Here is a 144,179-nt window from a genome sequence, read left to right as displayed (position 1 = left end):
ATTTCGCAAACCCCCCCCCCCCCCAACACTGGATCTGATCCAGCCCTGCGTCCTCCTGACAAGGCATTGTCGTGCGCTGGATAGGGTGTGTTGTCAGATGCCAATCTCTGGAATTTGTGTTTTATATATATACATACATACATATATATATATATATATATATATATACATATATATATATATATATATATATATATATATATATATATATATATATATATATATATGCCACCGATTTTGATTTTGCATTTTGTTTTTCTCAATATTTTATTTCTCACTGAGATTTTGTAATGCTTGACAATATTAATAAACAGTAAATATTATTATTATATGCTCTTTTTTTCTGTTGACTTTACAGTGTCAAAATCGTGCAGTATTTTACATTATTGCACTCACGTTTTTGAATGGACTGAAGCAGATGTTTCGTTGACTGCCACATACCACCTTCTGCTTAGCCACATTCCGCGTTAACTTTTTTGATACAATGTTTAGGATTTAGGCTAGTGATAGAAGGCATACAGGTAATACAATTGTTGGGTCCCTACAAATAACATGCAAGTGACAAGGCATAAACTATCTTCTTTAGCTGTAATAAGAATGGAAAACAATCTACTTACAATTTTACATTCTGAGTTTCCTCAAAATCTACTTCCTTTGCTCTGCAAATTCTAATTACATGAGCCATGTCATGGGTCCTCAAGCTTGATTACACATTTCCAAATTGTACTGTAATTTCGACTATATTCAAAGTGCAGTTACATTCTCCTTAGTGCACTCGAAATGCGCATTAATATTGTTGTTTTGTACTGATGAATCTCTGCTTATGTACTTAGTTTAAAATACAGCATAGATTCAGTTAATTTGTTTCTTGTAGTGTATTTTTGTTTTTATAAGTAAGCCTTAGGTAGAAAAGAAATTGAGCATATAATAAAAAAGGTTACTGCATTTGTATGGCTAAATATGAACTCGTTTTGTCGGATGGATATAGTGCACTCCCAAGATCGAGCAATATATAAATCCAAAAAGATCATTCATATTTTCACATACAAATGCAGTAACCTATACATATTCATCTTGCAACAGTGTTACTTTGAAACAGTGAATAATCGTATCATTTAACACTAATGATGCTCATGCCATAATTTCGTAGGATATGAGAATTGCAAAAGAATAAAAGGTGATACTATTCTTTTAGTTCAGTAACTTTTTGTCGTGTAAATATAATCTTAAGTTTTGAAATAAGCTGCAAATTTATTTGGAACCTAAACAATCTAATAAGAATTTTATGAAAACATGAAGGAAATGCATTGGACAGTTACCACCAAAAAAAATGTATAGTGCAGTTAAATGTGAAGGCCAGTAGTTTCATAAGCCTACTGGAAATATTGGAAATTCGCCATGTATTTTCGTGAATACTAGAATAAATTTCAGCAGTATAATGTTATTCTGCTTTTTATTATTGTAATGGAAGATCTGGACCAATCATTCGTTCTGTGATTTTAAACCCTGTATACGAAAGTTACGAGAACATTAAAAAATAAAAGTTAAAATCACCAGACTGGTACTAGGGTAGATTAAAAAATAATAATGTCAATAAACCGATACAATTACCACACAACTGAGATTGAAGTACAAGCAACTAAAGTATTGTTTGATAGGTTTTGATTACTTGTTATACTAGACGGCGAGATATTTCATTAATGCCACCCATGAATTATATATTACTTTTATTTCGTGCAGCAGCAAAGCAATATATTTTGCTATATGTATTGGTCTAAACAATTAATAATAGTGAGTAATTATTAAGCAGTTGCAGATGGACAATAGTTTTAAAAATGAAAATAAGTATATTAATATATAATAAGATCTGAACCATGATAATGATTGCAAGATTGCTTCTGAAAAAATCTAATGAAGTGTATAACTTTATACCGTTGCATTACCTGCTAATTGTTTCTCACTCTTATTTAAACATACATTACACAGCTTTGCATAATCGCTGAAAAACCTGTTTTTATTATCATGTTTATATATTGAAATTATATCTGGAGCTACTAGCCTTTTCATATGACCCAGAGGCTCTTATGGGAGTTAAACTAAACCATTTAATGAAGCGATTCAGCTATATATTAGCTGTTTTGACGTAAGAAACCATGACGACACCTTCTAAATGTGCTTACTTCTGTTCCTGATGGCCTGTATGTGCATTCAAAGATGGCTGTCCCTAGGGATTGACGTGCTGATGAAGTTTATGTTGAAATATGTCTGACAGTTAAGTCCAAAATAACTACACACCTAAATGTGTCATACTTAAATAAATTAAATTGAAAGCATTTAAAATGGTCAAACAAGTACCAAAACAATATAGTAAATTACAATCCCCTTGAGTTAGCATACATTTATCATTAAAAGCATTAACGCACACTTATATGCAACTAATATATCAACAAAGGTTCATAACCTCTAAAAGATCTTAAAGTAGAAATAGTCAGAGGGAATAAAAAGACATCATCCATGGCTTAAAAGTAAAAGTGGTTCAGAGTGTTGTGCCTTTTGAAGATTATGTCGTCCTGAAGATTACATTAACAATGATGAATATGAATACATATTCTCATTAAAAGCATTAAATCACACTTATATGCAGTTAATCTATGAACAAAGGTTTATAACTCCTAAAAGATCTTAAAGTATAAATAATCAGTAGGAACATAAATACATCATCCATGGCTTAAAAACGCATGAACATCAATAGTAGTTGATGATAGACGATTTCAAATTTAAAGACAAAACATTACATTTTTATGACATAGATGGAAACATCAAATGCAAACAAACCAGACAAAATGTGACTAAAAGCAATAATTGATCTATAGAGAAATAGGCGAAATATAATTATTTGAAAAAAGCTAAAGCAGCTGCCATATGGGTTCCAGAATGATTATTGATGCATATGAAGGTGATATGTATCCTGTCTTACAAAAACAGTCTAAATAACCAAGAGAATAAACAGTTAATATCACATTACCAATGAATGTTCATAAGGCGACTGAGATGCAGACAATAGGGTACAGTGAGACTTTTGATAAATATATAAGAAAATCGTAATTTAATAAACGCTTACGGCGAAAGAATTTTCACCTGCGATTATAATATATTTCACAATCCAAGAATAAATACAGAGTTAAATGCTGAGAAAGTTGATGATTCGAACATTTTATCCATGAAATCTGATTTTGAACTGCATGCCGAGGAAGCTGTGGGAATAATAATGCCACCAAAAAGAAAAGTATGTAACCGGCAATGCTTACTATTCAATTAATCGAGGAAAGTGGCGAAAGAAAGAGACCGCTATATGTTTGACACTTATCACAGATGGTGAAAAACTTTAGAGAAACTATTAAAGGAATGAACGAAAATAAAAAAAAAAATATCGTTAGGCGAAAGATTCAAAAGATTATTAAAAGAGATATATGTGAGAATTGCCGCTATAGCCAAATTTTAGTTCCAATTCTCAACCCGGACCCCTAAATCCACCCACATCACCCACATTATTCATACTACTTCATACACTCCAAGCCAAGAATTATTTGAACAAACTTAAAGTTTGGTAAATTGAGCCAATTATTTGTTTGAGTTAGCGAAACAAAAGTATAAAAGTAACAATACTGAATGTTTGTTAAATTGGTAATTTAGGAGTGCAGAGCTAATTGTTCGTTTCTACCTGACCACATACTATTAATTATTCTGCAACTAGTGGGTTTGTTATTTGTATTACCGATTGAAGTAATCGACAACCCAAGAAAGAGGATAAAGAATTCGAAGCCTATTTAAAAAAGTAAAATAAAGCAGCTTTGTTAATCATTGTATCAATCTAAATATGAATTTTCTTCAAATGTTTTTAATTCGTCATGTCTCGTATAAAGTGTCAGCATGAATATCTTCGTTATAATTCTTCTTAACATAATGTTTTTCACCTTGCATTCCCTTTTATGCTGTATAATATGTTGGTAAACTTTACCATATTGCTTATCAACGTTACAAGATCATACTTTTCTACCAAGACATTAATGTTTAACCTCATTTTAAGCATACACGGGATTTATGTAACTCGCTGAGTATCTGAAGGTCATTTTCCTAACCATGCGATTCCAATAAGATACCGCCACAACCAAGATCATAATATTATTCACTATTAAATATGATACGTATTGTTAAAATTCCACAATAATGCTTTCAAATATGCTGCAGTCTTGCTGTCCTTTTACTAATGCCTCCATAAACGTTTAGACAATGTCCGTGGTATATGTTTTGGTTTGGTTCTGTTTTCCAAAAATACAAATCACATAGGATCGGCTCCTCTGATGCAGTCTAGTTATTCCTTCATTTGTTAAACCGTTATATCTCACATAACGAAGTTCGTTGCTCTAGAATTAGAGTTGATCAGCTTCCATTTTCTTCAGTATTCTGCAGTACCTGCTTGTTGTTAATATTTTCATCTGTAACTTTCAAAAGCACAACCACAAGTGTAAGTTCCTCAAACCCTACGTGTATAAATCAAGGTTCTTCTCGCCCATTATCGATCGGTTTCTAATAATTGCCTTGTTTTCTGTTCGTTCTTGATGTGGTGGAATTCTAAATTTGTTATATATCTAATTAAACTGCTTCAAATCTGACAATGCCATTTTATTTACTGTCCAGTAATGTTATTTTATTAAGTTCTAGCTAGTGGAAACATACATGAAATTCGGAGACTGATTGTATGAATTTTGTAAGTATGCAAAATTTAGCTGGTTGCAACAAATTTGTTCATGTCACAGTATGATATTTATCTCTTCAGATTCATCACTGACACATCTGAAATTAAAGTTATCAACGGGCTTTCATGGATTTCATACGAAGAGTTAAGTTACGGTGTCGTAAATTTAATTAAATTTGGGTAAGGTTAGTTAACCAATTACCTGCATTAACTAAGTCGCATGAAACGGTTAAGATGCTTTTCTTGTGAGCTATTTGTATAATTTAAAACAAACAATCTGAAATCCATTATTAAGATATTACACAACCATTTATGCCAATGGCTCAATTAAAAAATAAAATGAAATTGAAATTTGTTGTACAAATAAAATGAACATCTTTTAGATAATCACGTTTAATATTTTTCCTGTTGATTTCTATCTCTAATTGTTTCATTTCCTCTATCGTACTATCAATTTAGTCTTGTTTTTTTAACGCAAGCTTTGCATCTCTGATATTTTGAATTTCGTTTTTCTGTTTTCAGTAACATTTTCCCAGTTACATATGTAATATTTATCAACGTTTCCTAGCAATAATGCACGTTCTCGTATGTGTTGTCTCTTTGGAACTCTTCGTTGTGCCTGTGACACAAGTGCGCAGAACACAGCCGGTGACGAGCGTGTTTCAAGTATATGTTGCAGTATTTATTTCTGAAGTTAAATTTGAGTTACCACTAAATGTCCAATAGAATGTTTGAAAAAATACGTATTCAAAATGCAGGTATCTTCAACTCGTTAAAGTTTATTATATTTTATTTTATCCATTTAGTGTTAAAACACCTCTCATATCAAGTGACTCGTCAGTTTTGAGGTAACGTCTGTGATTGAATATTACTGATGCGTTAAAATTTTACATAGTAAACATTTTCCCCCTGGAAAAATGCATATTTGATTGCGTTGTGCGTACTATTTATTTATTTGCTATACCTTCTAAGCGGAGGTAAAAGTAGGACACTAAGTGTCTTGTTAGTCCGACAGGTCTGGTAATTTTAATAATTTTCAAATATATCCATGGTTTAGTGATTCTCAGTTTGTGATGTTAATGTTCCCGTATCTTTATTCGTGATTTTGAAACAAAAATTTAAAACAATTTTTTTGCCCTCCCCGTCCGTCTAGATTAATCTGTTTCTTATGCGTTAATCTCACATATTCGCTATCAATTTTTCTACGAAGCTCGGTATATCATGCAAAAATGATAAGACGTTTAAAGAGCCAATGCCTGCTTTTGAATCCGACTTTGTGTCGCAACTAAATCTGTTCTTCGGAGTTTTAGCATACCAATATAAAAAAGTCAATATCCAACAAAGGCTTGGGATAAATGATACTGGTTAATATCATATACTTCTACTCTGCTACAACTTGTTCACGAGCAACAGTTACTATTTCAGGTAGTACAGGTGGGTTTTTTTGTGTGTGTGTGCCTTCACATGTAATATAATACAGAAACGTTATGAAAGTGAATAGATGTTGTTTTAATCGGCATTCACTCGAGAAATGGCGAAATACAAACCAACTTGATGTATTTATATATTTATTTACCAATTTAGCGTATATTTGTGCACATGTTCATTCTTTTCCCTATCGCTACTTTACTCCCTCTTCCCACCTGCCCGACCCACGCATGATTTCACTTGCTTCCAGCCTTTCCATATACAGAGTATAAACTCGATTAACGCATCATTCTTTATTACTCACCTGGTGAAGGACGTATGTTTATTCTTGCATGTGATTGTTTATTTTTCTCGCAGGTATATTATGAGCAAAACAATCCGTCAGATGAAAAAATTATGTATCATGGGAATATGATCCCAATACAAACAAGTTTTTTCGCTTATTTTGTTGATCTATAAATAGAGGATCGGATCAATTAATATGCAGTACAAACGGTTCTCTCTTCAGTTTATTTACAGTGCATTTGCTTTTAGTCTTTTATTAAGGCCGCTTGCACGCTGGTGACTGTCTTATTTGGCTACTTCGTATAAACGTGGGAGGCGAGATTTGAATAAAATTATCGTATCCTATGTTACGTACTAAACATTAATTAAGAAACTAAGTGAGATGAGACTTGAATAAAAAAAATTTTTTATTAAAATTATATGTCTCGCCCCGCCAGCCGTTAAACAATTTTGTTCCGCTGTCACTGTTTTACCAGATTGAGGTCAGCCACTTGCAACATTGTTGTCAAAGGCCAGTACAGTGGCGTCACCCCACCTGTTCCATTCCTACTGTCCCTGTATAGTCCCAATCCATTGTCGCTCTACATCGATATGATCTATTCCCCTTATCGCTAAACAGACTCAGTATATTTGTCGCTAGACAGGCCCAGTATATTTTTGACACAATAATGTCCCAATATTCCCATGTTAAGTTCCCCATGACGTTTTATGTTCCCACCACCTTTTGATTGGGATTTCCATTGACGCTATACATCCCGATCCCTTGTCGCTATGTTCAGTTCCCCTTGTCGCTATATAGTCCCGATCCTTTATCGCATTATAGTCCCACCCATGTTAAATTTCCCCATGTTCAATTCCCCTGGACGCTCTATGTTCCCACGACCTTTTTGCCTCTGATTTCCATTGACGCTATACAGTCCCAATCCCTTGTCGCTATATTCCATTCTTCCTTGTCGCTATACAGTGCCAATCCCTTGACGCTCTATAGTCCCATCCATGTTAAAATGCACATGTTAAATTCCCCTTGATGCCAGGATACAAACACCCAAATTGAACATAGAAGTCCAATTGACGTTATATCGCTTATATTGAGCCTAGACAGTCCTAATCCCTTGACGCTCTATAGTTTCACTCATGTATAGTATGAACGCTGTATCAGTGATATACCTCGAGATGTTTCGATTTTTCATTAAAATGAAACGAGGCCTGCATATATTTTATTTATATCCCATACAATTACACATATTTGCTCTTTTTAAAGAGTTAAGATATGCGCCGGGCAACCGTGTATTGACCGAGTGAATGAACTCCTTACATCCCTGAGAGTGGGTCAACTACAAAATGTATTCCCATGCCTTTTCGTGTTATTCATAATCACATTTGCAAATTGAAAGTTGATTGTTTTTTTTTTTTTTGTTTTTTTAAGTTTCTATTTTTATTCACATTGATTAAATCAATACAAGACACTGTTAGGTATATTTATATTAACTGTTCATTTGTTAGTTTTAAAAAAGTAAATTTATTTATTACATGATATTGTAATGTAACATTGTATGCTGGACTTGACCTTGTCCAAAACTGAATTCAATTATGCTTGACCTGGTTGAATTTTTATTTCACTTATGTCAACAACTGATACTTAGCTTAATTATTTTCTATGTGTATGAGCATTATTAGGATTAGTATTCAGGTAGACAAGAATGAGTAAGTAAGTAAGTATGTTGATTTTTGCCAGGGTTTTCGAGATTCCTAAGTGAATATTACAGGTTATTGTGTTCTAAATAAACAAAGCCCATTAAATCATTTTGGAAGGTTATTTTTCATTAGCTATTTTTTCTTCTTCAGATAATGCTATTTGTGACCTGAGGTCATCTAGAGAACTACACAGTCTTGTGACTGTGATGATTTTACCATTCGTGCTTTAACATTTAGCACATTTAAGTTTTATTATACTGTGACCAGTTTAGGCTGAATTTATTTTCTTCAAATTATTTAATTCAAGTGATTTTTTCTCCTCCTGAAAATACAAAAGTGTTCTGATAAACTTCTCGCATAAAGATATTCACGGCAATTTAATATATATTCGAACCTTGAGTTCTATTACTGTGACTCAACAAGAGACTGTTGACACACCAGCACTGCAATAGCTATACCGGACACGTCATTGCCTTCAGTTTTGGATTGTGTCGGGACTTGTACCAAGTTTAACTCAGGACTTTATAGTATTAGGACTTGTGTTTGTTGTTGTTGTTGTTGTTGTAGGGTTTAACGCCATTTTACAGCACACGATAGGCTTTCTCACATACCCACATTAGCCGAATCCGAGACTCGAACCCACGCAGACAGAGCTGACATGGCAGTGATCCGTAACGGAGAGCGCTTTAGACCACCCGGACACTCGGGGACTTGTGTTTGTAATTCTTGGATATTTTGGGGACTTAATTCGCATTACCGAAGTTCTTTTTTTTCTCATATTCACTTTGTATTTTAGGGAAATAAATTTTTGCTAACTTTTACAAAGCTCGTGGTCTTTCACTCTTTCCTGTTATTTAGTTTGAGAGCATATACATGTAACAACACACGTATGATTTAAACGAAAAACAATAGTTTTTATGAAGAATGTAGAGCACTACGAGCACGTTAGCTTCCTGAACACACTGTTCAAACTCTCGGGCATTCAGGTACTGGCGTAATGAAAATAGCGAGGAATAGAAACTAAGCAAAGCTACGAAACAACAAGAGGTAACTAAAACATTTTTAATATATTTACAGTTGATCTAAGTCATTATTCTACTTTAATTAACATTGCTACTAACCATACAACTCTCTTTCTCTCTGTCTCTCTCTGTCTCTGTCTGTCTGTCTGTCTCTCCTTTGTTCTGTTTGACTGTTATACTCGTATTATTGCGTGTTATTTTTATCTATATTGTTATGTATATTTAATTTAATTGTTTTTCTGTTCGTTATAATTATTTTATATTCCATTACGTGCTATTGTAATGTAACATTGTTTACTGGACTTGACCTTGTCAAGAATTGTGTTCAGTTCAATTTGACCTGATTGACTTTTTTATAATTACCTTGATGTAAACAACTAATAATAGCTTCATAAAACATTGTAACTAGTTTCTGACATTGCTTCAAAATCAGTGTTAGTTTTGGTAAGCAACATTGTTTTATATTTTATTTTATCTTTCTCAGAGTAAAATTCGTTAACTTAAGTCAAGGTCATACACGAACAACGTGATATTTTATCATGTGCCAGTTGGTAACAAACTTATCTATTTTTTTCTTCTTCAGAAGAATGGACTTTTACCCCTCATCCGGGAATCGTCTTTACGCATTGGTCTTATTTCTGTTACTTAATGTTTGACCATAGACTCGTAACAATATAAATATAAATATATATAAGTTGTCGCTGTAGTGCGGTGTTTAGTGTTAGTGTGCAGATGTTTGCCGTTCACACCCTACCGTCTTATCAGATGGGAATGGCCACCTTTGTGAGTCAGTCCTTGTGTAAAGGTCGTTATGGTATAACGGTACCAATTGCGCAAGTCCAGGTGGGCGGAGCTTAAGGTGTATGGAACATTGTATTCAGAATTAAAGAACAAAACTAGCTGTGATTGGTGCATTATGTAAGACTTGTACTTTCTGTTTGGCTTAAAAAAAAGTTGAGCCTCTTGGCAACATGTGAGTTTGTGTTAATTTCTATCTAGATCATATTTTGTATTTTTTATGATTTTTTAAAAATATGGTACACATGACTGAAAATGTGCTTGTTGTGACTAGATAACTCTTACCCCTGTCTAGTTCCAGTAGAGTTATCTCTCTTAAATGCAATGGAGTACCTGGTTATGTCATTGTCAAATTGACAATCTAGCATTGTTCTATATGACAGCGTGTGACATGCATGCCCAAGTAGGACAGAAAGTATATTTATTTCACAAAACATTAGCATTGAGGTATATGGAAAAACAATTGGTACCGTGATACCTAAAGGAAAGAATAGCCTCACAGTGTTTCCATAGAAACGCATACATGTGGGCGGCATTTATGAACTATACTAGTTTGATGTAGGAAAACAAATGTATGCTGAACACTTTTGGTCAAATATTGAAAGTTCTTTAAGAATAAAATGTATGAAATCTTTAGAAAATAGCACAAGATGGCTTTGGATGGGGACTTTTGATAACTATAGCTATGATAGATATAGACTTGTGTTACCTGATGCCTTTATGTATGTGCTGTTACCTCCTAGATTGGAATGCATGCAACAAAATAAGTTATGTAAACATAATATAGTTGATTTTGGCCAAATATTGGCTATTGTACCTGCAAAAGATGAAAAATCATGTGTACAAAAACAACTATCTTGTTCTTGTAAGGCATGCCATAAACCAGGATAGAGAACATTCTAAGTACACTTGTAGATAGATCACTTGTACCATGTGGGATGTTCTGGCATGAGTAATTTTTAGGTAATTTATTAAGGATTTGGTATTCCTTCCCATTTTGATTTGAATTGTCCTGCTCTAATTGTCCCTTTTTTTTTTTTACACTCTCCTGCTTTGAAATTGTTCATGTAGTTAGTTCAGTTCTCTTGTATTCCCTTTTGTTGAAGTAGCAGTGAATACCAACAAACAAGAACAGTTTCCTTAAGTCAGCATTTCCCATTGGCACTTGTATAAGCCCAATTATAATCTACTATTGACTTTCAATTAATCCTATTTCTTTCTGTCAAGCTGCTCCTGTGGAATTTCCATGTTTGGTCCAACATTACAGAATGATAACCATTTTAGTCACACAGTGCGTATTCATTCCATTCAAATCCACACTGTTCTTGAAACTTTGCATCCCATCACAAGAATCCAAATTGGCATGAGATGATATCTGCATGGTTATGGAAGGCTGCACTCTACATGCCGGCATTGTAGAAAATATGAACTATGTGATATGAAAGAGCTGCGTCATCTTAGAAATTAAAATTACATGACTCTTGAGGTCTCCACTAAACATAGGAGTCTAAATGTTAGGTTCTCACTTTGTCAGTAATGTATTTTGAGATAATTTAATTGCAATGAAGTTAATACAGGTTGTTGATGAACTCATCTATATTACATGGATAATGTATTCAAGGTTACCACACCTTATGTATATCATTCAGTTATCTCCCTTACACCAGTCATAACATTTCAAGGAAATAAAATCTCACATTTTCAGTGACTGATTATGAAAATAAAGAGAAGATTTGTGAAGTATTATATTAGCCCTCAATCTTGATGTAAATGTAAGCAGAAGCAATTTGATAATTTCTCACAGTAAAGTTTACAAGTTTAAAAACTGATAAGGTATGTTCTGCTTGGCTCTGAGATAAGTTTCTCTCTATCTTATGCCATTATTATTAAATTCTTATTTAGAAGAAATATACTTTATATGTATCTATATTATCTAAATTATTCACCCTTTTATATTAGATGGAAATGAACACAACTTCACTTGAAATTTGGGTCCTGTAAGGGATGTTATAGCACAGTTGCCTTTGGGCTGTCCTTGGACCTGTTGGGCCCTGCCCCATATATTTGTCCAAGGTAAGGTCATCAAACTTTCACTTCTCATTTTTCGCATTGCTGATTTTGCCACCTTTAATTCCTTTATCATAAGCTACCTCTCCCTTTTAGATAAACACTTTCCTCCTGTTTTTAACTCCATTTGATGTGCTATACTTAGTGTTTATATTTGGCATTTTTCTGTATTTTATTCCCCTAATTTCACCTCCCAATCCAAACATAACCACTTAGAAGCTGCGATTTACTATATTTGGTGACTGACTGGCTTATTGAAACAATTTTATTCACATTACAAAGGAGGAAAGCTTACTATTTGTGTTACAAAGAGGATGGGTAGGTGGACCTTTGTGTGAGGACTGGTGGTTAGTGACCTCTTGTATCTGTAGATAGTGTAAAGTGGTCAAAGCTTATACTTTATAATAAGATTGGGTCATGTCCACCTGTCTCTGATGTTAAGTTCTGCACCTACCAAACAAATATAAATTCCTTTCTTTTAGGTGAATTGTACATTTTGAAGTAGGACAGGTGCATACTATTTGGTACATTGACCTTTGACCTAGTTATTACATAATATGATATAATGTGATTTATCCCATATCACCTATGTGAAGTTCAATAATTGCTGATATGAATAAGATACAACTCATATTTGAAAGAATTCATTTTATTTCAAAAGATGATTTTGATGGTGAAGCAAAAGTATGAAAACAATAGTTCAAACAGCTCAATGACATTTCTATACACATTCATATAAGACATAGGTTAGTACCTCATCAAATTGTTTTTCACAAGTGAGACTAAGTATATTTGTTACTTATACAGTCCCGAACTATTTCACAGATTATTTGAAAAATTAAGGTTTGCTATAGGTATAACGGTACCAATTGCGCAAGTCCAGGTGGGCGGAGCTTAAGGTGTATGGAACATTGTATTCAGAATTAAAGAACAAAACTAGCTGTGATTGGTGCATTATGTAAGACTTGTACTTTCTGTTTGGCTTAAAAAAAAGTTGAGCCTCTTGGCAACATGTGAGTTTGTGTTAATTTCTATCTAGATCATATTTTGTATTTTTTATGATTTTTTAAAAATATGGTACACATGACTGAAAATGTGCTTGTTGTGACTAGATAACTCTTACCCCTGTCTAGTTCCAGTAGAGTTATCTCTCTTAAATGCAATGGAGTACCTGGTTATGTCATTGTCAAATTGACAATCTAGCATTGTTCTATATGACAGCGTGTGACATGCATGCCCAAGTAGGACAGAAAGTATATTTATTTCACAAAACATTAGCATTGAGGTATATGGAAAAACAATTGGTACCGTGATACCTAAATACAAATAGCCCCGGCATGATAAACTCTAGCTACGATGTCCTAGCCTCAACTTGATTTGTTGTGGTCGAGGCTACGAACTGATCCCATATCATGTAATGGAGCAAAAAATATCATCACTAAAGTCAGAAAAACAAACAGTGTAGATTTCAACCACATAAGTATAATCATGTTGTGAAAGAAGTTTGGCTTATTTTGAGTTTATTAAGCCCTTACACGATAAAATAAATTGACATGATTACTCTAACCTTATCCTGTCCGCCATGACAGATAACGCAAGACTCTCGCCGTGACCCCTTTTCTACGTAAGGCTTGCCAGACCATATTTGGATATTCTGCGCTATATTATTATCAATCAAGTGCGAATAATCGCTACTTGGTGGAATTTCAAAGTTGCCGATAAACCGTATTTACTTTTAATGCGCAGAATTTTTGACCCAAATGGCGCCAAATGTTTACTACGATTTGTTTACATTTCCAAATAAGGCGTCAATGTCCTTATATGGCAGACAAACAAACGAGGCTCAGAACGGAAGTAATCATTATTTGAAATAATATGGCGGACGATCTAAACGAAAATATCGCCTAAAAAAGCTAAACGAGATTTTACAACTATTTCTACAATGATATTCGATACTTCCGGTATTAAATAAGAGGACTACTCAATTTATTGGATTATATGCAAGGGATATGTTTAAAGTGTTATTATTAGGCTAAAAGAGCGTCGGGTGTGAATCACACCAGTAGTAAATGGGGATACTATAGGGACTAGGGGACTTATTATTAAAAACATGGGTTTGTACCGTAGGGACTATAGGAAAAAATCCGTTGTACTATAGGGACAACATAATGTTATTTTCCCATAGTCCCTAGGGTACAAATAACTTTACAAAAAATCATAGGTATTATAGGGACAAGGAAATTGAACATGGGGAGAAAATAACATTAGTTTCCCATTGTGGCTCTACAGTCCCAAGGGAATGGAACATGGATGGGTTTGTATAGGGACAATGGAAATGTAACATAGGAATACAGGACCGGTACTTGGGGGACAATGGGACTGTAACATGGTGGGTTTGTCTAGGGACAATGGGACTTTAACATGGATGGGACTATAGAGAGACAAAAGGTATTAGGACTGTCTAGGGACAATGGTAAAAATCACGCTAGAAACAAAACAAACTCTTGCTTTACTATTCACAAGCCCCTAACCAGGGTGTATTGCCTATGTTAAATTTCCCCTTGTCGCCAGGGACTGTCTAGCGACAATGGGAATTTAACATGGGAATTTGAACAGGGATGGGTCTGTATAGCGACAAGGGAAAAAGAACATGGGAATATATCTTGGGTTTGTATAGCGTCAAGGGAAAATGAACGTGGGAGATGGAAATAACACAGACAAGAGACAAACACTGAGTTGACAAGCCAAATCTAAGCCCAAGTTCTCTTATCCACACAGAAGGGGAAGGTTAAATAACCACACACTCTACTATCCACACAAACGTACGTGAGGGCATACAAAACGCAATCATATACTATCAACACACACGTACGTGAAGGCATACAAAACCCAATCATATACTTTTCACACACGCTAATCAGCCAAATCAAACCTTAATCTACGATCCACACACGCTAAGCAGCCAAATCAAACCCCAATATACTATTCACACACTGACAAGCTAAAAACATAACCACAATCTATGGGCAGGGTTATACAGTGCAATGTCACTCGCGTCATTCTTCAACATTGTTACAATTTTTTTTCCGAACGTGTGTTTTGGTTTTAGATTTCAGAGTTAACCATAGGCAGGGTTATACAGCGCAATGTCACTCGCGTCATTCTTGAAAAAGCCTTGTGTTTGTTTCCTTTCTTGAAAAAACGGTAGATCTAAGGTTAGAATTTTTCCGTGACACATTGCAGTGCCAAAATAAAGAGGAAGCTACGATACCTGAATTGTACAAGCTCGTCCACTCTGCAGATTTAGGCAACTAAAATTCCCTCCTTTTTTGATAACGTGGATGTAAAGTTCTCACAGAATAGTTCATCCAAAATATGCTGTGATGTATTTGACTATAAAACTGATACAATTTCTGCGGGATCGCCCAGGGTACGATTGTTCTTGCGTTAGTTTTACTTTTTTTAATTGTTTTATTAATCGACTAGCAGTGAAACACGACTTATATCGACACTGTGTGAAGAGATACTAAAGTCAATTCGCAGTGAACGCGGTCAGAAAATAAGTCTAGCCAATGAAATCGTTTATGATGAGCGATGCATTGTTTTGTTCGAAGTTAGTGTGGCAAAATAATGCCTACGCTCTTGCATTGTTACCATTGCAGTGCAGACAGACTGAATATGAACTTGAATCGCTCTGTTGTGTATTATACCATTTCTTCTAACCGTATCAACTACTGAAAGGTCACAGTACTGGTTCACTTTTCTGAAATTGTCAATTTCTTTTTTACCTCACTTAAACATTTTGACATACACACTCACATAGGTGGAGTCAGAAGTGTACTGAGTGGCATGTTTTTTTTTGTTTGTTTTTTGAAATTGTGAATCTGGGGTTTTTATGAAGTAAATAAACTAAAGTATAGTGAACCTCAAGGATGGTGACCCAAGCTGTCTGTCTATTGATGCGTTTATTTACTTCAGAAGAAATAGGACTTCTAAAATAACAAAGATATACGGCAAGCATGATTAGAATGAACACATCGGCAGCTAACTGTAGGAACAAACGGGGTGTTTTCCTTCACGCCCGTGTAACTTTAAGTTTCAATCCTCTTTCAAGACAAACTTGTATCCTTTTGTAGGGCTTGATATAGAAAACTGAACAAACGCAAGCACTTTGGTCTAGATATTTCCTTTTGCAGCAACAGATCGAATCGGAACGCTAAATTAGTGACATGGGAGGGATAGAGAGAAGTCAAAGAGCATGAATCATGATACCCATAGCAAAACAAACGACAAAGGCATTTTTTTCAAAACACAACATTTTTATTCAAATCACTTAACACTAACAATTCACAATTTTTTTTCAACACTAATCATTCAATTTAACAATAAACATTTTTTCAACAATAAACATTCAATTCAATAACAAACATTTTTTCACACTCTTTTAGGTAGACAACATGGTGAATGAAATTGAGATTTCCACTGTTGCAAGTCATTGAGTCATGGATGGACACTACGTTTCCTAGCTGAAGACAACAAAATAAGCATACTAGTCACAAAATCAACGATTTACTTTCTCATCGTTTCTAGAAAAATCACGATGAAAATAAGTCACTAAATGTTCTTTTGTTGATAATAAGTGATCAATTTCGATCTCGACTTTCTCTTTGAATTTGTCAAAGAGGGCTTTGATGTAATGGATTTCTTGCGTCGTTAATGGAGGACAGAAATGTTCACGCAAGTCTGTATACCACCAACGTAACACGTCTTTTTTAAACAGACTCCAAGCTTCGTCCAGATATTCGTTGAATTTTTCCTCTTGACTGATGTTTTGACATCCATAGTAATCATGCTTCATCCATATCGTAATTGTGTCTGCCAGGTATGTAGCACAGTAGGATACCAATTGCTGTTCTTGTTCTGGACATCTCGACTTGATCACGATGTCCTTTTCGTCTTTGTCTTGGATTCTCCTTCCACGGTCTCCTCACATTCCATCTTCAAAGCTTCTCCACTAGGTAAAGAGGGAGAACAGTCTTCCATGCTTCTAATAGTCTAGAATGACTTTTCTCAAACTGTTGATTTCTAGGGTATTGTCAAATTCGGCATACAGGATGACGTTCACTGTGTGATCTGGAGGTGGATTTGCAAACTGAAGTTCCACACGAATCTGACCGGATTTTATAGGGTGGAAATGTCCCTCATCGCTGCTTTGGTCTGGAGTGAAATCAAAAGCCCACAAAGCATAGCCTCCTGCATAATCCTCGTACGTAATACCGTGACTGGTGTTGGTTCCTAACTGACCAGTGGCTTCGTACAGGGACAAGTACGATCTCAAATAATTCCTGTCACCAAACTTAGGTTCAAAGGGTCTGGTACACAAGGTCTTGCCATCGCGACTGACTTCGATTTTGGCTACGTTGTAATGTTGAAACTGGAAAGGGTTTTCGTTGTGAAGTCCATTTAAGGCTGAATTCTTGACGATACCAACGATCAAACGTTTGGGTAATTGTCCTTGGGAGAGATGATCTTCGATCATGGATCGCTGTCCAGCAGGAATAGTGAAAGTTTTCACTTCCACTCTTCGTATCGGATACTTGGCGGTGGTTCTGCTCAAAGTGTGACTGATGTCGTTTCCATCTTTAGGTAACACTTCCACACGACGCACGTAGAGCCTGGCTTCTTGGATGATAGTTTTATATTCGTTGGCATGGGCCATCAAATGGAAAGCGGCACTGCTACGATTCAGTTTCAGGCGGACATCCACTCCGTTTAGCAAATACTTTTCTTGTAACCACATGTCCAAATGCAAACGATCCATCAGTTCTAAACTTCGCCCTTGCAGAATTTTCTTACGACGGTCATTAAACCCCACATTGTGAGGATCGTCATCTGCTGTCAGGACTGTGTCGCTAAACGTGTTCTCACCCGCTGTGTCAGGTTTCCATACCACGCAAGCATCCAGATGAGTATTCTTGACATCTTTTCCGTACGTCGAGAGATTTTCCAGGTAGGTTCGATAAGGGTAAGTATCCATGCTGCTGGTGACCAGTTTGTTATTCAAGTACAAGTCCACTTCGCTGAACAAGGAATGCATGAAATTGTTGACGGGAGCTACTCTAGCATCGGCTCCTGGATTGGTCTTGTCCGTTTTGATCACTTTGACTTTCAAGTACAGGTAACTGCTATTCAGATCGATGTAATCTTCGGGTTGACCTTTGATATCAAACTCAATGGGAGCTGATTCCGTCAAAGAGGAGACGGGATGAAATTCGACCCACTGGGATTCTTGCATCATCATCATGGTAGGGGGCATGGCAAAGAGATCTAGTTCCGACTTGGAACAGGCACAAGACTCTTGGTGCATCATTTTTCTGTGTCTCAATAATTTTTAGTAATCAAAAACGTCTAAGTCTCGAACGGTTCTTCTTTTCTCTGTCTTTCTAGCTTAAGAAGTGTGAAGACTGGTGAAGGGGTGTTTTCTTCGTCGCCTTTTTCTACCATGTCCTTGCTGTGGAGTCAGGGAAGCGGGAATGCCTGAATCGGTAGCGTTCAGGGCATTTATAGGTGTTTCTCGTCGACCCAAAATGTCTTTGCCCGTTTGCAGGAAGACATTTTTGCCTGCCCTCAAGAAGGCTTCTTTAGGGTTTTGTTTGTCGATGATGACATTTTGGAGAAATTCTTTGCCTTGCGTCAGTGCAGCATCTTTCAAGGCGTGCAATTCTCGTGTCACCATCGGTTTCAAGACGGGAGCCACCAAACGAAAGGCCGATTTTAACATATCTCCTAAACCGTGTCCTCGTTGTCGAGCAACCCCTCGGTACACTGGATACATGACTTACGAGTCGTGAGAGAACCGTTTTCGAAAATGAAGTTTCTCCGTGACTTTTCCTTTGGTGAATGGATTATTTTGTCCCAGATCTCCTTTTATAGCAATGTTGACAGTGTCCAAATACGACTTACTGACAGGCAAATAATGAGGATGTACAAATTCGCGGTGAACGTGATAAGTGTTTCCACCTTCCTCGTCAGCGATCGTGGCAGAATCCACTTTGAAAGGAATGACACGCAGTAACGGTGCGGAGGTGTGTCCCACCACATTGTACTTCACCACATCGGAGTACACAAAGATCAAATTCAGTCCTTGGTTCATTTCTACCGGGGAACGAAATAACTTGCTAAAAGAATCGTTGTCGGAAATGACTGCTAGCTCACCTTTTTGCTCAAATTTCTTTCTCATCTCCATGTCCCACCCAACATGCCAAACAATTCAGGACAAAATAAAATAGACATCGTTTTACCTCCCTCAAATTTCACCAGGAAGCGACGAGCTACTTTGTGATACTCCAGGGTGACACTTTTTCTGACACTCTCCAAAGCTTTAAGAAACACTTCATTAAACCTGGAGGCTATGGTGCTGACCAAATGATGACCACTAAAATAATAGCCTGGGGGAACGAACAAGTGGTAGGTCCACTTTTGAGTTTTGTCATCATAGGTTTTATTGTCATATTTGACATGGGTATTCAAGTACTTTTGCATTTGCTCGTCATGAACTTCCACCGTAAAAGTTTTGATTGGGAAGGACATTGAGGACGTGGGTCGGGTGAATGATTTCCACTAAAGCCACTTCCCAATGGGCTTCGTGATCTAAGGGGATGGCCTGAGGTAATTTGGCCGTGTAACAGCACAAAGTGTTGTTGGGAAACACCTCCATAGAATTGTCACTGGGTAAGGTTAAGTAAAATTTGTTAGGGTGAGTCATAATTCCAGAGTTCTGTGACTGTCCGAGGGGTTACTGGAAGTCAGAGGAGTGTCTCCGCCCAAAATGTGGTTATTGTTGTTGTTGTTGGAGTGGTGACTGACACTAGCACTGGACACAAGGTTCTCGTTGTTCCCGTTCGAGGAGAATTTCAGGGAGGGATTGGGAAGCAGGGAACCGATGCAACTGCTCAATAAAATGGTCCACAATTGTTTGTCTCCTTGTTGCAAGCTCAAATTGGCAATGGCTGCACCGATGACACAATACACCACGAAGGTTTGGCAGAAAAAGACGATTTGCGTTTTAGGCACACGTTCTCCACACCACACCCACAAGGGTTGTTTTTGTAAATCTTGCAGAGAAGAACTGGGTGAAGGAGTGGTCGCAGTAGCTGAGTCTGTGTGAAAGGGCATGATGGTCACTTCTTTTTATAGTTGATGACTTGCGACGCGTCGATCCAAGAATCAAAACTGGGTGGATATCCTTTCCAACGTACTTTGACTTCTTTGACACGTCGTTTGCCCACTTTACGGGTTCTGCTTTCGAGAATGCTTTCGATGTCGTACACGTCGTCTTCTTTTTTGGTGACACGTTGTAACTCGGGCAAATAAAACGTTCCTTTGAGCACTTCTCCGTTCATGTCTTCCAATTTATAGACAGCAGGATGACGGCCATGCACTCGTCCAGTGACACGAAACAATTCGGTGGTCCAGTTAGGTAAGTAACCTTTGTCGAAAGTGCGTTTGGTTTTGCCAATGCGCACCCAATCTCCTACGGCTAACACTTCACCTTTCTTGGGGACAGCCACCGTCGGGGACCTACCAAACAGACGATCAGAAACCAGCACTTCGTTGTCGGGAGTCACCTCTTGCGGGGCACGTCCAATGGTTCGATGGTAAGATTGGTTGTACGCTTGCACCAAGTGCGGTAAGATATCAATGTACTTCAGAGTGTGGTGATGCGTAAAATATTTCCACATGCGTTCTTTCAAAGTGCGTTGAAAACGTTCCACGATGCTGCCTTTGGCTTCGGGATTCTCGGTGGTGAAAAAGTGAATGTCACGTTTCTTTAATTCTTTTTGGAAAGCTTGGTTCAGAAATTCGGTGCCTTTGTCCGTTTGCCATCGAAGTGGGTGACGACCGCTTTGTTTCAACACTTGTTGCAGGGCTCGCGCTAATCGCTGCTCGATTTGGAAGGCAATGGTACGACCCAGGCGAATTTGGAAAAGACGTCGATGACACAAAAAAAATATTTGTAGCCACGATTGTAGGTGGCCAAATGCGAGACATCGGCTAAATCGGCTTGCCATTGATGATCGATGCCTTCCACTAGGGTGCGACTTCTAGAAAACTTGCGTTGAATGGGTTTGTGCAAAGTGTAGGTAGCTTGTTCTTGTAACCATCGTTGCACTTGAGGTAAACGGAGACTTTTCAGTCGAGTTTTGGAAGCACGATACAATTTCTGAACTCCTCCGTAACCTGCAGGATTGGATGGATCGTAGTAAATGCTTGCTAACTCCTTCTCCATTTTTGTGTGTGTGTTAATAGGTCACCCACTCTTCGGCGATGCTACTGTGGGCGGGTCGAAAGGGTGGTATGGAAACGGATTTAGGTGTCCGATGGGCTACGGGAGTAGAAGTCGAAGGTAGTGGTGGAGGTGGTAATGGAATGGCTTTGGCCTTCTTTTCTTGTTTCACTTATGATTTCCATTCTTTCTTTTTCACTTCTGTCGAAGGAGGAGTGGACATCATCTTTTTAACCTAGGCTTTCATTTCTTCTCGTAGGGGTGTGGGGGATGGGGTCAACAAGGACGCTGCAATCTTACTAGAAATGGGAGCTGCTGACGGTGTTTGAAAGACTTCTCGTATCTCTTCTTCCTCAGGTCTTCGTGGGGTAGCGTCTCTCACGATCCCTGGGGATGGTGGTGGTACTGGTGGTGGAAGTGGTGTTTGGGATGGACTTTTCATCAAGGTCTTAAAATCTTTCAGAGTAGGTAGAGATGTTTCGTCTAAAGCTTTTTGGTGAAAGAGTTGCAGTCGTTGCAAGAGTTGACCATACTTTTGCGATTTTTCTGTTTCGGACAAATCGTGGAGATCCATTAACGACTGCAATTCGTGTTGTAACTGGGACATCTCGCTCAAATGGGGATTGGGAGGTAAATGCTGGGTGCGTTGTTCTTGCCAACGATGGTATTCCATCCATCGTTTGTAAGGCACTAAAGCTAGTTTTCGTCCTTCCAGTCGATGTCAAGGATCAATTCTGAGATCTTGGGACTTCAGAGGTCCTTTTTATCTTGCTCCCACCAGTCCTCCCAACATGGTTCCCAAGATTCCTTTCAGCAATGGGCCTAACAAGAGGGGTAAAATTCCTCCACGTTGCACCAACATCTTCTTCTTTTGTCCAATGGGAATTTTCTTTTGAACCATTTGGCGAAGAACGTGACGATGTTTGCCTAAGCATTGTTTCTGGTGTTTAGACAAAGGGATCGTGCCTTTCAAGACGTTCAAACAACATTCGCACACGGTATCGATGACCTCTTTGGAGGCTGATTGAATGAGTTTTTTTCGTAGGAGTGGAGAAGCTTTGGACAGGACAGACAACATGTCCCCATGTTTGACCAAACAAGGAGGTAGTCCTTTCCTTTTCTTTCCTTGGGGTTTAGAAGAGGGATGTTTTCTGGGGGGTGACATCTTTGGTTCTTCAGGAGCACAAAAACACTGATACCCAGGCTTTGTCTCAGGTCATTTTTATACTGGAACGCGTCGCCACTGATTGTCTTTACTTCGTATCAACTTGATGACAGGCATCACACGTCGTGGAGGGGTTCGCAACGGACTAAATCGAGTCAGTTCTGGCTTGGACAAATCCAGTAAACTCTGTAACATGCCCGATCTCTCTTGGACTTTGATTTTGGGAGCAGGTACTTTGTGAGCAGCATCCGCTGGCACTAAGGAAGAGGAGGAGGGTGTCACCCCTGGAGGAGAAGTTCTTGGAGACACGGGCTTCCGTGGTGTCATCAACGGAGAAGTAGATGAACCTGAGGCTACCGGACACGCGGTCACCGCCCTTGCAGGTCGTGGTTCGCGAATGTATGGTTGCGTCCTAGCTGAAGTGCCTCTCTTGCGTGTTTTCTGTGGGCTTTTCTTTTTCTGGGGTGGTGACCTGGTCTTGACACCGTGGCTCTTTTTCTTCTTGGGGCTTCGTTTGGCTTTTTTCTTGGGGAGAACTTTGGGAGCATTAGGATCCCATCTTAAGAGGGAGCGAATGATGACTCCACCTAGAGTACCGCTCCCTCCAGGTTTCAAAATGATTTGCTTTTTGGTTGGAGTGTCGATGCGGGGATCGGCCAGTTGGGTCAAAGCGACTTTGTTTCTATCAAAAAAGCGTTTGGTTTGATGAGGAATCTGAATGATCCCTTGTAGTAATTGACGTGCTGTCACCGTGAATCATCGTAAGACTTCTTTGAGACTGGCTTCTAAGACAGGAGCACGTATTTGTGGATTTTTTTCTCGACTGATGCCATACAAGGCACGAATCAATTTGACGGGAAGATGAGTCTGAAGGGACGTCATGTTGACGCTGTGTGAGACTGACAAAAAGAGTCCGAGGTTTTTATAGATTTTTTTTTTGAGTGAAGTTAAGTCGAGGACGGGGACGTGTAGAGAACAGGCCCTCCGTCTTGACACCAGTGGTGAAACAAATGGGTACGAAATCGCAAGTCATCGGGGGTAGTGGGTTTCAAATCGACGAGTAAATAGGCATGTGGAGTCTGAGTGGCATCGTCGTACGCCTGAGTGAGCCAAGGCGTTCCTAACCGTTTGGCTAAGACTTGCACTTGCGATTTGAAGGGCTTTTAAACAAGACCACGTAATGAGCATTGAGACTGATGGTACGATGGGCTTTACTTTGTTGAAACAAATTTTGAGTGATGTAAACGACACTGGCATTACGGTGATGCCCTTTGCGCGTAAACCACAGTTTAATTTCTTCTTCGTCTTCTCCTAACATGTCGTCGAAAATGACCAAATGGGTTTGATGAGAGTCAGAGACGATTCCGTCGTCTTCTTTAGGAATGCCTTCCACAAACACGATGGAATGACCTTGACTTTCTCGCAAGAGACTGTACGCCTATTGCCACTCTTTGTAACACCACACGATGCGCAGAGGTGGTCTATCGATCAAATGATGTTTATGTTCGATCAAACGTTTGACGAATTCGGTTTTGCCTGAACCGCTAGGTCCAGCAATGAGCATGTTAAAGGGATGGCGAAGATACAAAGCCTCCCAACTGGCACGATCTAAGTGTTCGTCGATGACTTTGAAAGTGGAGGAAGAGGGAGCAGAGACAGCAGAGGTAGCCATAGTGTCAGGAACGTAACTTGTGACACGAAAACAGACAAGACAAGAGTTTATATACTTTTTCAGGACACGTTTATTGAGGTTTCAAAAATAAACACGAAAGACTAAAATACATCGAAGTCAAATAGTTATGTACAACGATAAAAGGCACATGAAAACGATCAAAGTGAAATAGAGACAAGTCTCTGTAAAACATGTGTTTGGTCACTAAGATGTCTAAGGGACAGAGTGTAATGTTCTGACAGTCTTTACATGAGGTACTGTCCCACAAGTGTCCTCCCGAAAGGCTCTTTTGGGAATGTAAACGACAGTCCTGTCCTGAAGGGAATGGATGTCCTCGGTAACGGGTTCTTCTGACACTTGACCATTTACTATTGGCCTTGCATATGATTCCTTTTGATATACTGTCCGATATCGATATGACCGTACGGCAAAGTAAAGTGGTTGGGAAGACGCACTCGCTTCTGGTACACGATTTGATAGACTTTTTCCAAGGGTCGACTGAGGATGTGGTGAGTGGGTAAACGTACAATCTTGTTCGGTTGGTGGGTGGTCTCTTTAAAATTTTCATCCTCTCCAGACTGCAAGGCTTCTTTCAATACGCCAAAGTTCACCACTCGACTGGTACGATAATTCAGAGTCAATCCTTTCACTTCACACTTCGTGTACACTTCTCCTTGTTTGTCACGGTATTCGTAGCCGTAATTTTTAGGACCGCCACTCGCGAAACTTAGAATCTTGTCATCAGGATGTTCGTCTGTCCAGGCTCCTAAACGGTCTCCTTCGATGTTAGGGTGTTGCTGACCCGGGCGATGGATGTAGATGCAACTGTCCGTGTCAAAGTACAGGACGCGATCCCCTAACAGTTCTAAAGCTTCGTACTACTTTAAGCGAGCATGGGCTGTCACATAAGCCGCAATGATGACATTTCCAAATGGATCGTCTTCTACAAAGTTCAGATCTTCTTCGTAACTGACTAAGATCAAATCCTTACGAACGACGTCCACGTCTTTGATGAATTTCGTTTTGTCGTGAATCATCTGGAAATAGCGGAAAGGTTCTGTCAAATTTTCCGTCTTGGGTAAACACGGTCGTTGTGCCATTTTGCCCCACAAGCAATTTAACATCACTTTGGCAAACGATCGCCTGCCTTCATTTTTCTTGATGTGGTCTAAAGTGATGCCTTCTTGTTCGCAGTATTTCTCTTTGAATTGTATTTGGTCTTCGGCAATGTGACACCAGGAAGGATAGCCGCTGGCTTCTTGTTTCAGTTTCAAAAAGGCATCCACGTAGTCTGCGAAAATGCCTTTCTGAGTGGGGTCACCCGTGTCGTATTGTTGTGTCTTGGGAAAGTGGCAAATTTCGTACACTTATAACAGTTGGTATCCCATGTCCAGAGCTTTGAACAATTCTACGCTGACCCAGGTTCCCGTCAAGGCTCGTTCTTCCTGGGTGTGATGACAAGGTTGGTCTTGGTTGCACGTTTCTGCACAAGTACGACACAAAGGAAACATCAATTTGTCTTGGCAATGGTGAGGTAACACGGGATGGTACAAGTCGGTGGGAGGCAAAACTTTGCACTTGATCAAGCCTTCGTATTGTCGAATGTTGGCCAGGTCGATGTGTTCCGTCAACAATTGCGGGTGCCCTGCAGGAAAGTGACAATATTTGCACACGTAGGGATACAGCGAACACACGTCCAAGTATTTGATTTCTTCTCCTTTCTCTTCGTCGACTTGGTACAGCAAACAGGTGGCATTGGTCCTTCCTCCGTACAAACTATCCCTCGGGTTCAGGGGGTCCATCAGCTTGTAACTTTCCACGACACGTTTAAACTCGGGATCGGTTTTGAAACGGCGACCGTATTTGTGATCCCACATTTCCACCACTTGGTATTCTTGCTGTTCTAACTTTAGGCGTCGCTGACAAGTGGCCTGGTACAAGTCTTCCATGGTTCGTTGTGAAAACTGATTTTTAGTGCCACGGTCAGGGTAACAGACGGGACATCCGTGAAATAAGCAACCGTTAAACTCGTACACGATCTTGGGGTTTTCTAAGTCCCAGCCATCCACGGAACAATTTCCGATGGTCTTTTCACCTCCTCCGTTGCGGGCATGTTGAATCCATTTGTCTTCTTTATCGCACAAGTAATGTAACCCCCGTAGGGCTTTGACCGAGTATTGACGTTTGACATAGTTGGTCGTTTGAGGACTGATGACAGCAACGGTGTTTTCAGGCATGAATCGTTGCCGGTATAGTAAGGAACACGCTTTGGCAATGGTGCAAGCTTCTTTCAAAGGATCGACCCCTCCGTGTTCCATGAACAGTTCTCGAAATTTTCCACAGCAACGCCGTAAAATGTCCACGTCGGAACGACAATACTTTAACATTTCTTCCTGAAAGTCAAAAGGGTCGGAGGCGTGAGCCTGGTACCAAGCGTAGAAATCTTCTCGTTGTTCGGTATGCATGTTGTCGGGGTCGTAATAGTGAGCCTTAGGCAAATGGGATAGAACGGCGTGTTGATTGGCTTTGGTATTGAAAAAGTGTGGAAAGTACCCTTTAGCCATTTCTGTCATTCCAAACGTTTTAGGCATTCGACTCAAAGGCATAGCCATCGAATCTTTAAACTGTACTTGTCCCACTTGCGTGAAAATGATTTTGGCTCCGTTCAAAGTGACTTTAGGACGTTCGGTGCCATGTTCTGTATAGTATCTGAGAAGAAACTGTCCATCGTATCCGTAGAAACTGTGAACCATCGCTGTGGCGTGACGATGACAATTACCACAACTTTCGATGTCCTCTTGGCTCCACGTTTCGTCGATGGGGTCTAAGACCCATTGGGAAAAATCTTCTAGCGTCTTGGGTCCTCGAAAGATTTTTTCACGCCCTCCAGGAATCTTACTGCAGTGAGGGCAATGACTCACGATAGGTTCTTGAATGCACTTTTCGCACGCTCGATGAGCCACGCAGAAATTAGGAATGTGAGTGCCGGTCTCTTGCATGCATTCGAAATCGAAAAAGATGAAATTGCCTTTGTTTCTGTCATCTTCCTCTTGTTGGGGTTGGTATTTTTGCATGTAGCATTGATGTTCCAAGTCCACGATGTGATGACAAATGTGACATTTTTTCTTTCCTGAACATATGTGTGCTTTGGTACTATTGGTACGTATGCCTTGTCCACACGTAGGGCACAATCTCAGGAGTTGACAAGCGCATTTCGTCTGTGAACCTTGCGTCTTCAGATGTTGTTGGTAACAGGCAGGGCTGACAAACGTGCGCAGAAAAGCAGGACAATGCACTGGTTCTTGCCCTTCGCTCAGACAGGGTTGAGAAGCCAAACATCCTGAGCATTTCAATCCACAATGCTTGTGTTGCTCTCGATTGTTATAGCCATAGTCACATTTCTCACAATAATAACCGTATCCTAGGAATGCAGTGATGGTGGTAATGGTATCGAAATATTCTTCGTGATGATAAAGGTGAATGTATTTTCCATCTTTAAAATCTTGGCCTCGAAATAACAGAGGCCCGCGCATTTCTTGAGGGTGCACTTTCAAGGTGTAGCGTGGAGCTAGGACATCTTGCAAGTTTTGCATTTCAGGAATGCCACAGGGTGTGTCTTTGGACAGGCCGGCTTGTTGTAACAGGAGTTCTGCTTCGTTTCGTTGTTTGGCTCGGTTCGATTTTCGAATGTTCTCCCAGGCTCTTTTCCATTCTGCCGTGTCGTTCTTGTCGGCATACGCTCGTCCCACCACGATAGCCCTGGTTAAACACATCTGGTCTTGAGGGTTGTGAATTTGGACGAGGCTACGCTTAATACTACGAAGGCCGTTCACCATAAAGACCTTTTTGCGACCACTCCCTTGAGGAGGAGAGGTGTGGGTCATTTTCACTGTGGCTTTTCCATCGGTGATGTCAAACCGGTCGTTGGATTGTTGCACCTGTTGTATCTTGTCCATGACTTTGGAAGGGGTTAGTTCTGCGGGTCTGATAAACTCGATCCAAACAGGGGATTTCAAGCCGTCGTGATACATGGATAGTCCCAAGCGATCGTCTTCTTTGGGTAGACATTGTCGCTTGAGTGTGGTGAGCAAAGAATCCCACACCTCGGTGATGAACCCTTCAGCTTTCTCCAAGGGTACGTCGGACTTGAAATCTTTAAACTTCACCGTGTATTTGTAAGTCGTGGTTCTAAATTTTCTAGAGGGTCGCTTTTCCGTCTCTCGAATGTGATAGTACTTTTCAGGGTTGACTGGTGAACTTAGGTTAGGTGCAGACTCACTGGGGTTCGATTCTGGTTCACTCATATCATCTTCAAAATCACTGGCATGAATTTGTGCCAAGACTTCAGCGATGGTACGAGGCGATGGATCACGTTTCTGCCTCTTGCTTTCTTCTTCTTCTTTCTTCTCGAAATGATTCAATCGTTTCATCTTGATAGCAAAACGTCAAATGACTAAAGTTTAAACACCATGGGCTACTTTATATCCATGGCAGACCACGCGCCTATATAAAGGGGGTGTGTCTTACGGTCCACTATTCATTTCACTGTCACTGGATCAGAATAGACCTGGCATAAAACGTAAGTGTCTCTTTGTTGTAGAATAAGAACATAGGGGCTAATTAAAACCCTAGAAAAGAAACAGTATTCCATTTACCAATGTGTGAAAGTCGAGATTACTTTTTTGCTAGAAGATTTAAGGCTTTCTACTGTTGTAACAGTATTTATGCTGTATAGTCTGTTGCTGCAAAATGGAAATATCTAGAGCAAAATGCTTACGTTTGTTCAGTTCTTTATTTCAAGCCCTACAAAAGGATACAAGTTTGTCTTGAAAGAGGATTGAAACTCTAAGTTACACGGACGTGAAGGAAAACACCCCCTTTGTTCCTACAGTTAACTGCCGATGTGTTCATTCTAATCATGCTTGCCGTATATCTTTTTTATTTTAGAAGTCCTATTTCTTCTGAAGTAAATACACGCATCAATAGACAGACAGCTTGGGTCACCATCCTTGAGGTTCACTATACTTTAGTTTATTTACTTCATAAAAACCCCAGATTCACAATTTAAAAAAAAAAACAACAAAAAAACGTGCCACTCAGTACACTTCTGACTCCACCTATGTGAGTGTCTATGTCAAAATGTTTAAGTGAGGTTAAAAAGAAATTGACAATTTCAGAAAAGTGAACCAGTACTGTGACCTTTCAGTAGTTGATACGGTTAGAAGAAATGGTATAATACACAACAGAGCGATTCAAGTTCATATTCAGTCTGTCTGCACTGCAATGGTAACAATGCAAGAGCGTAGGCATTATTTTGCCACACTAACTTCGAACAAAACAATGCATCGCTCATCATAAACGATTTCATTGGCTAGACTTATTTTCTGACCGCGTTCACTGCGAATTGACTTTAGTATCTCTTCACACAGTGTCGAGATAAGTCGTGTCTCACTGCTAGTCGATTAATAAAATAATTAAAAAAAGTAAAACTAACGCAAGAACAATCGTACCCTGGGCGATCCCGCAGAAATTGTATCAGTTTTATAGTCAAATACATCACAGCATATTTTGGATGAACTATTCTGTGAGAACTTTACATCCACGTTATCAAAAAAGGAGGGAATTTTAGTTGCCTAAATCTGCAGTTCACTCTGGTGATATTTAATAATGGTGAAATTTTTCTATGGCTGTGATTATCTGAGTGGAATGAGTGTTTCTTTGAATGTTTCTTCACGAAAATAGACTGTAAAAACAAACGTAAGTGTCTTGTTATGTTCTAAAGTAGGAATAACTCGCTCTCTCTCTCTCTCTCTCTCTCCGTCATAGTAGTGTTGTTTGAAGTCTTAAAGGTATCTGTTCCCGTGTGAAGATACCTCTCCAAAATTGTGACCAGTAGTCACCCTATTTCTGTGAAATGTTCCGTTTGTCATGTAATTTTTTTTTGAAACACTTACATCCTTACAAATTGTAAATCAGTAAATCGGTGGATGAAATAAAATCTGGAGTGGACGAGCTTGTACAATTCAGGTATCGTAGCTTTCTCTTTATTTTGGCACTGCAATGTGTCACGGAAAAATTCTAACCTGAGATCTACCGTTTTTTCAAGAAAGGAAACAAACACGAGGCTTTTCCAAGAATGACGCGAGTGACACTGCGCTGTATAACCCTGCCTATGGTTAACTCTGAAATCTAAAACCAAAACACACGTTCGGAAAAAATTGTAACAATGTTGAAGAATGACGCGAGTGACATTGCACTGTATAACCCTGCCCATAGATTGTGGTTATGTTTTTAGCTTGTCAGTGTGTGAATAGTATATTGGGGTTTGATTTGGCTGCTTAGCGTGTGTGGATCGTAGATTAAGGTTTGATTTGGCTGATTAGCGTGTGTGAAAAGTATATGATTGGGTTTTGTATGCCTTCACGTACGTTTGTGTTGATAGTATATGTGAAGTGGCACATTTTATGTCGATCTAACAAGAATACATTAGCTGAGACCAGACAACCATTAATTAGATTCATGGAGACAAGCGCGTATCATATCGCCATACTACCGTGTACGGTAATGTCCTTTAGAGGGAGAATTCTGTTCCTAATTAAACATTTGTTTATACAGCAGCCAGGCGGATAATTTAGGACAAGGAAAACTTCATTTTCATGGTAAAGTTGTCACAATTGAGAGAACGCAGAACTCTGTTACTCAAACTACCAGGGTCAAGTTGACCCTGACTTTGGCGCCTCTGGAAAAAAGGGGGCAGAGATATTCGATTCTGATTGGTACGTTAAATGAGAGGGCGTGTTCCAACACAAAATTTCATAGGTTTTAATATCGCCCGCATCGAATTTTAATCAGTCTAAGCTTTTCCTGCAAGAGGAGACCCAAAAAGTAGGACTCCGGAAATTTGCAAGAAATTTCCGTAAAACAACTGGTGTCCAAAAAAGGGGACGATTGTCGAAAGGAAGCGACGAACTAATTTACCGATTAGAGGGAGAAACGTGACAGCAAAGGTAGTGTGACAATTCCATGTAATTTGTTTATGCCATATATAATGCTTTGCTGAAGTTATTTATTTGTATCTGCATGAATCTTTTTTCTACATTCGTGTAATAATTTGCTTTATGAAGTATAACTGTGTTGAGTTTATGCATAGGAAGTTGTACATTAATCTTCTTTAGATAAGTTTGACGAATTGTTTGAATTTGTCGTCTTGTTTGCATAAGAATTATGTTCTAAGAATTTAATGCATTACATTAGTTAATATGATTTCAAGAATCCGTGTGAATTCGCCGAATTTAGAAGATTTCACGTATGATTAAGAATAAGTGTGTATTGACGGAAATGATCTAGTAATTGATTGACGTGATGTATCCTATTTATTCGCTGTGTATGTGGTAATGTGTAAGGTCAAGGCGTAACGAATTAGCCATTTGACTAACTAGGGTCACTATAAGACATGTGGAGTCGATTGATAACCTTAGCGTCTGTTTAGCACTGATAGTGAAATCTGATAACGAGGGAGAATAATGAAGAATTAACCGTTTCATAAATAACGGGAAATTTAGGTTGTCTCTATTTATATTTATTTAAAAGGGAGAAAATAGTTCCAGAGACGTATAGAACGAATGAGGGATGTTATTCTGAGACCTATATGGAGAAGCATAGAGAAGAGTGCAGTGAGACATATAATCCTGTGACGCAACCCTGCGACGTATTAATCTCTGAAGAAGTATTTTGAGAGTGTCCTGAGACGGGTGGTAGAAAGTATCATCCCGAGATCCAAGGGGTCTGAACAGCGACAGAGGAAGCAAAAACAGACTGAGGACGAGCAGGTTATGAAATCATACAAGACGTTGACTTCGATTGTTCACTCGATCCTATGATGAACTAAATCTATCAGTAACAGATCGGCTATCTTATTTAGATCTATTTGCGTTTTCTTTGTATTTCGGTGAAAGTTAAATTTCTAAAAGCAGAGTACATTCCTGATGTAATGAATTTTCACAGTGTTTGTATGTAATTGATTAAATTGTTTGTTTACATGTACGGGGGCTCGTGTTGGTTTGTTCTATATACCTGCTCAGATCTCTATCTATTCCACCTATAAGTTTCACCACTTATATTTATATTTACTCGAACCGGGCAATAACATCGAGGGCGGTCAACCCCTAGATAACGAAAACCAAATACGGAGGGACATTCACTCCCCCCGTGTAACAGTATATGATTGGGTTTTGTATGCCCTCACGTACGTTTGTGTGGATAGTAGAGTGTGTGGTTATTTAACCTTCCCCTTCTGTGTGGATAATAGAGCTTGGGGTTAGATTTGGCTTGTCAACTCAGTGTTTGTCTCTTGTCTGTGTTATTTCCATCTCCCATGTTCATTTTCCCTTGACGCTATACAAACCCAAGATATATTCCCATGTTCATTTTCCCTTGTCGCTATACAGACCCATCCCTGTTCAAATTCCCATGTGAAATTCCCATTGTCGCTAGACAGTCCCTGGCGACAAGGGGAAATTTAACATAGGCAATACACCCTGGTTAGGGGCTTGTGAATAGTAAAGCAAGAGTTTGTTTTGTTTTTAGCGTGATTTTTACCATTGTCCCTAGACAGTCCTAATACCTTTTGTCTCTCTATAGTCCCACCCATGTTAAAGTCCCATTGTCCCTAGACAAACCAACCATGTTACAGTCCCATTGTCCCCCAAGTACCGGTCCTGTATTCCTATGTTACATTTCCATTGTCCCTATACAAACCCATCCATGTTCCATTCCCTTGGGACTGTAGAGCCACAATGGGAAACTAATGTTATTTTCCCCCCATGTTCAATTTCCTTGTCCCTATAATACCTATGATTTTTTGTAAAGTTATTTGTACTCTAGGGACTATGGGAAAATAACATTATGTTGTCCCTATAGTACAACGGATTTTTTCCTATAGTCCCTCCGGTACAAAACCCATGTTTTTAATAATAAGTCCCCTAGTCCCTACGGTATCCCCATTTACTACTCACACCCGGCTTGCTCCATTAACACGTATATGCTCATGTTAGTACCCTGTCCACGAGGTACGAGTAAGGGTACTATTATTAGTACTAGATAAACTCCTGCCTATATGGCTATGCCGTAGGCCACCACACCGATCTAAATCATCTAGGTGTGGAAAGCAGGGCTGTTATTTCACCAAGTTGGTAAGTATTGAGAACGGTTTGGATCTTATACATGAACACTGTGTTAAGAGTTTGCGGTGGCTTTTAATCTTACATGGAAATGCCATTTTACTATAGAGTGCGGGCGCTATGTGAGGTCAGTTTGGTGTATTTTTAAGGTCAAACCTGTCCATAAACATCACGTAGAGGAGCAACCGATGATTGACTTCACCGGAATGCGGTCTTTACTCATAAAACAAAGTACAGAAATAACAACGGAATCACTGTTGCTTTAATGTGCCTATTTATTCAGTCGACATACGTCAAATTACAGTTGTATTATAAGCAAAACAATAAGTCAAAGACAAAAGGCACACATCAAATGGATTTGATCTCAGTACATCGCCAGTTTATTCGCTTGGTTTGTTTCTCGCAACAAAAAGAAAACTTGTTGGAACAATTACTATACAATACGGACTTAATATATTGACTTCAGTCTTTCATTACGGACGGCTGTACGCAGATGCATGCCTTATTTTGTTACTTCTCAGAAAAAATGAGATGAGAATTAATGAATGTAACGAATGATATTGCATGGTACGTGTCGCATATTAATTAAGAAACTTGCGATGTGAAATTTAAGTAAACAAAATGATATTGAATTAAGTGAATTATTTTTCACCTTAACATGGCAGTCAAAAGTGGACAAAGTTAAAGGTGAGGTTATGCCTCAAACTTTTTATAATGGTGGCTTGGCAATTATAGACATTGATAATTTTATATTAGCTTTAAAAGTAACACGGATTCGTAGGTATCTTCTATCTTACAGAAAAGATATCAGCTTATTTGAATATAAAATATGTGAGATTAAATACCTGTAACTATTATAGGAGATGTAGCGACATAATTCCAAAAGACAACAAAAAATCTTTTTGGCGTGATGCTTGGAAGCCATTACATGTGAAACATGTACCTCGGGCTGAAGAAGATGTTACGAAAACAAGTTTATGGATAAACATGTATAATAGTGTGAACAAAGGTATTAGATTTCTATAAATGTGGTTTGAGCATAATGTAAACTATATTGGTGATATGCTTCCAGATCAAAGAACTATTACTGATCTTGATACTTTAAACAAAGCTAAATATGGTGTCATCACAGATGTCCATACTTTTCAAGATATAATTCAATGCGTAAAGTTCTTTTGTAAAAGTTACATAAGTTAGGTGTAACGATACCGGTTAAACCATTTATCCATTTCCATTTTGCATGTGCGTGTGTGTGTGTGTGTGTGTGTGTGTGTGTGTTTGTGTGTGTGTGTGTGATTTCTATTTTTAATGTAGCTTTTAAAAATTTTCAGTCATATAGCTACGATGTCTGCAGTGTGGCAATTTACAGTGATGTCTAGCACTGGGGCATCATGCCGCAGACATGTAGCATGTCCCACCCAGTCACATTATCTTCACACCAGGCCGACCAGTTCTATCACTAATTCTTAATGCTGAGCGCCAAGTGAGGCAGTTGTATGTATCATTTTTATAAGTCTTTGGCATGACTCAGCCGGGGTTTGAACCCGCGAACTCCCGCATCCGAGGCGGACGCTCTAACCACTCGGCGATCGGAGCGGTCCATTTTTATTTTGAAATTGTATTTCAGAATAATAAAGGGTATAAAGATCTTTACTTGTAAAATCGGACCTTACACCAACTAGAAATGGAATAAACCTTCCAATTTGAATATGGATGTGTGGACTAACATCTATGCTAAACTGTTGACTTGATTTAATTTATATTTTATTTAATTTAATTGTCTATAAGATTTTTTTATTACATGTTAAAGTAATTTAACTTTGTTTACTGAAATTTGATATTTTCCAGAAATTAGTTTGACCTGACTGTTCTGTCAAAAACACCTAAAAGTAGAACTTTGTATCCTTATGCTGACATAGTTCCTGACCTTGATTAAGAATCAAGTAAATAACTTTGTTTTATTATTCATTCTTAATGTGTGATAGATTAGTGAAATCGAGGCTGACTGGGACTACATGACTTTTGCCGTAAATAGCTGCTACGATGTTCTAGAAATTCTGGTTCTAGCGGAGGGTTGACCCTCATACGGGCATCTGCTTTGCGCAGTATTCAGGTTTTATACCGATGTCTTTAGAGAATTTAGCCAGACGGGCGTCTAAACACTTGAGATCAAGGTTTTCGTTTTGTTGTGACCAGTCTGATTTGAAATTCTATTTTATGGAGTTATTAATTCATTTTCATACCGAATTCTTGGGCAAAAATATTTATTGAAATTTTATTCCGAATTCAAACACCGGAATATTATTGTTCGTGGATCAACAAAGAACTATTGACACGTCCGCACTACACTGGCTATAGCATACATCGTCGTCTTCCATTTAGGATTTTCGTCGGGACTCGAACTCAAATTCGTTTAGAACATTTTATTAATAGGACTAATAATTTATAATTCTTGGATTATTCATGGATTATTTTTGGATTTGATTCTTAAAACCGAAGTTCTTTTTTTTTTCTCCATTTTTACCTTGTTTTTCTGTGGAAATAAACTATTTGTTAAATTTCACAAAGCTTGTTGTTTTCACGTTTTCTTTGTTACTGTTTATGAGAGCCTAAACACGTAACATAAGAAACTCAAAATTGCAATGGTTTATATTTCATGTTACTAACAGAATTAAACGAATGAAATCATTTTTTTATAAAACAAAAATGTCTAATGCGGAAAAATGTACTGTATGAAGTTATTTTCCAGAGACAATATTGCATTGGTTTTGGGGAATAAAATGTGGAATGACGTGTCCCACTGGATTCGGAATAAAGTGAAATACATGTTGTGCAAAGTACAAATACATGAACAGCCGTTTTTATTTTATTTTCTTCCAGCCAAATATAACATCTATAAATGTAAGATGAATGCCGATATGCCTAGATTAGACGGGTTGAAAGTGTTTCTGAACGACCACTATAATTTGGAAAAATATATTGCAATAAAATCTAAAAAGAAAGAAATATTGATGTTGATTTGGGAACAATGGGAGTCATTATTCCAACATTAACTAATACAAATATGTTAGAATTGAAGTACATGCTTTATAGCATGATGTGAATTATAGTGTATAATGTGTATGTAATAGATAATGTCACTCCATGCCTACCAACCGATATGATGTGAAAACTCTCTCGTTTGTTTCTTCTTTTTCTTTCATATTGCAGTGAAGAAAAATTATTGTCAAGAACTATATGTAGTAGAAATACGTATTACATGCATGTGTCATCTATCTTATATCAATAAAAGCTTAATTTTTCAAAAAACGATATTATACGTCACACATTGGCAAAGACTAATAGAGGAATTATTATTTAGGAAATTATTATAAATTTTGCAGCATGCTAGAGGCTTGGATCTCAGCCTCTTATGTGTGTGTGTGTGTGTGTGTGTGTGTGTGTGTGTGTGTGTGTGTGTGTGTGAGAGAGAGAGAGAAAGCATATCCACGGATTGAATGACATCGGCATTCATAGATGCTATTATGTACGCAGTAGACGTTTGACGTACTGGAAAGCAATGAAAACGATGGTCATTATTTACTCTATATAAGAGTCCTTCTCGGTTTCTTGACGTTTTAGATAATTCGCCCTCGTCAGTGGTTTATGAATATAAACAACTCGTAAGAGACCTGACGTAAACAGCCAGAGTGCTTAGCATTTTGATCCTGCATGATTCTTTCAACAACCTATACGATTTTTTACCATAGATTTTCACAAATACCGATCACTAAATAATCACATAAAGAATGATTATTCACAATAGCATGCTTTGCAACAGGATTATTATCATTTCTAGTTCCAAATTTAGGAAGGCTTGACTATTCTTTCATGGAAAGAATCTGTTTGGCCAACATAGACAATTTTTTATATACTTTTTATTTTTTTAAATACAGAAAACAGTAAATTAGTCCAACAGACGGACAATTGATAATTTTTGAGAATATATGTTCGTTCCTATTCGTCCGTCAGAAATATTCAGATATTATCACATACTTACATTTTGTACACTCGTTCCCGCAGTTTGAACCCATTTTCTTATTTGTTGTGAAATTGTAGATTGTGTTTTGATGTACTAAATGTCCCTTAGCGCCAAACACTGATTATTAATTATCCTGACAGTACCCTAACGGTATTTAGTGTGCATGATTCGCCGTCGGAAGGATTTAGGTTCAAATCCGTCCACTGCATTAGTCCGAAGTGGCTACTTAGGTGTACAGTGTGCCAAGCCCTTTTATTATAATTGCCCCAGAAACATAATCCTCCCTTTCTTGCAGTGCCGTAAAATACCAAACGAATTTAAACCAACTGATGTAGATTGAAAGGCTATTATTTGAACATTTTCTTAATTAGGTACAAGTGTTTAATGTCATAGATGAACATTGTGATAAGACATTGTGACAAGACACAGCGGTGGCTTTTTAACTCACACAGAGAAGCTATTATTGTTGTAGACAGCTCACGCTGTGTTTGCCTCGTTATTTGCTGGGTCATGCTCGTATGCTGTTAAGGTCAAACCTGTCCTTAGGTCATATGGGTGTGCTTTAAGGTCAAGCCTGTCCCTAAATATCACGTAAGTTAGAAACAGATACTGAACTTCATAGGAATGCGGTCTTTATGTGCACGTAATCGGCCTACTTATTTATGCGATACACGTCGAATTACATATCAAGTTAATTAATGCATGGACGGATGTACATACAAGTATGTGTATTTATTTATTTATTTATCAGTTTAGCATATATGTGTCGATATCTGCATTCTTTTCACTTTCACTCTCTCGCCACCTGTACGACCCACGCATCATCTCATTTGTTTCTAGTCTTTCTGTAAAGTGTTTACATTTTATTCACGCATCATATTCGTCATTACTTACCTGGCACATGATACACGTGATCATTAATTTTGCAGGTATATTACCAGGGGAAAAAAATACATGACAGGACAAGGATATCAAGCGAATTTAATTCCACATACATTAAACATTAAAGTTTATTCACTTTGTTTCATTTGTCCCATAATTATGGGATGAGATCGATTAATACATAACACAAACTGCTCTGTAGCTAATTTATTCAGAGTCTCTTACATGTATAAAATATATCATTACACCCGTTTGCATGCAGATGAATATTTCATTTTGCTATTTTACGTAAACATGAGACCTGAGACGTAAATAAATTGTTATCATCGTATCGTATGTTAAATAACTTGTAAGCTGAGACTCAAATAAATAAAATATTACAATATCGTATCGCACCGTGTGTTGAGTGTGACATCTGGGTCCAAAATTTGTGGGGTGAGACTTAAATAAATACAATTATCGTATCGTATCGCACGCTGTTATGATAAATCGCACCTTGGCAAATAATACTAGGTTAGTTGTCTATAAGGTATGAACAAGATTACTGCATGCGAGAGAGAGAGAGAGAGAGAGAGAGAGAGAGCAGTAGTGCACGCATAGAAGCATTGCATTGGATTGGAAATATCGATATTCGTTGGAGTCTTTATTTCAGCTGAATAATGAAAACAATAATAATTTGTCTTTATGTGTCGCTGCTTATGCAACCACAAAAAATTTGAAGAAACGAAACAGCCAAAAACATATTAAAAAAACAAGCAAGCAAAAAGACCAACAAAAAAAAAACAAAAAAATACACACAAAAAACAAAAACAAAGCGAAACAAAATGCGATGAACTTAAACGTTAAAAATACCATCTCTGATCTATGAAGTTATAACTCTGGCAACATAAATTATTAAATCCTACCGCTTTGGAGCCTTTGATTCGTATGCTAGAACCATGGGCGCCCGTACATAGGACAAGGGGCGTGGTTGATGGAAGGGGGCATTGCCCCCATCCCCATCCCTAAGGATTTCACACCTAAATATGCTTTGGCCTACAACCGTAAAAGTTAATTGGTGACTACTACAGGTTCCCCCCACCCCACCCCACGATCAACTTATGCGAGCGCCCCTGGCTAGAACAACTCTTTGATATTAGCTACCATATTTCTTGGATCAAGCAGCGACTAGTAATTTTGTCAGCATGTACAATTCTGTATATAAACACCGCATAAGCTTCTCACATAAGAGAAGACCTAATTTATTTCGTTATTAAAAACAAGGATTGGTTCATGCTCACTAGTCTGGTTCCCTGCTTACTATGCTCCCTGCGTTGCATTCCACTATACTAAGGGGGCAGGAGCCAGTTTTTATGTACAAATTTAATACCGCAATCTGCGACCTAGTATAAAAAATCATAAAAAATTAAATACACAAGTGAGGTCAAAAAGGTCCATATTTTTAGATACCTATATTAAAACAAAGTATAAGAATAGTATTCACTTGACCAGAGAAGTCAATAGCAGTTCATAGCAGAAGCAGTTTATGCACCCCAACCCCTATTTTTTACATGCATTTTTCACATCCAAAGGCCATTTTTGACAGCATGTGGTGCCCACAGTGCAAACTCAAGCTCTTTCCCTGGATGAAAATTTTGAAAAACATTGTCTGCTAAATAGTTTGATGCAATTCAGAATAGTTGTCATCCAAGCCGTTTTTGAGATACTCTACTTGCCTTGAACCCACGTGTCTACTGCTATGGGAGGCTAGCTCTTCGTCCTAGCCGACTATTGGTATTTCACTATCAACATAATGCAGAGCAACTATGGAAAGTGTACATGCCTGACATCAATTTCAAGAACAACACAAGCCTGAAACACCTAGTTCACAAATATATTCATATCTATAAGTAGTAAACAATAATAGCTGAAAAGTCACACCATAGCCTTAAGTTAAGAAATTTGCCAGGGGCCAATTTACGAAACTGGACCCTGCCACCTAAGTCAGGCGAACGCCAACGCCATATTTTCACGTGATCAAAACATGGCCTCACATGAAGAGATCTAATTAATCTAACCGTGTCTCTTTCTTAATGACACAATATGAACTATACTAACACTTTTGATTTGAAGTATAGTAGTCGTTATCATGTGTTCAAACTTAACCACCAATTCGTCATATAACAATTTTTACAAATAGTTTTTACTAATAGCCGAAGATGAAGGAAAAGGTACACACAACGATATTTGATAATATTGCACATTTTACAGGTCATCTTAGGGATTCCTTCTCCAATCGATTCCTTGTTAAATTTTACGTCGAAATTGATATCAGGATTTGTAGGACAGCCTAAATATAGCCAAATATTAAGACGAAAATACCCCCCTCCCCATTCCATCTGTGTATATTTTCTTCGGCTTGAATATACTTTGTTTTATATGGCACCAAAAAGTCTTAAGTGATGATATCTATCATCTCCTTGTTAAACAGGCTACTAGGTTCTGCGAATCATGACATTTTTCTTCATTGGTGGTGTAACCAGATTCCTCCCCCCCAGGGGCGCCCGCAGAACTATTTTCGGAATGGGTGGGGGCATACATGTAGTGGTCAGCCATAACGTATACCAAATCATGTTTAGAGGTGACATCAGGGGGTGGGGCAAGTGCACCCTCCTTACCCCTATGTGCAGGTACCCATGCTCCCCACATGAAGATGAAATGTCTGTGTTTATTAATAATTTCCAAATTATTTGCTCACGAACATTGCTAATTAAATTAACTGGTGTTCATCGATGTATGGACAAAATTCATTCGATGTAGTCAACTTAGTAGTTACACTGGATAAATATCATTCATTCGCTCTTTAATTTCGATCTATGTTAAGCTCTTGTATCACCCATTTGGTGTTAACTGCTTATTCTTTAATGTGCCACTATTCCCACACCTTTTTACATCCATTTGGTGTCAAATGTTCATTCTTGTATGTGCAAACTATATCATAATATCACCCACTTTGGTGTTAAATGTTGTTTCTGTATGTGCAGCTAGTCTCACGGCTTTTTTTATATATCACCTTTAAGTGCTAAATGTTGATTCTTGTATGTCCAAGTAGTCCACAGTCTGTTATCACCTACTGTTCTTTATTTATAAAATAAATGTTGAGGAATTTCTCATTTTAATAGCACAAATGCTAACGTACAAAACTGATTTTGAAATCATTATGTTCACATGTAACCTCATAATAGTCGACTGCCGTTTCATCTCTTTTTGTCTTGCATGGCCAAATTATTGATCAGAATATCTCTCTATCTTTCCCATGTCTATCCGCATTACCAACATCATGACTATGCTCCATGCCAAGTCCAGTCCCACCTATACCAAAGACAACTGCCACCTTGATCGAATTCATAACTGTGTAGTTTATGCAAAGGTGTGCATTCGTTAAATCCTGAACCTCTTTTAATATCATCACTTAAGACTTGTTGGTGCCACCGAAAACAAAGTATATTCAAGCCGAATAAAATATACACAGATGGAATACTTTATATAAAATCTTCACATACACAGAGAGTTATATGTTCACCAATATTATGGCTAGTACGTGGGACACTGAATGAAATATTTTAGTCATATTTAAAGGATCTTCACACTAAACTCTTGTATCGCCTAGTCAGATATTTAACAATGTCGGTAAGGTTCTCTATTACCCAAAGATTGATATGCAATTCAATGATATTCATTCAGAATATACTTTGCGATAAACATTATCAGTACCAAGATACCTTCGTCATTATAAACTCTCTCTCTCTCTCTCGTACTAGAATGACTGCACATAGGCTTTCCTTCCTCATGTGTGTATATATCTTGTTACAGAAACTGATGGCCATCACTGTTTACATTAGAAGTAGTGTGTAATCTGTTTGACAGGGTGATGATACCAGAGTCGACCAAATTACTTTTGTGTAAGGACTGTTTGGCCCCTTCACGCGCCTGGGTAAGAGTTCTGTTTTCGCGTCTCATAAAGAAGTTTCATTATTTCATATAAAGAAGTTTGCACATCATATAAGTACAAAAGCACATCATATAAAGAAGTTTGCACATCATATAAGGACGAAAGCACAGCTTATAAAGAAGTTTGCACATCATATAAGGACGAAAGCACAGCATATAAAGAAGTTTGCGCATCATATAAGGACGAAAGCACAGCATATAAAGAAGTTTGCACATCATATAAGGACGAAAGCACAGCATATAAAGAAGTTTGCACATCATATAAGTACAAAAGCACAGCATATAAAGAAGTTTGCACATCATGTAAGGATGAAACAACCGCATATATAGAAATTTGCAAACTTCATTATGAGGGGTTTTCGTCCTTATAAGCGGTGCTTTCGTCCTTATATGATGTGCAAACCTCTTTATATCATGTGCTTTCGTCCTTATATGACGTGCAAACTTCGTTCGATGAGGTGCTTTCGTCCTTATATGAGTGCTTTCGTCCTTGTATAATGTGCAAACTTCTTTATATGATGTGCTTTCGTCCTTATATGATGTGCAAACTTTATGCATCAGTAGTATTCATTTACTTGTTTGATTGCGTTCAGCAACACTATGAAATTGGATATGATCTCTCTCTCTCTCTCTCTCTCTCTCTCTCTCTCTCTCTATATATATATATATATATATATATATATATATATATATATATATATATATATATATATATGTATGTATCCGGCGTCGAAATTACTGGTCGTCTTCTAGTCCAAGACTAGAACATTTTCTGTCTTTCCGACTAGTAATTTACATAATTTCAATAGTTCACTGTCTAGTTTCTCTTGACACCTGTCTGACAGTATGTTGTGTGAAAGACTAGTGAAAGATCAACATGCCAAGTAAATGTCTAACTCTACTAGTCCTTATGGCTACAAAGAAATTTGTTTTCAATTCTAAGCATGTAGGTTGCTCATTTCAAATGATCGTCATGAATAAAATAATTTGAAAAGATGATACATTTTTATGCATTTTCTGATTTGTATTTTCACGTGAGCACAAAATAACATTCTGTTTATCATATGATAACAATGTTTTATTTCAAATACAAGCTAAAATAATGATTGCCAGTATTTGAATAGAAGAGAAATGATACCCCTGTCAGTGTTTCCAGACAAGTTCACATAACTGTCTAAGTAATGAGAACATGTTGAAATGTAAAGTATAGCACTCTACCATCCATGTAATGAATATTTTATGATACTGCAATACACATGGGTGCATAATCAGTAACTTATTTTGCGTGTAGTTTATATATACAGGGCCGGATTCAGGCCCTTGGTGGCCCTGGTCAAAGCCAACAGGGGCCCATAGCTATCCTTCGTTGTCCATATATATGGTTACAGTACTATTAACAATACTGCCTGTGAAATCAGACGATAATACACGGGTCACATTTAGCCTCGGGGGCCCTAGCCATGTTGCCCATTTTGCCCTATGGATAATCCGGTCCTGTGTGTGTGTGTGTGTGTGTGTGTTTGAAACAGTAATTCATTATGCAATGCGAATAAAGATAAATATGCTGTACATCAGTAGTATTTCCGGTTTGATAGAATACCATCTCGCTCTTACCCCATTTGTGATTATGCCAATATTACATTTGTGGACTTGCCTATATCTTAACACATCTCTCTTCACTCAATAAGGCAAAACAATGTCTTCTAAACTCTAAAATTCGTACCTGTTCATATCACTCCCTGTTTATCACAAATACTAAGAAACATTGTACTTATATGTTGACAATAAAGAAACTTTAAATGATTATACCACTAAACAAACTACAAACGTACAATACTGGGACCTCGAAAACAGGGGACACGAGAGACCTAGTGGTCTAAAGCGATCGCCTTACTAGCCTCCATGTATAGCCTATCGTGTGGTGACAACTTGTGTTAAACCCACAAAAAACGTCCAAACCAATAACCATGACGTGATGGGCTGCCTGATTCAGTAAATTGCTATAGTCCCTAATACAAATGTGTAACATATATACCACAGTGATATTAAATGTTACCTTCCTATCAAGTTGGAATCGTTTAGAGCAGGGCTTTCTTTTCTCACAATATAGACGCAAACAAAACATATTGATACAAATCTAAGTCCAGTCCCACCTCCACCTTAGTGGATGCCATGATGATCGAAATAATAACTGTGTTATTTATGCAAAAGTTAGCTAAACCAAGCCACAAAGAAAAAAGGATTAGAAAAGGCATAATCAAATAGTTTAAACAGTATATCATCCTTTGGCAGTTCTTGAACTATGTCCGGTATTGTCAAGTTCAGCCTGTTGATACATGTGTTTGACGTTGGCAGAAGTGACAAACTTCGCTGAAATGCAATGGATGGCGTTATCTGAAATCCTAAAACGGGTTCTTCTTCTGCACCAGTAATTTTTTTTTTATAATTTTGGCTTGGGTATCATCTCCACGTCTTCCACCTAGAACAACAAGGGTAATTATAATCAATATCAAGTAAATGCTCTAAAAGCTAAGCATTGATAGTAATACACAAGGTCTACAAAACCCTGTATCATTATTAATTTTTCTGGGGTACATGTTTTCTCCCCCGTGTATAGATGCATAATAATGTTAAGAAATGTATGTGTCAACTGAATTTAATATGTGAATTAGACACTCTGAGATGCCCCCATGATTTGATCATAAAGGGCAAGTTCCCTCCTTGTCATAACAATAAGGGGGAATTAGAACAAAAATGAGGGGAGAGGAGGAAATAGCCATTGTACAATTTTTATATAACAGTTTATTACCCATCTCTTTTTCTTCTAACCCATGCTGTAAGATCTTGAACACATTAACCCCTAGCGACGACTTTACGGGGCAGGAGGTAGTAGCCTACTGCCGAGCTCTGTAGCGTCATGGTCATGCATGATACACTAAAATGGGTGGTATTATAGAAAGGTAGACAGACGTAGCTCTACATTAATACCCAATAATCTGGAATATCTAGTTGCACTACGAAATACAAATAGAAAGACCTCATTTTTTTGGACCCGCTTTTTTTAAACACAAAATTCGCCCGTGGTCGGAATTCGATTTTGTGTCCGGATTTTAGACTTTTTGGTCTCAGATCTAAGGTAAACCGGCATGAACTGCAAACAGACAGATGAGCCTTTGCAAAAAGTAGGATAATTTGGGCATTTGGAATAAAGAGTGGTCTCCATACAAAAATAATGGCTCCGTTTAGCAAAAAAAAAAAAAAAAAAAAACAAACAAACAAAAAAAACCCAAAAAGGCCAACTGTTACACTTCTGCTCATGCGCGAGTGAAATAGCCAACGAAAAACGATGTTTCTAATACAATTAGGCAGCATGTTATTGAAAGATGACCGGGGATTTGGTGTTTTCGAGTCTATTCAGAAATAGTTTTCAAAATGTGTTTCCTACTCGATTTTCTGGCAAAAATGACAAAAAGCTCCAGGGGTTAATGTGTTAAGAGAGGTTGCCTCTAGTGGTATAAACATTAATATGTTGATTGTTTCTGAGCCTAATCAGTTCTTTATCTGTGTATGAATATTGTATCGTACTGAGAACCCACTGTCACAGTCTCCTGTATAAAGGGGCATATAGCCAGTTGGAACAAGTTTGAAAAATGTTATTCATGTTTATACAAAATGTTTCATAGCTTATAGGTAGAGTCTTTTGGATAAGTCTGCTCAGACGTAAGATTTGACATTAGCATAACCTTTGCCAACTTCGACTTTCTTGAATTAGAACTTTGCTGACTACTGTGCCAGAATTAAGTTTTCTTAATGATGTATTAGGATGTTAAGTCCAATAATGCCTTAGTCTAAATGTTCAAACAGAGGTAGTTTGATCAAATAAATAGCTTTATTTATTTCATTTTTAGATTCGTTATTTATTACACAACCTTTATGCTACATAGTATGGATATGCTTTTGCAGCACGTGATCCCACAAAGCTTAATTGTGACCAGGAAATACATTCTACGTCTAATTGTCTGTATTTAAGTTTGGCTTTCGTGTCTGCATTTCCTACATATGATTTCGAAATAAAGCTGCAATGAGGGTTTTTCATTTATACCGTCTTTGTCTTTCCATCCAGCATATACATTGGACTCGTATTTAACACTATGTCGGGTTCAAAATTATTCACTTTTATCTCCATCAAGATTTCCCACCTCCAGTAATTTTATATACTTCATAACTTAGAAACAATTTCCATTCATCACTGTGATCAGCCAGCATTTGCCGACCTAAATTGTCATCTGAAGATGAACCGTGCTGGAAATCAGCCTGGTCTTCTAGATGGCAACTTATAAACGCGCATTTCTAACACTGCACATAGTTCAGTTTGATATGCACGACTTCAAATTATTTTGCGACAGTTCTCACGCATCGCCCCTTTCCATGTGCCCACATTCTGGATACCGCAGTACTTAAAAAGGAATCCAGGGGCAGAAAAAATTGGAAAATTCCTGGTTGTCTCTGGTTGACAAGCTGTTTTTTTGTGTCAGTAAATTTATGATCCACACTGAAGTACTCCAAAATATTTAACTTTTAACAGTCCAATGTCAGAGGCTGGAACAAAAATATCAACTTCCATTATATTTTTGCCATGGTAATTTTTTTAATTAATACTTGTTTCAGTTGCCCAAATAGGCTTTCACCCTGGAATAAATGGTTGTATACAATTAATTCTTATCTGTCCCATGCCATGAAATTTTCAACTCTCTCGCTTCCTAAATGCATTTGCTTTGTAGATCTTACCTGCTGCTTCACGAAGGTATTTTACAAACTTGGCATCAACATTGGATTCAATCTGTCTTCGGTTTGAGCCATCTGGGCTGAAAATGGGTTGAAGCAAGTTTGTTACTATCTTCAGTTTTAATGTTGCTGGAGTGCACGGTGTAAACAATTGTGCTAAGGATGTCATATTACAAGTTAGCTGAAAAGAAAATTACCTTTATTAGCACAAGAAGTTTAAATAAATGAGTATTAATTACCCAAAAATCTCTTGCTAATGCATGTTAGGATCACATTCAATTTTTTAACTCAACCAGTTCAAGAGTAGCAGACATTATGATTATCCTAATTCTGCTAAATGTAGAAGAATAATATTGGTGTTTTCACCAAAGAAATTCTTTTGAAGAATTGTGCATGTACTGCTTCATACATGTGACAACTCCACATGCAGGAACGTGGTGCCTTCAGGAGTGTATTTTTATTTTGGTCAGATCAAATTAAGACTAGTGATTTGAAAGTAGACATTTTTTAAAAAAGTGTCTTTAACACATACTATATTTACCTGAAACAACGGTCTTGGATTACTGCTATTTAATAATTCTTCTGCCAAATCTGGTCCTAACATCCTGGGCAGCCTGCCACTGTGAAGTATGCTTAGAGCTGCAATTAAATTAATCCACAAATTAACAGAGAAATAGATGTAACATAAATTAATCTCAATTGGTTCACACACATATGTATTAAAACAATGGCTTAAAGGGTATTGATGTGATAGATTCACTAAATTTCGTAGTTCGTCTTATTTGGTGTTATGATATTGATTTCTTATTCAAATGGCTTGCATAACACACGCAGATGGAACATTAAAACCGTAAATCGTTGGATTTGGTGCTCTGAAGTTGTTATGACTTTTGAAAATAAATAATTTACATTGAAACATGCATGAATAGATGACCACAGGGAAGCAGAAAAAAATGGTCATTAAACACATGTGGTCTGTTAACATAGGTCCATTTCAACTCGTTCGGCATTAATGACACATTTAAAATAGTCTTATAATGTATATGTTCTCTAGAGCAGGTCGGAGTGTATAATCTAATGAGTCAATCTGTGCATACACATAAAAAATGACAATCGATTATTCCTTGACGGAAAAGACTATTTTTATCACGCCTGGCAGGCGAGACTATAGTTGTGCCAATTCTGCTGGCAGTGGTACCAGTAGTTATGCAACATTTATAGGGTTACGTTGTTTGAGTCTGTTAATGTGTTGTCCATGCCAAAATCCATTAAAAGAGATAGTCATGACAGTTAGTCAGTAGCATCTAAAAGCTGTTCTATTTCAAAATGCACACAATCTTTCCCACCCATGGGCAAGTTCAATATGATTTAAAAATTAGCTAAGATTGCATTGCAGTTTACAGTGTCGCAATGACATAATGATACGAGTGTAAACGTGAGCCTTTCTAGTATAAAACTACCATATAATCAAGCAAGCCACAATGTTGACAAACAAGCTAATCATTACTTCATGAGAAGTACATATTTATTTTCAAGTCCTGAGAGTACGTGCTCTGTGATTGTTAGTTGATGGTTGGCGAGTATTCTAGAGGTAATTCTTTTGAAATTGGCAGAGGTTCCACATTCACAATCACGTGTCCTGAATAAATTGCAACATAATTCTAAATGTTGACATTAACATAAGTGAAATACACGATACTTATTTATAACGCAGTTAAATAAATAACGCCTCATTTGGAGTAAACATTAACAAATGATTTACCAAACATATTTCCAATTATTCCCTCACTGGGTCGAAATATTCCTTCTGTATCTCTTGCAATATCATAGAAAAGAATTCCTTTCGGGGTCCGCCATAGTCTACCGCAGTCTGAAAAATATAATCTTCATTTTATACAAGTTAAATGAAATCTAATATGTGATTTGCTAGTACTGCCAGTACTATTATCTCAGATTGTAATAATCACTTTTCAGCTCTCTCAAATCACACGTACAATATACATACAGCAACAAATGCAGGTGTCTGCCACCATTCGGTTCATTCAGAAAAAAAAACTCCCCGGGGTGGGGGTGGGGGGCGCCTCAATAGCAAATATGTGAGTGACAGGTGGCTGGAACCGATGAGTTATGTGAAACGCAACTTTGTTTGAACAACTACTTATTAAATGATGTGCTAGGTTAGCTAAATAGAGGATATTTGCTTGAAACGAGTGAATAACGGATATATTTCATCGAGTGGCTGACAAACTCAGTATTTTCAAGATTGGCGAAGCCACGAGTGCAAATACTAGAGTTTTTCACCCACGAGATGAAATGTATCCGTTATTCACTCGTTTCAAGAAAATATTATTTTTATTTTATGCTTACAATAAGTTGGCTACCTAAAGTTTGTGACGCAGTAAATTAGCAGATTTCTTACGGTAATGTCAGCTGTTTAACGTACATGTTCTGCTGTGCTTTGTGTACCTGCGCACAACATTAGTTCCACATCAGAGTGATAAAACTTAACCGATATTTCCGGAACAACAAACTCCAAGTTTCAAGGATAACAGACAGGGATTATTAATAATGACAATGACGTACATAAATTAAAAGTAGTTCACTGACAGAAAATCAAAGGGAGGTAAGTATATTCTGACCCAGAAAAGTAGTTCCTGTAGTGAAAAAATATTGTTATTTTTTCACTGCAGTGAAATATCAATATTATTTTAATTAGAAAATCAAGTTATTCACTGCTTAGCATAAAATAAGTATTAATATTCACTCCAGCGGAATCATATGTATTGTGTGTATGCCCCTGATTGAGTGTTGATGTCAAAAAGACTTTCATTTGAGTTTAAGCACACGACTTGGCTCATTTTTGTTAAGTAATGAATTTGTACGTACACAGTGGTCAGTTTCTAGAGCACTTGTTGCTTCATAGGTCAGGTAAAGAGCTTTTGTCAAAAAGGTCGTCATTCCTATCTTAAAATCAGTATCTGGAATCATTTTAGTTGCATTAAGATATAACATGAGAAGAATTATTAAAATTAGTCATTGCAAATACAAAACGTTCCTTTAACTTTTGGACTAAATCACCACTTTGGAATTATTGAAGACTCATTAAAAGAAATGATTACGGATTATATCATTCTGGCACATCAAGACATTCAAGACTTCTAAAATTCATTCAGAGTATTCTGTACTATTGGACTAGTGACATAACATTTTGGATTATTTGAACTTAGTCTTTTGAACGTTCACTTTTTGTATTCAAGAGAAATACATTATTTGTTAATTTTACACACACACACACACACACACACACACTGATATATATATATATATATATATATATATATATATATATATATATATATATATATATATATATATATATCACCTACCACGACTTTAGGGATATTCAATGAATTACCTACAGTTAATTCTTTGAGCATAACAGTGATAAATTTCCATATCCATGGTAATGTACTTTTTGATCTACCTCTAAGCTGATGAAGATTTTACTAGCTGGAATTTAACATTACACCTAGCTATAATCCGGCCCTAAATATATGGGGCTATCGTTAATTAAATTACTGTATCAATGTAGTGTAACATTAATAAATTACCTCTCCATAAAACTGGACCTCGAGTGTCAACTGCAGGTTTACAATGCCTCTTATTTCGTCCAGAGCTGTTTCAGTTAGACCGTTTCTATATACAATGATGAAATTTGTGTCACCTTCAACTGTAGACTGCTAATTGTCCAGTTATAAATTCCTGCCAGCTACAATCCTGTTTTGCAAATACTGAAGGATAGCAACTGGATCATTCATGCTATTATCTGTGCAATACTGAACACAGCATTTTACAATGTCCCAATATTTTGTACATTATGTTCCAAACCTTTAAAGTAATGACCGTTTCTTGTAACGGTTCATTATGATCTTCGTTATGATGTGGCCAATATCAGCATGTTCAGCTCGTGAAAGGTTTACCAATTTAATCTCTGGAAGTTTCGCTGCATCATCTTGTGCGTGTCTGATGGTTGTTCATCTTGCAGATGTTCTTTATGTGTATAATCTGCTACATGAGAACTGCAGAGGGACACATGATCTCTAAGATCCGACATGAAGTAATCATTCGCGTATTAAACACCTTTCCTTCACAGCAGTCTCTTCACGTACAATAATTGGTTCTGTGCTAAGACTTTTATGTACGTGTCGAACATAAATCTTCGCCTGGCTTCCTAAATATGCTTTTAAGCTATCCACACTCCATTTGCACTTTAGCATGCCTGCATTTCTTTGGCAATGTAACAGTTCAAATCCCCCAGCAGTTGATTATTGTGGAAATCCATCAGAACTGATCAATTTGGAATGAACTTCTATCTCTGAATCAATTCCTTGGAATGTTATTTTCTTTTGGCCATGGCCTGACATTTGGAGCACTGATTTTTCTGAGGTTGATGGAACCTTGCAAGCATTCTTATCTGAGAAACAAACAAATACCACCGTCCTTTGGTTTTACGTCGACCTGCATGCGCGTCATATGTCTTGCTCTACTAGGATGGGACATGTTTGTTCGTTCCAAGGACAGCAAACGTTCTGCTGGTGTCGCTGAAAAGAAGGATGTACATAATCATTTAATACTCTTGCGCCACAAAACAAGCTATTACAGGAAGCTTGAAAAAGCTCGAGTCGCTCCTCAGAGAAATATACATTGCACAGTGTATCACTTTACTGTTGAGAGTGTATACTTTTCCACCGTTGTTCACACACACACACACACACACACAGAGAGAGAGAGAGAGAGAGAGAGAGAGAGAGAGAGAGAGAGAGAGAGGATTATTGACGTCAATAATGCCTGGAACATTTTCATCAAAATCAATAAGGTTTTAATTTTAAAAAGGGGTAATCTTTCCGAGAATTGTTACAAAACTATTGTTTATGGTGTTTTATAGGACTGGGGCCTAAACACTGTCAACTTGCTAGCATTTCGAGTTAAACATAAGCTTTTTTTTACAAATATTGTCGCCATAATTCCATAGTTGGGTATATGTTTTCAACCAACAGATGTGATGTGGTTCACCGTCTTGAATAATTTCAATAACTCCGTAAAGTTCGGAGTTACATCAATTTCTTTTTGCTTGATCTCGTCCTTTTTAGCGCTCGCCAATGTCCCCCGCATCTGAGTAACTATAACATACTTTCCATCAGTTCTTAATTGCGTTCTCTCACGTCTTTATATAGTACTGCACCACTGTATAAGAGTATCTCTTTTTCATTTGTTTTAAAACTATCAAAACTAGACATTGCAAATATGGCTAAAAAGACAAAGGTTTTATTGAAACAGACTATTCTAGAAACCAGGAAAAGACATCGAGCCGTTCGTTTGCCTGTTTACGTAAGTTGAAACGCGAATAGGTAGACATAGTGAATGGCCTTTTGCGACAATCAGGTTTAAACTTCTAAGGTGATAAATGAAATTACTATGTTTTGTGAATTTGTATGTATCCTTGATGCATTTCGTTTTAAATATTGGTAGGTGGGTGATTAAAACAAACAAACCGGTTAGTATCTGAAAACTTTAGTTAACCATTTAGTTCATTTTACTTGAACTCGCCTGCTTGCTTTATCTTCTCTCTGAAGCGTACTCTATCCCCAATGGTACTGATTCCGAGTCTTGAAAGCTCTACGTCAGTCAGATTCTTGCAATTTTCTGTGCTATCGAGCTTTTCATTGACAAAATATTGGAATAAAGGACTTGGTGAAAGATGGTTCAGAATTTGTCTCAAAATTTCAGTCATGACTTCTTGCTTCAGCGCGTGGTGTGCCGGTGTAGTGAGACAATATAGCTTAGTCGACTCAAATGGAGCGAAATCATTCAAGGTCTATCATCAGCACCTTGCCAAATAAAACAGTACTGTTAATCTTACAAGTTTTCTCCCACCAGTTCTGTAACAAGATACCTCGAATGTTGGGGATGGAGGTATATACATTGTAAATCATTGCTGCTTCGGTCATTCATATTGTCAGTGATGCACAAAATTAAAACAAAATAAGTAAATTTCATTATGCATGGCCATGGCCATCAAAATTATGCAATCAAAAGAACATTAGTAACTCTCAAATAAACCAAGAAAGTCAAATAAAACGAGCATGCTTGTAAAATAAAAATATTTAAAACTCGTACAATACTCAAAGAAAAGAAACAAAACATAAAGGAAACAGGCAAATGTGAAAAGAAGCAAACAAAACACAAATGAAACAATCAAAGATCAAAAGAAATAACGGTATCTAAAATAATTAGATAATAATAAAACAAAAGAGGCAAAGCGAAACAGATGAATATTAAAAGAAACAATGAAAACACAAATAAAACCAGGAAATGCAAAACAAGCAACGGTATACAAAATAAAAGGATAATAATAAAATTAAAATAAATAAAAAAGCGCAAACGAAAGAGGTAAATGTCAAAAGAAACAAATAAGTAACAAATCAAGCAAGCAAACACCAAACGAAAGAAAACTAAGCCGGTTAAGCAAGCATAAAAAGGAAACAAAATAACAACAAAAAAGGTAAACACACATTTTCAACATTATTGAAAAATAAAAGAAGCACAATAGTGAATTGATCAACTTTATGAAAAGAACGGAGGGTTCCACTACGTTATAAAGGGAGATAACTATGATTGAGCCAAGAGCGCAAAATATACGAGCATTAGGCATCAGGTAAGACAGAAAGATGTGACTAACATTGTAAGGCTGTTAAATGAAGCCGCCGATTACAGATAAATCGAGGCGGCGGCCGCCACTGCCACCCAGTCATAAGACCCCAGTGCTATTGGCAGTATCAAGATCTCCCCTCGAATCGAATAGGGCAACATCACCGAACAATTATTTCGAAGAGCTTCCAATGTTGGTGGGCTTAATTGTTTGTGCAAAGTTTATTTTCTATTTTTAATCAATTCGGTTCTTTTCATTAGTACCTCATAAAAATAATAACGACTGTATATTGTAAAGACACTTGAAAGTATTTTATGTGTGCATTCATTAAATCTTTAACCTCTCCTCTTTTTTTTTTTTAGAGAGAGAGAGAGAGAGAGACAGAGAGAGATTTGGACTATCCCAGGATTCCTGGTTTGCTCTATGTACTAGCCATATGGATGATTTTATACAAATTAGAACCTCACTGTAGTGGTGAATGTGTAACCCTTTGAGTCCGTGAAGAATTATACCAAGTATTACATCTGTATATATTTTCTTCGGTTTGAATATATTCTGCTTTTTTAATCTCTGGCACAAAGAAGGTCTCAAGTGATGATGACTCTCTTCCCTTTGGCAAATAGGTTACACGGTTCTGCAAATCGTAACATTTCTCTGCATTACTATTATAACCACATGGATAAAACGTGTGTATTTCTTAATAATGTTTAGGCATTCAGAGAGAGAGAGAGAGAGAGAGAGAGAGAGAGAGAGAGAGAATTTATTAAAACGACCATATATATTATTGTCTTCACAATAATTTTTACAAAAACAATTTGTTTAATGTTAAATCGATTCGATTATTTTATAATGTTAGATCAAGGAAAACAAACATTACTAAGTAATTGGTGTTCATCATTGTATGGACAGAATTCAAAGATATATGATATTTAAACCTTTGGTATGGTAGAGGCACAAAATAACCTAGAGACTAGTTACACATACAAAATCAACATTTAACTTCAAATGGGTGATAACATGCTATGGGATTAGTTTGCACATACAAGAATAAACATTTGAGACCAAAATATGAATAAAGGCTGTGGGACTAGTGGCACATATAGAAATGAACATATAACACCAAATGGATGATACAAGAGCTTAACATAAATCGAAATTAAAGAGTGGATTAATGATATTTATCCAGAGTAACTAGTAAGTTGACTACAAAGATTGAATTATATCTATACATCGATGAACACCAGTTAATTTAATTAGCAATGTTCGAATGATTTTAAAATTACTAATTAATACAGACATGTTATATTCATGCTGGGAGCATGGAGGCCTGCACATACGGGCAAGGGGAGTGCAATACATACTTAAAACATTATCGCTGACCACTACATGTATGCCTCCTCCCCTTCCGAAAATATTTCTGAAGGCGCCTCTGGTGGGGAGGAATCTGGTTACACTACCAATGAAGAAAAATGTCATGATTCGCAGAACTTCGTAGCCTTTTTAACAAAGGGGTGATATATATCATCACTTAACAGTTTTTGGTGCCTCAGAAAAGAAATTATATTCAAGTATATTCAAGCCGCATAAAATAAACACAGATAAAATACTTGATATAAAATCATCACATACTCAAAAGGTTATATCTTCACCAATATTATAGCTAGTACATGGGACACTGAATTAAATATGTTTTAGTCATATTTAAAGGATCTTCACACAAAAATCTTGTCTCGACTAGTCAGATATTTAACAATGTCACTAAGGTTCTCTATTAACCAAAGACTGATATGCAATTGAATGATATTCATTGAGAAAATGTTTTCCAATAAACATTATCAGTACCAAGATACCTTCGTCATTATAAACTCTCTCTCTCTCTCTCTCTCTCTCTCTCTCTCATCTAATTGACAGGGTGATGATAAAAGAGCAAACCAAATTACTTTTGTGAAAGAACTATTTGACCCCTTCAAGAGACTGGGAAAGTTTTTTGCTTCTCATATAGAAATGTCATATAAAGAAGTTTGCACTTCATAGAAGGGCGAAAGCACAACATATAAAGAAGTCTGGACATTATATAAAGACGAAAGCACAGCATATAAAGAAGCTTTCGCATCATATAAGGACGAAAACACAGCATATAAAGAAGTTTGCATATCATATAAGGACGAAAGCACAGCATATAAAGAAGTTTGCACATCATATAAGGACGAAAGCACAGCATATAAAGAAGCTTTCACATCATATAAGGACGAAAGCACAGCATATAATGAAGTTTGCACATCATATAAGGACGAAATCACAGCATATAAAAAAGTTTGCAGATCATATAAGGACGAACGCACAGCATATAAAGAAGTTTGCACATCATATAATGACGAAAGCACAGCATGTAAAGGAGTTTGCACTTCGTATAAGGACAAAAGCACAGCATACAAAGAAGTCTGCACTTCATATAAGGACGAAAGCACAGGATATAAGGAAGTCTGCACATCATATAAGGACGAAATCACAGCATATAAAGAAGTTTTCAAATCATGAAAGTACGAAAGCACAGCATATAAAGAATTTTGCACTTCATATAAGGACGAAAGCACAGCGTATAAAGAAGTCTGGACATCATATAAGGACGAAAGCACAGCATATAAAGAAGTTTGCACATCATATAAAGAAGTTTGCACATCATATAAGTACACAATCACAGCATATAAAGAATTTTGCACTTCATATAAGGACGAAATCACAGCATATAAAGAAGCTTTCACATCATATCAGTAAGAAAGCACAGCATATAAAGAATTGTGCACTTCATATAAGGACGAAAGCACAGCATATAAAGAATTTTGCACTTCATATAAGGGCGAAAGCACAGCACTTAAGATGTCTGGACATCATTTAAGGACGAACGCACATCATATAAAGAGGTTCTCGCTTCATATAAGGACGAAAGCACATCATATAAAGAAGTCTGGGCATCATATAAGGACGAAAGCACAGCATATAAAGAAGTTTGCACATCATATAAAGAAGTTTCACATCATATAAGTACAAAATCACAGCATATAAAGAATTTTGCACTTCATATAAGGACGAAAGCACATCATATAAAGACGTTTTCACATCATATAAGTACGAAAGCACAGCATATAAGATGTCTGGACATCATTTAAGGACGAACGCACATCATATAAAGAAGTTCTCACTTCATATAAGGGCGAAAGCACATCATATAAAGAAGTTTTCACATCATATAAGGACGAAAGCACAGCATGTAAAGGAGTTTGCACTTCGTATAAGGACAAAAGCACAGCATACAAAGAAGTCTGCACTTCATATAAGGACGAAAGCACAGGATATAAGGAAGTCTGCACATCATATAAGTACGAAATCACAGCATATAAAGAAGTTTTCACATCATGAAAGTACGAAAGCACAGCATATAAAGAATTTTGCACTTCATATAAGGACGAAAGCACAGCGTATAAAGAAGTCTGGACATCATATAAGGACGAAAGCACAGCATATAAAGAAGTTTGCACATCATATAAAGAAGTTTGCACATCATATAAGTATAAAATCACAGCATATAAAGAATTTTGCACCTCATATAAGGACGAAATCACAGCATATAAAGAAGCTTTCACATCATATAAGTAAGAAAGCACAGCATATAAAGAATTTTGCACTTCATATAAGGACGAAAGCACAGCATATAAAGAATTTTGCACTTCATATAAGGGCGAAAGCACAGCACTTAAGATGTCTGGACATCATTTAAGGACGAACGCACATCATATAAAGAAGTTCTCACTTCATATAAGGACGAAAGCACATCATATAAAGAAGTCTGGGCATCATATAAGGACGAAAGCACAGCATATAAAGAAGTTTGCACATCATATAAAGAAGTTTGCACATCATATAAGTACAAAATCACAGCATATAAAGAATTTTGCACTTCATATAAGAACGAAAGCACATCATATAAAGACGTTTTCACATCATATAAGTACGAAAGTACAGCATATAAGATGTCTGGACATCATTTAAGGACGAACGCACATCCTATAAAGAAGTTTGTACTTCACAAAAGGACGAAAGCACAGCATATAAAGAAGTTTGCACATCATATAAGTACGAATGCACAGCATATAAAGAAGTTTGCATATCATATAAGGACGAAACAACCGCATATAAAGAAGTCTTGCCATCATATAAGGACGAAATCACAGCATATAAAGAAGTTCGTACATCATATAAGGACGACAGCACCGCATATAAAGAAGTTTGCACATAATACAAGGAGGACAGAACAGCCTATAAAGAAGTCTGCATATCATATAAGACGAACGTACAGCATATACAGAAGTTTGCACATCATATAAGGACGAAAGCACAGCATATATAGAAGTTTGCACATGATATAAGGACGACAGCATAGCATATAACGAAGTTTGCAAATCATATAAGTACAAATGCACAGCACATAAAGAAGTTTGCACATCATATAAGCACAAAAGTACAGCATATAAAGAAGTTTGCACATCATATAAGGACGAAACAACCGCATATAAAGAAGTCTGGACATCATATAAGGCCGGAAGCACATCATATAAAAAAGTTTGCACTTCATATAAGGACGAAAGCACATCATATAAAGAAGTCTGGACATCATGTAAGGACGGAAGCACTGCATATATAGAAGTCTGGCCATCATATAAGGACGAAAGCACAGCATATAAAGAAGTTTGCACTTCACAAAAGGACGAAAGCACAGCATATAAAGAAGTTTTCACATCATATAAGGACGACAGCACCGCATATAAAGAAGTTTGCACATCATATAAGTACAAATGCACAGCACATAAAGAAGTTTGCACATCATATAAATACAAAAGTACAGCATATAAAGAAGCTTGCACGTCATATAAGGACGAAACAACCGCATATAAAGAAGTCTGGCCATCATATAAGGACAAAAGCACAGCATATAAAGAAGTTTGCACATAATACAAGGACGACAGCACAGCATATAGAGAAGTTTGCACATCATATCAGGACGACAGCACCGCATATAAAGAAGTTTGCACATAATACAAGGACGACAGCACAGCATATAAAGAAGTTTGCACATCATATAAGTACAAATGCACAGCACATAAAGAAGTTTGCACATCATATAAATACAAAAGTACAGCATATAAAGAAGTTTGCACGTCATATAAGGACGAAACAACCGCATATAAAGAAGTCTGGCCATCATATAAGGACGAAAGCACAGCATATAAAGAAGTTTGCACTTCACAAAATGACGAAAGCACAGAATATAAAGACGTTTGCACATCATATAAGGACGACATCACAGCATATAAAGAAGTCTGGACATCATATAAGGACGAAAGCACATCATATAAAGAAGTTTGCACTTCATATAAGGACGAAAACACAGCATATAAAGAAGTCTTGACATAATGTAAGGACGGAAGCACAGCATATATAGAAGTCTGGACATCATATAACGACGAAAGCACGGCATATAAAGAAGTTTGCACATCATATAAGGACGACAGCACAGCATATAAAGAAGACTGGACATCATATAAGCAATGTTCCCGCTTGATGTCTTAGAGCAGCTAATGTATTCTGCGCGCAGAGATAATTCTTGTGATTGCTCATGGTAATGATGCATGGCTTGGCACTGGGAAGCTCTATGTGTAAAAGAGGAAATATGGAGGGAGGATATTCACATCACTGCCGTAGCTGGCTCAACTCCACAGCTGCTGCTTATCTGCTATGCCTGAATGCCTGCGGGTTTCAGAAATATAAGACGAGTGTTAATAATTAAGACACCAGATCTTATCTTCTCCTTTCCTATAGGAGACACGCGATTAATGTCAGCCTATAATTATATGAATGTAGCGAGACTATAGGAATCTTTTCATTGCTTATTTGCTTTTTATAGAGATAACACATATACAGTTACTTTACTATAACGTATAAATATTTATAATTTGTTATTGCTGATATTCATATTTTTAAATGTCAAAACGAACACATCAAGATGATTTGGAGGAGCCAAGGAAAAGAGCTGCTATTAGGTTTAAACTGTCGTGGCTAAAAGAACTCGTTGACACTGAGACTGTGGATTCAAAAACGCCTAAATGTGTTGAGCTTGGACATAGTTTAACGTTCAGTGAAGTCAACGAAGTTGTTTGCAAGATGTGCGAGGAAGCCAAGTCTTCTTGTGAGTTTGGGGTTGGAAAGATCTGGGATCTTTGGAAAATGGATTATTTGAAAAGACATCTTGCTGAAAACTTACACTTGGAATCGGTGTCGACATTGAGAAGTATAAAGTCTGGTAGGGGAATCAACAATTTGCTTATCGAAACAACCAGCGGTCGGCAGACAAGAATGGAATTCAACGAACGTACAGAAACATAGGTGAGCAAGTAAAGCTTTTGATAGACAATGACAGTGTTATTCTGGCAATTTCAATGAATTCATCAATATTGTCTGTGCAAGAAATTCATGATGATTTGGCAAAGTATGTTAAAATTCCAGAGAGTTGGCGGAGTAAAAATTACGCTTTTCAATTTGTCGAGTGTATTGCTGCTGTTGTTAGAGAAGCCATCATGGAAGAAATTCGTGATTCTCAATTTCATACATTGATTGTGGATGAGAGTACAGACATATCAGTCACTAAAATGCTGATTATCTTTATCAAGTATCGACCAACTGCAGCAAAGTGCCATCGAACATATTTTGCTGGTATTGTTAAATTGACAACATGTGACAGTATAACTATTTATGAAGCAATCAAGAAGTTTAAAGATTAGTAAACTGCAGCTGCAGTATTTAGCACAACAAGTAAATTGGAGTGACGAAGTGGTAGATGTGCTTTCAAAGGATAATTTTTTTGATGTTGATACAGCTGCAATTCTTAGATTTATTCAGCGAGTTTAGATTCATTTGCAAGAGAGATTCTCTAAAGGAGAAGTAGAGGAATGGATTGCATTCGATACACAAGCAATTCAAGTACAGACTTTCAATTTGGAAATCAAGAGCTATTGAAATTGTCTGCCAAGTACAATCATTTTCTGACAAAAATTGGCGATGATACAAAGAATATGTTGATCAAGGAATATAACGAGTTCAAATTTATATTAAATGAAAAAATACAATCTGGGACATTAAAAAAAAGTCTCAGATGTAGTTAGCTATGGATTGGCAGAAGGTAAGTTTTCAAACCTTGCAACATTGCTTGATATCTGTGGCACGTTTCAAGCCTCCAGTGCAAATGCAGAACGAGGATTCTGTTTGATGAACAGTATCAAGACAAAATCCCGCAATAGACTGAAAGCAGATCATTTGGACATGTTGATGAGGATAAAGTTTTATTTAACAAGTGGACAGAACATTGATCTGGAAGCTGTTTATCTTTTTTGGAAAAGTGATAAAAACAAGACAAAAAAAAGAGTGACAGTATTATAAAGTCTTTTGCTTTCTATGAGTACATTTTTGTCTAGGCTTAATATGAATAAAAACAATCTTGACTTATTTTATTTAAACTTTCAAAGTACTTTAGACTACTACTTTATTGAATTTTTTATTAAAATAATTTCAAGTTTTCTAGTAATGGCATAATACTTTTAGTTTAATTTAATAATTATCAGTGAGTTAGCTCTACTACTACTAGTCTACTACTACTACTGCTAATCTGCTACTACTACTACTCCGCCTACTACTTCTACTACTACTACTAACCGTTTAAAGTCTATCTGTAGGAATGTTAAGGTTATCTTGGTTAGACCCCCCTTTTTGGGGAGTGGGATGGTGAGGGTGACACCCCAGGGGTCGTGACTCGTGACCCCCACCCACATTGACGCACCCTGCCTGAGGATACAATTTCCGTAAAAACATTTGCTCAGTATGTTTTGCAGTCTGCTCAGTGGCCTTTGCTCGGCGCTCACTAGTGTACAAGCCTTGGTTCGGAAAATACAATGTGTCTAGCGATGGCAAGCACTGCTATTCTGTCACCATACTTAGGAACATATTCCTTTAAATCCTCATCTGTCATCAGATCAAAGACAGGCTCATCAATCTATACTGTTTGAATAATGACAAGAATGATAATAAATAGGAGAAGAGTGTTTTTTAAAATAATATAAATATCAATTTTCCATCTAACCATCACAACAATTGATATTATTATGTGATGCTGGTACTTCATAGAGTGAAGAAAAACTGTAGCAAGGTGTAAAAAATTTTTATATATAGAAATGTTGATATCAAAGCTTGGACACTTAGTAGTTGGTACAATGCATACATCTCTGTACACATAGTATTTGGTACAATGCATACATATCTGTTCACATACTATTTTGTATAATGAATACACCTCTGTACACTTAGTATTTGATACAATACATGTACCTCTGTACACTTAGCATTTGGTACAATGAATACACCTCTGTACACTTAGCATTTGGTACAGTACATACATCTCTGTTCACTTAGCATTTGGTACAATGCATATATCTATGTACACCTAGCATTTGGTACAATGCATACATCTCTATACACTTAGCATTTGGTATAGTATATGTCATTTTCTTATTTGAAGATATCGAGACAGAATTCAAGGTAAGATCAGAAGATCCTCAGAAGAATGAGTGTACCATATTGGATGCAGGGAAGAGATTACCCAGAACACTTAGGAGCGATATTAAATATTGAACAACAGTCGGTATTTTGGGCATGAAGGTTACTCAGAAAATGGTCATATTTCGAATAATCTAGGCTTTACACCTCGGGTCCATACCTATAATTTAGATTTCTAATTTGTTTACTCCTACGTAAAACGTCTCATTCTACCTCCACCGTCTTCGCTCGATAATTTTACTCCTGCATTAATTTAATTAAATGTGTAAGTATTTCAGTGTTTGTTTCCATTTTCTCTTTCATTCTCCGCATTTTAAATAACTCAGTTTAACGTAAGCTTGTGTGGGTAGAGTTTTTTATCCACACACCTCCATAACCTCCTTTCGAATCCTCCATCAGCTTGTGGGAAGTTTTCTTTGTTTTGATACACAATATAGATGATTCACAGTTAGAAGAGTCTGGTTTATCAGGGTTAGTATTAACATTTTTTCCTTCTCATTAGCAGTATCAAGTAGAACAAACAAAAGTATATTTCAGAAGCTTTGTAAACAATGACTTTAATTCTAATAACCATCTCTTGTCTAGAAGATCTCGCATTTTCAGGAGGGCATTGTTATTGTTGACACACCTGGTATAGGAGGAGCTGGACAGCTGTCCAAGTATATAGTTCAGTATTTGAAGAAATCATTTAGTTTCATCTACATGATTACGTCAACCGGTGCTATAACGAAAGGAAGGGTAAGGGCGTGTTATATTTGGATTGTTTCCTACTCTTATTCGCATGCTGATTTCCGAATTTGAATGACATTTTATGCCAACATACAAACCAGTAGACCTGAATTATTCCAACATTGTTCAAGAATTATTTTTGTGCTTGAAATTATTGAAGAACAGCTCTCGGAGGTTACCATTGTATCCTTGTTCCAATCATTTTTAAATATCACAAAACATTTTCGTCTGGCTTCGCACTTTACAACGATTAATTAAAGCCCAGATGCAATCAGTAGTTCATAAATCAACATGTAACGTTGTTTTCCACTCATCGCGTACTTCTGCTTATCATTCGATATCAACGCACGATACTGTGGCCCGACATTACTAAGCATCCGAATGAATGAACTCGTCATAATAAGCTGTCTGCTTTCTCTCTCTCTCTCTCTCTCTCTCTCTCTCTCTCTCCTTCGTGCCAATTTAACATTTTAACTTGTGTTTTTATCTTTAAAAAGTAATGATTTCGTAGTGGGGAAAATCACATAAAAACATATGAAACGTGTGTGTGTGTGTGTGTGATACTAAGCCATCAGTAATTACAGTCGTAGTCAGTACAACAGAAAAACATTTGAAATGTATTGAATGTCGCACAAAATCTTTTATTTAAACTTGAATTTCAACTGGTAATAGTGAATACACAAACACGACAGAAATTATCGACACTGTGTAATTAGCGTAAATGAACATTAACCAAATATAGATTTAAAAATAATAATATAAAGAAATTAAACGGAAACAATAGCTGCTTATACCACCATAACTAAAACTTTTAATGATTTTATATAGCTTCCTGATTTCCTGAGAACGGTGATACATTCAGCAGGAGAGGAAGGGTTCAATCCAGAGGCTTCCATATTTGTTGCGAACAAGTGGGACCAACTCCAGTCAAAAGAACAAATAGTCATTCAGACTAATATATGGAAGAAACTGTCTACTATCTACCCCGGTCTTACAGATAAACAAATTTATTACATGTCCGTGAAAAAGGTGAGAGCTAAAGGTGGTTCTGTTTTGATGAGCAATTGTCGGTTTGTTTAGAAATTAGAAAACCTGGTTAAGTTTTCGGAAAAATCATAAAAAATTTATGAAAAGTTTCGTGTTCGACTTTAGTTTTAGTACGGGTATTGTTTAATAAACAGCGTAATCGATATTTAACGCATACAGCAAGCATATTTTGATGTCTCATGCACACCGTTTCTATTTTGTTGAGGAAGAAAAGAAAAAAAATTAATATGATAAAACACCAATGAAAGAAGAGGAAGATGATGATGATGTTGACGATGATGGAAACTGATGCAAGTAATCCTTATGGCTCTAAAAATCAGACAGAATTAGAACATTAGCTGCAAAATATAGTTTGATATAACGTCTTTGTACAAAAAGCACGGGTAATGTGTCTCGAGCTGTACAGAATTACACATAAACCAGATATTGTTCTGTAACTGTTACTGGAATTATTCGGAAAAAGATTTATTTTTATTAGTTAAATTTAAAGCAAAATATGACGAAAGTCATCTTATAATGACATAACAGGAGATCCATGGAGTTGAAATGAATTTGAAGGAAAAACAGCAATATGACAATGAGAAATCACTATTCACGTACGTATTTCGATGGTAGAAACTTACAGTTATTATAGAAAATGGTCAGCTATGTTTGATAAAGACTTAACAATACTGGTCCTCCACTGTTGCAGACTTTGCAGCATAGAGATCGAGTCTAATGGCATAATGTTATTGGTCTATTTAAGGCCGGTGGAGCCGCTCAGCATGTAGCACACACATTGCTTTCAAGAAAACGTTTGGAAGGAGTGGGACGTTTATTACCAGACAGCTTGAGATATAGACTGTATAGTTACTATAAGTAGGTGAAAATTTTTATGTACTACGAAACAAGCAGTTCATTTAGTTTAGAAGAATAATTGTTTTGTGTGAATGCTTTTGCATGCGTGAGTATTGTTCTACTTGCTATTTGCTATCTGATTCTAACTTATTTTTAACAGTTGGATTTTAATGTGGAACGCAAGCAACGTACACGGGTGGGGGTGAGAGTCATCAGATTTAGAACTTTCACATCCAGTCTTCATCTCTATAATTGCATGTTCTGAAATTGATTACAGGTGGTCTCGGACGAGTGTATATTCTGGGTGGTCTCTGGCTAGTGTATATTCTGGGTGGTCTCAGACGATTGTATATTCTGGGTGGTCTCGGACTAGTGTATATTATGGGTGGTCTCAGACGATTGTATATTCTGGGTGGTCTCTGGCTAGTGGTCTCAGACGATTGTATATTCTGGGTGGTCTCGGACTAGTGTATGTTCTGGGTGGTCTCTGGCTAGTGTATATTCTGTGTGGTCTCAGACGATTGTATATTCTGTTTGATCTTGTACTAGTGTATATTCTGGGTGGTCTCAGATGAGTGTATATTCTGGGTGGTCTCGGGCTAGTGTATATTCTAGGTGGTCTTAGACGATTGTATATTCTGGATGGTTTCGGACTAGTGTATATTCTGGGTGGTCTCAGATGAGTGTATATTCTGGGTGGTCTCAGACGAGTCTATATTCTAGGTGGTCTCAGACGAGTGTATATTCTGGGTGGTTTTGGACTAGTGTATATTCTGGGTGGTCTCGGGCTAGTGTATATTCTGGGTGGTCTCAGACGATTGTATATTCTGGGTGGTCTCGGACTAGTGTATATTATGGGTGGTCTCAGACGATTGTATATTCTGGGTGGTCTCTGGCTAGTGGTCTCAGACGATTGTATATTCTGGGTGGTCTCGGACTAGTGTATGTTCTGGGTGGTCTCTGGCTAGTGTATATTCTGTGTGGTCTCAGACGATTGTATATTCTGTTTGATCTTGGACTAGTGTATATTCTGGGTGGTCTCAGATGAGTGTATATTCTGGGTGGTCTCGGGCTAGTGTATATTCTAGGTGGTCTTAGACGATTGTATATTCTGGATGGTTTCGGACTAGTGTATATTCTGGGTGGTCTCAGATGAGTGTATATTCTGGGTGGTCTCAGACGAGTCTATATTCTAGGTGGTCTCAGACGAGTGTATATTCTGGGTGGTTTTGGACTAGTGTATGTTCTGGGTGGTCTCGGGCTAGTGTATATTCTGGGTGGCCTCAGACGATTGTATATTCTGGGTGGTCTCGGACTAGTGTATATTATGGGTGGTCTCTGGCTAGTGTATATTCTGTGTGGTCTCAGACGATTGTATATTCTGTTTGATCTTGGACTAGTGTATATTCTGGGTGGTCTCAGATGAGTGTATATTCTGGGTGGTCTCGGGCTAGTGTATATTCTAGGTGGTCTTAGACGATTGTATATTCTGGATGGTTTCGGACTAGTGTATATTCTGGGTGGTCTCAGACGAGTGTATATTCTAGGTGGTCTCAGACGAGTGTATATTCTGGGTGGTTTTGGACTAGTGTATATTCTGGGTGGTCTCGGGCTAGTGTATATTCTGGGTGGTCTCAGACGATTGTATATTCTGGGTGGTCTCGGACTAGTGTATATTATGGGTGGTCTCTGGCTAGTGTATATTCTGTGTGGTCTCAGACGATTGTATATTCTGTTTGATCTTGGACTAGTGTATATTCTGGGTGGTCTCAGATGAGTGTATATTCTGGGTGGTCTCGGGCTAGTGTATATTCTAGGTCGTCTTAGACGATTGTATATTCTGGATGGTTTCGGACTAGTGTATATTCTGGGTGGTCTCAGATGAGTGTATATTCTGGGTGGTCTCAGACGAGTGTATATTCTAGGTGGTCTCAGACGAGTGTATATTCTGGGTGGTTTTGGACTAGTGTATATTCTGGGTGGTCTCGGGCTAGTGTATATTCTGGGTGGTCTCAGACGATTGTATATTCTGGGTGGTCTCGGACTAGTGTATATTATGGGTGGTCTCAGACGATTGTATATTATGGGTGGTCTCTGGCTAGTGGTCTCAGACGATTGTATATTCTGGGTGGTCTCGGACTAGTGTATATTCTGGGTGGTCTCTGGCTAGTGTATATTCTGTGTGGTCTCAGACGATTGTATATTCTGTTTGGTCTTGGACTAGTGTATATTCTGGGTGGTCTCGGGCTAGTGTATATTCTAGGTGGTCTTAGACGATTGTATATTCTGGATGGTTTCTGACTAGTGTACATTCTGGGTGGTCTCAGATGAGTGTATATTCTGGGTGATCTCAGATGAGTGTATTTTCTGGGTGGTCTCAGAAGGGTGTATATTCTGGGTGGTCTCGGGCTAGTGTATATTCTAGCTGGTCTTCAAACTTTTGGTGCTAAACGGAATGCAATTTAGCTTTAGAAGACTACTTTTGTGGTTTTTTGTCTTCAAAATATGGAAACAAGAAATGAAAAGCCTTTCTAAATCTTGCTCCTTCATACTTAATAGTAGGTTTCTTTGTAGAATAGGTAGTCACTGTCACGTTTGCCTGCCCGCGATTACGTAAGTCAGGAACAAAGGAATGGGTTAGCGCAATGAGTATTTCGACCCTGCACTGTTACGGCGATTTTGTTTGTACAAGAACCCTTCGTTAGGTGTTAACAATAGCAGATGGATGTTAACGGCTTTGTTCTAAGAACAAAGGACCCTCGATGCTATTGTAAATCTCTCCGCTTGACAGATGGCCTGAGGCTCGTCTGTTAAGCTGGATAGACTGGGGCTAGAATTGATATCCGATCAAAACTGAGGAAGGGTGGGACCATCAATTCGAACCAGAACTTAACAGTCATTTGAACTAATAACGAATTAGTGATTTGTAAGCCGTCGTACTGGTAAAGCAGAATATACTCACTCCGAGGGAGCCACTCGTGATTTGGCGGGAAAACTCTTAGTATATTCTAAGGACAGAAAGCTTCGTAAAGGTCAGTGAGTTATTTGCTCGATTGTTGCAGAATGTTACGGCATTGAAATTGTAATTAAGTGCAGTATGTATATTTACTTACTAGAATGGTTAGTACATAGAACTACCCTTGTATTGTTTAATTTACATGCGTACTTGAGAAATGAGCTATGATTATGTAGATTGCTCGCTGGGCAGAATTAATATTGTATTTCGCTATTTAGTTACTTCGTAGTAAACTAGTATATTTATTCATGTGATATTCTAGATTTTGCAATTGTGAATTAAATGGTAGCTTGTAAAATGGCTGCAGTGTGTAAATTTAAATAATATGAATATTTGAATATTTGTGTACACTTGTGGGAGTGTAAAGTACAGAAATGCGTCGGATTATTGTGATACTGTTGAGAATAATGAGATTAAGAATATATATATATATATATATATATATATATATATATATATATATATATATATATATATATATATATATATATATATATATATATATATTGATGTGACGCAATTTGATAAGTAGGTTACCGCTCTTATTGCAACGTTGTTTATAAGAACGTGTGTGTTTTTCGATGTGCACGAATGCGTGACCAAAGATGTAGATAACCTTGATCTGATGATTGATTGATTGTTGATTTAGTGTGAGCGAGATGGCTAACATAAATGCTAACGTCCTTGTGTTTTTCGTAGGAAGCTTTTGGGGACAGAGTAGTGAAGTCCCGAGTCTCAGAGAGACAGGATAGAAATAGGCGGAGAACGCCGGAAGGAGAAATAGAGAATAGAATTAGGCGGGGAACAAGCCTCGTTGAAGGAAAGAGAGAAAGAAAAGGAGGAGGAAAAAGGAAGACAAAAGGGGAGGGGGACAGGAAGAATCGGAGAACGCCGGAAGGAGGAAAGCAATTGGCGTAGTAAACTCAGATGAGTAGAAAGCCATCTCACACTAAAATCACGTGATGAAATAGGTTGTCACATGGTCGAGAGGAAGCAGATTGGTTGAGAATTTAATATCGTTTGATTTGTATTATGTATTAAATTGTTATTCTTTTGGATTGCACCCTTGTGTTCTTAATAATTTAATTGTCGATATTGCTGACTGGGGGCTCGGAGCTTTACCTCTCTCTATCACTAATTTCACTTCCTACAAAAACGTGCCAGGGTGGGAATTCCACAGTAATTCAAATAAATATTGGGAGCACCCCACCCCAACGCATAACAGTGAGTCACATAGAACCTCAGTCACGTTTATACAATAAGAAAGTACGACTTTATAGCCACGATATTGATGTACACATTATTTTCAAGATACATAAAGCCATATGACTGTTAAATCTGAATGAATTATTTTCTGGTGAGATCTTAATTTTGATGTACTGTTTTCCTGGCAATTTGCAGTAAATGTAAGTCACTTCGTCTAGTTATAACTCGTCTACTGACCTTTCGGGGCAGAAAAAAAGTTTGTCTTCCGAAAAAAAAATCTTAAAGATTACTTTTTATTTCATTGTTGAGGTTAAATAGATTTCCAGGGCTAAGAAACTCCATATGCCGTGAAATATCAGTTCACGGATAGGATTTCTTACGGAGAGAAAATTTCGCTTAGTTTCATGTCGCCTAACACTGATCAAATACATGCGCTTTCGGACAGGTTAGTGTTATCTCAAGTTGTCTCCCTTACACAATTTATTAAACATATATTCGATTGAAGTGAATCGTATGTCTTGAGATTATAGTTACTGTGTCTTTGCCAACATTCCTTCGATGCAGACGATGTGAATTAATTGCACTAAGAATTATCTACATAAGACATTTTGAAATTTTTGAATGAAATCGACTGACATCGCACGAACTTGTAAAAATGAATACCAGTATATAAGCCTAATTAATGTTTGCATCTTATTTAACAACTTCATTCTGCACTGATCTGTCACACCCTCTTGGCTGAAACTGTTGTTTCTATGCCCCCAGCCCAACTGCCAAATGAGACAATAACTTACTATTGTGCCATTATGTCTGGTTGTTTCTGACCAATCAGGCCAATCAAGACTGCGTTCTATATGAATCTCAGGTACATTTACGTAGAAAATAGTTGAAATCGGTTTCGAAATTACTTTGGTCTGAGCATTGATATAAAAAGGAGCGCAGAATCATGTTAAGGATACGAAATATAGAAAACAAATATTTGACTTTGACATAGAACCGGACGTTTCCAATGGAAACAATGAATTTTAACGCAACAAATCATGCTAATCCAAAAACCTTTTGTATCTTCAATATTTTAGTTTCCATGTCATTTATAATAATAGTGCCCACTAGTTTTAGATAAAACCACTTTACAATCGTTTTATGTATCTAATCTGTTCATACACTGTAAACGATTTCAGTTTTAGCAGACATTAAGAAAGGATTTTTTGCTTTTCGCTGCTGTCAAACTATGCATTGAACTAAGGATACAATCATTTTAACACCGGTTTAGTAAAAACTGCTAGAATACAATATTTTCTCGAGCGCGTACAACCTTTTTTTTTAAAAAATATGTGTTTGTACAATAGTTTAGACGGTATGTCTTTAATTCAATGCAGCGAGAGTCTCGCTTGATACGAATCATGGGAAGAATCTACATGTATATGATACTTGTTTTAATAAAGCTGGCTTTCTGCTGTCGTGAAGAGATCAATCTACTCCCTGAAAATGTCTCGTCTAGGGGCTGAGCAGACCAAGGTTAGGAATAAGGAAGATCTGGACATGATCAAGAAACAAATGCAGACATTGGAAAATGATGCTGAACAAAGAATTAGAAAAATGAGGAATAGTCTGGAAAAGGAGGTTGAAAATATACATAAGGCTATACTGGAGGCACTGAGATCATTGGAGGTCCAGGTAGTCTGTATTTGTTTGTCTGCATTCTTATATTTGCCGCATACTGACTCACAAAACTGAGACTTGTGTGTCGCAGAAGCAGATCAAAATTATCAGGGAAAGAATAAAACACCAAAAACATAAGTAATGATCAATTACAGAGACCAATATTTAGAATAAAGTTGAATGGCCATCCACGTTACACAAAATAAGTTATTATTTTATTAAGACACTATGTTTTTTGTTGTTGTTGCATGATCAAAAATGTAACGTATCTTTCTTATTAAACAGTGCTATTCTGGTGGATCAAATCTTGATTCTATATAATAACGTCATCCATTCCATGTTTATTTGACTTTCACAATGCTTATTTTCACAATCAAAGAGAAGACCTTCACTTTCCTTCCGCTTTGGCTGATTGATTAAGGTTTTGGACTCGTAACCAGAAGGTTACGTAATCGCGTCCATTATCGAATTATTCCAGAAACCTAAGGTATCCTTGAGCAACGCGTTTGGCTCATCTTGGGCTTGGCACTACAGAACATTCTAAGTGATAATAAGCTGTAATCTCTCTCTCTCTCTCTCTCTCTCACTGCATTTATATTTTCAAAATTGTTTTTGGAGGGTTCATTACTTTGTTTTGATATATCTTCCTATTGGATAAATTTGTTTTCTGTTATTTTATAGTTTTTCATCTACCTTTGGGGACTGAGTAGGTAGAAACGGCTAAAACAGATGAATATGTATAATAGTAAATGATGGGACCACGGTGGAAATTGATATCTTAAAGAGCTCCGCTGGCTAATGTCAATATCGTGATTTATTCGTTGTCGATAATACTTATTTACCCCGTCTCCTTTCGTCTTGTCTTGAATCTGTTCTTTAAATTCTGTTCTGAGAGTTTGTTGTAAATGTGTTTCAAACAAACAAAGCTAATTTACTTCTGTGAATAATTCTGAAAAAATGTTGCAGCCATTTTTAAGTAAATGCGGTTTTTTGGGGGGCTAATGGAATTCGCGATCAGCCTTTTCAGCACAGTACGTAAAACCTGACAGCACGAAATATCAAAATTGGAACGTTAATATTCGATTCATTGATATTGATTTATTGATTGATAGATGTTTTTAATTCAGTATTCAATTTATCAATTTATTAATTGACACTTTAAGAAACGCCTTATGGACTGGAGCCCGCATGATTGTCACAAAGGCAGAAATTGGAAGGACCTGGCTAAAGAAGCAGACAAGAAACTGTCAGAAAGGGTTGCTTTAGCCATTGACAATTGCTAGAAACATTTAAGCATCATAAACAGCATCAAAGAGGAGATAATAGATATCTTCGAGAAAGATTTTTACCTCATGGAAAATAAGATAGCAGAGTTGCAAGGTATGCTTATCACAGGATCCAATCCTAAATCCATGTCGGGTGGAGCTTATGTTCGGTTTATTCTTCTTTTTTAATTAATTTGCTGGACATTGATTGTTGTATTTTGTTTGTTTGGTTGATCATTTTTCTCTTCAAATTTTATGTCTCGTTATATTCTTATGATTATGAAGGCAAAGAAAACACATGACCATGACATATTATCAGTTTTAGTTTTCTTGGAATGAAAATACTCTCTTATATCACAATGTTCTTCTAGAACGATTAGTATTAGTTGACACGGGATCCACGATTTTTAATCACCTTTTAAGCCCTTTATTAAAGAAAATCGGTGATCGATCAGATATGACTTTTGTCTTTTTTTATCAAGGTCTTCTTGGAGATAACGATGAAGAGACGGAAAGTAGATTGCTCCCAGCCAAGAGTGTTTTTGTTCAAGCTGTAAAGAAAAAGGAGACAAAAAGGCAAAGAAGAAAGGCAAGAAAGATAACGGTGAAAATCCTATTGACATTCTTGGATCTACCGTAAGTTATGCAGGATCTTTCAACATTTCAAAGGCTGTGAGAGCTCTTTTCCGCGAATACAAAAAATATTTCTCCAGTAGAACTCATGAAGGAAGCTACACATCTGTATGTGCGAAATATTTTTCAAAGCTCAGGCTTAACGAAAAAAACTAATGGTTTTCTTCAAAAGGTTTTTGAAGGTTTGGACAAAGTTGCTGCCGTGATACCAGCATTTGTCAAAGCCGACAGGGAATTGATTAGCACGTTGCATCGTCAGCTAGAAGACAATGCTCCAACAAACGATGACATTTCAGGATTGATGAAAGGTTTCATTAAGCTGGAGGGTTCGTTGGATATATTATTTGTAAATAACATCATGAAGTTTGATTTCGAAGAAGGAGAGGTAACGTTTTCTTCCTCGATACTTGGGTCAGGCTCATATGCTGATGTCCAAGCTAGAATTATAGACATAGACGGCTCCATATTGAATGTTGCCGTGAAAGTTGGCAAGGGTCGTCCAAGCGTCCAAAATGTCAGTGAGACACTCATGGAAGATATATGTCATAGGTATAGTAATTTACAATGGAACGTCATTTAAAATACTTTTGTTTCCTTCTTATTGTTTGGAAAACCATTCATGATACTTACATTTACCATATGTACCAGGAGATAGATTGTGCAGCTCCTGCAAAAGTCGACGGTCACACAATAGTGAACTTATATTATTGACTTTTAGTGAGATATTTCCCAAGGTGTTGTACATAGAATTTGGACATATTATATAGAAGTCACTTAATGTTTTGTAAATAAATATAATGCACACTTAATCCTCAACATATTTATTCTAAGAACAACGAACAGAAACCTGTCGGTATCGCAGCAGGGTGGAGAAAACCATTTTCAAGAAGTACTGAGCACGTGTCAGCGATGTCTTTTTGTTGGTATCACGTGACTACCACATTGACACGTGCTCTTCGTAGTGAATCTAGTTTTCTTCAAATTTCTGCAACATTTACAGATTTGCGTCATTGTTTTCACAATAAATATTTTGAGAAGTTTATGTTTTTTTCATTTTTCTATGAAAATTACATGACTTTTATTTATATGTTCGATTTGTTTTCCTACAGCAACACTAGAAATGGTATGTTGTTGATATCACTCGACTGTATGACCTCTGATGTCATTGAGATGTACGTTGCAAGAGTTGTGTAGTCACATGACTAGGAATACAAATGGCCAGATCCAGGTCAAATTTTAGCAACGATGTACTTTCGTCTCGTGTATCAGCTGATTATAGACATAACGAATGATATGATCGCAAATTCTGAGAAAATAAATCATATTCCTATCGATTTCATGCACGTATCTCTCGATGAAACGTCGTTCAAGTTTGCTGGTCCGGCTAGAAAGCGGAATTCCAACTTTTCGATAGGGAATGCGCTCTTACCCTACACCCCAACATAAATGCCCAACTATCAAAAGTGGGATGGCAAGGGTCAGAGAAAACTCGGACTACGTCTAGGCCAATTACTAGGTCTACGAAAGATGCTAAACATCTTGTCCGCCATGACTTTGGTACATTTTATACTCTTCAGTACTATAGATTTAACATCCCTCAGCATTTCGAGAAACAAACATTCAGCGGGAATCTTACTGAATACTTAGGTATACTATTGGTTCCAACGATTTCGCATGTGAGCGATCTCCTAGAGAGGAATCAAAACAGAGCAAAGACAAACGTTTCCTGCAAGCTTAGAGAAGATTTTGAATTAAAATAATCTTTCTTAGAACCATATTATGAAATATATCCGATATTTAGGCAGGAAAAGAATATTTTTTTTTATTATGTACCATACTTCCATCAGAATTGAACGTCACTCTTCCACAGTACGCCCCACTCCACCCTTTTCGTAAATTCACCCATTTTAAAGGCTAATTATATCCATATTGCGACTTGAAATAACGAGTGGATTGGTTTTAAAAAAAATAGGTCAAAGAAAGTTGCATTTGTGTTGTTTCTTAAACTAGCTGATTCTATTTGACCATAAAGTAAGTCTGTTTTGGCATTGCTTCAGTGGGTTTATCGATTTTGTCAAAGAAGTAAGGGCACCAAACTTCACGAAGACGCGAACGGCGTCGGGTCAGATTTCTTCTGCAAAAATATTTTTCATGTCTGAAATATAATGCAGATTATATATTTTCTAGCTCACACAGTACTGGCTTTTTTTGCCACAGGATATAGTTTATGTAGGCATACACAATCAAGCATTGCATGGAATGGTGGGAATTCTTTTATTTTAACATGTGAAAATATATTCTTTTGTTTTAACATGTGAAAATATAGAGTTATATTTGTCACTTGTAAAAATATAGGAATTCAAAATATACGAAATTTATTTCCCCAATAAGTTTAATTATGTCACACTTAAGTATGTCATAAAAAATATTCATAAAAATACGGTTACATGCCTTCACCTAGTACCGAACATGAATGCTGTTAAACTTGGGGCTATCCAGAACTAGGATGGACGAACAAAAAATAAGAAGGCGTCTTGGTTTGTTTTACCATATAAGCAGCCCTAAGTTCTCATATATACTACATTTTCACTGACTGACTTTTACCACCCATGCGACAGAGAAATCTATCTGTTTTGCTAACCTCACCTTGCTTATTTCAGTTTGGTTGTCTCAGTCTGGTCGTCTCAGCGGGGGAGACAAATATAACACACTGACTGGGATTTCCTTGTCTGGGTGCAAACCCCAACATAGATTATATTACTCTGTCAAATAAAAATATTACAATATCGATCCGAGTTCAGACTGGTACTTCTATGACGTAATGAATATTTTCTGAGGATCAAACACCAAATAAATATACATTGTTTGCGCATCTAAAGTTTATAGTCTGTTTATCTGCTTGTGTATTCCTTGTTGAAAATGAACTACTTGATGCCCCGATCCACGCAATCTAACATGCGTAATTCTTTCATCAAGAATATTATTTCAATATGCGTTATTTCCACGTTAAAGAAATCTTTATCCACACCTTTAAATTATTGATTTATTGTATGGTTATGTATATTTAATCTCTATTATTCGTTAGCTTTTGTCAACTATTGTATGTTATATACATTTGTATTTTGTACTTGACCTTGTCCAAAATCAAGCTCACTGTGTGTCTGACTATGAACATTGATTTGTAAACAACCTAATGCATAGTTAATATTTCTCTATGAATGTGGGTTAAATATTAGGGTCATTATCAATGGAGGTAAATATATTTACTTGGGTCTAGGACATCGGAATTCCTCCATGATAAGCCTATTCTACTTGATGTTTTCCATGTTCTTTATTATAATTTTAGTAATAGACTCTATCTTGTTGACAACCTAATGTTCCAGAAAGGAACGTTTGACTCTCATCCTGGTTCTATCATTGTGTATTAACTTTTATAAATATTGTTTACTTGAAAATTACTTATTCTTGTATTTAACATCTAAGGCAGAATCAGTCTGATTGTTGTGTTCAGTATTTCATTTAGGTAGAATTATTTATTCAAATAATTATTTACTGGAAATACAATGTGCTCATCAGTAATATTCTTGGGCAGAAACATTAATTTGGAAATATAGTGAATTCAGACAAGATCATTTTTGGATTACAATATTGTAATATATTAAAAGACTCAGACAAGATCATTTTTGAATTACAATATTGTAATATATTAAAAGACTGTAGCACATAGCCCCAAGCCAGGCTATTGGCACATTACCATGTTCGAGACTACAGGTATATCAACACATTTAATATTGAAATTTATCTGGAATATCATTGGAATTCAGTTAGAATTTTATGCATTTGGACTTGTGACATAAATTGTAGAACTAATTGCGATTTAATTCACATTGCTATAAGTTATTTTAAAATCTTCACTTTTGTATTCTAGGGAAATAAATTAATTTTTGAATTTTGCAAAACTTGTTGGTTTTCACACTTTTCTGTTGCTTATTTTACGACCATAGAATCGTAATTCTGTATCAAGTAAAAAAAAAAAAAAACCCTGTTGGCCAGCCTTCCATGGTAATCATTATTTCGTTTAATGGTGCATATCAGTTCTTTCAGGATTAGTGAGTTCTAATGTTGAACATCTATACTTCCGGTATTAGTGTGTTCTAATGCTGAATATCTATACTTCCGGTATTAGTGTGTTCTAATGCTGAATATCTATACTTCCAGTATTAGTGGGTTCTAATGCTGAATATCTATACTTCCAGTATTAGTGTGTTCTAATGCTGAATATCTATATTTCCAGTATTAGAGTGTTCTAATGCTGAATATATATACTTCCTGTATTAGTGTGTTCTAATGCTGAAAATCTATACTTCCGGTATTAGTGTGTTCTAATGCTGAAGATCATTACCTTTTATGATTAGTGTCTTTGTCTTTCTTACATGGTATCAAAGCTCCGCTTAAAGTTGTTCTTGATTAATATAACATGCCTTTTGTTAAGACTGTAATAGCAGCACATTCACAATTCTCTCTCTCTCTCTCTCTCTCTCTCTCTCTCTCTCTTGTGATGTACTCATATAACAAGCAATTTACTTCATCTACTTTTCGTTCCCAAAATGTGTCAACATATCAGAAATAATTGTATCTTGCAGTAGATACTGTATGTTATTCCAGATGATTTTTTCTAATGTAAATCTAAGTCCAAAATCGTGACTGTAAAATAAACGATTTGTTACTATCCACATATAAAGCAGGTTTTTAATTACTTTCTTTCTACAATAAGCTGTATCGTGCATTAGCCGATTCTGATCTTAACTTTCTACGTGTTTCATTTATTATTCGATGTTCTGATCTTTTTGTTCCCACATATACTGTTAGCCATAAATCTTCTTACGCAGAGAATGTGTTGTAATCAATTAGCTTAAAAATACCATCATTACCATAAGAAATGGTTATATAACTAATATGCAATCTTCTTACGTTGTTTACGTCTGCATCATTACCATCTCCTTAACCTTTATATCGAACGACAAAGAAAATACTATGTACAATTAAGACACTGGGTCGTATCCTTGGTATTAACATTGGAAGCATTTGTTCAGGCTTTATAATACTTGGAGTTTGTGCAATCCAGTGATACGTTTAATTAAGAAAGTTAAGACCCTGTGGTGTGTTTTCCTATTTGGAAGTAGTTATATTGTTTCCGTAAGTTGCCATTGTTGTCTATTTAAGTAGTCGCCATTGCTTTCGATTTGATTGGTTAATGCTTAGAACACGTGCATTGGTTCGTTTTGCCGTCGCTTGCTGTCAGTGATATTGATACCCAACATGTACTCTACCACCCACTACAACATAAATATAAACATATTCCTAAGTTATCTGCGTATCAGCTTTTAAATATCATTAAGTTCATGTTGTTTATTTTTTAACTTGCATCAGAATGAGTGGACTAATAAAGAGAAAAGCTTCATCGAAACGTTTCACGTTCTGAGTAACCAAACACTGTTTTCTTAATCTTTCATGTTAATTAAATAACTTGTTTTCTTTATCTTTCATTCACTGTAGTAATTTAATGACTTGTTTTCTTAACCTTTCATTCGTGTTAATTAAATACTAGTTTTCCTAATATTTCAATCAGGGTAATTAAATAATCTTTCCCTAATCTTTAATTCTTGGTATTTAAATGGTTTTTCCTAATCTTTCACTCATTGTAATTAAAAGACTTGTTTCCTTAACCTTTCATTCATGGTAATTAAATGAGTTCTTTTCCTAATCTTTCCTTCACTGTAATTAAATGACTTGTTTTTTTGATCTTTCATTTATGGTAAATAAATAACTTCTTTTCTTAACCTAGGATTCACGATAATTTAGTGACTTGTTTTCCTAATCTTTTATTCAGGGCAATTCAATAACCTGTTTTCTTAATCTTCCATTCCTAGTAATTAAATGCTTTTGCCGTTTTCATTCAATTCAATTATTTTCTTCTTCAATTTTTCTACGATATTACTTTTACAATTTAGGCCATTTGGATAAAAATCTAAATCATAAAAGGACTTCCTGTAAATTCCAAAAACATTAACAATGCCCCTGTCAAGCAAATTTACGCATTTGCCATGACTACACTATTTCTAGGCAATACATATTTATACTGTGTCCCATCAGAAATAAGAAATACATTTCTTCCTTTTTATCGATTCTTTTCATTGCAAAAACGAATATATTTTTTTTCTCTTCAAATTTATATGATAGTGGTTCTTTTGTTTCAGATATATATTTCATGTGAAGGTTTTTATATACAACGTCATTTGTAGTTGCACTGTTCAGTTTTTAAAAAAATGAATGTATATCAAATTTCTTTATTTGAATGACATAGTACAGTGGTACGTCTATGGTGTAATTTGCATTCGGTAAAACGTGATGGAACATAATCAAGTCCGTAAGTAGTAGCTATTGTTTGTGGTGTTTTGAAACAGGAGAAATAGGACGTAATTCAGAATTCGTGTATTTAATCACTGTCCTAACAAATAGTACGATAATATACACTACACTGTTTCTTATAGAAATTACAGCAGAATGATCTGTCATCTCGCGAAAATCATAAATCAGTATACTTCCAGGTACATTTTTCATCCAGAACATTTAGCCTGTTTTAATTTCAACATTGGAAGAATTTATTTGAATATTCTTCACACTCATTTCTGTGTTTAATTTAGTTTTAAATGTGTCTATATGTACTGTTTCTCTTATTTAATTGCATCGATTCTGTCACTAAATCATAGGTCGTTCTCTTATGTCTAACTATACCATCACTAGGAATTATTTATTTCTTTTAGGTTATTTATGTGTCGTGTCTTTTTGGCGGTTATGGATGCATATAGGATTATCGACCACGATATTACAACCCGAATCGAGCGAATATTTAAATAAAATTAATGTATGCAATAAATGGAAATTTGAGCAGAGATACAGAATAGAACAACACCTGTATCAGAATAAGACGATTTAATTAAGTAGATACAGCAAAATAAAATTGTACAGGACCAATTGTAGGGTGCACTTCTACCAGGAAAAAAAAAACCTCAAAATTCCAAAATGCAGTTTCGTGTTATATTGATACGGCATATTTCATCACGAAATCGAGTTAGTGTCTGGAACCTTAATTGTGCGGCATGTCTTTCATGAACTATTAACTGGTTGCTTATTCACTCTCCATAATCAACATAAATTATCGTCTCAGGTCAACTTGAACTGGAACATTCGGTTTCCCCTTGCCTACTTAGAGGATTCTCTTGGTCGTCAAATCTCTTATACTGGTCGTGTAATCTCTTATTTTAGGCGTTGGAGATATTTTCCTTATAAAATAGAAGAACTGTGGCCTAATTCTTTTGTTCATTAATTATTTCCTGAACTGAACATACATTCCACTCTCTGATACACTCACAAGAGCCCGAATAACATTTCATGTAAGACATTACACTGCTATTTGTATTCAGGCCATAGCCTTGTATCGCATCCAATACAAAGAATGCCGTATATGTCTACATCACTCGAGTTTCACTCTTTTCAAAGACAGTTAAGATAGTGTAAGAAAATTAATGTATTTCTCCAATATAACACATTACCATTATTAATTGATCAAATAGCACAGTCTACTCTCGCTTAATGACAATTAAGCCCTTGCAGTGTTATATATTAATCACTATTTTAGGCTACATGTCGGACACATGCACATATACTGCTTAAACATTAATACAACAAATTCATAGGTTAAAAAAACATTAAATAATTGCTAAACGAATAATCCAAACAAAATTAATACTTTACCTAATTCAACACTATTATTAACACTTTCTTGGCAGAAAACATCCTACAAACCTAATAATGATCAATTTTCAGCATACATGATTCCTATATAATTTAAGACAAATCAAAATTCGAACAATTAAGAGTCATATCAAGAAAAAAGAATGCATTAAATTAAGAAACAGTATCTTTTTTATTTAAGGTTAATTTCTTATCTGTTTAGCAGAACCGTCTCATTGCACCCGTGGTTACATGTCTCTCATTGACCCTCAACTAAAAGTCCCTTGGACAACCTTTACGAGGGTCTCGCCCACCCTTGGAGTCGGGAGCTTTTCACCTCGCGTAAGAACACGACTGCCTATTTCTGCTGAGTAAGTAATTTTTATAACCCGAGACTTCGTCTGGGAACACATCCCAAAGCATTAACTACCCAATCAGATCTCAAGTTTATCTAATCTTCATTATTAACACACGCTTCTCCAGGATTTTAAAATTTCTACATTTTCCACTCACCTTTCTATACAGATTTAAGCAAATTTCCACCTTATTACAAATATTTCAAGAAGTACAAACTCTGCTTCTGTAACATTTAAACCCTTGGTCATTTTGATAAAAAAATCGAGTCACTAGCATCTTCAAACATGCCACGGGTTTAACGCTATACATAATCGAGTACATCAATTTCAAATCGCTTTACGTTACAGTGACATCTAGCATTCATTCTAACTACGTTAAATCAGCTTTAAAGTCGTACATTAGTGTAGCTGAGATTATACAGAATTGTCTTTTTTTTGTTTTGTTTTGAGACTTTAAATTCCACCATGACAGTCTCTAAGGAAGACATCTCACTGCATAGCCTTTGTTAAGTGGGTTGTGGGTATTCTTGTGTTTTGTATCCTTTGTGTCTATCATTAACAGTTTATAAAGCATTGGATATAGCATATAATCCCTTGGTAACCACATTTTAGGCATTTGAGATCTCTTTATTGTTAATCTTCAATCTGTTTTTGTAACTCTTCATACTATAATTATTTTATATCCCGATCCACACGTATTAATCTTTTTCTTCTGTTTGCTCTCTTTAGCATCGGCGTCTGTGAAAATAATGTTTAGTGATAACCTCTAAATCACACAATATACGTTTGTCTTGAATAATTACAGAAAGTGCGTCTAGACATATTTTGGATACAATATAATTTTTCTTGAATGATCGCAGAACGAAGTATAGATACATTTTTGAAATATTCTCGGTTATTCAAAGTTTGACCAAAGTACCTTCGATTGGCAACATTCTTTAGACCCAACTATGGCAGAAATCTTACCGAGGCACGCGAGTCTGGTCCAGCGAGAATAGTGGCAGCATAAGGTATTGGCATAGATGATTTCATACGACCTGATGGAATGATGACAAAATTGAAGAGGAGATAATTTTGGTTTTATTATACGCACGCGACAAAAATACAAGAGGAATTATTACCCATTCGATGTTTCCCATACCCTGGTAACATTGTCATTTCTCTTTTTTAATCCTTCAACGTCTAATATTCGCATAATAAACATCACATAATGAAATTAACCACCATCCGCTCTAATTTAGCTCCAATAATTATGGCTGTCTAATATATCGATTTCGTTAAATTTTGAACGCACAAATAATGAGCCAAATTTAAAAAATGAATATTACTATGCTCTTTTATAGAAAATACTTATTTTCTCTCGATTTCATGAATGTCTTAACAGTTCTCTGATGGAATTTAATTTAAGCCACTTCTTTAGCGCTTTTTATGGTATGACAGATTAACGTCTTTAGTATTCTTCAGTAACTACGATAGATAAAGTGAAAATATGTTGATCCTCAGACTGCTTCACTAGCTCTTCTTAGTACGCAGTAAGAAGACATTCTTCTTTGGTATTTGTTGATCGTCAATGCTGTCGGCAATATAAGGTCTAACAAACGGTTACTCAGGTGATATTTCACGTTCTATCCCACAATCCATATCAACTTACAGCTATATCCCGTGTTGTGGACTGATGGGCGATATTGAAAGTATATTACAGTTGTCAAAACAATAACCGTTGTTCCATATTCTATCACTACTGCAGTCACGACATATATATATATATATACACACACACACACACACACACACACAAACATGCTGGTCTATAACATACGTTGACAGGTTTTGCACCTTTTATCGCCACAGGGACCATATTTACTAGCGTGGTCTTCGTTAGTGATTGGTGTTAGCTACGCCCTGACTATGATGTCTTTGAGGTTTTTGGTCTCCGGTAGGCTACTACTGATTTGTTCAGGAGGATTAACTTTAGTGTGTCACACGATTCCATGATGGACCAATGTTTCCGGATGATTTTACCTACTTTGGGGTTGTCAGGATGGTAGGTCAGGGTAAATGGTATCCGATCAACCTTTCCCTTCTCTTTATATTTTAGTAGGTCATTGAGGTTCGTTTGGGGTGCCTCCGCTTTCAGGTCTTTGTCGTAGCCTCGGCTAATGAAATGTTCAGATAACTCTCATCCTCGGAGCATATTTTGCATATCCTCAGTGCCTGGTTATATGGGATATTTCGAATGCAGTGTCAGAACGAAGCTAACACCAATCACTAACCATGGCTACCTTAGGTCTCACTGGATAGTTTCGTATTGTGACACCTCCCTAATTTTTAAGGTAGAAGGCATGAACCCAATTATTATAAGCCTAGCATTTATAAATTCACACAGAAGCTAAGGCTGTAATGTGGTTTAGATTTAATTTGAGTTAGGCTTGGAAATAGGTTGGCTTGTTGGTGACTGCCTGACACAGTTAGATTTGCATTGGAGATCAAATGCATAACTTGGGCTGCAAATGAACAGCCGACTTGGCTTACGTATTTACGTATGTCTGCTACAGAGGTAAATATCTCAAAATCGAGATAGTTGAGGGGGGATGAAAAGTATGCTAATTTGTTATAGTACTAGTGAACTTTATTCATGTATTAGGAACATACTGATTCTTTTAGCTGCCACTTCATAGGAAAATATTCAAAATAGCTCTTTGGTGTCAAAAATGAATGTAAAAAGGGGGGTTGGTGGCAGTGTTGGTTCGGTATAAAAGCCACCAGTTATATGTATAAGTAATTAATCTAATTTCCGCAGTCAAAATCTCACGTGTGTGCTTTCTATAAAAAATCATTAGTTTGTTTTTATTTGTAACTTCAGTCTAAAATATTTTCATTTTTCAGCAATAGGTCATTGTCAGATAAAATTTCACCAGAAAAGCTGTCCAGTGAGACCTTAGTAAATCTATTACCAGTCAACACACGATAGAGACCAGCAAATTTTCTAGTACAGCGACGAGCGAAAAACTGAACATACATGGTCCAAACAGAATGTGCAAAACAGAATGTAAGTTATCTCATCGCATGTAAGATCTGTAGCCTTCATTATCTCAGAGAAACTGAAAAGTTACACTAAAGGATAAATCTTCGCAAATCTAATTGGATGGCAAAGAAGCTGTACAGAAGTCCACTTGCAGAACACTTCTCTTCCCGTGGTCACACTTTCAGTGATGTAACAATTACTGCAAGTGCTCACAACCCCAACTGGAGTTCCGAAATTTTATCCATAATTTTCCAAAAGCAGTCAATGAGAGGAGCAAACCGGACATGTGAAAATTATGATGTATCAGAAATGACAGAAAAATTTCCAAATATTGTTCATTCGATTAGCATATTTGTAAATATTTACCAAGACGGCACTCTTTAAAGTGTTATATAATAATAATAATAATAATAATAATAATAATGAGGACTTTATATAGCGCCTAATCTTTAGAAGCTCTAAGCGCTTTACAACATTTGACAACACCTATAAGATAAAAAACATAATGAAATGATTACAAAAACAAACACCATGAAATTAGAAAACATTAAAAAAACATGCTGAGAATATTTAAGGTAGGAAACATTATTCAGTCTTTTGAGTTTGTTCTTGCAGTCTAAATAAGTGATATATATATATATATATATATATATATATATATATATATATATATATATATATATATATATATATATATATGATACAAGGGAATGTAGTCTTCGTATTCGTCGAAAACTTCGGAGAGTTCGTTCAACATCGTATACAGCAATTTTCTCGGTGTCCCTAAAAGCTGTATAATTATACCCCAATTTCTTCTGTTTCCTCCTGAAAATAGCAGCAAAATTTACATGATACCTGCTGTTATATTTAGATAAAATGACAAATAAGCATTGGTATAAAGCAGTTTAAGTCGCTTATGTCGATAAATCCATCTGATGCGGCTTAAAATCTTATTCAGGATACAGAGAAGGATGTTAATAATAAACTATACAAAATTACGAAAACATTCGAAGAATGTTAACATTATATCTGATACATAGGGATTTATTCACTTAGAGAGTATCGTTAATTGTCCAGAATTGGACAATAATTAATTAATAATTTAATTAATTAATTACTTAAAACACACCATTTTGGATTTCGCTTTCAGTACTTTTCAAAATTACAATGTTCTACGGGAAAATCAAGGCGATAGTTAATGAAGACACACATTTCTCGATTTATTCACTTCTATTTTAGTACTTTTCAAAATTGCTATGTTCTGTGCCAAAATCAATGCGACAGTTAATTAATCAAGACACACCTTTCTCGATTTATTCATTAATTGTTCAGTACTTTACCAAATTGCAATGTTCTGTGGCAAAATCAAAGTTTTCTTTCAAACTTGCTTAACATTAGGATGAATAAAATTATAAAAAATATATAAAATGTCTGACGAATTGATGCTGAAAGAAAGACTTTGTATCCATATTTGTATTTTCATGTTTGTAACAACTTTATGTCCGTGTATATCAACATGAGTAGTATATGGGGCCACCCTAGTGACAAGGAGACTTTACCATGCAAAAACGGTCCATGCACTCTGGCGACAATGGGAATTTAACATGGGGCATTTTAACATGGATGGGACTGTAGAGCGTCAAGGGGAATTGAACATGGGAATGTCACATGGGGATCAATGGGAATTAAACATTGGTAACGTCATAGGTTTATAGGGTCAAAACCTTTTATAGGGTGAAATGTATTTGTAGGGACAAAGGGTTGATAGGGACAAACATAGACATACAGAAACAAACAAATACACATTCAAACACACAGAAAAGAGGACAGAAATATTCTAAAGAAAGACTCACAGATAGAATAGAAACTCGATAAAGAAAAGTCTGTTGTATGGGTTCAAAACATTTATTCAAGTATATACATGGACTCTCTGGCCTGTGCTTTGGTCTAAGCACTATCCATTAAATACATAAACATTTGAACATAAAAGAAACATATTTACGAGTTGTTTAGTTATTGACTCTAGTAAACTAATGTTTAAAATTAACGTCCACTCCTTTCTAAAATCACTTCATATGCAACGAATTTACATTAAATGTTCGTTTATAAGAAAAAGCTAAAACAAAACAAGTAACAAACAATCAAATAAGAGAAAGTTCGTGTTTGTCTCTCTATCCGTCACACACGTTGTTTAAAATCTGGTCAGCTACCACTTGTGTCCCAGCATAGATGTTTCCCATCTCGTATTCCCTGTCAGTCGTAAATCTGCTGTTACGTCCATCGTGCTAGTACACTTATCGGTAAGCAGATCAAGAGCAGTCATCGTGTTCTTCTCATGCAGGTACAACATATGCCATATGAATAGTCACTTTTCCATCGGTGATGTCAAATTTTTCTCTCATCGACCGCACGTCTTCAATAGCCCTCAAAAGTTTGGAAGAAGTTATTTCTGCAGGTGTGCTAAATCCGAGACATACATGCGAGTTCAAACTGTCGTGATACACAGATAGGCTCAAACGACCTTCATCTTTGACTTGGCAATGACATCTGAGTTCCTCTAACAGTGAGTCAAGTAGATCCGTAATGAAACCTGATACTTCCTCGGCTGGAACGTCAGACGCGAAGTCTTTAAATTTCACCGTGTAGGTGTAAGTTGTCGTTCTAAATTTTCTCGAGGTCGCTGTCTGGGTCATTTGGATGCTAAAATACTCCTTTAGGTCTATTGAATCCTTTCCCTTCTTGAACGCACTTTGCTGTGACGGTATGGTGGTGAAAGAGGTCAATGATGTTTGTTCCTTCTCTTTTTTCTTCTGCGTAGAGTTATTCATCTTTCTCGTCGCTTGTCCTCGCAATGAAGTGTCGTTCTTGGAAGTCGTCCCTTTTTATACTGGGTGATATCAGCATGTCCATAAGGTAAAGTTTTGTGGTCTGGAAGTTTCACTGGTTGCACGTAGTTTGTCATGGCATTAGTACATAACAACTAAGATGTGGTACTACATTGGTGATGTGATCGTGAGGCATAGAATCACACCCGAGTTTCTCGTTGGACTTGAGTCTTACGCTCTATACTTGCTGTTTGAAAGGATTCATTTTTGTCAATTGGTCTTGGTAGTGACAATGAACTGTTGGTCTTGGACGTTGTCCCTTTTTATATGCTGACCAATATCGATGTGACCGTACGGCAACGTAAAGTGATTGGGAAGTCTCACTCGCTTCTGGTACACGATTTGATAGATTTTTTCCAGGGGTCGACTGACGATGTGGTGAGTGGGTAAACGTACAATCTTGTTCGGTTGGTGAGTGGTCACTTTAAAGTTTCCATCCTCTCCCGATTGCAAGGCTTCTTTCAATACCCCAAAGTTGACCACTCGGCTGGTACGATAATTCAGAGTCAGTCCTTTCACTTTGCACTCGGTGTGCACTTCTCCTTGTTTGTCCCGGTATTGGTAGCCGTAATTTTTAGGACTGCCACTCGCGAAACTTAGAATCTTGTCGTCGGGGTGTTCGTCTGTCCAGGCTCCTAAACGGTCTTCTTCGATGTTAGGGTGTTGCTGACCCGGTCGATCGATGTAGATACAACTGTCCGTGTCAAAGTAGAGGACACGATCCCCTAACAGTTCTAAAGCTTCGTACAATTTTAAGCGAGCATGGGCTGTCACATAAGCCGCAATGATGACATTTCCAAATTCGTCGGCTTGTACAAAGTCCAGATCTTCTTCGTAATTGACTAAGATCAAATCCTCACGAACGACGTCCACGTGTTTCATGTATTTGGTTTTGTCGTGAATCATCTGGAAGTAGCGGGAAGGTTCTGTCAAATATTCCGTCTTGGGTAAACACGGTCGTTGTGCCATTTTACCCCACAAGCAATTTAACATCACTTTGGCAAACGATCGCCTGCCTTCGTTTTTCTCGATGTGGTCTAAAGGAATACCTTCTTGTTCATAACATTTCTCTTTGAATGTCTTTTCATCTTCGGGAGTGTGACACCAGGAAGGATAGCCGCTGGCTTCTTGTTTCAGTTTCAAAAAGGCATCGACGTAGTCTGCGAAAATGCCTTTCTGACTGGGGTCACCCTTGTGGTATTGTTGTGTCTTGGGAAAGTGGCAAATTTCGTACACTTCTAACAGTTGGTATCCCATGCCCAGAGCTTTGAACAATTCCACGCTAACCCACGTCCCCGTCAAGGCACGTTCTTCCTGGGTGTGCTGACAAGGCTGATCTTGGTTGCACGTTTCGGCACAAGTACGGCACAAAGGAAACATCAGTTTGCCTTGGCAATGGTGAGGTAGCACGGGATGATACAAGTCCGTGGGAGGCAAGACTTTGCACTTGATCAGACCTTCGTATTGTCGAATGTTTTTCAGGTCGATGTGTTCCGTCAGCAATTGCGGGTGCCCTGCAGGGAAGTGACAATATTTGCACACGTAAGGATACAGCGAACACACGTCCAAGTATTTGATTTCTTCTCCTTTCTCTTCGTCGGCTTGGTACAGCAAACAGATGGCATTGGTTCTTCCTCCGTACAAACTATTCCTTGGGTTCGTTGTTTGGCTCGGTCGGATCGTTGAATAGTTTTCCAGGTTCTTTTCCATTCTACCGTGTCGTTCTTGTTGGCATAGGTTCGTCCCACCACGATGGCACGGGCTAAACACATCTGGTCTTGAGGGTTGTTAATTCGGACGAGACTTGTTTTGGTGTTGCGAAGGTCGTCCACCAATAAGACCTTTTTGCGTCCAGTCCCTTGAGGAGGAGAGACGTGGGCCATTTTCAGTGTGGCTTTACCATCGGTGATGTCAAACTGATCATTAGATTGTTGTACGTGTTGAATCTTGTCCATGACTTTGGAAGGGGTTAGTTCTGCGGGTCTGCTAAACTCGATTCAAACAGGGGATTTCAAGCTGTCGTGATCTATGGATAGTGTCAAGAAATCGTTTTCTTTGGGTTGACATTGTCGCTTTAGTGTGGTGAGCAAAGAATCCCACATCTCGGTGATAAACCCTTCTGCTTTCTCCAATGGTACGTTGGACTTGAAATCTTTAAACTTCACCGTGTACGTGTAAGTCGTGGTTCTAAATTTTCTAGAGGGTCGCTTTTCCGTCCCTCGAATGTGTTAGTACTTTTCAGAGTTAACTGGTGGATTTTGGTTTGGAGTGGGCTCTCTGTGTCTGGTGGCAGACGTGGAAGGTGTTGGTTCAGGTTTGCTCATGTCTTCTATTGGAGCGAACACTTCTTTTCGTGTGTGAGGCGATACGTCACTTCGTTGCCTCTTACGTTCTTCTTCTCTCTCACTGAAATCGTGCGATCGTTTCATCTCGATTGCTGATTCAGAAATGATTTAACCAAGTTCATTCTCTCCATATATACCCTCTCTACCTCTTGTTGTCACAATGACTTGGTATATTTCACAAAGGCAAGTGAAAGCCAAGCATATAGGAACCCAACGACAGCGGTGCGTCTTAAACACCTCATGCATCTTGACGACCCTTCGATTCAAACCCTACCGCGAAAGAAAAAAGTTGCAAGAAAAAATCCCCAGACAGCTGGTGTCTTCAAGAGAGCTAGAGACACCGGCACTGTGTCGCTGGGACACGTACGTACTCCAGAAAACTACGCCACTCGACAACGTTGTCTCCTTCTCTTAGTCACTTCTACTTTGTCGCTGAATACATTATACCAACCCTGTTTTAACACACGTTTTCTTCATCTGATGTTTTTAAAAAATATACTAAACTCATTTTTAAAAGAATTACCCTTTTTCGACAGCAGTGACTGCGTCTCCTCCTGCTGTTACCACTGTTGCTGCACAAAGATGATATTTCCTTAAGATCAAAATATGAGACAGAGCAAGTAAGTTGTGAAGTTGAGCGGAGGTGTCTAAACAACTACTGTCAAGCCCCTATGTTCCATTTCTGTTTGTGATAATAACTTGTGATACTTCACATTTTCTAAAGTGGAAATCTTTACAAACCGTACAAAAGTTATATGATTTTGGCTTCAAACAGTTGTACAGACTCTTCACTTTATAAGTGTCACGAGAAAATTGTGTATCCAAGTTTTACCATTTTCCAAAACACGCACACACTTGCAACGTGACCAGAATCTGTACTTCTTTATTTGTGGATATCCAACAGACCCGTCCCAGCATATATAGCTGGTTAAGAACTGTAGGAATATCACCTCATTTTTTTCAGAAATGTCAAAGCTTTTATGTGTATCTTCCCTGTTCCACCCTTTATTAGTGCTTAGGTATATTCCCTAAAGACACAAACAATTTGGAACAAAATTAAATTTTGAATTAAGGTTTCTCTCTATTTATACATTTTTTTCAAGTTGTTGGTACATGGCATATGACATCCAAATACTTTCTCAAATTGAGAGGCATTTCTACACATGTCATTGCCTTTGTTAAATTCGGTTTTGTTGGTTAGTCATCGTTAATCTTTAATTCTATTTTTATGATGTATTTCTTTTTTGCTAGAAGATTTAATTGATTTATGTTGTTTAGTCTGTTGCTGCGAAAGAAAATATCTATAGCAAAGTGTTTAAGTTTGTTCAGTTTTTTATTTCAAGCTCTACAAAAGGTACCAAGTTTGTCTTGCAAGGGGATTGAAACTTTAAGTTACGCGGACGTGAAGGAAAACATACCTTTGTTACTACAATTTGCCGTCTTTGTGTTCGTTCTAATCATGCTTGATTTATATCTTTTTGTCTTAGGATCATATTTCTTCTGATGTAAATACATACATCAATGGACAGACAGCTTGGGTTATCATCCTTGAGGTTCACTGTACTTTTAGTTTCTTTACTTCATACAAACCCCAAAATCACTAGCTTGAAGGGGAAAAAAATAACAAAAAACTGACACCCGGTACTGTAACACATCTGTCTCTGTTGATGTGAGTGTGCTTGACAAAATGTTTGAGTAAGATTAAAAATGTTTGTCAGTTTCAAAACTCGAACCAGTACTGTGACCGTTTAATATTTTGATGTGGCAAGAAGAAATAGTACAATACGCAACAAAGGGATTGTACATTTACACTCCAATCTGTCTGCACTGCAATGGTAACAACGCTCTTGCGTTGGCATTATTTTGCCACACTACCTAAGAAAAAACAATTCATCACTCATCATAAACGATTTCATTGGCTATACATATTTTCTTACCGCTTTCGCTTCGAATTGACTTCAGTACCTTTTCGCACAGTGACAAGATCGGACGTGTTTGTTTTTATTTTATTCTGCGGCTGGTCGCTACACTACTTGCTCTGAATTTACAACCAAACAATGTGTTACGCATTGTAAGTGACTTCATTGGTTAACCGATATTTTACACTTCTGTCTCTATTGATGTGAGTGTGCTTGTCAAAATGTTTGAGTAAGATTAAAAATGTTTGTCAGTTTCAAAACGCGAACAAGGACTGTGGCCGTTTAATATTTGATCTGGCAAGAAGAAACGGTACAATACGCAACATACGGTTTGTACGTTTACACTCTCCAATCTGTCTGCACTGCAATGGTAACAATGCTCTTGCGTTGGCATTATTTTTCCATACTACCTAAGAAAAAAAACAATGCATCATTCATCATAAACGATTTCATTGGCTATACTTATTTTCTTACCGCTTTCGCTTCGAATTGACTTCAGTACCGTTTCGCACAGTGACAAGATAAGAAGTGTTTTTTTTTTATTCTGCGGCTGGTCGCTACTCTACTTGCCCTGAATTTACAACCAAACAATGTGTTGCACATTGTAAGTGACTTCATTGGTCAGTCGATATTTTCCACCGCCTTAGCTTCAAATTGGTTTCACTTTGTTATTCGCACCGCGGGATGATCAGACGCGTTTTTATGTACCTGACCATTAGTCATTTCACAAACAATAAAAGTAACACACAAATGATCACGCCATGGGCGACTCATGGAAATTATGTTAGTCATGTTACGAAATATATCACGACTTGTTTGGATGTACTTTTCTGTGGTCACTCTTTAATCACATGCGTCTTCAGTTCACTCTTGTGATATTTTTAAAAGGGTGTATTTTTTCTATGGATGTAATTGTTATGTTCTATATGTTCTTTTATGTTTTCAGTGATTTTACTTTATATCTGTATTTTAATTTAGATGTATAGACTATGTAGTCTGAAATAAAGAATTCTTATCTTATCTTATGTAAGTGGAATGAGTGTTTCTTTGAAACTTTCATAAGGAAAATATACCGTAAAAAACAAACGTACGTGTCGTGATATTTTTAAAGTAGGAATACATACTCTCTCTCTCTTTCTCTCTCTCTCTCTCTCTCTGGTTTTGATTTATACCCTAATGAAATATGTTCCCGTTTGAAGATACCTCTCCAAAATTGTGATCAGTGGTCACCATAATTACGCGAACTTTTCCGTTTGTCATCTTATTTTTTCAAAAGTTTACACTCTAAAAAATTGTAGAACGATTTTTTTTTCCATCAGTAAATATTTGGATGAAACAAAAGCTTGAGTTTGCAGAATTCTGGTATCTTAACTTTATCCTATTTTGGAACTGCAATATGTCACGGAATTTTTTTTCTTCTAACATTAGATTTACAGTTTTTCCAGAAAAAAGACAAACACACGGCTTTTTCAAGAATGAAGCAAGTGACATTCCACTGTATAACCCTGCCTATGGTTAACTCTGAATTCTAAAGCCAAAACATGGGTTCATGAAAAAATTGTAACAATGTTCGTACTATCCTCAGTCCTCAGGACGAACATTATTACAATTTTAGAGCTTGAAATAAAAAACTGAACAAACTTAAACACTTTGCTATAGATATTTTCTTTCGCAGCAACAGACTAAACAACATAAATCAATTAAATCTTCTAGCAAAAAAGAAATACATCATAAAAATAGAATTAAAGATTAACGATGACTAACCAACAAAACCGAATTTAACATAGGCAATGACATGTGTAGAAATGCCTCTCAGTTTGAGAAAGTATTTGGATGTCATATGCCATGTACCAACAACTTGAAAAAAATGTATAAACAGAGAGAAACCTTAATTCAAAATTTAATTTTGTTCCAAATTGTTTGTGTCTTTAGGGAATATACCTAAGCACTAATAAAGGGTGGAACAGGGAAGATACACATAAAAGCTTTGATATTTCTGAAAAAAATGAGGTGATATTCCTACAGTTCTTAACCAGCTGTATATGCTGGGACGGGTCTGTTGGATATCCACAAATAAAGAAGTACAGATTCTGGTCACGTTGCAAGTGTGTGCATGTTTTGGAAAATGGTAAAACTTGGATACACAATTTTCTCGTGACACTTATAAAGTGAAGAGTCTGTACAACTGTTTGAAGCCAAAATCATATAACTTTTGTACGGTTTGTAAAGATTTCCACTTTAGAAAATGTGAAGTATCACAAGTTATTATCACAAACAGAAATGGAACATAGGGGCTTGACAGTTGTTGTTTAGACACCTCTGCTCAACTTCACAACTTACTTGCTCTGTCTCATATTTTGATCTTAAGGAAAGATCATCTTTGTGCAGCAACAGTGGTAACAGCAGGAGGAGACGCCGTCACTGCTGTCGAAAAAGGGTAGTTCTTTTAAAAATGAGTTTAGTATATTTTTTAAAAACATCAGATGAAGAAAACGTGTGTTAAAACAGGGTTGGTATAATGTATTCAGCGACAAAGTAGAAGTGACTAAGAGAAGGAGACAACGTTGTCGAGTGGCGTAGTTTTCTGGAGTACGTACGTGTCCCAGCGACACAGTACCGGCGTCTCTAGCTCTCTTGAAGACACCAGCTGTCTGGGGATTTTTTCTTGCAACTTTTTTCTTTCGCGGTAGGGTTTGAATCGAAGGGTCGTCAAGATGCATGAGGTGTTTAAGACGCACCGCTGTCGTTGGGTTCCTATATGCTTGGCTTTCACTTGCCTTTGTGAAATATACCAAGTCATTGTTTTTGACAACAAGAGGTAGAGAGGGTATATATGGAGAGAATGAACTAGGTTAAATCATTTCTGAATCAGCAATCGAGATGAAACGATCGCACGATTTCAGTGAGAGAGAAGAAGAACGTAAGAGGCAGCGAAGTGACGTATCGCCTCAGACACGAAAAGAAGTGTTCGCTCAAATAGAAGACATGAGCAAACCTGAACCAACACCTTCTACGTCTGCCACCAGACATAGAGAGCCCACTCCAAACCAAAATCCACCAGTTAACCCTGAAAAGTACTATCACATTCGAGGGACGGAAAAGCGACCCTCTAGAAAATTTAGAACCACGACTTACACCTACACGGTGAAGTTTAAAGATTTCAAGTCCGACGTACCATTGGAGAAAGCAGAAGGGTTTATCACCGAGATGTGGGATTCTTTGCTCACCACACTAAAGCGACAATGTCAACCCAAAGAAAACGATTTCTTGACACTATCCATAGATCACGACAGCTTGAAATCCCCTGTTTGAATCGAGTTTAGCAGACCCGCAGAACTAACCCCTTCCAAAGTCATGGACAAGATTCAACACGTACAACAATCTAATGATCAGTTTGACATCACCGATGGTAAAGCCACACTGAAAATGGCCCACGTCTCTCCTCCTCAAGGGACTGGACGCAAAAAGGTCTTATTGGTGGACGACCTTCGCAACACCAAAACAAGTCTCGTCCGAATTAACAACCCTCAAGACCAGATGTGTTTAGCCCGTGCCATCGTGGTGGGACGAACCTATGCCAACAAGAACGACACGGTAGAATGGAAAAGAACCTGGAAAACTATTCAACGATCCGACCGAGCCAAACAACGAAATGAAGCAGAACTCCTGTTACAAGAAGCCGGACTGTCCAAAGACACACCCTGTAGCATTCCTGAGATGCAAAACTTGCAAGATGCCCTAGCTCCACGATACACCTTGAAAGTGCACCCTCAAGAAGTGCGCGGACCTCTGTTGTTTCGAGGCCAAGACTTTAAGGACGGAAAATACATTCACCTCTATCATTACGATGAACATTTCGATACCATTACCGCCATCCCCGGATTCCTGGGATACAGATATTACTGTGAGAAATGTGACTATGGCTATAACAATCGATAGCAACACAAGCACTGTGGCTGGAAATGCTCAGGATGTTTGGCTTCTCAACCCTTTCTGGACGAAGGACAAGAAAGAGTACATTGTCCTGCTTGTCTGCGCACGTTTGTCAGCCCTGCCTGTTACCAGCAACATCTCAAGACGCAAGGTTCACAGCAGAAATGTGCTTGTCAACTCCTGAGATTGTGCCCTACGTGTGGACAAGGCATACGTACCAATAGTGCCAAGGCACACGTATGTTCAGGAAAACAAAAATGTCACATTTGTCACCAACCCCAACCAGAGAAAGAGGATGGTCACAAGAAGAAAGGCAATTTCATCTTTTTCGATTTCGAATGCATGCAAGAGACTGGCATTCACATTCCTAATTTCTGCGTGGCTCATCGAGCGTGCGAGAAGTGCATTCAAGAACCTATCTTATGTCATTGCCCTCACTGCAGCAAGATTCCTGGAGGGCGTGAAAAAATCTTTCGGGGACCGAACACGCTAGCCGATTTCGCTCGATGGGTCTTAGACCCCATCGACAATACGTGGAGCCAAGAGGACATCGAACGTTACGGAGATTGTCATCGTCATGCCACGGTGATGGCTCACAATTTCTCCGGATACGATGGACAGTTTCTTTTGAGATACTATACGGAACAAGGCACCGAGCGTCCTAAAGTGACTTTGAACGGAGCCAAAATCATTTTCATGCAAGTGGGACAAGTACAGTTTAAAGATTCGATGAGCTATTTGGCCATGCCTTTGAGTCGAATACCTAAAACGTTTGGAATGACAGAAATGGCTAAAGGGTACTTTCCACACTTTTTCAATACGGAAGCCAATTAACACGCCGTTCTACCCTATTTACCTGAGGCTCACTATTACGACCCCGACAACATGCGTACCGAACAATGAGAAGCTTTCTACGCTTGGTACCAGGCTCACGCCTCGGACCCTTTCGACTTTCAGGAAGAAATGCTAAAGTATTGTCGTTCCGACGTGGACATTTTACGGCGTTGCTGTGGAAAATTTCGAGAACTGTTCATGGAACACGGAGGGCTCGATCCTTTGAAAGAAGCTTGCACCATTGCCAAAGCGTGTTCCTTAGTGTATCGACAACGATTCATGCCTGAAAACACCGTGGCTGTCATCAGCCCTCAAACGACCAACTTTGTCAAACGTCAATACTCGGTCAAAGCCCTACGTTGGTTACATTGCTTGTGCGACAAGGAAGACAAATGGATTCAGCATGTTCGCAACGGAGGGGGTGAAAAGACCATCGGAACGTATTCGGTAGATGGCTGGGACTTAGAAAACCCCAAGATCGTGTACGAGTTTAACGGTTGCTTATTTCACGGATGTCCCGTCTGTTACCCTGATCGTAGCACTAAAAATCAGTTTTTAGAACGAACCATGGAAGACTTGTACCAGGACACTTGTCAGCGACGCCTAAAGTTAGAACAGCAAGGATACCAAGTGGTGGAAATGTGGGAACACGAGTACGATCACCGTTTGAAAATCGATCCCGAATTTAAACGCATCGTATAAAGTTACCAGTGGGTGGACCCCCTGAACCCAAGGAATAGTTTGTACGGAGGAAGAACCAATGCCATCTGTTTGCTGTACCAAGCCGACGAAGAGAAAGGAGAAGAAATCAAATACTTGGACGTGTGTTCGCTGTATCCTTACGTGTGCAAATATTGTCACTTCCCTGCAGGGCACCCGCAATTGCTGACGGAACACATCGACCTGAAAAACATTCGACAATACGAAGGTCTGATCAAGTGCAAAGTCTTGCCTCCCACGGACTTGTACCATCCCGTGATACCTCACCATTGCCAAGGCAAACTGATGTTTCCTTTGTGCCGTACTTGTGCCGAAACGTGCAACCAAGATCAGCCTTGTCAGCACACCCAGGAAGAACGTGCCTTGACGGGGACGTGGGTTAGCGTGGAATTGTTCAAAGCTCTGGGCATGGGATACCAACTGTTAGAAGTGTACGAAATTTGCCACTTTCCCAAGACACAACAATACCACAAGGGTGACCCCAGTCAGAAAGGCATTTTCGCAGACTACGTCGATGCCTTTTTGAAACTGAAACAAGAAGCCAGCGGCTATCCTTCCTGGTGTCACACTCCCGAAGACGAAAAGACATTCAAAGAGAAATGTTATGAACAAGAAGGTATTCCTTTAGACCACATCGAGAAAAACGAAGGCAGGCGATCGTTTGCCAAAGTGATGTTAAATTGCTTGTGGGGTAAAATGGCACAACGACCGTGTTTACCCAAGACGGAATATTTGACAGAACCTTCCCGCTACTTCCAGATGATTCACGACAAAACCAAATACATGAAACACGTGGACGTCGTTCGTGAGGATTTGATCTTAGTCAATTACGAAGAAGATCTGGACTTTGTACAAGCCGACGAATTTGGAAATGTCATCATTGCGGCTTATGTGACAGCCCATGCTCGCTTAAAATTGTACGAAGCTTTAGAACTGTTAGGGGATCGTGTCCTCTACTTTGACACGGACAGTTGTATCTACATCGATCGACCGGGTCAGCAACACCCTAACATCGAAGAAGACCGTTTAGGAGCCTGGACAGACGAACACCCCGACGACAAGATTCTAAGTTTCGCGAGTGGCAGTCTTAAAAATTACGGCTACCAATACCGGGACAAACAAGGAGAAGTGCACACCGAGTGCAAAGTGAAAGGACTGACTCTGAATTATCGTACCAGCCGAGTGGTCAACTTTGGGGTATTGAAAGAAGCCTTGCAATCGGGAGAGGATGGAAACTTTAAAGTGACCACTCACCAACCGAACAAGATTGTACGTTTACCCACTCACCACATCGTCAGTCGACCCCTGGAAAAAATCTATCAAATCGTGTACCAGAAGCGAGTGAGATTTCCCAATCACTTTACGTTGCCGTACGGTCACATCGATATTGGTCAGCATATAAAAAGGGACAACGTCCAAGACCAACAGTTCATTGTCACTACCAAGACCAATTGACAAAAATGAATCCTTTCAAACAGCAAGTATAGAGCGTAAGACTCAAGTCCAACGAGAAACTCGGGTGTGATTCTATGCCTCACGATCACATCACCAATGTAGTACCACATCTTAGTTGTTATGTACTAATGCCATGACAAACTACGTGCAACCAGTGAAACTTCCAGACCACAAAACTTTACCTTATGGACATGCTGATATCACCCAGTATAAAAAGGGACGACTTCCAAGAACGACACTTCATTGCGAGGACAAGCGACGAGAAAGATGAATAACTCTACGCAGAAGAAAAAAGAGAAGGAACAAACATCATTGACCTCTTTCACCACCATACCGTCACAGCAAAGTGCGTTCAAGAAGGGAAAGGATTCAATAGACCTAAAGGAGTATTTTAGCATCCAAATGACCCAGACAGCGACCTCGAGAAAATTTAGAACGACAACTTACACCTACACGGTGAAATTTAAAGACTTCGCGTCTGACGTTCCAGCCGAGGAAGTATCAGGTTTCATTACGGATCTACTTGACTCACTGTTAGAGGAACTCAAATGTCATTGCCAAGTCAAAGATGAAGGTCGTTTGAGCCTATCTGTGTATCACGACAGTTTGAACTCGCATGTATGTCTCGGATTTAGCACACCTGCAGAAATAACTTCTTCCAAACTTTTGAGGGCTATTGAAGACGTGCGGTCGATGAGAGAAAAATTTGACATCACCGATGGAAAAGTGACTATTCATATGGCATATGTTGTACCTGCATGAGAAGAACACGATGACTGCTCTTGATCTGCTTACCGATAAGTGTACCTAGCACGATGGACGTAACAGCAGATTTACGACTGACAGGGAATACGAGATGGGAAACATCTATGCTGGGACACAAGTGGTAGCTGACCAGATTTTAAACAACGTGTGTGACGGATAGAGAGACAAACACGAACTTTCTCTTATTTGATTGTTTGTTACTGTTTTGTTTTAGCTTTTTCTTATAAACGAACATTTAATGTAAATTTGTTGCATATGAAGTGATTTTAGAAAGGAGTGAACGTTAATTTTAAACATTAGTTTACTAGAGTCAATAACTAAACAACTCGTAAATATGTTTCTTTTATGTTCAAATGTTTATGTATTTAATGGATAGTGCTTAGACCAAAGCACAGGCCAGAGAGCCCATGTATATACTTGAATAAATGTTTTGAACCCATACAACAGACTTTTCTTTATCGAGTCTCTATTCTATCTGTGAGTCTTTCTTTAGAATATTTCTGTCCTCTTTTCTGTGTGTTTGAATGTGTATTTGTTTGTTTCTGTATGTCTATGTTTGTCCCTATCAACCCTTTGTCCCTACAAATACATTTCACCCTATAAAAGGTTTTGACCCTATAAACCTATGACGTTACCAATGTTTAATTCCCATTGATCCCCATGTGACATTCCCATGTTCAATTTCCATGTTCAATTCCCCTTGACGCTCTACAGTCCCATCCATGTTAAAATGCCCCATGTTAAATTCCCATTGTCGCCAGAGTGCATGGACCGTTTTTGCATGGTAAAGTCTCCTTGTCTCTAGGGTGGCCCCATATACTACTTACATGTTAGCTTGTATCACATCTGTATACCCTTGTATATGAACATAGTAGCTTGTATCACAGCTGTATTCCATGTATGAACATATATATGAACATGGTAGCTTGTATCACAGCTGTATGCCCATGTATATGAACATGGTAGCTTGTATCACAGCTGTATGCCATGTATATAAACATGGTAGTTTGTATCACAGCTGTATGACCATGCATATGAACATGGTAGCTTGTATCACAACTCTATGCCATGTATGTGAACATGGTAACTTGTATCACAGCTGTATGCCATGTATATAAACATGGTAGCTTGTATCACAGCTGTATGCCATGTATATAAACATGGTAGTTTGTATCACAGCTGTATGATCATGTATATGAACATGATAGCTTGTATCACATTTATATGCCCTTGTATATGAACATGGTAGCTTGTATCACAGCTGTATGCCATGTATATGAACGTGGTAGCTTGTATCACAGCTGTATGCCCATGTATTTGAACATGGTAGCTTGTATCACAGCTCTATGCCATGTATATGAACATGGTAGCTTGTATCACAGCTGTATGCCATGTATATAAGCATTGTAGGTTGTATCCCAGCTGTATACCCATGTATATAAACATGGTAGGTTGTATACCAGCTGTATGCCTTTGTATACGAACGTAATAGCTTCTATCACAACCATATATATCAACATGTTAGCTTGTATCAAAGCTGTATGTCCATGTATGTGAACATGGTAGCTTTTATTACAATAGAATGCCCATGCACATCAACACGTTATCTTGCATCAAAGAGGAATGCCCGTGTATATTGATATATTAACTTGTTTGAAAGCTGGATGGACGTGAACATCGATATATTAACTTTCATCAAAGATGAATGTTCGTGTATAACACCATATTAACCTTGTAATTCAAAGACGAACGCCCTTGTATATATCAGCATATTAATTGGTATCACAGCTGATATGCCAACACGTTAAATTATATCAACCTTTGTTTGCATCATCACTGAAACATTCGTATAAGCAATTTATAATTGACGAATTCTCAAAATAGAGCTACGTACTTGTAGCTAAATCGGAAACAGGAAATACATGCTTTATAACCATGTCATCACTAGAAGTTAGAATAATTATAAATAAGTTCGAATGATGATGTAATTTGTCTTGTTTCTGTGTCTAAAATATATATATATTTTTTTATAAGTCCATTTGGTTCTTCAGATACAAAAACTATGTTCCTGGAAAGACTTCAACAACACAACTCAGATTAGAAACATCTTTAAATTTCTCTCTCATGTCATGGAAATATTTGAAGCCAACCCTGCCCATCAGCTCACTTTCCAGGATTTTTGTCAAAGATACAAATAGGCAACAACCCAAGGAAATTCATGATTGAAAAAGGAGCTTTAAGATATATAACTTTTGACGTGATGCAGGTCTTCAATCAACACAAGACACCCACCAAGACAACTATATTACACTGTTCCACACACCGTTTCCTTATTTGGTGTCTTTGTTTCAACTGTCACCAGCTACACAATATAAGTTACGATTAACTGAGAAAATGAGGTGTGAAAGAAAAGATGGTTAAAAACAAATACCTGTATCTATCTTGAGAGAGACAAGACGAAATCAATGACGTTCTCCTATAGTTATTATTGGTCCTAAAGATTAATTTCAACAATATACCTGTAAATTTGCTTATTCGGTTATTAATACACGTATTACATACCTGAATGATGTGTTCTTGACTACACGAACTGTATAGATTCATTCCATGATTTTGGTACGGATGAAGACCTTCGTATGAGTTCCTGCTACATGAATTGAAAATGGAAGTAACTCTGATTAAAATTGTCTTATCTATTTGTATTTTTGCTTGTCCATTTTTCCGTCTGTCAATATATACCAGCCAAAACTTTTGATCGCATTCTTCAAAGCGTGATGTTTGAACTGCATCCCTTTAAATCCATACTATTTTAACAAAATTACCCAAGTTCGGTTAAAATGATATTTATGCATATGATTTTTTAACATTTCATTCAGCTAAAAGCGGTACATATAACTATATTAATAGACTGAAAGCAGTAGATATATAACTATACTAATAGACTGAAAAAAGTAGATATATAACTATATTAATCGACTAAAAGACTTTGATATATGACTATACTAATAGACTGAAAAAAGTAGATATATAACTATACTAATATACTGAAAACAGTAGATATATAACTATATTAATCGACTGAAAGCAGTAGATATATAACTATATTAATCGACTGAAAGCAGTAGATATATAACTATACTAACAGACTGAAAAAAGTAGATATATAACTATACTAATATACTGAAAACAGTAGATATATAACTATATTAATCGACTGAAAGCAGTAGATATATAACTATACTAACAGACTGAAAAAAGTAGATATATCACTATACTAATAGACTGAAAACAGTAGATATATAAGTATATTAATCGACTGAAAACAGTAGATATATAACGATATTAATCGACTGAAAAAAGTAGATATATAACGATATTAATCGACTGAAAAAAGTAGATATATCACTATACTAATAGACTGAAAGCAGTAGATATATAACTATATTAATCGACTGAAAACAGTAGATATATAACGATATTAATCGACTGAAAAAAGTAGATATATAACGATATTAATCGACTGAAAAAAGTAGATATATCACTATACTAATAGACTGAAAGCAGTAGATATATAACTATATTAATCGACTGAAAACAGTAGATATATAACTATACTAATCGACTGAAAACAGTAGATATATAACTATATTAATCGACTGAAAACAGTAGATATATAACTATATTAATCGACTGAAAACAGTAGATATATAACTATATTAATCGACTGAAAAAAGTAGATATATAACGATATTAATCGACTGAAAAAAGTAGATATATCACTATACTAATAGACTGAAAGCAGTAGATATATAACTATATTAATCGACTGAAAACAGTAGATATATAACTATACTAATCGACTGAAAACAGTAGATATATAACTATATTAATCGACTGAAAACAGTAGATATATAACTATACTAATAGACTGAAAAAAGTAGATATATAACTATATTAATCGACTGAAAACAGTAGATATATAACTATACTAATAGACTGAAAAAAGTAGATATATAACTATATTAATCGACTGAAAACAGTAGATATATAACTATACTAATCGACTGAAAAAAGTAGATATATAACGATATTAATCGACTGAAAAAAGTAGATATATCACTATACTAATAGACTGAAAGCAGTAGATATATAACTATATTAATCGACTGAAAACAGTAGATATATAACTATACTAATCGACTGAAAACAGTAGATATATAACTATATTAATCGACTGAAAACAGTAGATATATAACTATATTAATCGACTGAAAACAGTAGATATATAACTATATTAATCGACTGAAAAAAGTAGATATATAACGATATTAATCGACTGAAAAAAGTAGATATATCACTATACTAATAGACTGAAAGCAGTAGATATATAACTATATTAATCGACTGAAAACAGTAGATATATAACTATACTAATCGACTGAAAACAGTAGATATATAACTATATTAATCGACTGAAAACAGTAGATATATAACTATATTAATCGACTGAAAACAGTAGATATATAACGATATTAATCGACTGAAAAAAGTAGATATATCACTATACTAATAGACTGAAAGCAGTAGATATATAACTATATTAATCGACTGAAAACAGTAGATATATAACTATACTAATCGACTGAAAACAGTAGATATATAACTATATTAATCGACTGAAAACAGTAGATATATAACTATATTAATCGACTGAAAACAGTAGATATATAACTATATTAATCGACTGAAAACAGTAGATATATAACTATACTAATCGACTGAAAACAGTAGATATATAACTATATTAATCGACTGAAAACAGTAGATATATAACTATACTAATAGACTGAAAAAAGTAGATATATAACTATATTAATCGACTGAAAACAGTAGATATATAACTATACTAATAGACTGAAAAAAGTAGATATATAACTATATTAATCGACTGAAAACAGTAGATATATAACTATACTAATAGACTGAAAGCAGTAGATATATAACTATATTAATCGACAAAAAGGCTTTGATATATGACTATGCTAATCGACTAAAAGCTGTTGATATATAACTATACTAGTCGACTAAAAGCTGTAGATATATAACTATACTAATCGACTAAAAGACTTTGATATATGACTATACTAATCGACTAAAAGAAACTGATATATAACTATACTAATCGACTAAAATACTTTGATATATGACTATACTAATCGACTAAAAGCTGGTGATATATAACTATACTAATCGACTAAAAGCTGTAGATATATAACTATACTAATCGACTAAAGACGTCGATATATGACTATACTAAACGACTAAAAGCTGTAGATATATAACTATACTAATCGACTAAAAGACTTTGATATATGACTATACTAATCGACTAAAAGAAACTGATATATAACTATACTAATCGACTAAAATACTTTGATATATGACTATACCAATCGACTAAAAGCTGGTGATATATAACTATACTAATCGACTAAAAGCTGTAGATATATAACTATACTAATCGACTAAAAGACTTTGATATATGACTATACTAATCGACTAAAAGAAACTGATATATAACTATAGTAATCGACTAAAAGACTTTGATATATGACTATACTAATCGATTAAAAGCAGTAGATATATAACTATACTAATCGACTAAAGACGTCGATATATGACTATACTAATCGACTAAAAGCTGTAGATATATAACTATACCAATCGACTAAAAGACATTGACATATAACTATACTAATCGACTAAAGACGTCGATATATGACTATACTAATCGACTAAAAGCTGTAGATATATAACTATACCAATCGACTAAAAGACGTTAATATAACTATCCTAATCGAATGGAAGCAGTAGAGATATAACTATACTAAAGGACTAAAAACGTTGATATATTGCTATACTAATCGACTAAAGACGTCGATATACAACTACACAAATCGCATAAAGACGTTGATATATAACTATATTAATCGACTAAATGACGTTGATATATAACTATACTAATCGACTAAAAGACGTTGATATATGTCTATAGTAATCGAATAAAGTGGTAGATTTATGACTACAATAATCGACTAAAAACTAAAGACGTTGATATATAACTAAACTAGTCTGCTAAAGATGTTGATGTTTAATTGTACTTATCGACTAAAAGACGTTGTTATATGACTATATTAATCGACTAAAAGTGGTAGATATATAACTATACTAATCGACTAAAGACGTTGTGATATATCTATACTAACAGACTAAAGACGTAGATGTATAATTATACTAATCAACTAAAAGACGTTGATATATAGCTATAGTAATCTACTAAAGACATTGATAAATAACTATACTAACCGACTAAGGACGTTGATATATACCTATACTAATCGACTAAAAGACGTTGATCTACAACTATACTGACTGACTAAAAGACGTTGATATATAACTATAATAATCAACTAAAAGACGTTCATATATAACTTTACTAATCGACTAAAGACGTCGATATATAACTATACTAATCGACTAAAAGCTGTAGATTTATAACTATACAAATCGACTAAAAGACATAGATACATAAATATACTAATCGACTATAAGCCGTAGTACTTATGACTCTACTAATCGACTAAAAGCCGCAGTATATATGATTATACGAAGTGACTAAAAGTCGTACATATATTGCAATACTATTCGACTTTAAGTAGTAGATATATAACCATATTAATTGACTATAAACCGTGGATATACAACTATACTAATAAACAACAAGCCGTAAACATATAACTTTATTACCTGACCATAAACCAAAGGTAAATAACTATACTAATCGACTATAAGCCGTAAATATATAAATAATCAACTAGAAGACGTAAATATATAACTATACTACTCAATATATAACGTAACACAATGATTGTGGAGACAGAAGTTTAAAGGAACAATTAGCCATCTCAGCTATAAAGAATGACCTTCTGACCGGTACGTATATACCCTGTTTTTATTCCAGTCTGGTAAATTAGCCCTACCTGTATCTTAATTCGTTAATTCTGGTTGAGAACATTTATACAAGAATGTTCTCATCGTCTAGCCTTTGTCTTTCTGCTTTGCCCTCCAACAGGAGCAATTCATATATGTGGAAGACCCACCATGCGTTGCTTGCTTTAATTTCTGACAACCCCGCTCCCCATATTTTCATTTTTTAGTCAAGGGTGGTTCTGCACTCGAGCTGGCAGACAAAATTTAAATACTGATACAGAGAAACTCAACGTAAATGACACAATAACAAAGCATTGCGATAAGTAATTGGATAACGTGGCCTAAAATGGCTTAATATCGTCTCCAATCAGGCAAGTTTAACATTTAGATTTGTCGTCTTTAAAGTTTTGTTTCGTATAAATAAGAATAGGTTTCTAAGCATATCCATACATCATCCATTCTTTTATTCAATCGTTCATCCATCATCGCAACCATCTATTTATCAATCCATTCATATATCTTTCTTATTTTCCTTATTATTCAGAATTACCCGAGATTTTCATATTCTGTATTTTCCACTTCGATGCCTGTAAGTAAGTAAGTAAGTAAGTAAGTAAGTAAGTAAGTAAGTAAGCAAGTAAGTAAGTAAGTAAGAAAAAAGTAAGTAAGCAAGTAAGTAAGAAAGTAAAAAATAACAACAACAACAACAACAACAACAACAATAATAATAATAATAATAATAATAATAATAATAATAATAATGATAATAATAAAACGCATTCCCTGCAACCGTCCACCACAGGGTCAATTCCCTGATATAAGAATAGATCCAATGACATTTGCAGTTTATTTTAATAATAATTAATTAATATATATTACATTATGAGAGTCTCAAAAATTTCTAAGTGTAGATGCAAGGTCAGGACTGTATTGCCCTGGTGCGTGGCCGAAGGGTCTAACTCGCAATCCACTCCTACTCCATCACCATCTAACACTTTATAGACACTTGGGTTAGTGATCGCATACATCATTTCTCCAAAATGTTTGTCTTATTGTAGTTAATTTCAATTACTACAAAAGCAATTAAAGCAGGAGAGTTAATTTTAAACTAATACAAAACCATTCAAATTCCTACAGCTAAACCAAAGTTCTAAAATCTTAGCGCACATTTGCAGACCAACCTAAATCATATCCCTCATCGGAAAAATCTACATTGAACTGTGTAGCAGTAGTAATGTGATATTATAAACGCACGCAAGGACGCAAAGACGGGCATTAATTATTACAGAACTTGCAGTGAATGATCTGCGGAATCGTCAAGCTTTGGAAATTATGTATTACAGTACTTACGTTTTCAATATTAGTATGGAGCCATGTTAAGATGCACTTATAAAATCACACTAGAAACTGTGGTGTCTTTCTTCTGGTTTTATTATGGAAAGATATGTACAATAGTTAATAGCTTTATTCTTTGCAGGATATATATATATATATATATATATATATATATATATATATATATATATATATATATATATATATATATATAGTGAGAGAGAGAGAGAGATATTCACCGGTAGGTTCTCTATGATCACTCATTGCGATGCCATTCCATTGTAGTTGGTCATAGTCCCGTTCATCAGCATTATTACTTTGTTCAGTGCTCATGGTGTCAGGGACGGTTCTTAGGACTAGCTCAGAGCTAATGTCGATCCAAGGAAAATATGGAAGTAATTATGTGAAGTGTTTAACGGAACACCTGCACACTCCTCGCTATTTTATCGACAAACAATAGAAGAGTAAAGCATTCTACATGCATTTTAAGACTCATTAGGTGTCAGGAGGAGTTTTAATCATATTTTCATCTTTTATAAAAAGTTTGGGTTTTAACTTAAAAATGCTTATTATCGTCAACTTTGAATGTAAAATTCGAAGGAACAAGCCGGAACAACATAAAAAGCACTGACTAGTTTTTGTAATCACATTATAGGCTAGGTGTCTGTAATTACAATATAGGCGAGGGGTTGTAGTTACAATATATCTTAAGGGTTTGAACCTAATATCGGTTAGGATTTTGTAATTGCAGTATGGATTAGGTATTTGTAATTACACTATTGGCCAGGGGTTTGCAATTATAATACATCCTAGGGGTATGTAATCTGCAAAGTATAGAGGATGGAAATTGGTGAATACAGTATAGCTAAATGTTTGTAATTACGATAGAGGTTAGGGTTCTGTAATTGCAATATAGACCAGGGAGTTGTAATTGTAATATAGGTCAGGGGTTTATGGTACTAAAGAACAAGTTTTAAGCGCTTGACTGCTTATTGAAACTCGTTAGTCTCCATTTTGTTACAGCAATTTTCAGCATGGTGACTTGAATTGTATACGTGACATTGTCCCAAATCAAGTTCATAGTGTAGCTGACCAGTGGCATTTATTTTGTAAACAACATTATACATAGCTAAGATTTTATTTATATTTGTGAATTAAATGTTCAGATCATTGTTATGGCAAACAATTTTTACAGTCTTGATTCTGGCATTAGAAACTTTTATAATGGAAAATTCCATTAAGTGACAGAGCATTTTCCGAATATAGTAGTTGCGACCAAAGTCACGTAGAAGGGTATATAGTCTTGATTACCTAAGAATTACTAAATCTTGCCTTAACGTCTGAAACAGAAACGATGTTATTGTTGTGTTCAATTTTCATTTGGGTGGATTTATTCAAATTATTACCCACTGGAATTACAAAGTACTCATCCATAATATTCTTGGAATAAAACGTTTATTTTGGAATTATAGGGAATTCAGACAATGACATTTTGGATTATATTATTGCGATAGATCAAGCACATCATCACATTCAGGGCCATTTGCACATTAGTACGTTCGATATTACAGAGACATTAATACATCGAATATTGGAACGTATTTAGAATATAACTCGATTTCAATTGGAACGTTTTGGCTTCGCTCTTTTCCGTTAGTTTAAGACCATAGAGTCGTACGAATATATACTGCACGGAGATGGTTAGCAAACAGAACGACAATTTACAAGCTTTAAGAAACAGCACAATGAAAAAAAAAGAATATTATCATTTCGTACACCCGTGAACATTCCAAATTTTCGGTACTAATTAATCGTACCTTCGCATATTCCAAAATATTGTGGTTCCACATTCAACGAAAGCATCACGTGTTCTTCTTCACAGCGAAATATGACAATGGAATTGCAGGTTGACGTTAAAAGAAGTTAGAAACAATTTATGCCAAGCGCTATTATCGGCTTAGATATATTCGTTGCAAAGTTTTTGATGTGATGCAAACAGTTGGACCCAAAGAAAATCATTATTGTTTCTATCAGCAGCCATGCACATGTACACAACTATATGAATTTTATTACCACATTGGCGTGCATATTCTGCAATATATAAATGCATGACCTTGTATCAAATACATTTGATTTAGTCTATTTATCTTTAAAGTAAAATATGTTTTCCATCCTTTTTTGACGTTAAGCGATAAATGGTCCCACAGAAAAGTTATGAACTTTCATTCTTTTGCTATGATCCACCGGAATCAACACGCTCGGGATAATAAAATGAAATAAATACTTTTGTGGGGTCCTCAGCTTTTTGAACAAGTCACATTGATCTCACCATTCTGAAGACCATCGCTACGGTGGCCTAGTGGTTAGAGCGTCCGCCTCAGCTGCGGGAGGTCGTGGGTTCGATCCCCGGCCGAGTCATAACAAAGACTTGCAAAACATGGTACGAACAGCTGCCTCGCTTGGCGCTCAGCATTAAGAGGTTAGTGTTAGGACTGGTCGGCCTGGTGTCAGGATAATGTGACTGGGTGAGACATCATACTACATGTCTACGGCATGATGCCCCAGTGCTAGACATCACTATAAACTTCCACATTGCAGACATAGTAGCGATGTGATTGAAAACTTGTTAAAGCTGCGTTAAAAATCCAAATCACATCACATACCAATCTGAAGACGAACGTACAATGTCACATGATCAAAAAAACACTGTTAGTAATGAGGCATTGTTTTTTAACATGAACATATCATATGTGGAGGAGTGTACTTCTATCAGGAAGATGCATTCTAACAGAAATGGGATCGACATGCATTAGGTATTACATTCTGATTTTAGTTACGGTATTTCTATTATTGTATAGTAACTGTGTATGCTGCTAAAGAAGGCAAATCAAACAGATGCTGGAAGGAGTCATCATGGCAGCAAAGACTCTATGACCTTTATTAACAGTGCTATGGTTAGGCCATATTGTTGACGCACCTTACATGCCTGACATGGTTGGGAAAACTACTCTGCGGCAGGTTTAAGTTTTTAACATTCAATTTTAAACAGTGAAGAAGAAATGGAAACACGATCTTTGCCAGGGAATAAAGCTTGAAATTAGGTATCATGGCCATCATTGCCTTCTCTATATTATAACTAATGTCAATGCTTTATGTAGGAACAGGCTGTAGTGTAGTTGATTAAGTGTCTGTCTCGTAATACAAGGATTGCGGGTTCGATGCCGTCCCAGGCCAGTTCGGGACGGCTGCTTCAATGTGTAATTTGCAACCGTACTTGTATCCCATTTCCTCTGTATGATATAGCTAATAACGTGTTAAAAGTGTCGTTACCATCAACGAAAGTCTGTCTATGCATTTAATACGCGTGGACAAACTACAACATAGGTGAGTTTTTGTGGTTCATATATGTCTTCTTATGTTTCCTAATTTTTCATGTAATTTCTCATCAGTTAAATCTTAATATTGCATAAATGACAACGTATATACATCTGTTATGGATGAAATAATTTTGTTGTGGGTTTTATTAAAATTACAAAAACAAGTTTAAATCTAAACGAAAGTTTCATTTAGAGACTTAGTTACATTTGAAATTAGGGTAATTTAATATATGGGCGTATAAGTTTAATTCATTCCAAAAGATTTGTAATTGACCGTACCCAATTAGTTCTTCTTTTCTTGGTCCAGTTCCTGCAAATTAAATAAGAAGACACTGATGCCTTATTCATAGTTACCTTTTCCCGAGGCTTTCTTCAATCAAGAAAGTCTTTAAAATGAATATTTGTAACCCATCGGTTACATCAGTTGAGTTTAATGAAGGTAAAATTTAAGACTAATTTGGACAACTCTGAGATAGCTTTATGATGATTAGTTTTTCCCATATATTTCTTATATTTAGTTCAGTTGAGATTTGATGGGTCAAGCAAGGCAAATTAATTAATAATAACAAGAAATGATAAAACCAATTGCCTTGTGTATTTGAAATATAGGGCATATCATGATTTGCAAAGAGAGAACACCCGTCCTGTGTATGGAAAAAATATAGAATATAACACAATTTGCAACGGGAACACATGTCCTACTTACCTTGCTTCATGCATGGGAAATATATGACATCTTATGATTTGCTAAGAGAAAACTTGTCCTGTGGTAACCATGCCTCGTGTATTTGAAATATAGGATATAATTGGATTTGCAATGAGAATACTTGTCCTGGAGTTACATTGCCTCATGTATTTCAAATATAGGATATAGTACAATGTACAAAGAGAAGACTTGTCGTGTATTTACCTTGCCTCATATATGGGAATTATAGAAAATTGTTTGATATTAAAATAAAAAACCACTTCTCCTGTAGTTACTTTGCCTCATGTGTTTGAGCTGTATAATACAATTCGATTTGCAATGAGAACACTTACCCAGGAGTTACTTTGCCTCATGTATTTCAAATATAGGGCATAGTGCAATTTGCAAAGAGAACACTTGTCCTGTAGTTACCTTGCCTCATATATGGGAACTATAGGAAAGTGTTCGATTTGTAAGAGAACACTTTTCCTGTATTACTTTGCCACGTGTATTTGAAATATAGTACATATTATGATTTTCAAACAGAGCACTTGTCATGTAGTTAGTCTATATCTTCTTTCCACCTATGTTGAAAACAGAAAGCTACTGCAAGATTTTAGTCACCTTTGTCGCACCCCATGTCTAGAACGGCTCGTCAAACGAGATTCGATGCGCATATTCTTCACGAGCTTTCCACAGCTTATTGCAGACATGGGATGGAGCGACGTTTACGTGTTGTCTATGCACATAATCTTGAAGTTTTTTCGTCCGAGCCTCTGTTTGACGGTTTCCAGCAATGGATCCGCTCGAACAGTGCGCGAAGTTTCGTCGAGTAGATTGCGAGAAATATGCATATTAATATACGGGAATTATAATATAGCGTACAAGAAGATTGCCTCATACTTTCACACTTGGAAAATCCACCTCCGAAAGGGATTTGCTTTTTGTAATCTTGGAGCATACCCTTTCATTAAGGGTTCACATCATTAAAAATTTTGATATATTGGGTCCTCACCATTACTAGCTTTATGTGTCTGGTACTACTAAGAACAATCCTATTGTTCCGACTTGACTGTGCCAGTTGTTCAGTCCCAACGTTTGACAGGGTTCACATGGACCACTAGATATGAGTGCAGCAAAAAGTGTACGAAACAGATGTAGGAGTTTTGGAATTGGAGTTAAGCAAGTGGTAACTTATTCCTTATCAAATTGGGAATAAGAAATAAATACACAACTCGATACCAACACCTTTTACTCGTGAATAAAGATATAGTTCTATAATCTTTATTGAATCGTGAACAAGAAATACGTAACCAACCGGATATCATTTTGTTCTGACTGGAAGGATGTCAGAGACGAAGCTACTGATTGCATTTAGCCGTTACCCTATTTAGAAAATTTAACCAAAAAAAAAATACAAATTCTTCATCTTTAGGTTTGAAAATATAACCCCGAAAGTCGAAAATTCAATACTTTCAGGAAAAAGATTAACTGTATTCTGTAAATGAGTGTTGGCATGCTTCAAGGTCATGCGTACAAGCATCTCGCTCACTCTGAGTTTGAAAAACTGCACAGATGTTTGCATTTTCTTTCCGTATTTCCTTGTATTTCGTAGATGCTACTAAATCCAAATCTTGAACGTTTTTAATACTTTGATTCCCTTTGTAACAGATAGAACAACCTGAAACATCTGATTCTAAAATATATTTATTTTTGATCTTGTGGTGATCAAATAAAATCAAAATATTAAGATCTTTTGTCAAACACATTATGAACTTGTTTTCGAAAATCTTGTTTCTAAATATTGTTCTTTATGTCTGAAACCTTTTCTAAAACACTGGTAGCTCAACACGCAAGTGTAGTAAGTAGCGATTTTGAACCTAAAGTTATGTATTCTACACCTGATGCATACACTGGCTTAGATGGCTATATAACCTAAAATTAAGTATCAAACACCCGAAGAATAGATTGGCTTAGATGGCTATATAACCTAAAATTAAGTATCAAACACCCGAAGAATAGATTGGCTTAGATGGCTATATAACCTAAAATTAAGTATCAAACACCCGAAGAATAGACTGGCTTAGATGGCTATATAACCTAAAATTAAGTAACAAACACCCGAAGAATAGACTGGCTTAGATGGCTATATATCTTTTTTATCCCTTCTAAGGGATGAGAACAGCCACATAATTACCAAATGAATAATAATAATAATAATAATAATAATAATAATAATAACAATAATAATAATAATAATAATAATAATAATATTGACAACACGAAACGAAAAAAAGTTTAAAAGACCCCGTCAACCCCAAATGTCATAGGTCACAGATGACTCAAAGGTCCATATGATTCAAAATAATGACATTTAGGGCTGAGACTTTAGCAGATATAGCTAATGTATGTATGTATGTATGTATGTATGTATGTATGTATGTATGTATGCATGCATGCATGCATATGTGTGTATGTATGACTGACTGACTGACTTTCTTTATTTCCTCTTCAGAAGAGACTTCATTCAGTTAATTTTTCGTTAATACAGAAAAGTTAGGAACATAGCTTGACATTAATGGACTTACAGTACACTATATATATATATATATATATATATATATATATATATATATATATATATATATATATATATATATATATGCACATACATATATATGAGTACATACACACATCTACACACATACATACACATATATATAAACACATATTCATACACACATACATACATACATACACACACATATATACATATACACACATATACATACATATATGCACACATATACACATATACACAAATATAAGCATATGTAAACACATACACATATATACATACAGATATGTATGTATGTATGTATGTATGTATGTATGTATGTATGTGCGTATGATGTTTCTAATACTGTGTTTGTAGAGTGTTACAAGATCTGCAAGGTACTCATACACGTCTTTGACCGAATGAGATTTTCTGTATGTATATATGGATGTATGTATGTATGTATGCATGCATGCATGCATGCATGCATGCATGTATGTATGTATGTATGTATGTATGTATGTATGTATGTATGTATGTATGTATGTATGTATGTGTGTATGATGTTTCTAATACTGTGTTTGTAGAGTTTTACAAGATCTGCAAGGTACTCATACACGTCTTTGACCGAATGAGATTTTCTGTAGAACTCACTGTGTTTTTATTATGGATGGAGAAGCTGACTGCGTGTCACAGAGAATGAATCACCTTATTGCATTCTTCTAACTGGTTAGTGTGTCGGACTAGTGACCATCAGGGAGAGGTTAGAATCCTCCTAAGACCACGCCAGTTCGACGGCCTTGGTTTATTTCTGGGCATCACATTATACTCCAGTTGCCTGGACATAAAATAACCTTTGATGCGTTGTGATGCCATTGAACGCTGATCAGTCATTCGTTCACCATGTGTTGGACAACTGCATCAAAATAAAAATCAATCAAACCTTCGCCGTGAGGTGGACAACTGCCTTACACGCAAACTAATCCAACCTTGACCATGTGTTGGTGAAACACTGGGCCTATCAATCAATCGTTTACCAAGTGATGGATAGCTGCATTAAACGATAATAAATGAAATATGTATCGTGTCTTGTTGTGCTAACGTTAATCAATGAATCCTACACTATGTGTTGCTGACCCAACTAACGTTAATCAATCAATCCAACACCATATGTTCATGTGCCAACTAATGATAGTCAATCAATCCTACACAACGTTTTTCTGTGCCAATTAACGTTAACCGTGCCGGTGGTCTAGTGGTTAGAGTGTCCACGTCGGATGCGGGAGGTCGTGGGTTCGATCCCCGGCCGAGTCATACCAAAGACTTGGCGTTCAGCATTAAGAGGTTAGTGTTAGGACCGGTTGGCCTGGTGTCAGAATAATGTGACTGGTTGGACATCATGCTACATATCTGTGGCATGATGCCCCAGTGATTAACATCACTATAAACTGTCACACTGCACACATCGTAGCGATATGACTGAAAAACTGTTAAAGCGACGTTAAAAGTCCAAATCACACACACACACACACACACACACACACACGAATTAACGTTAATGAATCAATCGTACACCATGTGTTGCTGTGGCAATAAACACCAACCAATCAATCCTTCACAACGTGTTGGATAGCTGACAACAAACTCCTCAAACAGAAGTTTTTGTTATTGTTAGGCTATTGTTTCAAAAAAGTAGATAAGACTATACCAAGTGAAAGCAATTTTAAAGAGGCTTGAATAAACATTAAACTGCAGGGTATCGAAGTAATTTGGACACTTTATTACTTTGTTAAACATTACAATTCAGGGTCTCGAAGTCGTTTAGACACTTAATTACGTTTGTTAAACATTACAATTCATGGTGTCGATGTCATTTAGACACGTCATTACTTTGTTAAACATAGCAATTTAGGGTATCGAAGTCACTTAGACACTTTACTTCTTTGCGAAACATTACAATTCAGGGAATCGAAGTCATTAAGACACTTAATTACTTTGATAAACATTACACTTCATGGTATCAAAGTCATTTAGACACTTAATTACTTTATTACCATTACAATTCTTGGTATCGAAATTATTTAGACACTTAATTACTTTGTTAAACATTACAATTCAGGGTATCGAAGGTATTTAGACACTTTATTACTTTGTTAAACATTACGATTCAGGGTAACTAAGGCATTTAGACACATAATTGCTTTGTTAAACATTGCAATTTAGGATATCGAAGTCATTTAGACACTTAATTACGTTGTTAAACATTACAACTCAGAATATCGAATGCATTTAGACACTTAGTTACTTTGTTAAACATTACAATTGATGGTATCAAAGTCATTTAGACACTTAATTACTTTGTTAAAAGTTACAATTCCTGGTATCGAAATTATTTAGACGCTTAATTACTTTATTAAACATTACAATTGATGGTATCAAAGTCATTTAGACACTTAATTACTTTGTTAAAAGTTACAATTCCTGGTATCAAAATTATTTAGACACTTATTAAACATTAGAATTCAGGATATAGAAGTGGGTTAGACATTTAATTACGTTGTTAAACATTACAACTCGGGATATCGAAGGCATTTAGACAATTACTTTGATAAAGGGACCCCGAGTGGCCGAGTGGTCTAAATCGCTCTCCGTTACGGATCACTGCGATCTCACTTCTGTCAGCGTGGGTTCGAGTCTCGGAACCGGCTAATGTGGGTATGTGAGAAAGCTTGCCAGTAGCTTCTCGTGGATAGGTGGTTCTTTCCGGGGTTTTCCCGGGTTCATCCTCCACCTTTAATACTGGCCGCCATGTATAGCCTATCGTATGCTGAAAAATAGCGTTAAACCTTACAACAACAACAACAACACCAACTTTGATAAACATTACAATTCATGGTGTGAAATTCATTTAGACACTTAATTACTTTGTTAAACGTTACAATTCCTGGTATCGAAATTATTTAGACACTTTATTACTTTGTTAAACATTACAATTCAGGGTATAGAAGTCATTAAGACAATTAATTACTTTGATAAACATCACACTTCATGGTATCAAAGTCATTTAGACACTTAATTACTTAATTAACATTACAATTCTAGGTATCGAAATTATTTAGACACTTACTTACTTTGTTAAACATTACAATTCATCGTATCGACTTCGTTGAGATACTTAATTACTTTGTTAAACATAGCAATTCAGGGTATCGAAGTCATTTAGACACTTCCTTACTTTGTTAAACATAAACATTCCTGGTATTGAAATCATTTAGACAATTACTTTGTTAAACATTACAATTCAGGGTATCGAAGGCATTTAGACATTTTATTACTTTGTTAAGAATTCCTATTCAGGGTAACTAAGGCATTTAGACACATAATTACTTTGTTAAACATTACAATTTAGGGTATGGAAGTCATTTAGACACTTAATTACGTTGTTAACCATTACAACTCAGGATATCGAAGTTATTTAGACACTTAATTACTTTGTTAAACATTACAATTCATGGTATCAAAGTCATTTAGACAATTACTTTGTTAAAAGTTACAATTCCTGGCAACGAAATTATTTAGACACTTAATTACTTTGTTAAACATTACATTTCATGGTATCAAAGTCATTTAGACACTTAATTATTTTGTTAAAAGTTACAATTCCAGGTATCGAAATTATTTAGAAACTTAATTACTTTGTTAAACAATACAATTCAGGCCATCGAAGTCATTAAAACACTTATTCACTTTGTTAAACGTTACAATTATTCGTATCCAAGTCATTAGACATTTTATTACTTTGTTAAACATTACAATTCGATATATCGAAGTCATTTAGACACGTTATTACTTTGTTAAACATTACATTTCCTGGTCACGAAGTCATTAAGACACTTAATTACTTTGTTAAACTATACAATTCATGGTATCGAAGTCGTTTAGACACATAATTGCTTTGTTAAACATTGCAATTCCGGGTGATCGAAGTCATTTTTCAGGGTTTGAAGTCTCTTAGACACTTAATTACTTTCTTAAACATTACAATTCAGGGTATGGAAGTCTTTTCGACACTGGTTTGCTTTGTTAAACATTACAATTCAGGGTGTCGAAGTCATTTAGACATTAATTACTTTGTTAAACAATGCAATTCAGGGTATCGAAGTCATTTAGACACATACTTACTTTGTTAAACATTGCAATTCAAGGTACCGAAGTCATTTAGACACTTAATTACTTTATTAAACATTGCAATTCAGGATGTCTAAGTCATTTCGATACTTTATTACTTTATTAAACATTATAATTCAGGGTAATGAAGTCTCTTAGACACTTAATTACTTTGTTAAACATTACAATTCAGTGTATCGAAGTTATTTAGACACTGATTTACTTTGTTAAACATTGTAGTTCATGGTGTCGAAGTCATTTATACGCTTAATTACTTTGTTAAACATTGCAATTCAGGATATCGAAGTCATTTTGACACTTGATTACATTGTTAAACATTACAATTCAGGGTATCGAAGTCGTTTAAACACTTAATTACCTTGTTAAACATTACCATTGAGGGTGTCTAAGTCATTTCGATACTTTATTACTTTGTTAAACATTATAATTCAGGATATCGAAGTCTCTTAGACACGTAATTACTTTCTTAAACATTGCAATTCAGGGTATATAAGTCATTTAGACACTTAATTACTTTGTTAAACAGTACTATTCGGGGTATCGAAGTCGTTTAGACCTTAATTACTTTGTTAAACATTACAATTCAGGGTGTCGAAGTCATTTATACACTTTATTACTTTGTTAAACATAACAATACAGGGTATCGAAGTCGTTTAGACACTTAATTACTTTGTTAAACATTACAATTTGGGGTATCGAAGTCATTTAAAAACTTTATTACTTTGTTAAACGATTCCAGTAAGAAAGTTCTTAAATTTTGTTATGTGCTGACTTGATACCAACAACAATAATCAAACATCAATAATAGGAAAGCAAACTAAAAACAAACAATTAAGAAAAATACATTAATAAATGCCTAATCGATAATGAAAGTAATCCAAGAGAAAATAGCGGATTAGTTCTGATTCCAATACATGTATGCTAAAGACTTTGTCTTACCTACACTTCTAAGACGGCAGCAAACTGAAAACAGCAGAAACTCCCAACATAGTCGTATGGAACGCGAAAACCGTACCCACTTGACATATAAATTACATTCGACAGAACTGTAGTGTGCATCTAAAAAACAAAGCAATTTGCGACTATATTATATTTTCTAGTTGACTGCGACGAAGAAACATGATATTATGATGTAAATACAGGTTCAATTTTATTGTTATTACTGAGACACGTTAATGGTCTTAAAAGAGGAATCACACACGCAAACACACATCGACATATGCACACATGTGTGTCTGTTCTTTGTGTAATTCAGTAATATCAAAAGGAAAATATATAGCAGTAATCATATTTAAATTAATTTAAAGTTCGTAAATGAAATCTAGATTAAGGGTTCAAGGAGCATCTCATATCACGCAATTATTTAGTCTGAGATAAAGCCAACTTAGAAGTAAATTATTCATTTTCATGATTCTTTGTTACCTGTTACGGGTGATTTCATGTAAGAATGGGAAAACAATAAATTACATACAAAATGTTCTTTTATCAACAGCATGCACGTTTGAATTGGTTTACAAATGGTTGAGTGTTGGTCGTTAACCGTGCTTTCAAAATATCATTATGGACATCATGGCCAGGAAATGGGAGTTAAATGCCTTTCCGATATACACACAGCGGCAGCTGACTCGGGCTACCCTGGGTGGGTAGTGAACTCGCGATCAATCTATTAAACGTTTGAAGCTCTGCATTTGAGCCACCGTGACTTCCACTTCATTTGCAACCTGCAAGTTGCTAACAAATTTTTACTTACATACAGCAAGCTGAGATATCAATGTGCTGTCTTACTTATAAAACTTGGGAAGACATGTTTTTAGAGAAATTAATTAGACGAATGTCTTAATATATTTAAAATATTCTTTTATGAGATTTGAAATTCGACCATGTGTGCCTTGTTTTCATTTTAATTTGTTTCTACAAAGAATACGGGTTAAAGAAAATCGGTAACTTCACCTCTCTGTGTCTTTACTAGAGAAACCTGCCTCTTTGAGCAAGCAAAGACCTTTATGAAATTTCATACAATTTAATTTCATGTAAAAAAAATATACCACAGCTGCCAGGTTATCAATTTGCTGTAAGGTATGTGATGGTACTGAAAAATGTGAACTTTTGACCAAAAGAAAAAGAACACTTCACTACGTCCATGTTATCTAAAACTAGTACACCTTTGGCTTTCTGGCAGTGCATATTCTACGAGCCAGTGATTTAGAACTCCAGTTGTGAACCTCGCGTCTTGTCTCTTTAACCAAGAGTATCCAAACCAAGTTCAAAATATCGATATTTTCAGTTTTTGTTAATTTTGATAATGAAACCAAACAGGTGTTATAAGGCAACGTCAACATCATCTGAATGAAGTGATTCGACATTGTTTAGTCCTCGATCGCGAACTTATAGGAACATTGCTTTTTTCTATCTTGCTTCAAATATATTGAACTTTTCTTCTAAAAAAGTTAGATACACCTGTCTGATAGAAATAGAGCTACGTCTCTCTGTAAATGACATCTTCCTTACATTGGCTCCACCTGCACCATCCAAACATTTAGTCAGCTGAATAAATGTCTGGTTACGAATAAGTTCACGGAATTACACACCAGTTTACATTCGCTTCTCCCGCACCACCCATCTTTTTAATCAGCTAAATAACTGTTTGGTTACAAATCAGTTCACGGAATTACACACCCCATTACATTCGCTCGGGACTACCTTTCCATCTCTTTAATCAGCTAAACAGATGTCTGGTTATGAATAAATTAACGGAATTACACACCCCATTACATTCCCTCAGACACTTACTTGATGTCGCGCCATCCCTTCTGCTGTATTTTTAACCGACGATTTTATCAAGACCTACACGATAGTTCGACCGAGGATCATGTAAATTTTTTGTGATAAATCCGTATGTGCGTAATTAAATCATTAATTAAATCATGTTATGCCATCATTGGAATCTTACACAGCTAGGCTAGCTCGAGAGAAACTAGATACAATTAATACAGATCTTCCTGCCCGCGATTATGTCAAATAAAATTTACTAGCTCTTCAGGAGTCTAATGTAGAATTTGCAGAAGGTGCAGAACAGTTATTTAAACCGGATACAAAGGCTACCGAAGGTCTTCTTCCCACGTTAGATCAAACCGCCGAAGCGACTGGAAAAATAGCAGAAAAAAAACTATTTAAAAAAAGAAGATTCTATAAGAACTTCCAGATGAAATAGATGATGTTCAACCACAACCAAAAATATTTGAACAGCTTCGATCTAAAGTAGTTCAAATTAAAAAAAATTTAAAATCAAAAACAGAACCAAAACAAATACAAAATTTAATTGATTAATAACTTTTACCGAAGGTGGTATCATATTCATAAACAATATTAAAAACGTGAATGAATTGTCCGGCTTAGCGCCTTAAGTTTTGATTAAAAATACAAACTTTTAAAATCCAAGTATGTTAATCAGAATGTAAGTCAAGCTAACGGGTACAAATAGATATTTCGCATACACTACAGAGTTAACCAGGCATGAAATTGTGATCCAGGATATATAGCATTCATCCATGGAATAGATAACTATCTTGCAAAATTACAACGACAGCACAAAACAAAACAGCCTCGTCAACCACTAATTCCACACAAACAACCACGTCCACAACCTCCCAACAACAACCACTTATAAATATGTTTACTCTTGAAGGTTTTACCGCTATCAGTGATCTGGACAGATATTAGATATTGCTTCATTTGGATATGGTGAAAGAGATAGACATTTAAAACTAGAATATGTTAAATCAATTAGAAACTGTGACATTTGGATTAAAGATGTATATCGTGCTGCTAATAATGTTCAGCAGATCAGTCGTGATGATAATTTTAATTTTTAAAAAAAATTGAAAGTAAACAACAAAATGAATTCAGACCTTGCACCATTTATTAAAGAAGAATTTTATGATACAGTTTCTGGCCCCATTTTCACTGGAAATAGCCTTGCTACTGACAAAATATATGCAGCAGAAGAAGAATTATATAAATTACAACAACAAGGAAAACAAAAACCTTTCAAAATATCAAAGTAAGTAACGAAAAAACCCAAGAACTTCTTAAGAAAAGAAGTGAAAATCTACAATAACCAGTAACGAACGAAAAACTGGAAGTGGTTTGCTCAATGGTGGCTTTGTTACTTCATATCCAAGCAACGTCCTTGCCGATGTTGAACGATTAAAAATTCTGACTGGCGGAAAAAGAGCCGGTAATAATTCCCCAGAAAGCATCAATTAAGCAACTGATATTTGTCAACGACTATTTACAAGCGGTATCATAGACAATAATGTTTATCTGTTTCTCATTGATGAAATCGCTGATGATTATAACAGTGATTAATGGAAGTAATTAGATGCAGTAACTCAAATAAGATGACTATACACAATGCTCAACGTGGACCGATCAGGGTCTGGGTGATAAATTAACGATTACTATCATATAAAGCGAACTATGGTGATGGAATTGGTGATGATGTTAAGGGTCTTTTCACAAGGATAACTCAAAAAGCAATACCAATTGCAAAACAATTATCAATGAAAATTATTGACGTTGTTTGTGATAAAGGTATTGACGCTGTTGGTGATGTTGCTGGTAAAACACTTTCAGCAATCAAAAACAGACTAGCACGATTAATTCCCAGACCGCAAGCGGTTCGACCGCGGTCTGTAAAATTACCCAGCACTGAAGTTATGCCTGCAAATGTCCGTAAAATAATAAATCAAGCTGCAAGTAAAAAAAACTAGGAGAGTTGGCTGGTGTAGCCATGTCAGAAAAGAAAAAATATAACTGCTAGGCTGATAGCAGGAATTGGAATTTCCCGAAATGGATTTTTCCGACGTGATCTTCGTGTTAGACGATAGCAAGCATATTACATATGTTTACACGCATATCTGATCCCGCATTTGACATGGATACACCAGTTCTCAAGGATGAATCTGTGCACAATTCTCAGTATTATTCGTATGACACACGACATACAAATCAACGTGGGCGAATCGAAATATAAGTTCAGGATACAAACATTTTTTTCTTACCCGCTGAAGAATTTATTGAAGTAGAAAGTGAAATTTTAAGAACAAATCATGTTGTATATCATGCTGCTGTTAGAGTTGTTTTTGTTAATAATGGTATTATGGCGTTATTCAACAGTGTTACATACATGATTGATGGAAGAAACATTGAAATATGCCAGAACGTCATCGACGTTGCCACGATTTTGCAATGCTAGAAAAGTTCATTTTGGAGCCAAGCATACAGTGCGATTCAGAGAAAGGTTAATGATGATAATGCAGTTTGGGGCCCTATCGGTGATGCTGGTAAAGTAATGCTGACAAAACTTTCGTTGTAGATACCAACAATGATACCATCACTTGCTCAATAATAACGGTTACTTTCTTTTATGAACTCAGGTAGTAAATCAACATAATCATGGTTGACGACGACCACAGATAGTGTTCAAAGTAACATCTATGTTATATTCACATTACCGATAGCATCACAGCAAGGTGTTTCTGCAAAATGACATATATTTGTTGCCATCCAAGATGTTGCACGAATAAATTCACAAACATATTGTACAATGATGTTTAACAAATTTGGTATTGGTAGGTTTCACTGAGAATAAATGGACATCAAGAACTTTCTGAAGACGTTTTGCTAAATTTGGATCAAAATCATGTAGCACGTGCATATTATCGTTTAATATCATTCATGGGATGTGATCAAAATATTGATTCCGGTCTACAAATATCACAGCTGGATTTCACAACGATGTATCCGATTTATTATTTTTAGCTGGAACACCTTGATTTATTTAGACAATCTGTCGTTGATATACATTTTCGAGCTCGTGTGAAAAGAGGAGCTATTGATAATTACAGAGCAATTGATGTTATACTCAGCAACTAAACAATGTTACTTGAATGTGTTGGTGGACGAATCAGAGTCACTGATGCCCCTGTAATAAACAGGTAATTTTTTCCAAATATGTAATTAAATGTGTCATGATATTATAATGTCATATCATTGCGTTAGTGTCAGTCTGACTCCTGTTCATGTTAAAAAGCTACAATCGAAATCAACAACTAAATGTGGAACAAAAATATAACTAAAAAGGGAACAAATCAAAGGTGGTGCGAATAAGTTATCACTGACAGCACGTCAACTCAGGCACTTCAAAGAAGCCAAACAATCAAATACCGGCGTTCGACTTAATCTTTCTGAGGGTGCCATTAAAAACTTATTCGAGATGGGTGGTACAATTCCATTTATTGGCTCTATACCAGCGTTAATATCTGCAGCCCCAGCTGTTGCAAATACAGTTGCACTTGGTACTGTTGCAACTGTTGCCGGAATGGCAATTAAAAAAGCAACTGGTCACGGAATAAAGACTTCACAAAAAAAGAAGGAAAGTGTCTAAGACTACCAGGAACTCCCCATTGGTATGGATGCAGTTTAAAACTTCCGTGACACTTCGTTAGACGCGCAAAACGTCTCCACTCTGTGTCTAATTTTCATTTAATTGAAGCTGCTAAGCGATTAAATATAATAAATTCAGAGACGTTTTGATGCGTGACCAATTACCTGAACAACCAAAACTTGTTGGTCCAGGTACTCATTGCTCTAAATACGTGATTGTTCCACGTGGAATTATTTATTTCGATTCGTATGGGTTGGCGCCACCAAAGAAATTTTAAGAAAACGTCGGCAGCGATAAAATTGCTGTGCAAAGTACTCCGATCTGGTATTCAACATTACCAACACAGACAATAACTTATCCGTCAATCTATGGCCGTGAAGTAATTGCTATATTCGACTGTGTCAAAATCTTCTGATGCACCGCATAAGGTTGTACATACGTACGCGAGTCCTGTTTTAAACAGGCGACCTATCTAAAAATGCAACCCTCGACGAGGCTAAGGATAAACAGATTAACTTTTTGCGTCTCGCAAATGTGGAATAAAATGAAGTCGTTCTTTTTCAGGATAGGCTAGGACGAGCAATATCCCGGTGACAGATATTATTCTACGAGTTCCAGATGCGACCGAAGATAACATAGTTGTGTTTGCTACAGCCGATAAAATTAAAAAGTCGGAGGAATCGATTTAGACACTTATAGAAGAAACTGCAGAACGCATCATAAGATTTGGAGATATTATGTATGGTGATCTCAATATGAGTATAAATACAATTTTTAATGTGAGAGAACCAAATTCTGACGATGATGTGGCAACAAAACGATACGTAGACAGCAACAACAACAACACAATCAGAATTGAGATCAATGATCGTTTATTAACCGGAGGTGATACAATGACTGGTTCTCTAGATATGACTAATCATAAAGTTACTGATCTTGGACAACCAGAATCAAGCGATGACGCTGCAGCGAAGAAATATGTCGATGATAGCAACATCACGATGGCGAACTCTTTAATTACAATTAATGATGGAATGACCACACTTAGATCTGAATATACTACTCACGTACAAACATAAATAGAACCATTAATGAATATGTTTGGAGTCCATCAGTCATCAACATTAGGCTCGTTGACATAACAAAAATTACCAACAGTGTTGTATATACGGAAGCATCTGGATCAACATTACGGTCACCACTCAATAAATCCATCAAACATCGCGCTGAGGTTACAGGTATATAAAGATTCTCAGTACTCGGCGTTACAACAATTTCACAGCGTTATCCATTTAACGAGTTTATTGGAAGTGTGTTATGTTGGATCAAAACGACGAGGAAACATTCGTGGTGGAACCTGAAGAAGAAGGCAAATCCGTGTTGTACCATTGGTCCCTAGAATTAGTGGCTAAATTACCAGCTATGTAAAATATGAGCTCCCTAATCGACATTCAACGTGATGTTACAGATCAAGATTACAGATGCAATCAAGTATGTTTGTAGCAAACCAACCTGAAAAATATCATTGAAGTGTATACAGTGAAAGTAAACAAATATCGCAGACGTGTAGTTGTTGTTGACATAATTGTGTATTCGGGGTCCAGTGTTATCGCTGGGACCAATGTATTGTTATCAACAATAACAATAATATCGCCAGTAATTATAACGATTTGTATTTCAGCTGCAGCAACTATTTCTGGTATTCTTAATATAATCGTCAAAAGTATTTACATTTACAAATATAAAATTATTTTAATATACAATAAAATTACATACAGCGATACTAGCATACTCCAAATTATCTTTGTTGATATCATACGGTCTTAGCGATGGAATAATATCAGATACTGAATTGACAAATATGTCTTACAATGATGTAATATATATATCAGAATTTGCGTCTGATTTAGAAAATAATAATAATAATGAAGTCAAGGTCAAATGAATTACTACAACAGATTATTGCTAATACAACTTCGTCAAACACCAACATGATATCGGCAAGTTCAACTAATCCTGAATTTAGTGATAGTTTTCCAACTGCAATTCCAGCGAAGGAAATAGCGCTAGTACAATTACAAGTATATCACAGTTGGTAAAATATTAGATCAACGTTATTTGGTGGATTACAAGCAAAAAATTCACTGGTATTTGCGCATACAAATGAACCAGATGGAACCCCAGACAGGAATGTTATGATTATACCTACGGATAGTATTCAGATCGAACAAATGAACGATGAGTTACAGCGCAGAATGAAATCTACCAACGCTGGCGATGACAGAAAATAATCTAATATCACTATTAACGTTCATGAATCAACATTATCAGCCGCGATAGAAATAAACTCGCATGATAATTTCGTAGAATTATATCAACCATCGATCAGAAACGTATTAGGATGGCAAGAAGTACAACCACCAGCACCTGCAGCGATACCGCAACCACAACGTGTCGATTTCTCCACGGACAAACAAATATTGTTTAAAGTGTCCACAATATCGAACAAAATTGATGGAAGTACATAGAACCATATATAAATTCGGGTGTTAATATAATGTATGAGGAACAATTATATTTTATTGCGTCTGATGGCATCAGACTTCCCAAATGTAAAAAAGAGCTTTATATAGTGTTCATTTTGAAACCCGTAATCCACTTATCGATGAAAACTTTAATCATTTTATGACCACAGTAAACCTGAGCACGCACGCGTACTTGGAGACCTATGCAATTTATTTTTCAGTATTACACAATATTATAATAACGACGTAAAACAACAGATCATTGAAACGATACAACATCTAAACCAGGTTTTATCAGACCTCAAGTATGTCAGTTGGATTATCATTGACTCGGTAGTTTTCGAATAAATTTTTAATTTTGGACCCACCATAACAACACTAAAACAATTATTTCTCAACCATTATAAAAGAGAAAAAGTAATTACCGAAATTTATAATACCAGAATTTAATGTCGACTAGCTAAATCAAATCAGTCAATAATAGTTTCGAAAAATATTTTCCAAAGATAATTGGAGCATGAAGAAAAAATAATCCTATCGATAAGTATTCTCAAATATAATAATGATCCGTACGGTGGAGGGAGTCATATTTCACCGGGAGTCGTAAATATTAGGACCACGACCGACTGCACAGTCTGGTATGTGATGCAATTGACGGCAGTCATCAAGTTGGTCTTGAAAAATCCAGTCAGGTACAGCAATGATATATTTTATATACATTTGCTGTATCAGCAAGTTTACTAATCGATGTTCTGCCTTTTCAATATCTTCTTGGGCAATAATACATCGATTCCAGTTTTTAAATTATCGGTTGAATAATTACCAGCCCCTAATACTAGTTTACCTTTCATCATAGATCTTACTGAGAAGCTATCAAGTTTTTCTCTGAGAGATTTTTTGTAAAAATATAATTGAACGAGTGACTAAACTTGACATCTGCAATATGTCTTGGTTGTAAATCTTTACTTTTATATGCTACATCATGAACGTGACATACTTTATCAATAGCATTTATTGGATATTCTACAGGTTTTGTTTGATCGCCCTCGTCAAGTCGGATATCAAGTCGGGTTCCAGGACCACGATAATTATATCCAGGAAGATGTTTCTCTCCTGCGTAATGGGATACATGGAGCAAAGGGCACTTTTCTCAGTGATGCAGCGATATCACTAACAGACACTTTGTGTCCTGTCAGGAAGATACATTTGTATTCTTTGTACCTCATTTTACAAACTTACCTGTAGGTGCGCGCTTTTTATTTTTGGTTATTATTGTTGTTAATCAACTGGTGAAAGTTGACCCTCTGCGTCGAACACAATAAAAATCCATATCATTTATTAGATTTGTACAATAAAGATATCATTGATTTCTCAGCGACACAAAAGCAAGAACCAGTGAAGCATAATTCGGCGTTACCGAATTATGCTTCACTGGTTATCATTATCAGAGCGAGTATCATATGTCCATCTGGGTCTGGTAAGACGCAATTGTTGCTTAATCTAATAATGAGATAGTTCAAATGGGATAAATTATATATAGTGGCATCATCTGCAGATTATCAATGATGATACGATGTGCTAAAAGATTATAATGACAATGCAAAATTGCTGAACGAGAATGCCGACGATAGTATTGACTTTATCACCGATATTGATGAAGCTCCATCTGTAGATGAACTCGATGGATTTATTCATAATCTCGTAGTATACGATGATGTGAAGATGGAGAAACAATACAATCCAGCTCGGATATTTTCTCGAGACAGACACAAAACACGGATGTGATTTATGTTACTCAGAGATATACACACATACCTCAAGTGATCAGAGATAACTGTAATATTTCATTTGTGTTGAATGAAGTTGATACACGCACTCTATGAAATATTCATCAAACTTGGTGTTCAGGGGTTATGGATATGATCAAGTTTAGAATTTGTTTTCAAAAGCGCAATCTACCCACACAGATTTATCACAATAAATATACAGGATCCTCGGTTACGATATCATGTAGGTTTTGATAAAGTCTTTGGTTAAAAAGACAGCATCAGGTAGTGAGTTACCTCATGCGAGTGTTCGAAAGGTAAGCACCATCGACGAAAATAAAGCAACCCAATTAGAGAAAGGCACTGGTTTAGCGTTAAAGGCAGGGGGTTTGGCGTCATTTTTAGGTTTCGAAGAAAGGTCCATTTTCAAAAATGGACAATGATAAATTATATTTGTTCACATATTTTTTGTAAGGTGTATTTTCAAGATTGGTCACTTCCCTTAATTGGTATGTTCGCCCTCCCTGCTGCTAGTTACGAATAAGCTCATGTAATTACACACTCGGTTACATTCGCTCATCCTGCACTACCCGTCCCTTTAATCATTTAAATAAATGTCTGGTTACGAATCAGTTCACGGAATTACGTACCCCATTACATTTGCTCCTCCGGTACCAAACATCCCTTTAATGGGGTAAATAAATTTCTGGTCAAGTGTAAGTTCACGGAAAAGCATACCCCGTTACACTCACTCCTCCAGCAACACACATCCCTTTAATCAGCAAAACACATTTTTAGTTACGAATAAGTTCACGGAATTACACCCCCCGTTACATTCGCTCCTACCGCATCACCCATCCATTTCAATCAGTCTGACGCATTTCTGGTTACGAATAAGTTCGAGATGTCACTTACCCGATTTCGTGCAAATGATCAGGGGGCCAACTCCGATTCTTCTCCATATCAAAAGTAGAGTTATTAAAACAGTTATCGGGATAGTCAAGGCAACTCCAACGCCACCGAATATTAACTCATAATCGCACTTCTCAGATTCTGAAACATAATATCGGCAATATTATTCTATCTCATGGCATGTTCTTTTTTTCTGCACTACAAATAACGGTGACTAATTTCTTTTGTGTATATAGTAAATAATGTCAGGGTTATGAAGCTAATTAAGCATCAGGAGATATTGACCTTTCGAATTTTATCCTAGTGTAACATATTGGGTATGAGGGTATGGCCGTGCTTTTCACGGAAGTGAGGTGATTGATGTCGTTACTCCTTGCACAATTTAGATTCCTGCGTCGAACGAATTATAAATTTCTAACTTGTTTGACTAATTCGGTGTCGCTTTTACATAAACGTCTTTAATGGATTAACTTATTCAACACATAATGTATGATATACGGATAGGCGCTTACCTCCCTGCTTGGGAGATAATTTTGAATCTATTTATATCCTGAAGTCCTCTGTATTGACGCACTCAAGCGTTTATTTTCAACTTTTCAGAAGTATACTCTTCCATAGTGATAGCTCTAGTTTTATTTGAAACTCTAATTTTTTGGGAAAAGCATGCATATCAAATGACATTGATATATTCCTTAGTACTCTTCTTGGCATGCTTTCAACCAGAGGACCCCTTTTTGCTAAGTTCGTGTATTACGTAACTTGTCTGACACACTTCTCATACGAAACCTGAAAACAGATCTGAACTATTTACATGTTTGTATGACAGAGAAAGCCAACATAAGAAGAGTGAAATGACGAAAACAAATAAGGCGTTACATAGCTGCAAAATACCTATTTTATGTCGTGATCAGAATAACACAACGTGTTTAAAACTAACCAAACGTACGAGAATATACCTAAATCCGTGATATCCGTACTTAGAAACACACGTGACTAATACGTATCATAAAATTAATATTATCCAACAGGTCAGAGAGTCAAAGTTCGTTCCATGCCGACTCCATCCTGTGCCGCGGGTAACGTCACCTATCGCTTAGTTTATCTTAATCCACTCGACCATGCGATCTCTCCCCCACCCCTATAAAACAGAACAAGGTCGAAGGTTAGTTCTGTAGATACATGAGAATTCACTATAGTTGCCTAGTCAATGTGTGCTCGTACACCTTTAGTTCTTATATGTGTACAAATATTTTGTCAAGAAATATTGTTACAGTATAAATGAACCTTATAAATCCGACTGTATAAATCGATCCTCTTCTCGGATTTTGCTGACTATCCATAAAATGAAATTCTTCAGTAATAATGGGAAATAAAACGTTTTGTCTGTGTCTTAGATAATTTGAGTGCATTGGGGTCAAAAATAGTCACAAAATGTTATGTTGCATCAACCAAACGCGTATTAAAACTTGCAACCTAAAACTAAATTTTAAGTCACGATTTGACATTTCAATTTAAAAATGGTCGTGATGCAACTGCTGGTTTAATTTCAAGAGTATGCCACTTTTTTCAGCTAGAAGCCTTCCTACGAAGATTAATCGTTTCGATTTTCTTAAAGACTAATAATTAAAGTAGCAACTTTCATTCCAACGAAAAAATGGTACTCCAATCTCATTTGTACTCCTGAAAGTGTTCCTTAAGTTTGATATCTCATGGCAAAAGGGTTCTTTTGTCTTCTCTATAATAATTACGATTTTAGCAACCAAATAGAATTAGATAAATGAATTAAAAAAATGACATGATGGACATCGCAAATGCTTATATTTTTTACGCTCTTTCACACAAACTGTTATACATTCAATTTAGACTAACAGACTTGTGAGATTTGCACCTTTTGATGTTATTTACTTTATTAATAATTTTACAACAGTGAACAATAATTGTAAATTAAAGCTTTGCTTCTCGTGTTCCATTTTTTTCAGGCCGAATTCCAGAAAGTTAGCGCTAAAAAGAAGACTCACACTGTCCCAAATTGCTAATTTTGTTACCTCCCTTGATCTATGTTCGGTTTGATGTATGACGTCATGCCAAAAAAACGAATTGACCAACCATTGCTGTAGACATGTAGCGATGAAAAGGCCATTTCTAAGCAAAAATAGCATTTCTCTTGCAGTATATTTGCTCAGCTTGTGAACCAAAATAGAAAAAGAAAATTCTTTCCTTTTACAAATTTTGGACAAAGAAAAGATGCAGAAAATATCAATCAAGAGCTTAAAATTTGTCTGTCCAACAGGTATCATCCGTGTCTTTGGGAGTACTGCCGATCGAAACTTCTGAGCAAAGTATATTATAAGCGTCCAACTCACCACGAAGCTTTCTAAATGTAAGAAAATCATTTAGGCACAGATTTATGTAAAAAAATTACATGACATCTTTGATTGATTGATTGCTTGATTGACTGAGAGAGAGAGAGAGAGAGAGAGAGAGAGAGAGAGAGAGAGGGAGAGAGTTGAAACATCGAGAGAGAGAGAAAAAAAGCGAGAGAGATGAAACGTAAGATCTACCATTTCATATCATGCAAAGGTATGAATTGTACAGCACCTTTCTTCTCCATTTTAAGCATTTTCTTTACCGATCATACAAGAACAAAAAATATAAATATTGAGTAGAAAGTACCGAAACTTATATTATCGGGAAAAAATGGTAATATTTATCTTAACGGCTTTTCATCCATTTGTATTGTAGAAATAATTGCAGTGCATTCTTAAAATGCAAGCATTGATACTTTTTACAACATGTATTTTTCAACTGTGCCTCACATGATGTAAATCGTAGAAAATACGTATATAAAACACCGAGGCTGAGACAATTTGGATACTGTAGTTTAGTTATTTGTGGCCTTTTTCCACTTCTTTAGTTTTACTCAACTACTACGTTGAATGTAGATGTAGCGTTAATCATTTCGATTTCTCACATTTCCACATTATCATTTGAATGTCTTATATCCTATGACAAATTCCTTACGTAACAAGTTTTATGGTCCCTTGACATGTGTCGGTCTTTGCCAATGCCTGGTTAATGTTAAGATAGAATGACAATTTGAAAGGCAACGTTATATAATATATGCAGTAAAGAAATTGTGTTTGAACATCGATTAAGAAAGTATTCATCAGTGGATGAAATCAGAAGCCGTAAAATATTTCCAATTCATTTCACTGGCATGTTATCTGATCTGCATTTTCCTGCTTGAATGAATGAGGTTTAGTTTGTTTTACCTGGAGAATTATCATCGTCTTTTAATAAAATTTGATATTCATAACACAGAAATAACGTTTTGAATGTGCATTAAAATATTGAACCATTATTAAATGATTTTATGCATCTAAAGGCATAAAGAAGCTACTTCATCATATATAAAATTATTTATAGTTCTAATTCACCATATGTAAAGCTATTTTGGAACTCTGATTTATCATATGTACAATTATATGGAACTATGGAACTACCTGTTGTACCATTAGCATGTGGTTTTTTTTTCTTTTCTTTCGGCAGTGAGCACTATATGGTGCTAATCCTGTCAAAACATCTGCCTTACAATACCGGTTTTGTTAAGGGTGAAGAATGATACAGCTCGATGGAGGGCCGTTACTTAATCAAATCAGTCATAAAGTAAATAATTACCTATATATTCCAGGTACACAGACTGACTCAACTCAAGCTTTAAATTGTTTATATATTGGTTTAATTATTTACCCGGTTTACCGACAACGAACCAAGCTGTACAGCACCAAATTCTTGAAAAGGAAATGATAGTTTCGCATTAAAACTTGAAAACTTGTTGGGGCTACTAAATTCATATACGTTGAATACCGCTATGGTAAATATCTAAACCCTTCATACCCTGCCGTTTCCCTGGTGTTGTCATTGTTGTTTCTGTCATTGTCGTGTCCTGCTTCGAAGGTTCCACACTAAAACTCGTGTTGGGTGATGTTTCTTCCTTCCCTGGTGTTGTTGCTTTTGCAATACAAATTAAACCAAATATGATAATTGAATTCAATGTAAAATTTAAAATCAGAGGCCTAAATATTTCGTTTCATGTCTCATCGCAGCCAAAATATTGTTCATCGTATCTGTCTTTTAATGGCTACAACACTGGATGTCACAGCCAACAACCAACTTAGAGTGATTTAATCTACCTCATCCACTCATCCATGCCTAAACACATACATGAACAAATATATTGCCCGTGTCGTGAGAGAAATCTTTTGACTAGTGTATTATGCGTGATTACGATCTGCAATGTTTCAAACAAGTCTTTTTTTTTACCTTCTCGGTTAGCAATTTAAAGTTGAAAAATAAACACAACATTCATAATTGTCTAAAATGGAAACTTTGAAATTGAGTAGAGTACTAATAATATATATCAATCCATTTATTTCACAAACGAAAAGAAAGTATTAAACGCTTCTATTGAATATTCATTTTCTGCAAACTGCAGACCAAGGAACTTAACTTGATAAACGGCCTAAGGTGGACCATCAATAAATACAATTATACTTATTACTTATTATACAAGATTTTCTTAATATCTACGTGGCCTAGTGGTTAGAACGTCCGCCTCCAATGCGGGAGGTTGCGGATTAGGACCTAGGCCGAGTCACACGAGTCACACGAAAGACTTATAAAAATGGTACTAACAGCTAGGAGCTCAGCATTAAAAGGTTAGCGTTAGGACTGGTGGGCCTGGTATCATTATAATGTGACTGGGTGGGACATGATGCTACATGTCTGCGTCGTGATGCCCCAGTGCTAGACATTACTATAAACTGCCACAAAGTAGACATCATAGCGATATGACTGAAAAATTGTTAAAGCTACGTTAAAAGATCCAAATAACACACACACACACACACACACACACACACACAATATCTTCCTCTAATGGGATATATGATTTTCAATATTTATACATTGATCAAAGTGGATTTTGGTGGACTATGATATTTTATAGATGGTGCTTAGATTGACCTTTCGTAGCCTATAGCGTATACACACACTGAAATATCTACTTCTTTGAATATATGATAGGTCACTTCCGCGCATTTACCAGGGGAGGGAATGCCTGCTCAAACTTTGGTGCGAATAACCTTGATACGCAAAAAGATATACAATTATGCAATCAGTTTTTGTGTCACGACAAAGAACATGGGGTTAATATACGGAAAATTTAAAAGAAAGTTTCATCAAAAAGCCTCATTGTTGAATTACGCACACATACGCACACGCACGCGCGCGCACACACACATACACACACACGCATGCACGCACACACACACACATAAACGAACGCACGCACACACACACACACGCAAAAACACATACAAAACATTAATTCGATGTATTAAAATCTTGAGCCTTTATTAAACGATTCTATGTATCTAATGGCAACAGAACAAACTAATTCACCATCTTCAAAGTTATTTGGAGCTCCCTGTTGTACCATTAGCATATGTTTTGATTTCGGCAGTGAGTTTTATATGGCACTAATCCGATCAAATACATCTGCCTTACAGTACCATCTTTGTTAACGACAAAGAATGATAAAACTCGATAGAGGGCCATTACTTAATCAAATAAATCATAAAGTAAATAATTGCCAAGGTATTCAAGGTACATAGACTGAATCAACCCGAACTTTAAATTGTGAAAGTGGTTGAAATATTTACCCGGTTTACCAACTACAAAACAAGATATATAGCACCAAATTCTTAAAAACGCAATGATCGCCTCGCGTTGCAACATGCAAACTGGTAGGGGTTACTAAATTCGTATAATTTAAATATCGTTATGGTAAATGTCTAAGCCCTTCATACCCTGTAGTTCATCTGTTCTTGTCATTGTCATGTTCTGCGTCGAAGATTCCACACCTGATATCACAGTGGTTGATGTTTCTACCGTCATCGTTGTTGTTTCTGCAATACAAATGAAACCAAATATGATAATTGAATTCAGTGTAAAAGTTAAAATCCTAGGCCTAAATATTCCTTTTCGCGTCTCATCGCAGTCAAAATACTGTCCATCGCATTTGTCTTTTAATGGATGCAACACTGGATGTTACAGGTAACTGCCAACTCAGAAATATTTAATCTACCTCATCCACAAATCCATCCCTGCACACATGCGTACATAAATGTATTGCATATGTCGTGCTAGAAATCTTTTGACTAGTGCATTATGTCTGAGTTATGATATGTAATGTTTTCAACTATTGTTTTTACCCTTTCGGTAAAAGTTGAAATAGAATCATTATATTCACAGTTGACCAAAATAGAAACTTTGAAATTGAGTAGAATATGACAAAAATACACTAGGTCATGTCTTTCACCCACGAAGAGAAGGTATTAAACACTTCTACTGAATAACATTTTTCTGTAAACTGCAGGCCAAAGAACTTCACTTGATAAACGGACTAAAGTGGACAATCTATTATTAAAAATATTTCATGGAAAGTGCTTATACAAGATACCCTTAAGGTCTACGTCCTTTGTGATACGTGCTTTTCAATAGTTATTCATTGATCATACTGGATTTTGGTGGATTATGTTATTTTATTGATGGTACTTATGTTGACATTTCGCAGCCTATCGCGCATTCATTACGCTAAAATATATACTTTTTTTGATTATTTGATAGGTTACCAAGGGAGGGAATGCCTGCTTTAACTTTGTGAGAATAATCTTGATACGCAACAAGACGTACAACTATGGAATCAGTTTTTGTATCACAACAAGGAATATGGAGTTAATATATGGAAAATTCTAAAGAAAGTTTTTAATAAAAAGCTTCATTGCAGAGACACACAGACACAGACAGACACACACACACATACAGACACTCACGCACGCACGCACACACACACACACACACGTATATATATATATATATATATATATATATATATATATATATATATATATATATATATATATATATATATATATATATAATTTCTTTAATCCTCATCAAGTTCTATCCGGTACATACACAAAACCGCATTAAGTCTTTTGCTCTGATTGGGCGGAGAGAATATTTTGATATAGCGAAGGGTTCCATACAGTCCGCCAGGCCAAGATGTAGTCATACGTTATATCGAACGAGTTCTTTCCCCTGGCTCAGAACAAAATACCAAAAGAGAACTTTTTTGGAAGTCCAATTCACCATGTGGAGGGTTATTTGCAGTTGCTTTTTTATCATCGACTTGTGTCCGTCACTTTGTAAATAAAGAGACAGGAGTTTTATGTGTTCTATGTGACATTAATTCAGTCAACCAAACGTATCTTACAGTTCGATCTTTAATAACGATGAGGAATTTTTACTTCTCATTTGATATCAGTTACTTAAATCTGTCATAAAGTAAATAATTACCTATGTATTCAAGGTACATAGATTGAATCACTTCTAAATTTAAGTTGTGTGTCATATATATCTATATTATGTACAGAATTTTTGTTCATGCATATAGATTGTACTTTAAGAAAATAGTTATTAGTAAACAACAAGTTGGAAATAACATGACGACATAGTATTTTGAGTTCAGAACATTTTAGAAACATAATTGTTTACAATTTGGAATGACTAGCATCTAGGTCAAGTGAAAACGTGTATAAATAGAGAATTGATTTACAACTAATTAATTCCCATCTTAAATCTGTCTCTGGAATAATATCAGAGTTTTTAGTTGTGTTCAAATTTGATTCGAGAGTAATTATTTATTAAATATTTTCATAGACTTTGAATGCTTTGGGACACTGAATTTGGATATACACTACTTTGGGACACTGACTTAGGATATGCACTACTTTGGGACATTGAATTTTGATATACACAAATTTGGGACATTGACTTAGGATATACACTACTTCGGGACAGTGAATCTGGATATACACTATTTTGAGACTTGTAACCTCATTCAAAGGTATTATTGTGGTAAATCAGGACATTCAGAAACAATGGAATTCATTTGGAACATGTGAAAATTCCACAACACCTACTATCACATGCCTTATATAATATCAAACAGTCTATGCAAAAGGCTTTGTGTTAGCTTAGAATGAAAGAGAAGAGAAGAAATCACACAAAACATACTATCTATCACACCATTCAAAATATAATCCATTACACTATCTATACTATCCAATATCGCAATACCACCCAACACCTCTTTTGCGTATACTATCTAAAACGCTTTGTGATAGCTTTGAAAGTAAGAAAAGCAGATGAAATCTTATAAACATACTCTCACACACCAACTATACCATCCAAACCCCCATAAAAATAATATCCATTGCACTATATATATACGATCCGTCATCTCCCCACACAATCCAAAAACAACCTGTGCTAGCTTAGAGTGTAAGAGAAGGAGATGATATTTCACAAACACACTCTCCATCACCATCACAAAATATACTATCCATCACACCACTATTCCATCCAACATCTCAATACCATCCAACATCCCTTACACCGACTATCACTATTTGTAGACTTGTGATAGTAGCTTCCCGTGCGTTAGTGGTTCTTTTTGGGGTCTATCCAGGTTCTTCCTAAACCAAATATACTAGCCGCCATTTATATCGTGTGCTGAAAAATGGCAGTAACCCCATAAAACAAACAAACAACCCCCACCAAACAAACAAAATAAAAATATATGCATATGTGCACATGAACATACAAACAAATATGATTCCATCCTTCCATCCATCCATCAATAAGTAGCAAATATTGAGATTACCTTTATAGTATATTACTAAGCCCTAGATACAAAAGAATGTTTCAAAGAAAATCGAAAATACGTAACGATCGTTTTAAAACCTGGATTTTTATTTTCATGACATATGAGTGTATAACCAATTATCTTGTTGCAGATTAGTTCGAGTTAAGCATTGTAATTACCATTATGTAAATACGACTAAATTTTGTCACTATAGAAAATTATTTAGTTTGAAATAGTTTCATCAGATTTGTTCAGTGAAGATTTATATACAAGAAATATTGACGTTACCTGACACTTATTTGCAACATTGGACACTGTAGTTATCGATGTTTGCTGTGATATTGTAATTTATAATTTCGTTTCCTGCGTCGACGATGCCACGATGGAGTTAGTGCTAGTATTTTGTTCTGAATGCGAATAAATTTTATGTGTGATTACTGAATTTAGTGTTAAATGACGAATCCGATGTCCTATATTCATTATTAAAATCGTTTTGAACTTACATAACTTGCTAAACGGCTATGAACTTACATAACCTGCTAAACGGCTATGAATTGAAACAACTTGAAAAACGGTCATAAATTTACACAACTTGATAAACGGCTATGAACGTACACAATTTGATATATGGTTATCAATTTACAAAGCTTGATAAACGGCTATGAACTTTCACAACGTGATAAACGGTCGTACACTTACACAACTTAATAATGGCTGTGAAAGGACATTTATAATGGATATGTCTTGTAAAGTCAGTACTTTCATATTAATACAAAGTTCACATCCATCTGGATATTGTGATGTTCCATAGTTGAAGTGCCTATCAAAACTCAATAGTTTCTTCAGAGATGAAGCAACACTCTATATACACACTTTTCAAAATGTAATAACTATGTGTTGTTGTTTTTTCAATCCCTTTAGTGCAAGAATGTATTTTTCATTCTCAATAATTCATTGGAAAATCCCTGCATGCCATCCAGTAATAAGTGAGGTTTTTCAAAATCTGAATTTAAGGAAAGTAATTTGAGATTTTCACTGAATCCGAGGTCAGGTCCAGAGTCTAATCACTTGGTAACTTGTTGTATCTTCTTTAACTACCAATGTGTATGATTGTTATTATGAATCTCTACAAGCATTCACTCATAATATACACGGTGATCAAGACTTGTGCCATTTGCAATAATGTTTTTAATCTTTTAAATATTCCATATATAGATTTACTTGTTTTACGGACGACTATGATAAGATCCATATATAGATGTATCTGTGTTACGGACGATTCCAAAGACATCCATATTTAGACTGACCTTTGATATGGGCTATTCCAACGAAATTTATATACAGACTTACATTTGTTATGGACGATTCCAAAGAGAACCATATATAGTCTTACCTGGGGTATGGACGATTCCAACGACATCCACATACAGACATACTTTTTGAAAAGACGATTCCAACAAATTTCAAATCGATAGGCTTACCTGCAATGTGGCCGATTCCAATGACATCCATATATAGACATACCTTTAGTAAAGACGATTCCAACAAAATTCATCGATAGGCTTACCTGTGGCATGGAAGATTCCAACGACATCCATATACATACATACCACTGAAAAGACGATTCCAACAAATTTCAAAATCGATAGGCTTATTTGCGGTGTGGCCGATTCCGATGACATCCATATATAGACATACCTTTAGGAAAGACGATTCCAACAAAATTCATGATAGGCTTACCTGTGGTATTGACGATTCCAACGAGCATCAGAATGAAATCTAACTTGGTCACGAGTTCCATAATTTTGCACCGAACACGTGCTAGGCAAATGTCCTAAAACTTTAAGAAGCCGGTACTTTTTTCTGACGTATTGCGTCCTGGATCGTTAATGAGCAGACATATTTAGACGATATTGGTTGCTTCACATTCAGATAGTTTTAGTATTACTATATATTTATAAACACAATACTGTTGGATATATTACAGGTACAAGAGTAATATCATAGCATCTCGAGATATTGGAAATGTTGATTCAGAACTTTTGGGAAAATCTTTGCATGGAGGTCATGTGACAAGATTGTATCTCGAATTAAGAATAACCGCGAGCTGAAAAGAGATACAGGAAGAAAAACGAATCTTTGTACCTTGAAAAGAGTCTATGTTCAACCGTATCACAGTCATGTCTTAATGCAGCTTTAAATCTAACATTGTTGCAAGCACATTTCCGATTCATGATAATGCATTTTTTAAACAATAAAGAAATCTGACGAGATGATTCTTTCTGGGTCAGAGAAGATAAACAATAGAAACAGAGGAAGAGAGTGTATTGATTCGTCAGATAAAAACGTAAATTAAATGGATGTATCCCGTTTAGGGAACAATATTTTTCAAGGAGCATATATAATAAACCACGTGGAGAAAAGAAATGTGTCAATCAATGCGCAAGTAAATGACACCTTTTTTTGACTGGGAGAGCAAAGTAATATGTCACACACACACACACACACACACACACACCCCCCAGCTCTCTATCTCTGCACACACACACTCATACACCTCTCTCTCTGTGCATAAATATAAATATATATATATATATATATATATATATATATATATATATATATATATATATATATATATATATATATATATATTATATTTATATATATACACACACAGAGAAAGGTGTATATATAATGACCCCAAAGACGAGAAAATGGCGCTATGAAAATAACAGTTTCTTTCAGTTTCGACTTCATGTAAGGTCTTCCCTGAGGCAGCAACATGACATTTAATGCATACACACAACACACACATATATACATATAATACTATCATACAGGTTAGAGAAGTTGTAAATTAAATCTGTAAGATAGTATTATTTGCATTATATATATATATATATATATATATATAAGCATTGTACGCGTTTGAACTGAATTGGTCTTCATGTCATTGACCAATGTTGTATCTGACCTATCCTCTACCTCTCCCTCTGAACATACATACATACATACATACATACATACATACATACATACATACATACATACATACATACATGCATGCATGCATGCATGCATGCATACATACATATGTGTGTGTGTGCGCTTGTGTGTATGTTTTACTTCAACAATAATTGAATAATTCAGTAATTTTATTATATAACAACATTTTTGTTTTTAAAAAATCTTTTAAATTATAATATATGCATTAAGACTTACCTTTGTGTATGGGATTAAAACAATTAATAATTATCAAATTGAAAATCATCGTCCATTAAAAACTGGCATGATATGAATAATCTCTTGTTTGAACTCAAGGGGGAAAATAGAACAGAGAAAGAAAAAGACACATCACAATGCATCGAGGAGTTTACATGAGCTTTCATAATAGAAACGTGCTGAATTATTTATCATTCAAACTCGTTCCATGAATTTGATTTCACATATATGACTTTCACTGGATACATAAAATATATAATTTTCATATAGTCATGATCTGTACAATATAGAACTTTCCTATATAATGGATTCATAGAATATATATCTTTCATAAACACTGGTTGGAACTTCGTGAAGTTAAAAATATGTGAGCGATGTTTTTGAAAAGAAATGAAAGGAAGAAGAAACATATAAGATAAAATAACAAGAGAAAAGGAAAAGAGAAAGTGAACAGAGGATAAAAGGTAAACCAGATCTATGAGTTTTCTGTATTTTAAGTTTTGTTTTCCTTAGGATACGTTGATTATTAGCAAATTAAGAATCCATGTTTCCCTTAAAGATTTGATGGTATTAACTTGAAATAAAAAGGCCTGATAAATCGAAGCAGCGTCATTCTCCGTCAATGAAAGGAAACATACGTCAAAGTTTCATTTTGACTGCCACATCAACACGAGGTGTCGAGCGATTGGTTGACTCGATATAGGTCAGCTTTCAAAGAGTTCGACCATTTCGATTTATTGGTTTGACAGTATTACCTCTAGTTTCAATTTAAATTACAAAAAGGGAGACCCCTAATCTCCCATAAAAAAAAAAACATGAAACAAATGAAACGGACATTCTGCAATGTTGTAATTTTATGGCTGAAACTAGGGATTCAACGATATACTGGTATACCGTTGTTTAGTGGTTTGCGGTTCTGGCAACAACTACCGCAATACAGTTTTCATGGTCATGATTTAATCCAACAAATCTCTACACCGCACAATGTTTTCCAATTTAATTAAATAACCAATGTTTCTTTGTCTCCTAGATGCATTCTTAGCTGGATATTGCAAGAGAGTGTAAAAAAAGAAGATGCACCGTACTATTATTTAGACAGAGTGTGTGTGTGTGGAGGGGGAGGTGTTGGCAAGTCAAGACCAGGGGATATTTTTCCAGTTATAAATTATAATTTATAAACTTTACTTTCCTCATTTTCCTGTTCATGATGACACTAAATGAATATTAATCAAGAGTTCGTCGTGTTCGTGACTATATAAATTCCTTTAAAATAATGTACTTTTGTATCAAATGCCCGGAATGTATATACAACAAATTATGCATCATTTGTTGTTATATTTGAAATGTAGCTTAAAAGAATAAAACAGAGCAAAACTTTAAACAAAGACCATGGTCGGTGAGATCAAAGTGCTTACGTCACGTTAACTTCCTTTTCATGTCTCCAAATATCGATTAATGTCGACTCATTTTTCAAGTTACTTGAGAGGCGTGCAGATTTAAATTTAATTTTGAGAATGCATTTGTCTTTTCTATAAAATTGATTTAGAAATTGTTCGTACCAAAAAAAGCAAAAAGTGCACTTTATTCGGTTTAAAGGAACGGAAGATTCGTGGCGAAATTGAAGAATGAATTGCCGTATACAAGAAGTGCAGTACTGAAGTACGTTATGGTGGTGTAACGAGCAATTCAAGTACTCGTCTAACTCGACACCATAACGTGACATGGTTGACAACATCAGCAGCTGAGTTATCCAGTGTTACTACTTCGATCACGGTGAAAAGTGACATAAAGACAATTCCGGCAATGTTTGCAGTTGCACCACATCTTTTTGTATAAAGAGACAAGTGTTCGACATTTGAACATAAAAACTACCATCTCTAGATTTGTTGTAAAAGATCTGCAAGCTTTCAGTGATGTTGGAAACGATGATTTCAAAGAAATGGATCGGGTTTCGGATCCTTGGTATGACTTACCATCGCGCACGTAATTCTCCGAAACGGTGGGCCGGACATGTATACAGCTTTCATAGACACGATTTAAACAAGTCTCAGGAGTGTACCCGTAGTACTTATTACATATGGCGGGACCAGAAGAGTCACCGAATCTCATTTGACTATATACTGCTTTGATCTTACATGATGACTGGGAGCTGCAGGACACTCGGTACTAATTGTATGAAAAAATGGGAACTAGTCTGGAAATGGAGTATATATGGGTTTTGGCTGGCCAGGACTGGTTAATAGTGTAAGTTATATTTTTTAGGAAAAAAGAATATTTTGAGAGCTGATCCTTGTTGAAAGTGAAAAATAAGAGACACTGTTGTATTGATCGAATTTCAGTCCTTTAACGGTCTTGAGTTTTGTACACTGATTACTGAAATTAGCATCTGACACTTTTGGTGCGGACATGAAAGCACACGTTTCAAATACAAGTAGGTCCATAATATGATGTGACTCGTATCCTTTTATCCTAATCTCTACAAAGAAGCTGACAGCCATGTTTACATCTATACTGATAAATGTAGGTCTGATCATGGTGTTTGCATAGGTTTACTATGGGAACTGAATTAGTACC

The 144,179-nt window shown here is 36.2% G+C and overlaps 3 protein-coding genes, 1 long non-coding RNA gene and 1 pseudogene across 10 annotated transcripts; 3 read left to right on the top strand and 2 right to left on the bottom strand.

The window, feature by feature from the left end:
* Nucleotides 1-30,362: 30,362 nt before the first annotated feature.
* LOC149794044 (uncharacterized) lies at nucleotides 30,363-32,217 on the top strand. The gene is made up of 2 exons (XR_016422607.1): nucleotides 30,363-31,181; nucleotides 31,765-32,217. It is a non-coding gene; the product is annotated as an uncharacterized LOC149794044 (long non-coding RNA).
* A 1,094-nt stretch (nucleotides 32,218-33,311) lies between these two features.
* LOC149794042 (uncharacterized) lies at nucleotides 33,312-69,090 on the top strand. 5 transcript variants are annotated; one of them, XM_089967989.1, is made up of 6 exons: nucleotides 39,274-42,229; nucleotides 62,361-62,380; nucleotides 63,002-63,136; nucleotides 63,956-64,156; nucleotides 64,920-65,032; nucleotides 68,727-69,090. In XM_089967989.1, exons 3-6 carry the CDS (start codon nucleotides 63,101-63,103, stop codon nucleotides 68,746-68,748), a joined length of 372 nt encoding a protein of 123 aa, XP_089824115.1. In that variant the 5' UTR covers nucleotides 39,274-42,229; nucleotides 62,361-62,380; nucleotides 63,002-63,100; the 3' UTR covers nucleotides 68,749-69,090. The 5 variants fall into 5 exon arrangements, 4 of the variants coding, with proteins under 4 accessions (XP_089824113.1, XP_089824115.1, XP_089824114.1 ...); XM_089967987.1 differs by lacking the exons at nucleotides 62,361-62,380; nucleotides 63,002-63,136 and adding an exon at nucleotides 33,312-33,365 and having other exon boundaries at nucleotides 42,109-42,229; XM_089967988.1 differs by lacking the exons at nucleotides 62,361-62,380; nucleotides 63,002-63,136.
* LOC149794043 (uncharacterized) lies at nucleotides 42,983-51,485 on the bottom strand (annotated as a pseudogene). Its single transcript, XR_016422939.1, has 5 exons — nucleotides 50,643-51,485; nucleotides 48,794-48,901; nucleotides 47,573-47,670; nucleotides 47,035-47,212; nucleotides 42,983-44,725 (listed from the first exon to the last, which is right to left on the bottom strand). The product of XR_016422939.1 is annotated as an uncharacterized LOC149794043 (transcript).
* Nucleotides 69,091-70,270: 1,180 nt separating the features above from the next.
* LOC149794041 (uncharacterized) lies at nucleotides 70,271-76,759 on the top strand. Its single transcript, XM_089966501.1, has 3 exons — nucleotides 70,271-70,910; nucleotides 72,059-72,275; nucleotides 72,643-76,759. Exons 1-2 carry the CDS (start codon nucleotides 70,722-70,724, stop codon nucleotides 72,176-72,178), a joined length of 309 nt encoding a protein of 102 aa, XP_089822627.1. The 5' UTR covers nucleotides 70,271-70,721; the 3' UTR covers nucleotides 72,179-72,275; nucleotides 72,643-76,759.
* A 3,012-nt stretch (nucleotides 76,760-79,771) lies between these two features.
* On the bottom strand, nucleotides 79,772-140,542 carry LOC149794040 (uncharacterized). 2 transcript variants are annotated; one of them, XM_089967985.1, is made up of 10 exons: nucleotides 140,121-140,542; nucleotides 135,478-135,576; nucleotides 133,505-133,618; nucleotides 129,611-129,748; nucleotides 118,896-119,015; nucleotides 110,806-110,836; nucleotides 107,389-107,516; nucleotides 106,365-106,401; nucleotides 101,387-101,471; nucleotides 79,772-84,793 (listed from the first exon to the last, which is right to left on the bottom strand). In XM_089967985.1, the coding sequence occupies exons 1-10, from the start codon at nucleotides 140,179-140,181 to the stop codon at nucleotides 84,767-84,769; spliced, it is 840 nt and encodes a 279-aa protein (XP_089824111.1). In that variant the 5' UTR covers nucleotides 140,182-140,542; the 3' UTR covers nucleotides 79,772-84,766. The 2 variants fall into 2 exon arrangements, with proteins under 2 accessions (XP_089824111.1, XP_089824112.1); XM_089967986.1 differs by lacking the exon at nucleotides 118,896-119,015.
* Nucleotides 140,543-144,179: the final 3,637 nt, after the last annotated feature.

Source organism: Sinohyriopsis cumingii, chromosome 8 (genome assembly GCF_028554795.1).
Source record: "Sinohyriopsis cumingii isolate HCF-2022 chromosome 8, ASM2855479v2, whole genome shotgun sequence".
NCBI classification, from domain to species: domain Eukaryota; kingdom Metazoa; phylum Mollusca; class Bivalvia; order Unionida; family Unionidae; genus Sinohyriopsis; species Sinohyriopsis cumingii.
Note: the sequence above shows the minus strand (reverse complement) of the source record. Positions and strands in the feature narration are given on the sequence as shown.

Excerpts from the sequence above, each read along its gene's own strand:
- LOC149794042 (XM_089967987.1), top strand. The coding sequence starts at position 42,167 with ATGATACCAGAGTCGACCAAATTACTTTTGTGTAAGGACTGTTTGGCC. Across the intron at positions 42,230-63,955 it reads TGGCCCCTTCACGCGCCTGG|CTTCCTGATTTCCTGAGAAC; the intron begins GTAAGAGTTCTG and ends GATTTTATATAG. Across the intron at positions 65,033-68,726 it reads AGACTGTATAGTTACTATAA|GAAGCTTTTGGGGACAGAGT; the intron begins GTAGGTGAAAAT and ends TGTTTTTCGTAG.
- LOC149794041 (XM_089966501.1), top strand. The coding sequence starts at position 70,722 with ATGTCTCGTCTAGGGGCTGAGCAGACCAAGGTTAGGAATAAGGAAGAT. Across the intron at positions 70,911-72,058 it reads TGAGATCATTGGAGGTCCAG|AAACGCCTTATGGACTGGAG; the intron begins GTAGTCTGTATT and ends TGACACTTTAAG.
- LOC149794040 (XM_089967985.1), bottom strand. The coding sequence starts at position 140,181 with ATGGAACTCGTGACCAAGTTAGATTTCATTCTGATGCTCGTTGGAATC. Across the intron at positions 107,517-110,805 it reads AGAAAAGAAGAACTAATTGG|CTCTGAGCTAGTCCTAAGAA; the intron begins GTACGGTCAATT and ends GATCGACATTAG. Across the intron at positions 84,794-101,386 it reads GTCAAGAACACATCATTCAG|GAGGAAACAGAAGAAATTGG; the intron begins GTATGTAATACG and ends TGCTATTTTCAG.